The sequence below is a fragment of the Homarus americanus genome, unplaced genomic scaffold (assembly GCF_018991925.1).
Source record: "Homarus americanus isolate GMGI-L3 unplaced genomic scaffold, GMGI_Hamer_2.0 scaffold46273, whole genome shotgun sequence".
Classification (NCBI taxonomy): domain Eukaryota; kingdom Metazoa; phylum Arthropoda; class Malacostraca; order Decapoda; family Nephropidae; genus Homarus; species Homarus americanus.
The window spans coordinates 273003-417181 of NW_024725430.1; the positions used below are offsets into that span (position 1 = coordinate 273003).

The following is a 144179-nucleotide window of genomic DNA, read 5'->3' on the forward strand; positions in this document are numbered from 1 at the left end:
TGGAGGAGTGTGGTGGCAGCAAGGTTGTTGTGGTGCAGGTGGTGGTGGTGGTGCAGGAGGTGGTGGTGGAGCAGAAGGGTGGTGGTGGATTTGTCGGTGGCTCAATAGGTGGTGGTGGATTTGGGGGTTGTTTAGGTGGCGGCGGTTCATTAGTTTTTGGATATACTGTATATAGCATATGGTCTTTTCAGCTGTGTGAGGAGGACGGCAAGATATGGTCGAAATATGCAATGTTCTCGTTTGTCTGTATTGATCTTCTCTTACTTTCATCTGAGACGTGATCACTCACTTGGTTGATGACTAGTGATCTTTTTCCTAAGATGGTTAACCTTTATGGATTTCTGGATCAGCGTTGGTGGCTCATAAGTGCAACGGTCAGGTACCCTGTTGTTAAAGGGGTCGTGCTGGTGGCCCAACACTCGCCCTTGGCTCCCGACCTGCTATATATTGTTCACCTCTTCCAGGATGCTTCAATAAGCTCAGGATTGCTGAGCGATACCCACTGTATCTTGTGTCAGCCCAGGGAGCCTACACTATTATGGTATGTGTATACATCTTCTCTGTTAATAGTTTACGATGATACCTCAAGATAAAAGATTATTAATCATGTGTTTGAACAAATAAAATATTTTTCTTAAATAGATTTTTGACTTTGTTGTTTTTAAGTCATCAGTGAAGTAATAAATGGCAAAGCTTCTTCTGTTGACATATTCGAATGTTTTTATCACTTATCTGTTCTGAGGCTTCTCACTGACCTGTGTTTCTTCTTCCACAGCTCATTCATCGCGCTTTGGCGCTCATAGCCCTTGTGGCTCTCGTCACCCATGGGGAAAAGCGGCATAACTTGGTCGTACACAAAGCCATTGGAGGACTCACAATACTGGGTAGCAGTGGAAGTATAGGTGCATTTAACGGTAGAAGTGGTGGAAAAGGATTTGGCAGTGGATTTGGCGCTGGCGGAGGAGGTGGGGCAGGAGGTGGAGCAGGAGGTGGGGTAGGAGGTGGAGCAGGAGGTGGGGTAGGAGGTGGAGCAGGAGGTGGGGTAGGAGGTGGAGCAGGAGGTGGTGGTGGATTTGGCGGTGGCGCAGGTGGTGGGGTAGGAGGTGGAGCAGGAGGTGGATTGGTGGTTGGTGGTGGCGGAGGAGGTGGGGCAGGAGGTGGAGCAGGAGGTGTGGTGGTTGGCGTTGGCAGTGGAGGAGGGTGGGGTGGCGGAGGTGGGGCAGGAGGTGGAGCAGGAGGTGGCGGTGGATTTGGCGCAGGAGGTGGAGCAGGAGGTGGTGGTGGTTGGCGGTGGATTTGGGTGCAGGAGGTGGGGTAGGAGGTGGTGGTGGTTTGGAGGTGGTGGGGCAGGAGGTGGGTAGGAGGTGGTGGTGGATTTGGCGCTGGCGGAGGATGGGGCAGGAGGTGGAGGGAGGTGGTGGTTGGGTTGGTTGGCGGTGGATTTGGCGGTGGCAGGTGGCGCAGGAGGTGGGGCAGGGAGTGGAGCAGGAGGTGGTGGTTGGAGTGGATTGGCGGTGGCGCAGGTGGAGGGGGTGGAGCAGGAGGTGGTGGTTTGGCGGTGGAGGGCAGGAGGTGGTGTGGTTGGCAGTGAGGGGAGGTGGTGGGGAGGTGGAGCAGGAGGTGGCAGTGTTGTGGGGAGGTGGAGCAGGAGGTGGTGGTGGTTGGCGGTGGATTTGGCGGTGGCGCAGGAGGTGGGGTGGGAGGTGGAGCAGGTGGTGGTGGTGGGTGGTGCTGTGGAGGTGGGGCAGGAGGTGGAGCAGGAGGTGGGTGGATGGCAGTGGTTGGCAGGTGGGGAGGTGGGGCAGGAGGTGGAGCAGGAGGTGGCGGTGGATTTGGCGGTGGATTTGGCGGTGGCAGGAGGGGGTAGGAGGTGGGGTGGGAGGTGGAGCAGGAGGTGGTGGTGGATTTGGCGGTGGGTGGGAGGAGCAGGAGGTGGTGGTGGTGGTGGATTTGGCGGTGGATGGGGCAGGAGGTGGAGGAGGAGGTGGTGGTGGATTTGGCGGTGGATTTGGTGGTGGCAGGGGAGGTGGTGGTGGATTTGGTGGTTGGTGGTGGCGCAGGGATGGGGTGGGAGGTGGAGCAGGAGTTGGTGGTGATTTGGAGGTGGTGGTGGTGGTTGGCAGTGGCGCGGCAGGAGGTGGAGGAGGGAGGTGGAGCAGGAGGTGGTGGTGGATTTGGCGGTGGCACAGAGGTGGAGCAGGAGGGGTGGTGGTTGGTGGTTGGCGGTGGCAGGAGGTGGGGTAGGGGTGGGCAGGAGGTGGTGGTGGATTGGTGCTGGCGGAGGAGGGGCAGGGTGGGGAGCAGGAGGTGGTGGTGGATTTGGCGGTGGATTTGGAGGGGCGCAGGAGGTGGGGCAGGAGGTGGAGCAGGAGGTGGCGGTGGATTTGGGGTGGATTGGCGGTGGCACCAGGAGGTGGGGTAGGGAGGGGGTAGGAGGTGGAGCAGGAGGTGGTGGTGGATTTGGCGGTGGCACAGGAGTGGGAGCAGGAGGTGGTGGTGGATTTGGCGGGTGGATTTGGCGGTGGCGCAGGAGGTGGGGCAGGAGGTGGAGGAGGAGGTGGTGGTGGATTTGGCGGTGGATTTGGTGGTGGCGCAGGAGGTGGTGTGGTGGATTTGGGTGGATTGGTGGTGGCGCAGGAGGTGGGAGTGGGAGGTGGGCAGGAGTTGGTGGTGGATTTGGCGCTGGCGGAGGAGGTGGGGCAGGAGGTGGTGGTGGTGGATTTGGCGGTGGCGCAGGAGGTGGGGTAGGGAGTGGGGAGGTGGAGCAGGAGGTGGTGGTGGTTTGGCGGTGGCACAGGCAGCAGGCGGTGGCAGGAGGTGGGGCAGGAGGTGGAGGGAGGAGGTGGTGGTGGGGCGGATTTGGGTGGTGGCGCAGGAGGTGGTGGTGGATTTGGCAGTGGATTTGGTGGTGGCGCAGGAGGTGGGGTAGGAGGTGGAGCAGGAGTTGGTGGTGGATTTGGCGCTGGCGGAGGAGGTGGGGCAGGAGGTGGTGGTGGATTTGGCGGTGGCGCAGGACGTGGGGCAGTAGGTGGAGCAGGAGGTGGCGGTGGATTTGGCGGTGGAATTGGCGGTGGCGCAGGAGGTGGAATAGGAGGTGGCATAGGAGGTGGAAGAGGAAGAGGTAGTGGTGGTAGCTCATTTTTCGTTTTAGGGGGTGGAGGTTCTACCGGTGGAAGTCTCAAGACCATACGCGGTAAGAAATTTTTCGATTTTCCTAAATTTCAGTTTTTGTTAAGCATCCCATTTTTTCTGAAGACTTACACTCCTTCTATGAATACTCAGGTTGTCCTCTCTGTCTGTCTGTCATAGCTGGCTTCTCTATTTACAATCTGTTCCTATTCCTTCGTCTTATTCTCTCTTCTTCACCTTTTACTTCTTTGCAATTTTCTTTCATTTTTTTAATCCAGCTCCTTCAGCATATCACATTATTATCAGAGCTGTCAACACACTGTTAAACCAGACCTGTCAACGCACTGTCAAGCTATACCTGTCAACACACTATCAAAAGAGCCCTGTCAACATACTGTGAAACCATATCTGTCAACACACGGTGAAGACACTGTCAGGCCAGAGCTGTCATCACACTGTCAAGACAGAGTTGTCAAGACACAGTCAGACCATATCTGCCATCACACATTCAGTCCAGAGCTGTTAACAAACTGTCAAGCCAAAACTGCCAACACATAGTCAATTCACATCTAAAAAAAATGTCAAGCCAGATATGTCAACACACTGTCAAAACAGCGCTGTGAACACATTGTCAGGTCAGATATGCCAACATTATTATTATTATTATTATTATTATTATTATTATTATTATTATTGTTATTATTATTATTATTATTATTATTATTATTATTATTATTATTATTTACTTATTCATTCAAATCATCATAAACGCCTACAATTGGTTTGGCAAGTATGCAGACAATGCAGGTATACAGTGTACCTACACGGTGCAGGTATACAGTGTACCTACACGGTGCAGGTATACAGTGTACCTACACGGTGCAGGTATACAGTGTACCTACACGGTGCAGGTATACAGTGTACCTACACGGTGCAGGTATACAGTGTACCTACACGGTTGAGGTATACAGTATCCTACGGTGCAGGTATACAGTGTACCATTTGATGCAGGTATACAGTGTGCCTACACGGTGCAGGTATACAGTGTACCTACACGGTGCAGGTATACAGTGTGCCTACACGGTGCAGGTATACAGTGTACACACACGGTGCAGGTATACAGGTGTACCTACGGTGCAGGTATACAGTGTACCACACACGGTGCAGGTATACAGTGTGCCTGCACGGTGCAGGTATACAGTGTGCCTGCAGTGCAGGTATACAGTGTGCCACACGGTGCAGGTATGGTGTGCCTACACGGTGCAGGTATACAGTGTACCTACACGGTGCAGGTATACAGTGTACCACGTACCAGGCCACAGTGTGCACCACAGTGCAGGTATACAGTGTACCTACACCGTGGAGGTAAGCAGTGTACCTCACGGTGCGGTGAGTTTGCAGTGCAGGTATACAGTGTACCTACACGGTGCAGGTATGCAGTGTACCTACACGGTGCAGGTATACAGTGTGCCACGGTGCAGTGTAGTGTACTACGGTGCAGGTATGCAGTGTTACGGTGCAGGTATACAGTGTACCTACACCGTGGAGGTATGCTAGTGTACCTACACGGTGCGGGTATACAGTGTACCTGCACACAAACAGTGTGCCTACACGGTGCAGAGTGACAGTGTACCTACACGTGCAGAGTGCTACTGATGTGCCTACGGTGCAGGTATACAGTGTACCTACACGGTGCAGGTATGCAGTGTACCACCGTGGAGGTAAGCTAGTGTACCTACACGGTGCAGGTATACAGTGTACCTACGGTGCAGGTATACAGTGTGCACCACGGTGCAGGTATGCAGTGTACACGGTGCAGGTATACAGTGTACCTACACGGTGCAGGTATGCAGTGTGCCTACACGGTGCGGAGCACAGTGTACCTACACAGTTGCAGGTATACAGGTGTGCCACACGGTGCGGTGTAGTGTACCCACACGGTGCAGGTGTGCAGTGTACCTACACGGTGCGGAGTACAGTGTGCCACGGTGCAGGTATCAGTGTTCCCACACGGTGCAGGTATGCAGTGTGTACCTGCACGGTGCAGGTATGCGGTGTGCCTACACGGTGCAGGTATCAGTGTACCTACACGGTGCAGGTGTCAGTGTACCACCGTGGAGTGAACAGTGTACCTACACGGTGCAGGTATGCAGTGTACCTGCAGTGCAGGTGGTGCCCACATGGGTGACAGTGTGCCTGGTGCAGGTATACAGTGTACCTACACGGTGCGGTATGCAGTGTGCCTCACGGTGCGGTATGCAGTGTACCTACACGGTGCAGGTATACAGTGTACTACACCGTGCAGTGATGTACACGGTGCAGGTATACAGTGTGCCTACACGGTGCAGGTATGGTGTGCCACCGTGGTGGTAGACATACCTACACGGTGCAGGTATACAGTGTACTCCACGGTGCAGGTATACAGTGTGCCCTGCAGTTGCGGGTATGCAGTGTAGCCTGCACGGTGCGAGGTATACAGTGTGCCTACACGGTGCAGAGTATGCAGTGTACACACGGTGCAGGGCAGTGTACCACAGTGCAGGGTATACAGTGCTACATTGTTGAGGCATACAGTGTACCTACACGGTGCAGGTATACAGTGTACTGCAGTGCGGGTATACAGTGTACTACACGGTGCAGGTACTAGTGTACTACACGGTGGGTATACAGTGTGCCTACACGGTGCAGGCAGCTGTGTGCCACGGTGCAGACCAGCGGTGGCCTACACGGTGCAGGTATACAGTGTGCCTACACCGTGTGGAGTGCTGTGCCACACGGTGCAGGTATACGTGTGCCTACCACGTTGCGAGGTATACAGTGTGCCTACACGGTGCGGTATACAGTGTACTACACCGTGGAGGTACACCACGGTGCAGGTAAGATGCCCACACCGTGCAGGTATACAGTATTACCACACGGTGCGGTACATGCAGTGTAGCCTACGTGCAGGTATACAGTGTACCTACCGTGAGGTAACAGTTACCACGGTGCAGGTATACAGTGTACCTACACGGTGCAGGTATACAGTGTGCCTGCACGGTGCAGGTACAGTGTGCACGGTGCAGGTATACAGTGTACTACACCGAGGAATAAACAGTGTACCCTACACGGTGCAGGTAAACAGCGGTGCATAGACGGTGCAGGTATACAGTGTTCACGGTGCAGGTATACAGTGTACCTACACGGTGCAGGTACAGTGTACCACGGTGCAGGTATACAGTGTGCCTACACGGTGCAGGTATACGGTGTACCTACACCAGGGAATTGACAGTGTACCTACGGTGCAGGTAAACAGCGTACGTAGACGGTGCAGGTATACGGTGTACCTACACGGTGCGGTATGCAGTGTGCCTACACGGTGCGGGTATACAGTGTGCCTACACGGTGCAGGTAAACAGCGTACCTACACGGTGCAGGTATACAGTGTACCTACACGGTGCAGGTATACAGTGTACCTACACGGTGCGGGTATACAGTGTACCTACACGGTGCAGGTAAACTAGTACCTACGGTGCAGATATACAGTGTACCCGGTGCAGGTATACAGTGCCTACACGGTGCAGGTATACAGTGTACCTACACGGTGCAGGTATACAGTGTGCCTACACGGTGCGGGTATACAGTGTGCCTACACGGTGCAGGTATACAGTGTACCTACCGAGAGTGAAACAGTATTACGGTGCGGTAAACAGCGTACGTAGACGGTGCAGGTATACAGTTTACCTACGGTGCGGGTATGCAGTTATTACACGGTGCAGGTATACAGTTATGCCTACACGGTGCAGATGTACAGTGTGCCTACAGTGCAGGTATACAGTGTGCCTACACGGTGCAGGTATAGTGTACCGGTGCGGGTATACAGTGTACCTACACGGTGCAGGTTATACAGTGTACCTACACGGTGGTGTGTATGTGCCTACACGGTGCAGATATACAGTGTGCCTACACGGTGCAGGTATACAGTGTACCTACGGTGCGGGTATACAGTGTACCTACACCGGGGAGGTATACAGTGTACCTACACGGTGCAGGTATACAGTGTACACGGTGCAGATATACAGTGTGACTACACGGTGCAGGTATGCAGTGTGCCTACACGGTGCAGGTATACAGTGTACCTACACGGTGCAGATATACAGTTAGCCTACACGGTGCAGGTATACAGTGTACTACACGGTGCAGGTATACAGTGTACCTACACTAGGAGGTAAACAGTGTACCTACAGTGCAGGGTAACATGCAGCCAGACGGTGCAGGTATACAGTGTGCCTACACGGTGCAGATATACAGTGTGCCTACACGGTGCGGGTATACAGTGTGCCTACACGGTGCAGGTATAATTATTTACAGTGCAGGTATACAGTGTACCTACACCGAGGTAAACAATTAAGCCTACGGTGCGGGTAAACAGTGTACCTACACGGTGCAGATATACAGTGTACCTACGGTGGAGCAAGTGTGCCTACACGGTGCAGGTATACGATGTGCCTACACCGAGGGGTAAACAGTGTACCTACACGGTGCAGATATACAGTGTGCCTACACGGTGCAGTGCAGTGTACCCCACGGTGCAGTATGGCAGTGTACCTACACGAGGAGGTAAACAGTGTACCTACACGGTGCAGATATACAGTGTGCACGGTTATACAGTGTTACCGGTGCAGGTATACAGTGTTACCTACAGTGCAGATATACAGTTAGCCTACACGGTGCATGCTAAAGTGTGCCTACACCAGGAGGTAAACAGTGTGCCTACGGTGCAGGTAAACAGCGTACGTAAACGGTGCGGGTATACAGTGTACCTACGGTGCGGGTATGCAGTGTGCCTACACGGTGCAGAGTATACAGTGTACCGTGCAGGTTATGCAGGTCTCACGGTGCAGGTAAACAGCGTGCATAGACGGTGCAGGTATACGGTGTACCTCACCGTGCAGGTATACAGTGTGCCTACACGGTGCAGATACAGTGTACTACACGGTGCAGGTATACAGTGTACCTACCGGGGAGGTAAACAGTGTACCTACACGGTGCAGATAACAGTGTGACCTACACGGTGCAGGTATACAGTGTACCACCACGGTGCGGAGCACACTGTGTACACGGTGCAGATATACAGTGTGCCTACACGGTGCGGGTATACAGTGTACCTACACCGGGGGGTAAACCAATTAACCTAGGTGCGAATACAGTGTGCCTACCGTGCAGGTAAACAGTATTACTACGGTGCAGGTAAACAGTGTACTTAGACGGTGCAGGTAAACAGTTTCCTACACGGTACAAAGTGGGTATTACCTACACCGTGCAGGTATACAGTGTACCTACACAGTGCGGGTAAACGACGTCACGTGGACGGTGCAGGTAAACAGTGTACCTACGGTGCAGATATACAGTGTACATACACGGTGCAGATGCTCAGTGTACCTACCGAGGAGGGTAAACAGTGTACCACGGTGCAGGTAAACAGCGTACGTAGACGGTGCAGGTATACGAGTGTACCTGCACGGTGCAGGTATACAGTGTACCTACACGGTGCAGATATACAGTGTGCCACACGGTGCAGGTACGAATGTGCCTACACGGTGCAGGGTGCTGATGTGCCCTACACCGAGGGGTAAACGAATTGTGCCTACGGTGCAGATATACAGTGTGCCTACACGGTGCAGGTATACAGTGTACCTGCACGGTGCAGTATGCAGTTACTACCCTAGGAGGTAAACAGTGTACCTACACGGTGCAGATATATGGTGTACCCGGTGCAGGTAACCGACCGATTGCAGATATACGGGTCGTAGACGGTTGGGTATACAGTGTACCACGGTGCAGGTATACAGTGTACCTACGGTGCGGGTATACAGTTATGCCTACGGTGCTGGGTATACAGTGTTACCTACACGGTGCAGGTATACAGTGTACCTACACGGGGAGGTAACAGTTATTGCCACGGTGCAGATATACAGTGTTTCGGTGCGGTATACAGTGTACCTACACGTGCAGGTAATACCCACACCGTGGAGTAAACTAGCGGCTCGTAGACAGTGCGAACGGTAACCTACAGGTGCAGATATACAGTGTGCCTGGGTGCAGATATGCAGTGCTACGGTGCAGGTATGCAGTACACCACGGTGCAGGTATACAGTGTGCCTACACGGTGCGGGTATACAGTGTGCCTACGGTGCAGGTATACGTGTACCTACACGGTGCAGATACAGCATGCCTACAGTGCAGTTTTAAGTGTATGTAGACGGTGCAGGTGTCTGGTGTGCCTACAGTGCAGGTGTAGTGTGCCAGTGCGGGCTATACAGTGTACCACGGTGCAGGTATGCAGTGTACCTACACGGTGCAGGTATACAGTGTGCGTAGACGGTGCAGGTATACAGTTGTACCTACACGGTGCAGGTATACAGTGTACCTACACGGTGCAGGTATACAGTGTGCCTACACGGTGCAGGTATACAGTTATTGCCACGGTTCAGGTATACAGTGTACCTACATTTGGTATACAGTGTACGTAGATGGTTCAAGTAATGCTAATAATAAGACAATTGGACCAAGATAGTAAACAATGTAGTATAAACATTCCGTAAATTATTGATATATATATATAATCCTTGACATGATTCTTCTGGTGTGTCTAATTCCTTCCCGCTGGTCACTACTGCAGGACACGGTGGCGCTGGTCACCGCCACAGAATACGCTTTCCAACGGGTCAGGGTCGGAGTCTCCAGAAGATACCATAGGCGTCATTATGGAAGTGAGTGTGTGTGTGTGTGTGTGTGTGTAATAATGTAATAAGAATGTGATGAATAACTATTTATTTATATTTAAACTAGTACAAAGTTGAACACATATATAAACCTTGATGAGTTCATAAATAAAATTCTTCTCTATGAGTGAGTGAGTGAGTGAGTGATGGAGTGAGCAAACGAAATATTTTCTTCTTCTAACACCACGTTACCCCTTACGCAGAACCCTTCTACGGCTAAAGATAGAGCGTTATCTTCACTACACATCTGCCAAGTGTTCGTTTTGTATGAACACTGATTTGCAAGGAATATAGTGTGTGTGTGTGTTTTACAGTGTTAAGTGTAAACGTGTAAATTATGCTATTTTTAATGATTTTGTACTACTTCTACTTAATGAAATATAACTAAAAAATCTGGAGAGCGTGTTTGTGTGTTCCTAAATCTGGTGTTTAGTGTAGAATTTGCAACCACTTTTGGGGTGAGTTGAAATAAAATTGAAAAATATCGTAGTTGTTACACTAAATAGGGATCATTGCCGAATAGCGAAAACTTCTATGTAGGCCTATTTGTCTTTTTTTAACACTTCTGACTGGCCACAGACGATCATGTACAGTATATTGTCATAATACATGCATATACATGATTAACATTATAATCAGCTTAAACCACTATAAAAAGCTTAACCTTACCTTATCTACAGTATGTATAATTTGGGCATCTTTTGAGGGTAAACGACTTTTTAAATGAAGTACAGAAAAATACATATGTTCAGAATTTGTGACCTCGTTACAACAGGATGATAGTTTTTCAGACACTTAAACTTACTATTATAAATATCAATGACGAAATATCCTCAAACACTTAATTTATTCAGTATTTTATTCACAGTAGATTAATTGTTTCTCAATAGAGTTCAGTGACTCAACCAGTACAATGAACTGCTGTTAAAGTTTACTATTCATTATAAACATCGCAGTAATTTAACCATAGTAAAATACACCTAATTCATCTTTTTTGCTATTTTTAACTATGGTAAATGTTTCCTTGTAAGAGCTTGGGTGTTACATTGAATTACTAGGAGACATCTCGTTTTCTGTGGAATGTATTGTCAGTGTGGGGGAGAAGTGTGTTGGGGGGGTAGGTGTGTGTGTGTGTTTATATGGTGTCCCAGAAAAATGTCCCTCCTTCCCTCCCTCCTGCCTGGCAATAGACAACCTCCCTAGACCAACATCCGCCAGTAGGGTCGGCGGAATATGAAATAAGGCCCTTAAAACACCCATGTATGGGAGAGGGTAGGATGTCTAGTGCCTGTACCAACAGACAATAAATAACCCATGACAACCCTGACACATTATTAGCTTAGCTGGGGTCAGCCCGCCCTCTCTTACCTCCTCCTAAACTTCTTCAATTTCCGAACTATAACTTCCTTCTCCGTCCTCTAATCTTCTTTCACCCTCCTTTCTCTGAAAAAATAAAATATAAAAAAGGGAGGGAGGGGGAGGCAGGCAGGGGGATGGAGGGAGGGAGCAGGAGGAGGAGGAGGAGGAGGAGGACATTTTCTGGGACACCGTACAGTATATTAGTGAACTTTAAGGTCAGTTCATAGTTTACATTGTTTACAGTAGAGTATCAGAAGCACAATAAACATTAAGATTATTATTAACACCTTGAGAGAGACTAAACAAATAACCAAACAGACATACAGGTATATACAAGAGCGCGGACAAACACTCACACACACACATACAACAGTAACCAACAGATGGAGGAAAAACAAATTAGAATACAGGAGAATAATACAGTATACAGGAATCACAGTATATCTTGTATTAAGTCTCCGACGTGTGGAATGAGAAATATGATTAACCTCTCTCTACCCTGACGCCCTTCCATTGTCTCTTGTGGTCTATCCTTCGTCAGGAGGGCGTAGTGGCTTGTTCAGGTACACAACAAAAAAAATTTTTAAGGGTAAAATCGTATCCTTGATATATATGTCGTCTATATCACGTAGAACGGTGTCTCGTGGCCGCTTCATGGTGGTGAACAAGGAAGGTGTTGGTTATGGAATTTACGACATGACGTTCAGCTACGCCCTTACGTAACGAGTCAAGCATAAGGTTTGCAGGGGTCAATGTCTGAGCTGATAATTACACGCCATGACTCGCCCGAACGCCTCTATTGCCTGTCCGCCGCCTCACTCACATCAGCCTCAACCCTCTAATAAATCCTACTTACCCATTACAACTGGGACTCGACCCTAAATGGACCACAGAGGTAGTAGGTACTAATAATAATTCTCCAAACTCTATTGTAATTGGTTTAGGTCAGCTTGGGGCCCATAAGGACTGGTTTATTAGGACTGGGGCCCATCTAGACAGGGGCCTTTACTAGACCTGGAGTGTATTAGGATGAGAACTGGTCGCACACACACACACACACACTGACCCCATCCTCGTCTCGCTTCATAATTATTCTGTTTCTCTTCATTTCTGAATTGTTAAGAGTCATTTCAAGGACTGAGTTGGCACCATACTGTAATCATGAACCTTTAGTCATTCACCTGTAATAAATTACCTGTAATCACCTGTAATAAGTCACCTGTAATCACCTGTAACCATTTACTTTTAATCAGCTATAATCATTCACTTGCAAACATTCACCTGTAACCGTTTACCTGTAATCATTGGCCTGTAATTACCTGTAATAATCCACCTGCAAATACCTGTAACCATTCACCTGTAATCACCTGTAATCCCTTGTAATCCAACAGCTGGGGCTATTTTAAGTTAAAAACAAAAACAAAAACAAAAAACAACTGAAAGCTTAAATCCACGCCGAGGTAAACTACCGTGTTCTTTGATGCCTTGCCAACCGTTGTGTACTTTCAGTTCCTAGGATTTAGGCCAGAGACTGTACAGTATATATTTGCCTGGTGAAACTGGTTACGTTTGGAGAGCCTCGCCTGGTTCGGTGTGGTGATGGTACCTGGTCACCGCAGGTTTACAAGTTTTTACGTTTTTTTCATGTTGACTTCTTGTGTTGGTACCGACTTTCACTGGATATGAGAGAACAGGGAGTGTTAATTGCTAGTCTAATTAACGTGTGTGTGTGTGTGTGTGTGTGATAACCGGTAGTTCATTTAACTTATTAAGTATGTGGGTGTATGTATATGTGTGCGAGTGTAGGACAAAGGGACCCCCGGACAAAAGCCCCCTCGAACAGAAGCCCCCCCCCCTCCTCCGGACAAAAGCCCCTACGACAAATAATGATAAGAATTTTTCTAAATAATTATTTTTATTCATTATTATTTACAGTTTATGAACGCTTCTGTGACATGTAAAATAATACATTTATTATATCAGAAGACTGCAATACCTAACGTAACGTAACGTAACGTAACCTGCTTTTATCCGGATCCCATGAGGGTATGGTATTGCAAGGATGTGTGGGGGTGTGTTATTGCAAGGGTGTGTGAGGGTGTGTTATTGCAAGGGTGTGTGAGGGTGCGGTATTGCAGGATGTGTGAGGATGTGGTATTGCAAGGGTGTATAAGGGTGTGGTATTGCAAGGATGTGCAAGGGTTTATTATTGCAAGGGAGTGTGAGGGTGTGGTAGTATGAGGGTGTGTGGTTAGACAGAATGTGGCCTCTCGGTGTGGCCAGGACGACCCACTGACCTCAGGTAACTCGTGAGTTGGGGTCCTTTAACACAACCGGTTTAGGGTATTCTAGCGACGGTGTGCATGAGCTATTAATAGATAGGTCGGCTGGTTATGGGGTGGGAGGTGAGAGTGGAAGACCTGTTTACCTGTTCGCACACACACACACACACACACACACACACACAGTATCTTATGAAACCAGGAAGTGAATTCATTCCCAGTGCTGTAAGGTAATAATCTTCCTTACCTGCTCAGGTATTTAACACTTCATAACTTGTTTTTCCTTTCATTCCTTTTCCTTCTCTATTTCTTTTCTTTATTTATTCCAATTCTCTCTCATCTCTCATTAAATCTTTATTTTATTTTTCAATCTTTCATCTTCATTTCTTCGTGCTCTCTCTCTCTCTCTCTCTCTCTCTCTCTCTCTCTCTCTCTCTCTCTCTCTCTCTCATTAGATCTTCAATTAGGTAATTAAATAGGTCTGCTTCCTCCATGAGTAAAGTCACTGGTTTAAATGTCGTGATATGAGCCAGATACTGTGACTTGTATCTATTATCGAGAGAGAGAGAGAGAGAGAGAGAGAGAGAGAGAGAGAGAGAGATAAACATTGAAAAATCAGTAGGAGAGAGGTTGAAATAAAAATAATTAGATCGAGAGAAAGAAAGAAAGAAAAAAGAGAGACAGAGACAGACATACACAGAGAGAAATAAACAGAGAAAGATAAATAGAGAAAAGAAGAAAAAAAAGAAAAAAGAAAATGAATAAGATATAAAACAACAAAACAAATACACTCACAATATTGCCACAGGCGTAAAGGAAGTGTTATATCACATGATCCTCAGGTGAAGGTAAAGACCCCACTAACTCATGAACCTCGAGTAATTGAAGAGTCGAAAACCTGTTCTTAGTCAACAGGTGGGAAGGAGAGGTGTGAGGGACAGGTGAGAGGGACAGGTGTGAGGGACAGGTGTGAGGGACAGGTGAGAAGGACAGGTGAGAAGGACAGGTGAGAAGGACAGGTGTGAGGGACAGGTGTGAGGGACAGGTGTGAGGGACAGGTGTGAGGGACAGGTGTCAGGGACAGGTGTCAGGGACAGGTGAGATGTCAACTGTCCTTCTCTCTCCTTCGGTCGGCTTTGCTCTGCCTCAGGGGAACGAGAGCATCGGCCCCAAAGCCGACAACAGTTGTAGATATTGATTATGAGGCTACAGTCACTGAATGCCGCATAGATCTGCGGCCCAACTAACTCAACACAGCTAGGATAACTACTTATGTATTAGGATATTTAATATTAAGGTAATAAAATGGTGGCGAAGGTAGTAGTAGTAGTAGTGTGTGTGTATGTTTGTGTGTGTATGTTTATCTGTTTGTGTCTATGTCTACTACAAAAAATCATTATAACCTGGAAATAGATGCAAAAAATATATATGCGTTGAAAGTTTATATAAAAATGAGATGCTTGAAAGTATTGACAAAACTAAAAATCTATGCATTATGCAATTTATGCAATATTATGTATGTTATGTCATCATACAAGAATTATATAATAATAATAATAATAATAATAATAATAATAATAATAATAATAATAATAATTAACGGTTTATTGAAAAAATTCTGCAGCCCGAAGGCTGAAAATATACATTGGACATAAATGACTTATTACATACATTGGTGGTTTAACAAAAGCCTTCATTAGAGAAAGGTGAAGGAACATACAGTGAACATACAGATTTATGTAGGTGTTGAACAGCAAACTCGTAGTGTAGTAACTCCCTCCCAGATGGTGTTAGGAGGAACTCACGTGGTGTAGTAGTTCCCTCAGATGTGCAAAAACATATGATAATGTTGTTTACGTAAAAAATACATATGCCTGGGTGAAGTGTGTTTGTGATACGTTGTAACTCGCAGGCACGCATGGACAGGGTGCTAATTAATGCACCGAGACACAGTGAGGGAGGGAGGGAGGGAGGGAGGGAGGGAGAGAAATAACCAGTTTTTGCCACATTGCCTCCATGACTCAGCTGGTTGACCCTAACCAACCCAGGTGGGGGAGGAGGAGAAGAGAGAGGAGAGCAGAAGAGGGAGGGGGTAAGGTGAAGAAGGAGGAGGAGGAGAAGAAGAGGGAGGAAGAGGAAGAGAAAAGTATCGGGAGGGTGTTGTTTTGTTGTTGTTGTTGTTGTTGCTGTTGTTGCTGTTGCTACGCCTGACTACGCTGACCGACCAACCTGTAATATTTAAAGTGGCAAGATTTCAACTCTACCTTCCTCTTCCCCCACCCTCCTTCACCTTCCCTCTTCCTCCCCCTTCTTCACTCTTCCTTTACCTTCCCTCATTCTACTCCTCCTCCCCCTCCTCCTCCTTCACTCTCCATCCTACTAGTCCTTCTCCGCTCATCTTTCACATTCTCTCCTTCCTTGCCTCATTCTCCTTCACTATCTCACCCTCCTCCCCCTCACCAAAGAGTGGAGACAGGAGAAGCGAGGTGGACCAGGAGGCTTGGTGATCGACTGACTCACCTGTGGGCGGAGGAGTTGACTGGTGAGAGAGAGAGAGAGAACCAGGAAGTACAGCTGTGTGTTCATCTGTCTGTCTGTCTGTCTGTCTGTCTGTCTCTGTCTGTCTGTCTGTCTGTCTGTCTGTCTGTCTGTCTGTCTGTCATAAGTGTGTAAAGGGTGAGAGAGAGAGAGAGAGAGAGAGAGAGAGAGAGAGAGAGAGAGAGAGAGAGAGAGAGAGAGAGAGAGAGAGAGAGCTGTTTTATTATCAGTCTTGGGAACAGGTTACATGTAAAACACCATAATTAACAGTGTACACCTGAGAACTGAACAACCTTGACACCAGAGGCACTTAACACACACACACACAGACACTTCATCCTTGACCACAGATGGGTCAAGACGGGTCAGACGCACCTGGCGCTGCTCAGCAGCAGCCACGTCAACTGTTATATTGGCCATACCAACTCCCTCCCTTGAACCCTTCTCCCCACCGGAATATCAACAAGTTCTCGCCAGAAGTTACTATTTCATTTGGGAAAGGACTGGAACCAGTTTTGACTAGTGGTGAACAGTGCTTAAGTCAGTGATAAACAACTCGGCAGTTGAGTCTTACCCAAGCTAACCTTCACACAGTGAGGTCCCAGATACCCAGTGATAATTCATAAGAACATAAGAACATAAGAAAATAAGGAGTCTGCAATAGGCCGGTTGGCCTGTGCATGGCAGCTCCTGTCGAGAGTTACTACCATTCCCTATCATCCATGAATCTATCTAGCCTCCTTTTGAAACTTTCCAGAGTTCCAGCACTTACTACAAAGTTGCTAAGCTTGTTCCACTCGTCCACCACCCTATTTGTGAACAAGTTCCTTCCTATCTCCCTCCTAAACATAAGCTTATCCAACTTAAATCCGTTGCTCCGAGTCCTATCCTGCTCGGATATTATAAGAACTTTATCTAAATCCCCTTTATTGATTCCTTTCACCCACTTAAATACTTCTATCATATCTCCCCGCACTCTTCGTCTTTCTAGGGAATGCAAGTTAAGTTTCTTTAATCTATCCTGATATGGAAGGTTTCTAAGTCCCGGAATCATTTTCGTCATTCTTCGCTGCACCGACTCTAGTGAATTGATATCCAGTCTATAATAAGGGCACCAGAACTGAACCGCATAATCGAGGTGCGGCATGACTAGCGCAAGATATAGTCGCAATAAGACCTCTGCACTCTTGTTACTTACACTTCTAGATATAAAACCCAATATTCTGTTTGCCTTATTTCGAACATTAACGCACTGTTTTCTAGGCCATAGGTCCGGGCTTACAAGTACCCCTAGGTCTCTTTCACAAGTCGACTTCTCTAGGTTGATGTTGTTAAGGCTGTATACATTGACAGTATTTGTTCCTTCATTATTAAGTACGCTGCACTTGCTGGTGTTGAATTTCATTTGCCATTTTTCAGACCACCCCTGCAGTTTATTTAGATCCTCCTGTAATGCATTTGCATCCTGCCCTGAAATAATCTGCAGCCCTATTTTGGTGTCATCCGCAAACTTGCTTATGTCACTGCTGATCCCAGTATCTAGATCGTTTATGTAGATTATGAACAAGAGTGGGCCTAGTACTGACCCCTGGGGAACCCCACTGGTTACATGGCCCTACTCAGATTTAACACCATCTACGCTGACCCTCTGCGGTCTATCGGTGAGTCATGATTTTATCCAATTTAAAACTTTCCCCTCGATACCATGAGCCTTAATTTTTCTCAGAAGCCTCTGATGCGGTACTCTGTCAAAAGCTTTGCTAAAGTCTAAGTAAATAACATGGTAATTTTCGTCATTATCTACTTCTACTACCTCCACGATAGGGAGGTCTGTGACCACACCAGTGAGGTCCTGTGACACCAGACCACATGGTGTCCCCATGATGCTACGACACCACGTAGTGAATGAGTTGCTACAGCATCATGTGAAGTTCCTCATAACACCATCTGTGAGGGAATTACTACACCATGTGATGCCCCTCATAACACCATCTGTGAGGGAATTACTACACCACGTCAAGCTCCTCATAACACCACCTGTGAGGGAACTACTACTCCACGTGATGCCTCTCATAACGCCATCTATGAGGGAGTTACTACACTACGTGTCTACTGTTCAACACCTCAGCTCACATGATCTACGTGTGTAAACATTAATCTGTATGTTCACTGTATGTTCCTTCACCTTTCTCTAATGAAGGCTTTTGTTAAACCACCAATGTATGTAATAAGTCATTTATGTCCAATGTATATTTTCAGCCTTCAGGCTGCAAACTTTTTCAATACACCGTTTATTATTATTTATAATTATTACACAAAACACACATACGCGCGCGCGCTCGCACACACTCTTCCTTCAGCCTTCATAGGGTAAGGACGTGTGTAGTCAGCGCTGCCCACTGACGCGGCCGTGGTTTGTCTGGCCTTCCCTTTCCCCCATCTCCTCCTCCCCATCATTATTTATCAACATCCTCCCGCCAACAGTACAGTGCAAAGATTGAAGATCAACCCACAACTGATATACAAAAGTGACAATTTCAACTCGAAAGGAAGAAACAACTGTTAGTGACAATCAGTACTTAGCGGCCAATATTGACCTGACACCCGCGGTACACTCGCCACCCCCAACACTGGATGAGAAGCCAAGAAACACTCCAAACTACACCAGGAGAGAAATGAGGACTCCCTACTCCACCCAGGTGAAGAACTATGAATTCCTAACTACATCACATGAGGAACAAGAACCATCCCCAACACCCTGTGTGAGCTGGAGGACCTACCCCGACCACGTGGTGCATCTGCAGCTGTAGTGAGGTAGTTGCTTAGCAGTCAGGTACAACGGCCATCAAGACAGTGGGAAGGACTCTTGGTGCCGACATCAGGTCACAAGAATGTCTACAGACCAGCTCTCACAGTACCAGATCTAAAGTTAATCTATATGTCGACTCTATGTTTCTTAGGTTTTCGTAATGAAAGCCTTTGTCAATCAAGTGACCCACTCCCCGATTTCACCATATCATCTCTATTCATTGTATATTTTCAACCTTCGGGCTGCCATGTTATCTTAATAAACCGTTAATTATTATTATTTATTATTATTATTACATCACTCACTAAAGGCCATCACAGCGTCTGCCCTAAAGCTATGAGATAATTTATATTGTAAAATATTTGTATTAAAGATTTTGTCATTGTGCTAAGAAAAAGTAGAAATTTATATATAATTAAGTGTGATATATGAAAGGGTAATTATACAGTATATGAAGATTATTCTTACTTAGTTATATGATATAGGTAGTATTATTAGATGGAAGTGAAATGAATTGATAGAGGTCAGGTATAAGATGGGCGTGTTTTATATAGTTACGTAAATGTGTGTGTGGTGTGTGTGTGTGTGTGTGTGTGTGTGTGTGTGTGTGTGTTAATCAGCTGCTATTGTATTCGTATAATAAAAATAATAGAAAATTTGGGAAATATCAATTAATTTATTCGTTGACCTCCAGAGACTTAATAATTACAGGTGTTAACTCATACAGGTGTACCGCAGAGAGAGAGAGAGAGAGAGAGAGAGCCAACCAGACAGACAGACAGGGACACGACTATCTCATTCAGTAATCACCTTATAGAGAAACTCAGACTGAAAATGTTAACCCAAGGATAACGTCATGAGGATCGATAACACTCCCCTTATCTATCATGACTTAACAACCCAGTCGGGGGCAGCTAACATAGGCACTGGACTCAAGGTTAACTAGCTGACCCCATTACTCCAAAACCCACCTCAGCATGTTAATGTTAGTTTTCTTAAAATAACTCGTTTTATAAGTGTTTGTAATGGTTGATATTAATATGTTCTCAAATGATATATATATATTTTTCTTATTTCGACAGATGAATCGCAGTTGTAATTATTTTTGTTGCTGTCACTGGTATTAATGCTGCTGTGATTTGTATGCTGTGTATTGTGTATATCAGTGTATTGGTGATGTGTGTATGCTTTGAGTGTCAGAAGTACAAAAACAGACATAGGTGTACACACACACACACACACACACACACACACACACTAAATAGAGATTCGTGCTGATTAAACCTTAAAAAAATACCTGAATTTTTTGCCAGATATGGATAAACCCTTCGTTTTTATTGCTATAACTTAGTAGAAATTAATTTGTGTATAATAAATTTGGTTAGGTTAGGTTAGTTTAGTTTAGTTTAGGTTAGGTTAGGTTAGGTTAGTTTAGGTTAGGTTAGGTTAGGTTTGGTTAGTTTAGTTTAGGTTAGGTTAGGTTTTGTACGAAGGCATTTTTTTATATATATATTTTTATGATTTTCATGATCGTTTAAGGTCAGTCAAAAAAAAATACATAGAAGTTATCGTTAATCGGCAATTAACTGTAGTTTTTGTAACATAAACATACCCACAAGTCATTTACCAGCACAGCAGATCTTATACTATTTTCCTCTGGACTCTGACTTTGCTTAAATGTAACTTTTTGCCACTAGAAAGATTTAACATTCTCTTGTCATTATATTGAAGAAAAAGTCGTATTCTACCCCAAGCCTTATAAGTCACAGCTCTCTGTTCCGCCTGGCTTCATAACGCAGAACAAAAAGGCAATAGACACTAGTAACTTAATATATTGATTGACTTATGTACCATTTTAACTAATTTCTTGATGGAACTCATATTTCTAGTAACATACTCAAGATCATATAACTCATTTCAAAAACGTCTTAATGTCATATCTAACATTTCATCAACATTACTAACATTTCATCGCAGATTTTAAAATTTTTATCAAAGCTGACAATAAGTGGCAATGGGAAACTGTTTCTTGAAGCCAACTCCCGACTACTCCCGCCAGTCTAGTTTTTATCACTCACACACACACACACACACACACACACACACACACACACACACACACACACACACACACACAAGGTGGAGGAGGAGTTTGAGCTATCATGTAGGCTGCTCGACTTGGATTTTTAAATGACTAAGCATTTTTATTTCTATTTTTAAGATTAATGCAATTACAAGGTGGAGGTGAGAGAGAGAGAGGAGAGAGAGAGAGAGAGAGAGACGTAAGTATTTAAATTTTTTGGTGTGTATGAGAGAGTAAATGTGTATATGTATGTTTCTATATGTATGTGTGTATAATATTTGTGTGTGTGGGTTTGTCTGTGTGTGGGTTTGTCTGTGTGTGTGGGTTTGTCTGTGTGTGTGTGGTGTGTGGGTTGTTGTGTGTGTGGGTTGTCTGTGTGTGGGTTTGTCTGTGTGTGTGTGTGTGTGGGTTTGTCTGTGTGTGTGTGTGTTTGTCTGTGTGTGGGTTTGTCTGTGTGTGGGTTTGTCTGTGTGTGTGGGTTTGTCTGTGTGTGTGGGTTTGTCTGTGTGTGTGGGTTTGTCTGTGTGTGGGTTTGTCTGTGTGTGTGGGTTTGTCTGTGTGTGTGGGTTTGTCTGTGTGTGTGGGTTTGTCTGTGTGTGTGGGTTTGTCTGTGTGTGTGGGTTTGTCTGTGTGTGTGGGTTTGTCTGTGTGTGTGGGTTTGTCTGTGTGTGTGGGTTTGTCTGTGTGTGTGGGTTGTGTGTGTGTGTGTGTGGGTTTGTCTGTGTGTGTGGGGTTTGTCTGTGTGTGTGTGTGTTGTGTTGGGTGTGTTGTGTGTGTGGGTTTGTCTGTGTGTGTGGGTTTGTCTGTGTGTGTGGGGTTTGTCTGTGTGTGTGTGTCTGTGTGTGTGGGTTTGTTTGTGTGTGGGTTTGTCTGTGTGTGTGGGGTGTTTGTCTGTGTGTGTGGGTTTGTCTGTGTGTGTGGGTGTGTGTGTGTGGGGTTTGTCTGTGTGTGTGTGGGTTTGTCTGTGTGTGTGGGTTTGTTTGTGTGTGTGGGTTTGTCTGTGTGTGGGTTTGTCTGTGTGTGTGGGTTTGTTGTGTGTGTGTGGGGTTTGTCTGTGTGTGTGGGTTTGTCTGTGTGTGTGGGTTTGTCTGTGTGTGTGGGTTTGTCTGTGTGTGTGGGTTTGTCTGTGTGTGGGGTTTGTCTGTGTGTGTGGGTTTGTCTGTGTGTGTGGGTTTGTCTGTGTGTGTGGGTTTGTCTGTGTGTGTGGGTTTGTCTGTGTGTGGGTTTGTCTGTGTGTGTGGGTTTGTCTGTTTGTTGTGGGTGTGTGTGTGTGTGTGTGTGTGTGTGTGGGTTTGTCTGTGTGTGTGTGGGTTTGTCTGTGTGTGTGGGTTTGTCTGTGTGTGTGGGTTTGTCTGTGTGTGTGGGTTTGTCTGTGTGTGTGGGTTTGTCTGTGTGTGTGGGTTTGTCTGTGTGTGTGGGTTTGTTTGTGTGTGTGGGTTTGTCTGTGTGTGGGTTTGTCTGTGTGTGTGGGTTTGTTTGTGTGTGTGGGTTTGTGTGTGTGTGGGTTTGTGTGTGTGGGTTTGTCTGTGTGTGTGGGTTTGTCTGTGTGTGGGTTTGTCTGTGTGTGTGGGTTTGTTTGTGTGTGTGGGGTTTGTTGTGTGTGTGTGTGGGTTTGTCTGTGTTTGTCTGTGTGTGTGGGTTTGTCTGTGTGTGTGGGGTTTGTCTGTGTGTTTGTCTGTGTGTGTGGGTTGTCTGTGTGTGTGGTTTGTCTGTGTGTGTCTGTGTGTGTGGGTTTGTCTGTGTGTGTGTGTGGGTTTGTCTGTGTGTGTGGGTTTGTCTGTGTGTGTGGGTTTGTCTGTGTGTGTGGGTTTGTCTGTGTGTGTGGGTTTGTCTGTGTGTGTGGGTTTGTCTGTGTGTGTGGGTTTGTCTGTGTAACAGTATGAGTGAATGTCTGTACTGTGTGTAAATGTCAGTGAGTGTGTGTGCAGAATTTCACTTAAAAGAGAAAGTGAAAATATCTCTTTCTTATCACCTGTCTCTCTGTCTCTCTGTCTCCCCTCTCTCTTCCTCATAATTTCTCTATCTTTGTCTTATTCTTTCCCTTTCTTTCTCATCTTTATCTCTCCAATTTTCACTCTTTCTCTTTATTTTTCTTATTATCTCTTTACTTCTTTCTTATATCCCTTCTCCCTTATTTATTCTCTCCCTTTCTTATTCTGTCTTGTTATTTGTGTCGTTGTCATTATGTCTCCCTTCTTTTTCCCCTCTCTCTCTCTCTCTCTCTCTCTCTCTCTCTCTCTCTCTCACCTCAATCATAACTATCTCTCTTAACTTTTCTTTCGCTGTAAAAATTATCAATATTTCTACCCTTTAATTTGTATCATTATTATCGCTATTTCTTTTCCACGTAGAATCAATAAAAAAAAATAACATTATTTTCTCTACATCAATATTACACCATTCAGTAACTTCTCAAATTAAATAGCAACACTTGAAATATTATAACTAGGAATAAAATACATCGTTGTGGTAGGTTTTATTTATAAAATACAAAGTTTGTAGTATAAAATAAATTTCGATTTATATATTTGACAGACAGACACACAAGTAAACAAACAGACAGACACACGAGTAAACACACAGACAGACACACGAGTAAACAAACAGACAGACACACGAGTAAACAAACACACAGACACACAAGTAAACAAACAGACAGGCACACAAGTAAACAAACAGACGGACAAACAAGCGTGTAGGATGACCAGCTCTCTACTTCCCATATCCTGTGGGAAAAAAAAACAGCAAACAATTGATTAGTTACAATTATATTTCATGAAAAAAATATAAATTTGACTAATAATAAATATGTCATTAGAAACAGGTTGGATATAGCACGCGGTACACGATGCTATTAATATACAACAAAACAATATGGTCGGTACTGCACTCAACACAATTCCATTCCCCAAATTATATAACTAGATACTCATTCACAGCTAAGTCGACTGAATAGGTATCCCGGGGTGCGAACCAGCTACCCTTTGGACGGGAAACGAGCATTATGATCACTCAGCCAACGCATCACCTCTCTTGAAAGTGGCATAAAAGAAATACTCTTCCTGGTTCTATTATTATGAGGCAAGAGGTGAGGTGAGGTGAGGTGAGGTGAAGTGAAGTGAGGTGAGGTCTGCTGAGGTCCTGTACGGTTGAAGTCTTGAAGGGCTGAGTCTTAAATGGATGACGTCTTAAGACAGCTGACTGAGAGAGAGAGAGAGAGAGAGAGAGAGAGAGAGAGAGAGAGAGAGAGAGAGGGGGGGGGGGGTGTTGGGAGGGCAGGCTTCACTAAAAAATATCACACAACTAAAAAAATGAACATGACTTGAGTATCGTGCATTGGGGTCAAGAGTTGAAAGCAGAGCGAGTCATCAAGTTTAGGCCGGGGTATTACCCTGCCGTGTGTGGACGAGGTGGAGAGAGAGAGAGAGAGAGAGAGAGAGAGAGAGAGAGAGAGAGAGAGAGAGAGAATGGTGGTATGGATAGGGAAAGACGGAGGGAAGGAGGGGAGGACTGTGAAGAAAGAGAGGAGTGGGGAGGTTAGGTTGCAGCAGGACCTCAGCCCTCGAGGGTTTGTGGAGACATCTGTAAGGTAACCTGAGGGTGCTGGGTGAGTGTCTGACGCCATTACCACCGCCTATACACCCACACCCGCGTCAACACCCACAAGACATTATTCCATCAATGAAAGTAAACATGACTTACCTCCATGACTACCGCCGCCCCCACTGACGAATCCACCGCCGCCGCCATAACCACCGCCGATGAATCCTCCGCCGCCGCCGCCATGTCCACCGCCGATGAATCCACCGCCACCGCCGCCGCCGCCACCATATCCACCGCCACCTCCGCCATGTCCACCATCGATGAATCCACCGCCACCACATGTCCACCGCCGATGAATCCACCGTCGCCGCCGCCACCGCCACCATATCCACCGCCGCCGCCGCCATGTCCACCATCGATGAATCCACCGCCACCACCGCCATGTCCACCACCGCCAACGCCGCCACGAATCCACCGCCGCCGCCGCCGCCAATGAATCCACCGCGCCGCCGCCGCCGCCGTCACCATATCCCCGCCACCCGCCATGTCCACCATCGACGAATCCACCGCCACCACCGCCATGTCCACCACCGCCAACGCCGCCGCCAATGAATCCACCGCCGCCGCCACCTCCGCCATGTCCACCGCCGATGAATCCACCGCCGCCACCGCCGCCGCCATGTCCTCCTCCATAGCCGCCGCCATGTCCTCCTCCATAGCCGCCGCCCCCGCCGCCATATCCACTGGTATAGTGGACGGTGTGGTAGTAGTGGACGGGTACGGTGATTGGCACGTATACGTACTCGTAGTCGTAGCCGCCGCCTCCGCCGCCACCCTTGCCCTTACCACCCTTACCACCACCACCACCGTAGCCGCCACCTTTGCCAAAACCACCCGGGGAGGCGAGGACCCCAGCCGCCACCGCCAGGACCACCACCAGTACTCCTGACGCACGCTGACGGGAGGAGACAAGCATGGAGTAAGAGAGAGAGTGTCAGGTGACTACAACATAATGAGATATAACACCCAGCTCCAGCCCCAACTAACCCAACCCAACCCAACCCAACCCAACCCAACCCAACCCAACCCAACCCAGCCTAGTCTGATGGCCCCTTTCCCAAACGCAGTATACCCAAGGGATTTCCCAGCTGTTACGCCTCACTCACCATGTCTCGTAGTTCCTCTGTGGACTAGACGAAGCAAGAGGCGGCCGCTAGTGTTATATAGGAGTGCCTTCGCCTCTCACTCTCCACCATGCAGAGAACATTCACTTGACCTGAACCCTTCCTCGTGAATCGAACAGGGTTAATACACCGTTCCCTCTCACGACTTGGTATTAAGCTGGTGGCTCTTGGTGGGAAGAATGGGAGTCTAGGCTTCGTTGGAGGCGTATGAAAGGAATTCAGACAAAAAAAAAATAGCTGTCATCATCAGAAAATGACTTATTACGCAAACCTAACCTAACCTAACCTAACCTAACCTAACCTAACCTATCCTAACCTAACCTAACCTATCCTAACCTATTATGCATATATTAATTATTTTCAATCAGCTGCCAAGTCGAAGATATAAACCGTCGCGTGTGTGTGTGTGTGTGTGTGTGTGTGTGTGAGGGGGAGGGGTGGGCGTGGCAATTCATCAAACAAGTCAGCATCTTTCCCTCTCTCCTTCCCTCTCTCCTGCACCAACCAGCCACACTCACACCTACCGCATGTTTGTTTTTATATAAGAGCGATTATTATACAAGCTTATATATACCTCAGAGAAATAAATCACATAACTTTTGATTTATTCTGCTGTATGACACACCTGACACCTGTGTATCGATAGTATGACACACCTGACACCTGTGTATCTATAGTATGACACACCTGACACCTGTGTATCTATAGTATGACACACCTGACACCTGTGTATCTATAGTATGACACACCTGACACCTGTGTATCTATAGTATGACACACCTAACACCTGTGTATCTATAGTATGACACACCTGACACCTGTGTATCTATAGTATGACACACCTGACACCTGTGTATCTATAGTATGGCACACCTGACACTCCAAGTTGTATAGTTAAGCCGAATTGCAAGAGAGGGAAGCATATAATGAAGAACCGCAGAACAGGTATGCTTGCAGGTGTAGGATGACATCAGCAAAAACAACGTGATATTCCAATTGACATTCAGGAGAGGATATAATGCTTGCAAGAAAAAGAATTGTTTGCAATGACATGTGCAAAAGCAGGTTGTATGATCATATGTTTATGAGTTAGAAAGGAGGTGATAACTGGACCCAGGAACCATCGGCGTTAGAGGCCAGTGACCCCAAAGGAGGAGGACCTGGGTGTTGGGCCCTCCTTCAGTATATCTTGGTTTAGGTTTAGGTAAGTCGTTTATAGTAGAGAGTTGTAGAGTAAGTGATCGGTGGTTTAAAAGACCCTGGTGAGTGAAGTACCTAAAACAACCATAACAATAATAATAACAACGACCAGAATAACAACAATCAGAATAACAACAACAACCAGAATAACAACAACAACACCAACCAGAACAACAACAACAACAATAATACTACCACCACCACCACCAGCAACAACACGAGAGAAATTATATAAACAAAATGCTTGTCATGGGGTGAAAGCCTGTACAGTAATCCCATTGATAACAACAGGTTCAGCAACATACGATGCAGCGTTAATTAATAAACACAATAACAAGAAGTGTTACTCTCAAAAAAATCTTACGACCAGTTTTTCTGTGACGTCACCTTTGGAAACAAGTTGTCAGGAGCTATGATTGGTAGTGAACATACCTGGACAATAACTGTATGACTGGGTGTATGACTGAGTGTATGAATGAGTGTATGAATGAGTGTTTGACTGTGTTAACCTCAGCCTCGTTATAATGCTCCTGTGATGTCATACCTTACATCCACCACTACCTGTGCTTTAACACCTGTACATTTGACTAATTAACCTGTATCTATTAAGGTTTTAGTGTCTATTAAAGGGACAGGTTTGTTGATGTTGAGTTAGTAACGTAAATTATACATGTACGGTTAAGGGCCAAAACTGTGGATAGTTTGGGTGATATTTAGCCTCTTCTGCGTCAAGGTTTGGTTTGGTTAGGTTAGGTTAGGATAGGTTAGGTTAGGTTAGGTTAGGTTAGGTTAGGTTAGGTTAAGTAAGTAAAGAGGGTTGTTATTTTCAGCTTGTATTTACTCTTAAGTTTTCTTGGTATTTTGAAATGTTGTTGTTGTTGTTGATTCTGTTGTTGTTGTTGTTGTTGTTGTTGTTGTTGTTGGTGTTGTTGTTGTTGTTGTTGTTGGTGGTGGTGGTGTTGTTGTTGTTGTTGGTGTTGTTGTTGATTCTGTTGGTGTTGATTCTGTTGGTGGTGTTGTTGATTCTGTTGGTGGTGTTGTTGATTCTGTTGTTGGTGTTGTTGTTGGTGTTGATTCTGTTGGTGTTGTTGTTGTTGTTATTATGACGTAATTTATAATGTTACCAACTATCACAGGTCTAAGACGGTCACGCATGCATGACCCACGAACAAATATTACACAGTTTTATAATCATAAGTGTCCAAGGTATATTGTGGGCAACTGTACAAAATATCACAAAAAATTCACTCCTTATTACTGAACATGTCTGATATATATATTACTACACCTTTACCTGTATTCTCATAACCTAATCTAACCTAATCTAACCAAACCTAACCTTTCTTCTCATTTAAACTGCCATTCATTAACTCGGCATTTACCCACACTCTTAGACACTGGGTTTATAAACATCTCGTTCTGGTGATAGTTGAAGTGCATGGTAAGTTTAACACAACTAGTCATTATAATCAACAAGGTCACAGTTGTTTCTGAAGACTTCGTGGGGAATTTTCCATTTTCTCTTAATCTTCTAAAATAACTACTTTTTTTTTTGTCTTTACGTGTTACGGTATTAATGTATGTTTTATGTTTGAGGAAGAAATTAATATATTTTTTTTTGGTTGACAGAATGTAATCTATTTTTTGAATGATGATGAATGTAATATATTTTTTTATTTTTTAGTTGAGAGAGTTTGATCTAATTTTTGGTTGAGTGAAAATTTAATCTATTTTTCAGTTGAGAGAGAATTTAATAACATTTTGAGTTCAGTACAAATTTAATATCGGCTGTGTCAGTTAGTACGACGTAATCTACGCTACCTGATGTATATATTTCTCGTGTGAGTGTTCTCCTTACTTTGATTTGTAACTTAGAGCACAGGATGACCAGTTCGTAGCCACCTTTGTTATTCTATTCACGAAGACAAGAAAGTACCTGGTGTAAATCGAAAGTTGCGAATTCGTATTCAGGGACAAGTTGTTGGAGCTTCCAATAACTTGATGACATAAACCACTGACTCTTCAGGCTTCTACGCCCTTAACTCATGAGACATAAAGGCAAGCATGAACTTAGCATGCTTCCTTGTTGGGCACTGAAACGCTTCTGCGCTTCACCTTACACAAGGATGTAGGGGAGTGCCCAATAAATAATAAAAAAAAATAAAAAAAGACAAGAAAGACACTGAGAGTTTACAAGAAAGGAAAGACCTATCCAATCCTCACAACTTATTATTGTTGTTCTGGTGGTGTTGTTGTGGTTGTTGTTTTGTTGTGTTGTTGTTCTTGTTGTTCTGGTGGTGTTGTTGTGGTTGTTGATTTGTTGTGTTGTTGTTCTTGTTGTTCTGGTGGTGTTGTTGTGGTTGTTGTTTTGTTGTGTTGTTGTTCTTGTTGTTCTGGTGGTGTTGTTGTGGTTGTTGTTTTGTTGTGTTGTTGTGGTGGTGTGGTATTGTTGTTGTTGTTGTTGTGGATGCCGTTGTTATTATTATTATAAATTTGAAGGGGTTGTATTATGGTGTGCCTCAGGGCTTTGCATTACAACCCTCACTCTTTATAATATAGTTTAAAAACATTTAAAGTCCATAATAGTACTGGAGTCACAGAGGGTTAAATTATTATAAAGTGTTATAACATTATTAAACTAATTATTGTAATTATCGACAGAAACTTAAATCTCGGAACTGATCGATGGAAATTATAGAGCGATAGAAATTACAGAACGATGGAAATTACAGAGCGATGAAAATTATAGTGATGTAAATTATAGAGCGATGGAAATTATAGAGCGATGGAAATTATAGAGCGATGGAAATTACAGAACGATGGAAATTTGAGAGCAAAAGAGAAAAGCTTACCACCTAGGTATAAAAACTTGACCTTATGAGGCCATGTATAGGTCAAATATCAACCAAATGAGGTAAACCTAGAAAATTTAATTATTGATGACTTGAAGGTTTGAAAATGACTCATCAAAACTTAAAGGAAGTATAAAACGTGATGTTAAATGTGATTAGTGAGATTCGTAAGGTTAGTAGTGAGATTAATGAGATTAGTAGTGAGATTAGTAGTGAGATTAGTAAGATTAGTAGTGAGATTAGTGAGATTAGTAGTGAGATTAGTGAGATTAGTAGTGAGATTAGTGAGATTAGTAGTGAGATTAGTGAGATTAGTAGGGAGAGAGAAGATTGTTATATGGAGGTTTCACTGTAACCTAATAATCGGTTTTATCATTTCCTCTGTTCTGTATCGTGTAGAGAAGAGGTAATAGTTATGGAAGACTGTGAGGGGGAGGGGGGTGTGGAGGGGAGGGGTGGTGGGAGGGAGGTGAGGGGAGGAGGGAGGGCTGGTGGAGGGGAAGGGAGGAGGGGGAGGGGTGGTGAGGGAGGAGGAGGGAGGGGGGTGGGAGGGCGGGGGAGGGAGGTGGGTGAGGGAAGGAGGAGGGAGGGTGGTGGAGGGGAAGGGGAGGGAGGAGGGAGAGGGGTGTGTGAGGAAGGGAGGGAGGGTGATGAGGGAGGGGTGGGTGAGGGAGGGGGTGGTGGGGAGGGGAGGGATGGAGGGTCGGTGAAAAGGGAGGAGGGAGGTGGTGGAGGGAAGGGTGGGGGAGGGAGGGGAGGAGGGAGGGTTGGTGAGGAGGAGGAGGTGGGGTGGCTCAGTAGGGAAGGGAGGAGGGAGGGGGTGGTGAGGGAGGTGGTGAGGGGAGGAGGGAGGAGGGGTGGTGAGGGAGGGGGAGGGAGGGAGGGGTGGTGAGGGAGGGTAATTGTGTCTGGGCCTGATGTTGCCACTTGACCTTGAAGAAGAACAAAACAAAACAATAACATATGTACAGTACGTGACTTACCGCCGTGTCCACTGCCACATCCATCACCGTGTCCACTGCCACATCCATCACCGTGTCCACTGCCATATCCACCACCGTGTCCACTGCCATATCCACCGCCTTGTTCTTTCACGTGATATATGACCTTCTCGTGGTAAACAGGTACATGAACAGGAACGTAAACGTGATGGATACGCCCATACCCTCTACCATGTCGACGTCTGCCACCCTTACCTCCCCCGGCGACAACTACAGCCGCCACCATCACCACGGCTGACACTTGCTGACGGGGAACAATAAATACGAGGATAAGGAGGCGTAACCCTGTACCCCCCCCCCGACACAGGTTGGCAGGTAACCACCAGGTGGAGCCAGATGGTCTAGTATATACACCAGGTGGCTACAGCTGGTGGAGTACTCCAGGAAAATAGTCAACACCTGTTGATAGTAAAGGTGTACAAAAGCTATTAGTGAGGTCACCTGTAATGGCCGTTGGGTAGGTGCTCGGAGCTATGTGAACAAGACCTAAGCTCATCAAGGAATTCTGCTTTTTTCACAAGTGTCATGAGTTGAGACACAATGAGGCAGGCTTCAGGCAACCCAACTCCAATCTTTGTTTTACGGGAGATAAGACACCAGGTGAGCTGTGACTCCGTCATCGCTCTTTCATTAGCAGTGGATATGTGTGGGGGATTAGGACTGTGTAAGTAACTAGTGTGAAGGTATCGAACTCTACGGTAAGAAATATAAGAAACACTTATACCATCCCCACATGAATCCGTGACAACAAGTAAACACAAGTAAGATAACATTCTATGTGTTTAGTTTACATAAGTACTTGGTGTATACTGTATACCATAGACTGTTAGAAGGACGAGCCGGAGAGGAGGGAGAGGGAGGGATGTTTATCAATCTAGGGGGAGGGGGGAGGCAAAGGGAAGGAGGAGCATGAGAGGGAGGGGAGGGGGGGAGGCAAAGGGAAGGAGGAGCATGAGAGGGAGGGGAGGGGGGGAGGCAAAGGGAAGGAGGAGCATGAGAGGGAGGGAGTAAATAGGTCTTAGACAATTTAATTGCACTGACAACCTTGATCTTGATTAAATATTATCTAGAAAACGGTTTTGCCAGTCACTCAGCTGTTATCAATAATTTCTTATAATCAGCAGCATTTAGTATCTTCAAACGAGTTGCTTAAGCTCAAACACAAGGTTGGCGCGACACACTTTTTCCTCAGCTGTAAGAAACTTCACAAAAAACACGGCTCAGATCATGACCTATTGAGCTATTAACTTACCATGACTGTCTGACTCCTCAGGTAAGACTAGGCCTACTAACACTCGGTCCTCTGGCACAGTATATATACACGAAAATAAGTTCCTCTTACTACTGCCCAAAATACATTCACTCATAATGTCCTCTTGGTGTGAGGTTGACGAAATATCACCGAATCAGCCAAAAAACACGAGAAAAACTTCCCTACTTCCCCCTCACTCTTTCTTACCACCTAAACACATGGAATACCTAAGTTCCCCCTTCGTTTCTTCTACGGTTTCTCTCTCTTTAAACACCGAACCTAACCTAACCTAACCTAACACTCCAACACGCTGGGAAGCTTCAAATATAGGATGGACGGATATATGAACGATAGGACTTGGGTGTCAATGGGACTGCCTACTATGGGCCAATAGACTCACTGCAGTTTCCTCAATTCTTATGTTGTTATTAACCCAAACGCTGTCTCCTGTTGGGTGGTGATACAAACCCGAAAGGAAAATAAATAGAAATGTCCCCCCTGTAATGTTCCAAGTTTTTGTTTTGCTTCCTAAGGTTGACTAACTGACGATTACATAACAGCATACAATTTCTCTCTCAGACACACACACAATAAATAAACAATAATGGTTGCCCCTCGTGTAACGAAGATGGCCGGCCCTAGGGCCACTTTGGTTTGAATTTGTTAAAGGTGTAGAAGCTGTCGCCAACACAACAACCACAAGTTACCAAACATCATCATTAACTCGAATACGCTGGGTAGCTTCAAACACAGGTTGGATGGATATATGAGCAATAGGGGTTGGGTGTAAACGGGACTGCCCAGTATGGCCCGCTGCAGTTTACTCCATTCTTATGTCTTTATGGTAATACGATCCGCAAATCGATTAACATCCAGGTCCCCAATTACTGCTGGGTAAACAGAGGCAAATGCCGTAAAGAAACTTGCCCATAGTTTCACCCTGCCCAGGGATCGAACCCGGGTCCGCTCGCTTGTGAGACGAGCATGCTGACCATTACACCACAAGTCACACACACGCACATCTAAAACCCGTAACATTGTTTTTATCTGTGTACGGTGATGAAAGTGGCCGTGAGTGAATCCGTGTGAGGGAGTGGAAGGGAGAGGCTGAGGTCGACGTTATCTTACTCTCTACCTGACTCTACCTGATCCATGGGGGGAGGGGAGGGGAGGTTACCACAGCCTCACCTGGTCTATCGGGGGGCTTACCACTGCCTCACCTGGTCTGTCGGGGGGGGGTTACACTGCCTCTACCTGGTCTGTCGGGGGAGGTTACCACGCCTCACTTGTCTATCGGGGGGGGAGCACTTCAGCAGGTAATGTGTGTTGTAAGAAGGTTGTGATCACTGCCCGCCATGACCACAACACTGACCTGATTATGAGGTATTACCTGATCATTTTCCAGGTTAATTAGCGTTTAAGGAAAATGACTTAACCCTTTTGTGGTCGATGGTTTAACCCTTTGAAGATGATGATTTAACCCTTTAAAAGACGACGGTTTAATTGAAAAAACTGGTTGAAAAATAGTTTTTTTTTGGGGGGGGGAGAGAAGTGCTTCCAAAATATGAATTAACCCTTTTACTACATTGATTTAACCCATTGAGTACACTGGCTTAACCTCTTGAATATATTGGCTTATCCTCTTGAGTACGACATCTTTACCTCTTGAGTACGACATCTTAACCTCTTGAGTACAATATCTTAACCTATTGCGTCAATGTTCGTATTACAACCCCAACATCGTCCCTACTTGATTATCTAACCCGCATCAACAAGGTCAGGACAATGTTGCTGGTAGGACTGTTGCCTCCCACACACTTGCTGGTAAACACTGTAACTTATAATGTTCTGAACTGTTGATGGAAGCGAAGGTATAAAGGTCAACTCGAATACATGTGATCTCGGTCTCTTGTGTATATCCGGCGTTGAGAGAGTTAACATGTGGAGAACGCTATAAGAACTCATACAAGAACGCATTGAAAACGCACATGAGAACGCAAAGGAGAACGTACAGTAAAACACACATAAGAACGCACATATGTCTGCACAGGAGAACGCCATAACATCGTACTGTGTATGAGAACGCCTTAAGAACGCACACAAGAAAGCACAGTAGAATGCACAGGAGAACGCACAGTAGAACGTAGATGAGAACGTACTTGAGAACGCCATAAAAACTCACATAAGAACGCACACGAGAACGCACTGTAGCATGCGCAGGAGCTACAATGACCGTGACGGGATATTGAGAAAAAACTCAGTAAGAAAATGTTGGAAGAAATAAAGTTCAACAATTGTAATAACGTCAGAGGAAATGCGGAGAGAGAGAGAGAGAGAGAGAGAGAGAGAGGTGGGAGAGTGAGAGGGAGAGAGAGAGAGAGAGAGGGGAGGAAGAGGGGGAGACAAAGTGAGAAAAGAAGAGGCGGTCAGACAGGCATAAAGAGTCAGATGGAAAATAATACAAACTCCTGCCAAGAGAGAGAAAAAGACCCATGTGATGTCAGTGTGTGAGGGAGGTGATGTCAATGTGTGAGGGGGATGATCAGTGTATGAGGGAGTTGATGTCAGTGTGTGTGTGTGGGAGGGGGGGGGGGTTAGTTTCAACACTGTTTCCGAAAAAGTTCTCAAAAATATACCACCAATAACATATACAAAAATGTAATATAAATTAATGAGGGTTATATCACTTAACATTATGAGTTACGCCAGTGACCTAACAGGTTTTATTGGCGAACCAAATGAACATAGGAAAAAAAAGCCTGCAAGGTGAAAAAACTGACCCTTTTTTATAACCGTCGTGTCAGAAGTTGCAATCATTGTTTTTTTTAGTTTTTTTGTTTACTTTTTGAAAGCCTGGGAGTTAAGAAGGTGAATGTGTACCTGAGGTGAGAGAGAGGGGCAAGGCGCCGCCAGCTCCAGTATATATATAATGGTGTTTTGGTCACTACTTCATTGTGCAGTCTGAGGAAACCCATTGATAGCCATGGTGGGTATACTCCCTGAGCTAAGACCCGTTCACAACACACACACACATACATACATTATTCTATATTATACACAAACACACACACACACACTAAATAATAATAGTTGGCCCTCGTGTAACAAGGATGGCCTGCCCAAGGGCCATCGAGGCGTGAATTTGTTTAAGGTGTAGAAGCTGTCGCCAACACAACAACCACACCCTGTGTTAACGAGCTGCATGAACCCAGTGTCAATGAATATTCCGAGAAGACCGGACAACTCACCATCTGCACTGGCTAACCATTACCCCGGAACACGATCCACAAATCGATTAACATCCAGGTTCCCAATTACTGCTGGGTAGACAGAGACAAATGGCGTAAAGAAACTTGCCCATAGTTTCACCCTGCCCGGGGATCCACTCGCTTGCGAGGCGAGCATGCTGACTATTACACACACAGGTCGCCACACACACACAGGATAAGCGTTAAGCTATACATCTGTCAGCGTTTATTGAACGATTACATGATAACAATAATGTCAAGTGATAAAATTTATTAGCCGACTGAATCATTGTATATAAGTTGTCTCGAGTCATTATAGTGAAGGGCGACTTTAACAGAGCAGAGTGTAGGTGTGTTCCATGGTGTCTTGTGTAGTGTCTGTGTATAGTGTAGTGTGTAGTGTGTGTGTGTAGGTGTAACAGCAGCAGTACACAGTCACACGTCCTTAATTATGTATATGTTACTCCCCGTCAGCGAGTGTCAGCCTTGGTGGTTAAGGACGGTGGTGTTCCCAAGCCTGCTGGTAAAGGAAGGAAAGGCGGCGGGGTTTCGAGGCTGGTCACCACGTCGCGCGACCAACAACACACGGTTCACTATGTGGTGCACCAAGGAGGGTATGGCGGCGGAGGCGGATATGGCGGCGGCGGAGGCGGATATGGCGGCGGCGGAGGCGGATATGGCGGTGGCGGAGGCGGATATGGCGGCGGCGGAATTTGGCGGCGGCGGCTGGAGGTGGCGGAGGCGGTTTTGGAGGAGGTAAGATATATATGTGTCAAGTCTATGGGTGGGTGTAGTGGGTGGGTGTGGGTGGGGTGGGTGGGCGGGTGTAGTGAGTGGGTGTAGTGGGCGGGTGTAGTGGGTGTGGTGGGTGGGTGGGTGTGAGTGGGGGGGTGGTGGGTGTAGTGTGGTGTAGTGGGTGGGTGTGGTGGGTGGGTGTAGGGTGGGTGGGTGAGTGGGTGTAGTGGGTGTGTGTGTAGTGGGTGGGTGTAGTGGGTGGGTGGGTGGGAGTAGTGAGTGGTTGAGGGCGGGTGTGTATTGAGGGGTGTAGTGGGTGGGTGTGTGGTGGGTGGGTGGAGGGATGGTGGGTGGGTGTAGGTGGAGTGTGGTGTAGTGGGTGGGTGTAGTGGGTGGGTGGGTGGGTTGGTGTGGTGTGGTGTATTGAGGGTGTAGTGGGTGGGTGTGGGTGGGTGGATGTAGGGTGGGTGTAGTTGTGAGGTGGGTGGGTGTGTGGGTGTGGTGGTGGGCGGGTGTATTGAGTGGATGTGGGGTGGGTGGTGGGTGGGTGGGTGGAGGATAGTGGGTGGGGTGTGGTGGAGGGTGTGTGTGGTGGGTGTTGAGGGTGGGTGGTAGTAGTGAGTGGGTGGAGGGTATATTGAGGGTGGTGGGTGGGTGGAGGGTGAGTGTGTAGTGGGTGGGTGTAGTGGGTGTATGTGGGTGTGAGGTGGGTGGGGTGTATTGAATGGGTGGGTGTAGTGGGTGGGTGGGTGGAGTGGTTGGGTGTGGTAGTGAGTGGTTGGAGTGGGTGTATTGGTGGGTGTAGGGTGGGTGGGTGGGGGGTGGGTGGGTGTAGTGGGTGGGTGGGTTGAGTGGGTGGGTGGGTGGGAGTAGTGAGTGGGTGTATTGAGTGGGTGGAGTGGGTGTAGTGGGTGGGTCTTATCTTATGGGATCAAACAAAAGACGTTTATGAACAGGAATATATTCTTGTCAATTCTCTAAGTACCATTATTATATTTCTTATATTTTGTTCTCTTTACAGGATACGGGAAGTAGTGGACATCACACCTGTTGTGTTTCATTATTTACTTTTGTTACGTCGATTAATTAATTTTGTTTTTTTTCTAATAAATAAATACTAAGATGTGACTTGAGTTGTCATTATCATTGTTTTTGTTGTTTTGTGCCAGGTAATGTCCGAGCTGTTATTATTATTATTATTATTATTATTATTATTATTATTATTATTATTATTATTCATGTAGAACAGCGAGGGAAAAAGAATAAATAATAATAATAATAAATCAGAAAATAATATTAACGTCAGACTAACAATCATGATCTTTTATTTACAAAGAAAAAATTGCTGTTCACCATCGAATGTTCCACAACATGAATGGGAGGTTAGAATTCACGATTAAGTCAACATGTAGAGACGTATAGATGCCGTTGTTGTTTATATTCGTGTTTGTGCTTGAATTACTAAGGCCCTCTCCTTTAAGTCAGTTTATACACTACATCTTGGCAGGCCAGGTGTGTTTGGGTGAGTGATTAGTAAGCTCTTCCTCACCTGTGGGTAAACCGTGACCCTGTCTACTGAGTTATTACCTATGTGGAGTAGTGTGACAAATACTAACCCTTCTTCCCGCTTCACTCCTGCTCTTCCTCCCTCTCCTGCTCCTCCTCTTCCTGATCCTACTACTCTTCCCACTCTTCTTCCTTCCCTGGTTTCCTTCTCACTCCCATTTCTTCTCCCCATCTCCCTCCCCCTCCTCCTCCTCCTCCTGCACAATAACATTCCATGGCTCACTCTTTAGTCTTCCCAGTCGCTCATCACAGTTCGACATAAGACTTGCTGTGTACATTAAAATCTGTCTACCCAGCAGCAGATGTAATAAACTGGGGGGGCTAATGTTCAGGTGATCCATTTTTTAAAGAGTTAAACCACAGTCCTCAATGGGTTAAACCATCGTCCTTTAAAGGGTCCAAAATCTTCCCCAAAGAGTTAAACCACAGTCCTCAAAGGGTTAAACCATCGTCCTTTAAAGGGTCCAAAATCTTCCCCAAAGAGTTAAACCACAGTCCTCAAAGGGTTAAACCATCGTCCTTTAAAGGGTCCAAAATCTTCCCCAAAGAGTTAAACCACAGTCCTCAAAGGGTTAAAGGTACTTGAAGGAGTTTATATAATAAAACAAATGTCAGGCATAATTTATTTTGTCTCAACTTCTCCTCTCCCCAATTTCCATGATATTTCCATAATATCTCCCTAATTTCCATAATCTCTGAGACTCTGGTAATTTCCCTACTCGTACACAAGACAATAAAACAAAGGATAAAAAGTAATAGAATATATTAATAACGACGAGAAACAACACAATTAAATATACAATAAAGATCTAAGGCGTCCACTGTGGTCTCCTCACTTCCCGTAACCTGTAGAGAGAGACAGAGAGAGACAGAGATAAATGAGGTCAGGATAAAAAAGGTGATACAGTAAACCCTCACAATAATGGACTCCTCTCAATAACGGACTACTACTACCGTGTTACCATGACAGCTGATGAGATACCATGACAACCAGACCAGGGGAGGGGTAATGGTACCTCCGCCACCTAAATGTCAACAATGTCGGGCGTTTTGTGAACTATATTAATGTTTACTCAGTAGTGTGTGAGAGAGAGAGAGAGAGAGAGAGAGAGAGAGAACGTGTGTCACTTGATAATCCTTTTGTAAATTAAGGCTTTAGTACACAATGCGGCCACTTTATTATCATCTCCACCTGTTCATTACCACACCTTCAAGATATGTCTCAACCCGCACCTGTACTGATGCTTCTCAATGCACTTTCTAAGGTGACTCATGTGGGTGTTGTGGAGTGTGAGAGTCTCGGGGTGTGTGTTGCTTCACATACCTGCAGTTGCTGCGTCAGGAAGAGGAAGTCGAGGTCAGTGAACTTATTTCAGGATCGATAAAGTGTGTGTGTGTGTGTGTGTGTGTGTGCTCTTTACACACACGCATTAACTTCTCAACTTACCTCCATATCCTCCTCCCCCGCCGCCGCTGATTACTCCGCCGCCTCCTCCGCCTCCGCTGATTACTCCGCCACCCAATCCGCCTCCGCTGACGACTCCGCCACCCAATCCGCCTCCGCTGACGACTCCGCCACCCAATCCGCCTCCGCTGATTACTCCGCCACCCAATCCGCCTCCGCTGACGACTCCGCCACCCAATCCGCCTCCGCTGACGACTCTGCCACCCAATCCGCCTCCGCTGATTATTCCGCCACCCAATCCACCCCTATATCCTCCACCAAATCCACCACCGAATCCACCGCCGCCATAATAGCCGCCACCGCCGCCATAATAGCCGCCACCGCCGCCATAATAACCGCCATAGCCGCCATGGTGGTGGTGGGTGTGTACAGGAACATAGATGATGTGGATACGTCCTCCGTACCTGCCGCCTCCTCCGAAGCCGCCGCCCTTCCCGCCGCCGAAGCCGCCGCCCTTCCCGCCGCCGAAGCCGCCGAAGCCGCCGCCGAAGCCGCCGCCGTAGCCGCCAATCGGGCTGGCGAAGGCCACAGCCGCCACCGCCAGCACTACCACCACGGCTAACACACGCTGTAGCTGTAGAGAAACACCAAACACGGTGTGGTCAGAGGGTATGGCTGTGTCGCTCTCCTGATACACATTACACAAACCTGTTATGTTGATCACTACAGTATATGTTTACATCATCAAGCACTTAACACCTGGTCTTGCACCTGTCTCTACAACCCCAACCAATATTACAAACCTCACCTGATAGTTCAACATAAATATCACTATAGTAACAAAGTATCAGGACAAAGTATCAGTAACTCATCTAAGGTTAAAGTGTTCCTGCTACTACAATACTTAACATAACAGTGAGTTTTCTCAGCAAGGAGACTTACCATGACTCTGTAGTGGACTTTAGTGAGGCGGTAGAGAAGAACATTGCATTTATATAGATGGTGAAGTTCCTCTCACCTGATAGACACATTCACCTCTCTAACTCCCGAAAACTTGTTGCTTGTTACCGAAGCCTCCAGGGCCGCGTGATTATACTACTTGGCTGAGAGGTTCAACTTTTTGGGTAAGATGTCTGGCGCGCGCGCGTGTGTGTGGGAGGAGGGGGGATGGGGGGAGTGGATTGGTGAGGGGTGGGGGTCGATTGTATTTTTATTTTTGTAATGAATCGTCCAGGTAATCTATTTCGTAGGTTATTCATTACCATATATACAGTATATAGTGTTAACCTTTTGGGCACTGGCTTGAGTTGTAATTTTTTAAAACACACACACACACACACACACATGAACATAAGAAAATAAGGAGTCTGCAATAGACCGGTCGGCCTGTGCATGGCAGCTCCTGTCGAGTTACTACCACTCTCTATCTAGCCTCCTTTTAAAACTTTCCAGCGTTCCAGCACTTACTACAAAGTTGCTAAGCTTGTTCCACTCGTCCACCACCCTATTTGTGAACCAGTTCCTTCCTATCTCCCTCCTAAACCTAAACTTATCCAACTTAAATCCGTTGCTACGAGTCCTATCCTGCTCGGATATTATAAGAACTTTATCTATGTCGCCTTTATTGATTTCTTTCACCCACTTAAATACTTCTATCATATCTCCCCGCACTCTTCGTCTTTCTAGACCAGTGGTTCTCAACCTTTTTCACTCCATTCCCCCCTTGAGGAATTTTCAACATCCTCGTGGCCTCCTTCATTTTTCTCCCAAACTTCCCACAAATAAAGCACACATACAGTCATACACAAACATGCACACAGGTAAACATTCACACTCAAGCTAGCAAGCTGAAGTGTACTTCCTGTAAGCAAGAACGCGCCTCCTTTGACAAGCACTGCCCAACTTGGAAGAATGAGAAGAATAGTGAGTCATACCAATTTAGCACTAAAAATGGTGGGATTATATAAGTAAACAATGAGTATGAACAACAATGGCACCAATAAATAAGGAAATAATTAATAAAGGAAGTGTACAAATATTTCACCCACGTAAAGCAGCGACCACATGAATTATGAAACAAAATAAGTAACACCAATTACGGAGTATATTATGCTTGAGTTAAGCTCAAACACAATATATGGTTCAGAGACAATACACTCCACTGTTTTCGTGATGGTATCCCAGGCCAGACTGAGATCATTCGGTCCTATCACCACTTGCAAAGGGATGACGCACGGACACGTACTGAGCAAGTCAGTTCAGCAGCTCGGTCCAGTCCCTGTCACACAGACAGGGACTGGACCTGTGAAATCTTAAATAATCCGTAAAAAACAGCACCAGAGCTTGTAAATATTAAAATTGTATTGTCGTTATGATTAAACAAAATGACAAAAAAAAAAGAATGCAAAATCTCTTCTGCCAAGTCAAAATAAGTAATACAAGTTTTGTTTAATTCAGATTCCCAACATTATTTGGACACGTACAATTTATAACAGCTCGCCGTGGCTCCCCTAAATTCTTGCCGTGTCTTTGGGGCAATGGCCCCCAGGTTGAGAACCACTGTTCTAGGGAATGCAAGTTTAGTTTCTTTAACCTATCTTGATATGGAAGGTGTCTAAGTCCCGGAATCATTTTCGTCATTCTTCGCTGCACCGACTCCAGTGAATTGATATCCATTCTATAATAAGGGCACCAGATCTGAACCGCATAATGGAGGTGCGGCCTGACTAGCGCAAGATATAGTTGCAATAAGACCTCTGCACTCTTACACACACACACACACATACACACACACACACACACACACACAGGTATAAGATCATATTAAGTAAAATTCCTTTAAACCTTCTTACATTTATTTAACAAAAACTACTAAACAGAGATACAACAGAACTGTACACAACAATATGACTGATGACGTGGCCACTACTTCTTCCCGTACCCTGTAAAGAGACGGTGATGGTTAGTGACGATGAGACGAGAGTGACGAGGTGTGTGACTGTACCAAGCTGCCTACACACACATTAATTATATAGGTGTGTGTGTGTGTGTGTCTAAATACAGTATATATGCACGGTGATAGGCGAAGTAAAATATTGATGATAGGTCTATAATCTTTATATAAATTAGTAATACCCACTGGAAAACTAAGTCAATTCAAAGGTGTACTGTATATAGCCAAATAATTTAAGGTTTTCCTGGATGGTGACAAAATAGAGTGAAAGTGGAGAGAAACAGACTCGCATCATTGGAACTAGGAAGGGGAGACGGGAGGTGAGTCAGTATTAATTATTTTTGTTTATAGATGGCTGTTAATGGTGTGTCATGCTTAGAGGAGGGGTGGAGGGGGTCTTGTGGTAAGGAAACACCATAATAGAACACATGAGTTAGGGAAAACAGGTAATTTATCTTGGAGGAGAAGCCTATGCTGTTTTTGACGCGTCCGTTCAGTTTGCGCGGGAGATATCTTGTGAAAGTAGTTTTAAGAAAATTAATATATATACTGTTTATGCATAACTATAATAATGAAACATGATAGAGAGACATTATACAGCGTCGTAGATATATTCCATCATGCGGTTCATACTGTTTTAGAAGACTTTTACTGTAAACATGAATCTTTAGACAAAAAAAATATTGTAAATACTGTAACACTAACCACACACATATACTAATATCACGCAAAGACAATGATAAAATAAACACAAGGGGTCTATACTCTAGATACTCTTACTAGAAAGATACAGAGTTCATAAAAGTGTATATGGAAATAAATAAAACGCTTACAAGGTTCCAATATTACAGGAAGACTGGCGAGGTGTAGCAGGAAAAGCAGCCGACACATATGACTTGAAGCGTTCGTGTAAGAATGAAGTTATCACTATGAAACATCAGCTAGAAATTGAGAGTAAACTTGCTATGAAACTCTTGGTAAATCTCGACGTAAAATGACATAAACCCCAACATTTCTACATAAGTTTTGGTCACGTTTTGCTTCGGTATCGTTCATGTTGGAGTAACAGCTGTATCAATGGCCAGTTTTTTCTCCCGGGTGAGTGTAAAGATCAGAGCATCAGGTTTATGTTGAGGTATTTCTTTCTTCGTCTCTAAGTAACAACAACAATAAAATTTCAGTTTCATTTTATCTTTGTTATTGTTGTGTGCGTTGTTGTTATTGTTGTTATTGTTGGAGGTGATTTATGTTATATTCTCCACAACAGGTTAAAGTCTTCAACCTCGTCTTCAAAGATGGACTAAAGTAGACATTTGATATTAACACGTAAATTTAGAGAGATCTACATCCCCCTAGTGAGAGGTCAGTGTCTTGGCCATTTTAGGTCAGTGTCTTGGATTTGTAAGGTCAGTGCCTTGGACTTGTTAGGTCAGTGCCTTGGACTTGTTAGGTCAGTGCCTTGGACTTGTTAGGTCAGTGTCTTGGACTTGTTAGGTCAGTGTCTTGGATTTGTAAGGTCAGTGTCGTGAGGAATGATGGACAAACCTTGATCGTGTGCCTTGTGTGTGTCGACTCTGCTTGTACCAAAGACAAACTGTGATGAAACTATTCTCTCCTTTCCACGAGATCTACAGGTGATTATTATTGTGTTGGAGGATTTGAAGGTAAGGGGTGAAGCTGAGGATTGTGGTGTGGTGAAAGTGTGAGGGTGTGGTGAGGGTGTGGTGAGGGTGAGAGAGATAGGTGTGGCGTGAGGGTGAGAAAGTTGTTGTGGTGAAGGAGTAAGGGTGTGAGGGTCAGGTGTGAGGGTCAGGTGTGAGGGTGAGGAGGTACAGCAGGTAAATAAACACTGTTGTTATCATGTCAGTAACCAACAGTACAGACTCAAGGATGCCCGCCCGTGTCTTACCTCCATAGCCACCACTGCTGATGACGCTGCCGTGTCCAATCCCATACCCACCGCTAATGGGAATTCCACCATGTCCAATACCATATCCACTGCTGATGACGCTGCCGTGTCCAATCCCATACCCACCGCTAATGGGAATTCCACCATGTCCAATACCATATCCACCGCTGATAATCCCTCCACCGTATCCACCATGACCACCTCCGAGAACTATACCCCCTCCATGTCCACCACCATACCCTACGTGTCCACCACCGCCATACCCTACGTGTCCACCACCGCCATACCCCACGTGTCCACCACCATATCCTCCGCTGTGGATGGGGGTATGAACGGGAACGAAGATATATTCATAGTGGTCATTATCATCGTAGTCATCATCACCATAACCACCACCTTTACCACCGAAGCCAGGAGACGCGAGGGCTCCTGCCACCATCACCATCACAAGACCTGACAGACGCTGGAGGGAGAAACAGAATCCATTAACATATCAACAGAAGGATAACTCAAGAAGAAGGGTCACTACAGCAGGAGGGTTATGTCCAATGTCTACCTGAAGTTCTGAACCCCCATCCTGAAGGTGTGGTTATGCCCTTTACAAAACAGAATTACTCAACACAAATCCTCATATAATATTTTGAACATTACTAAACCCTTTGACGACAGAGGTACTCAAGGGGTTAAGATATGGTACTCAAGGGGTCAAGATATGGTACTCAAGGGGTTATAATCATTACATCAGACACATTAACAATAATATACAATATACCTTTACTAATTTATCCCCTTGGGTATTATATGGTTTATAATTATCTTAATAACTATACTTGGCTATATTATATTGGTTATTTAAAGTGAATATTAAGTTGTAATGTACAGTGCAAGACGATGTTTGGGAAATGTTCTGATTACATTAGTTATTATTATCATTATTATTATTATCCTCAAAATCCAAGAAGATGGTTCCAATAATTTATAAAACACGAGAAGAAAGAAGAAAGAATAAAGATGAAAAAGTACATAAAGAGACACCGAAAAAACCTATGCCAATAAAATTAAATGATAAAATTCAATTCTATTTTCAGATCGATCAGAAGCGTTACCCAGGAGGATGACACTACCAGGTCCTTGTGATACTGGAGCTGAAGGAAGCACTTAGGGGCTTACCATGACGTCTGGGAAAGCTTTCGAAGACTGAATCTGCAGAGGCGGGAACGCATGGTAATATATAGTTCAGGTGGAGGGTCTCTCTCTCTCTCTCTCTCTCTCACTCTCTCTCTTACCTCTTCCAGACTTTCACTCTTTTTTACCCCATCTGTGAAAGGCAAAGATGAAAAAAATAAAAAAAATATTAATTTTTTCCATGGTCTCACGAGTCGAGTCTGGAGCAAAACACGAGGTAGTGAAGGTGTTTTTGTCTTACCTGAAGTTTTCCTTTCGATATCGGCAAGATGCGGCGAGGTCCTCTCTCTTCTAGATAAGTTCACTGTAAGAGTGGTATAGTAGGTTCTGGATTGGTACAGTGGGTTCTGAAGTGGTACAGTGGGTTCTGGAGTGGTACAGTAGGTTCTGAAGTAGTGCAGTGGGTTCTGGAGTAGTACAGTGGGTTCTGGAGCAGTAAAGTGGGTTCTGTAGTGGTACAGTGGGTTCTGGAGTAGTACAGTGGGTTCTGGAGCAGTAAAGTGGGTTCTGTAGTGGTACAGTGGGTTCTGGAGTAGTACAGTGGGTTCTGGAGTAGTGCAGTGGGTTCTGGAGTAGTACAGTGGGTTCTGGAGCAGTACAGTGGGTTCTGGAGCAGTACAGTGGGTTCTGGAGTAGTACAATGGGTTCTGGAGTAGTACAGTGGGTTCTGTAGTAGTACAGAGGGTTCTGGAGTAGTACAATGGGTTCTGGAGTGGTACATAAGATACGCAGTCCACTCATCTGTGAATGGTGACTTAACATTACAGTTGGTGGAGAGGAGCTGGTCGAGTTCAGTGCTCCCCAAACAGTTTTCTTGTGTACCGAAGGCTTAGTATTAGGTAAGCTGTATCCATAGTGTCCGTAACGTGTCATCTGGTCTATAAGAATCATTTGTACAAGTTACGTACAAGTCTAAACCCTTGGATGGATAAGATTATATTCTGATAGAACTTATTATAATGGTCAACAGAACAAATATAAGCGGGTTGTGTGAGGCAGGTGAGGGTAGCGACAGTCTCGTTTTCTCTCTAGTGACAACAGTTCAGAAAGTTGTTTGTTGAACTTGATTACTTATTCGATCAACGTGTAGACTCCTGACCTTTATACTCACTACGTTCGTTTTGTTATTAATGTTTGCTTTTTATATGTATTTACTTTCAACAACGGCGCATCATTCTCGTCTCTGTTTTTTGGGTACAGCCTCAGGGAAAATATACACCGATTTTAAAAGACGTCGACCACAAACACAGGAGTTGACTGACTCGTTTAGTGATGATATACAACACAACACAACAGTCCCCTCATAACACATTTGATCTGGTCAATGTCACCACAAACCACACACCAGTAATGTTTTCTTCATCTTGTTGGTGGAACTTGAGGAACTAGGAAGTATTGATAACAGAAAAGGTCACTTGAGAAGGGAAGAATCAACCGGTCGATGCCAAGAACCATTCCAGGTTATGTCAAGGGTCTCACTGACGTCTACATTCTCTTCACCAGGAAAACCAACGCTCAGAAGTAACACCTCAGTTAGACAGTGGAGCTGGAGGAACGTAGAGACATGTGACCCATCAACAGCTTCCCGTTTGTCCTCACCAGCGAGCCATACAAGATTGAGTAATTTCTAACATTGATAAATCCAGAAATATCATTACCATTGAGGGTTCTGTTGACCAAGTGGCCATCAACATGGTGTGGGTCATGGAGAACCTGGTTATTGGGGTCACCTCAGAGGGTAGACTCTGCTGAAGACACTGAAACACTGTCACGGTCTGGACGATGTGCTGGATGGCTGAATGGTCTCGTGTGGGAATCTGACAACACTAGATGAGTGGAAGGACAGAGTAAAACTTGACGGTTATTGAAGTTTATTAATTCGCCGAAACAAAACACATATACGAAACATTTAAAGACAACGAGGACTTTAAATAAGACCAGAGGATCAGATGTTCCCCGGGAGAGTGACGAGAAATTTATCCATTTCCAACCTCTCGTCTCGTAGTGACTCCTTGAAACTATTGTACAAAACTCAAGTCATGGTGTCTAGCAGTGAGGAGGTCCAGCGAGTTTTTGCCCTGAACTACGAACGAGTCTACTGCTTTGACTTAGAAGAGATGAGTGTCTTATAAACTCATGAATGGAGAAGTTGAATGTCACTTGGTGAGTCTTGGTTTGGTTATTACTGAAAGTTTCATTAAAAACATAACTTATGATTGATATTTAACTTTGAGCGATCATCACGAGGTAAGTTCTGTGATGTCCTTCCCTGAAATATCTTAACTCTGACAAATCATCTTGCTTGTATTATCCCACCCACCGAACCCCACACACATACCAGACTTCACTTACCACTCTTGGGTGAAGCTCAAAACTTTTCTAAACCACTTGTAATACCCGTCAAGGTTAGCAACAACAACAAAAAACAGACAAGCAGTGCACATTATCTTCTCATGTATCTGTGTCGCGTAAAGCTTCATAATCCTAGAGTCATTGTCCCATTGTTCGGTTATTTAGTCTTAAACAAACAATACACGGTACATCTACAGTTCCGTCACAGCAACATGATAGGTTCCCAGACTACTGGTGTTACCAACGTGATAGGAAGAGATTTAACAGAGTTAGTTGTTGGGTATTATTTATAAACTTGTGGATAGAAGTAAGCATAGGGCAAGGTCCTGTCGCCATACCTGTATAATGTTTACACGGATTAAACACATTCTATATCAACCCTTAAGGAGTTGTGTCGCACGGAGGTATTCTGGTTAACATTAGACCATTTTATCCAGCTGACCTAACCGAACCGAACCTGACTCTCAATGGGTTAAGAGTTAGAAACAGGTGAGGCTAGAGGACAGGTGGGGCTAGAGGACAGGTGAGGCTAGAGGACAGGTGTGGCTAGAGGACAGGTGTGGCTAGAGGACAGGTGTGTGTGTGTGTGTAATTCAGGGTGGGTGAACTCTTATGGACGGGTTTACTGTGGAAACTCTTCATGATGCTGCACCAGAATTTTTTTTTACAATTGGTTCAAGTCAGGTGTGAGGAAGGTAGGTGGAGTCAGGTGTGAGGGAGGTAAGTGGAGTCAGGTGTGAGGGAGGTAGGTGGGGTCAGGAGTGAGGGAGGTAGGTGGGGTCAGGTGTGAGGGAGGTAGGTAGAGTCAGGTGTGAGGGAGGTAGGTGGAGTCAGGTGTGAGGGAGGTAAATGGAGTCAGGTGTGCGGGAGGTAGGTGGTAGTCAGGTGTGAGGGAGGTAAGTGGAGTCAGGTGTGAGTGAGGTAGGTGGTGTCATGTGTGAGGAAGGTAGGTGGAGTTAGGTGTGAGGAAGTTAGGTGGAGTCAGGTGTGAGGCAGGTAAGTGGAATCAGGTGTGAGGAATTAAGCCAGGTGTAATTAAGTACCTCCACCATTGATTTTTGTTGTGATTTTGATCTTGGACATCAGCTAGTTTATTGTGCACCTTATACTCATCCTGTGAACTGTATCTCAAAAAGGATTACAGCGTAGAGGTCACAAAGGGTGTTTATTAGACCCCAGTGAGCAGGTTGGTGGTCTCCGTCACACAGGGGAAGGAAGGTCACTGACTTGATGGTTATTATATCAATGTCCAAAAAGGATTTATTTATCTATACTATTTTGTTTTTTTTAGCTCGTGAGTCATTTGAAGAAGCGGTGAAAGTTTGGAAATGTTGACCAAAAGGTTGAGTGATATGTTTTATATGCAAATGTCATGAGGAACTGGACGGTTGTGCGGCGTGAGAGACAGGTGTGACAGTGCCGAGGGTCATGTCATCAGCGAGACAGGTAACACAGGTGCACAAGTCAATTCATATAAGCCAGGTGACACAACATGTTTACTGTTACATCATCTGAGACAGGTAACAGGTGAAGACAGGTGCCCAAGCCAAGTTATCAAAGCATTACAAGCAGAAACTAGTTAAGAGGTTGGGAGAGAGGGAGGGAAGGAGGAAGGTGGGGGAGGGAAGTAGGTGGTATTCACTTCCTGGTAATAGAGTGAGTCAGTCTTGGCTGTGAGGGACTCTGTACATAACCTTAAACATCTGTGTATCAACTATATCTTCTTTAGAGAGAGAGAGAGAGAGAGAGAGAGAGAGAGGGGGTGTTGGACATGAGAAAGAGCATCATTGATCCCTTTCTCTCACGCTCTGACCATAACCTACACACCACGGCAGACCAGGGTGACTCTGAGGCCGCCACACACACACTACACAGTCAGTCGGGCTCAAGTGACTCCCGCGAACATCTCCCCTCCCCTTCCACTCTGTAACTTGCCACTGCTTCCAATGGTTCTTCAGATGTTTTCGTAGATATGTAGCCAAACCTAACCTCTCTCGTTTTCGTTATTAAGCTCCTGGGATGCTCATACTTCACCTAACACAGGGCTGCACGGTAGACGAAAAGGAAAGCCTCACTATTGGCCACTGTAAAACGCTAACAAAAAATTATGACTTTTCGCACTTGGTTTACGCACTTTCTGCTGATTCACGGCGGAGGAGAAAGTTTTCGTCACCCTGCTGCTTGTGTGATCATATGTCCAGGTAACTAATGCGTCTTTATGGTCATATATTCATCGACCCAGATTATATAAAAAAAAAAAAATCACCTTGAAACTTTATTCGTCACTTCACCTACAACACTGGTAATAAAGTGACAAATTAATCAGAGTTAAATTCTCACACTTTTAACAATAACTTCAAAGAAATTTTGAGAGTATCACAGTTCTGCCTTAGTAAGTTTATTGAGATATTCCTCTTAGTATTTACACAACCATGGCGTTTTAAAAAGGTTATTATGTGAGGGTATGGATGTTTTTAGTGTCTCTGTTAGATCACCTATTTACCTGCACCTGTAATTTATACCTAATTAGTGAACTTCATACCTAAATTTATACTTTTATACCTACACCCGAATCTATTAAGGCATCATATTAATACAGTATTATAGGCACCAGGAGAAAGATGCTTTACTTTTACCTATACTTTACCTTAATTAATATACCTGTACCTGTACTTTACCTTAATTAATATACCTGTACCTGTACTTTATGCCTCAATCTGTGTTTGTACTTCTGAATAAGTTTCCTAGACTTCAGTCACATTTAAATGTATTAAACAAAAAACTAAAACAAATACAAGTGCCTCTGCTTAATGTCAATTAAACGACAAAAAACTTGGGTTTTTGCTTGAGGTGACGGCTGGTCATCACTCTCTCCTGCAGGCTTTCACTCCGTCTTCTCCCAACAACGGTAAGAAAGGGTCTATGTTTAGCGGAGTCGTGAGAAATTAATTCATGTTTCTGGTGAGGAGTGAAGACTGTTAGTGTGAGGCTGCTAAAGACCCCACGTGTATAAGGGTTAACAAATGTCCTGGTTGGTGAATGACCTCTGTGATGTCAAAGTGTTCGGGCATGACAGGTACGGATTGGTCCGCGCCCACCATGACGTAAGCTAGAGTGTGATGGCAGAACGAGCGCTGATTGGTCCACAACCACACTGACGTCAGCTAGTGAATAGGCATGACAAGCACTGATTAGTCCGCGCTCACCATAACGTCTTCTGGAGCGAAAGGTCCAGGCAAAAATTGATTGAATCGCACCTAACATGGCGTTTTCTGGAATGTAAGGGTCCAACGAGCACTGATTGGTCTGCGCCCATCATGACGTATACTTAAGTGTAAAGGTAGAACTAGCGTTGATTGGCCCACCACCACTCTGACGTCAGTTAATGTAGGGCATAGCAAGTGATGATTGGTCCGCACCCACCATGACATGAGTTAGTGTTCGAGTATGACAGGTACCGATAGGTCTACGCCTACCATGACGTTAGCTAAAGTGTAAGAGCCTGGCGAACACTGATTGGTCCGCACCAACCATGACATCAGCTAAGGTGTAAAGGCACGGCAAACACTCATTGGTTCATGCCGACAATGACATCAGCTAGAGTATGCGGGCATGGCGAGCGCTGATAGGTCCACGGCCATGACGTCAACTAGTGAATATCGACATGACAAGCTCTCTGATTGGTTCTCGCCCAACATTACGCCAGATAGTTGCCATTCTACTACAAAATGGGTTGATTTTGGGTCAGATACTAATTATGAAAGGCTAATTAGATTGAGAGCAAACTTAAGTTTCTGGCAGTGCAATGGGAAGGGCGGTAGTTGACGTCATTGTGGACACGGGCCAATCAGCGCTCGCCTTGCCCGAATACACTCCCTGACGTCATAATAGGTAAAACCAATCAACGCACACCATACCCATCCACGTCATAAATTAACCCCAAAGTAATTAAGGACCAATCAGCGCACATCATGCCCTCATAAGCGTGGATTTTACTATGACACGTCTGGGGCTCCATGAGACAGACAGACACATTACATTCACTTCACATTCAACAGAGGAAAAGTAGAACAGTGAAATAACAAAATAAAGTTTACCAAGACCATAAAAAATAATATTACAAATAACAAAAGTCAAACGAAAATAAAAAAGAAAAAACTAGACGATATTTGACGAAGTTTTGCCAAAAATAACGATAGTGTCTGTTATTATATCGTTGATTGATGTGGTGACAGGCCATTAGACTCAGGTGGTTATGTTAGGTTAACGTTACTAGCTTAATAATAACGGGTATGACTAAGAGATGGTCAGTGGTTGAATTAAACTGCACAGAAAATATAAATAAAATCCTCAAACACGTATAATATCCATCAGTTAAGTCAAATGTAGGTTAGACAGATCAAATGCATTTAAAAACCAGATGACGAGGAAGACGATTCTCCCTCCTACTCCCTCCCTCCCTCCTTCCTTCTTTCCTCCTTCCCCTTCCCTCCTTTCTTCCTCCCTTCTTCTCCCTCCCTCCTCCTCCTTCCTCCTCTCCCTCTCTTCCCTCCCTCTTCCCGTCTTCCCCCCTCCATCCCTCCTTCCCTCTACCTCCATCCTTCTCCCTCCCACCCTCCTTCCTCCTTCTTCCCCCCTCCCTCCCTTCCTCCATCCCTCCTCTCTCCCCCTCTCTCCTCCCATCCCCCTTCCTCCCTCCCTCCTTCCCCTAACGCCATCCTTCCCTCCCTCCTCTTCCCCTCCTCCTCCTTCCTCCCCTTTCATCCCTCCCTCCTCCCTCCTACCTTCCCCCCTACTTCCCTTCCTCCCTCAGCAAACAACAGGCCGGAACTTAATAGTCTTTTGCTAGGTGCTGTAATTAAGGGTGGGGCTACCACTGATAAGATTACCACTGTGTCGTCTTAAGGTACACAACTAGGGGTAAACTGTCATCATTAAGGATCTTGGGTCAAACAGTTGTAATTTTAGTCGTGTTATAATCTGTCATGAATTAAAACCTAATTTGTTTTATAACCCTAATTATTCTACTCACTTGTAATTATTCGGTTATGATTATATCAGTGGTTTTATGGCATTCTAAATGTATTAAAGTCGTGAACAATATTTTTAACATCTTCACTACAGAGAGGTTACTATTAATAACTCATTTAGCTAATTCAAGATGACTTCATTCAGTTATCTCCACTAATCCCTATACAGAAGAGGTTAAAATACAATATATTTCTTCAATTAACAGTAGTATAACAGAGTAGAAAACCTGTAGAAGCAACAGCCGAATTACAGGTAAGAAACAGTAAAGTGTTTATAATAACCAACACCATAAAACAACTTTCATTATAACAAACAACAGAACATTCTATAACAACCTCACATTATCAGAAGTAGACAATAAACTTAACACATAAGTAAAATTGATTAGTTGATTACGAGTCTGTGATTAAAGAGAAATATCTATGCTGATTAACTGACTGACTGACTGAGTGACTGACTGACTGACTGAGTGACTGAAACAAAAAGTTGATGGTCCGTAGACTCAGTGTACAGTACAGTACCACCGCCGCCACCCAACGTGAAAGTATGTTTTTACTTGAGTCTCCCTTCAGATAATAAAGAAGAAAATAGAAATCTTTACTTTTTTTATATTTTAAACGTTCAATAAATACAGTATATACGATTATTGTATTTCCATTCTTTGTTATAAATTAACTCGTGATTGGCTAAGCATAGAGGGATGGTAAAAACATATCAATAAAACGCATTAGGTGTGAACTGGAAACTGTCCTGGAAATGACTCGGTGTGTTTTCAAGGAAGTGGTGACGAGAAGCGGTATTTCCAGATGTTACGACGGCAATAGTTTACCTTTATGAGTTATAAAGATAAATTCTATGTTAAGATCTTCTGATATCTTTTCCAGAAACTATAACAGCAACTTTATATTAGCGGTCTTAGGTACCTTTATTCTTACTGAAAAGATAACCAATGTTCTGGAAGACTCGCTATCTTAACAAAATATCTCTATACTGCAAAACATGATATCTTTACTAAAGCTTTTAACAACACCTTTTGGCTCAGGATCTTCGATATCTTTACAAGAACTTACAAAATCACGTGAGTATTGCAGAATCGCCTTACCAATTACAGTAGCTGAGGACAGTGATACAATTAACCTTTCTAAAACGTACAGTAAATATTCCTTGTTAAAGAAAAAGTGTGTTGAGCTGTTCCTTTGATTAGCCGCCTAGTGACGAGAAGAAGGCACAGAAGAACACCAGAGGAATGCCACGTGTCGAATCAACTACCTAACACGACGGTCAACAAAGCTACTACCATGATGACCCAGACGTTGACGGCAAGTAAAGTACCTAAAGTCAAGAGACGTAAAGAGCGCTTGGTGATGACGCAAACAACACTGCCTGTACCACCTACTCCATACCTCCTTTATATACAGTTTCCATTCCACATTTTGAGCTAGATTAAAATATGACTTAATCTCCCTTTTGATGGTATATTTTAAAGCCATTATAGACGTTACAGTAAAAACATCTATTTAGCGGACTATATGGAGAGGAAAGACCATTATATCAAGGGTCCCTTAGATATGAAAACTCCATCTACAGAACTATGTAGAGATGAAAGCCCGTTATTTGGAGGTTTCACTGTATATGGGTGTACTAAAGTCTTTGGTACACAAGAGAGGTGGTGTAGCGGACACTATCCTTCACCACCGACTTTAACACTCAGCCGCCACGCACCATAAGGCAGCCGCCACGCACCATAAGGCTAAGTATACAAATGACCGATGTATATTTCCCTGGAGTATGGAATGTTGACAAGATAGGTTCGTGAGATAGAAATACAGGGTTATTTTTTATTCAAGAGCTCTAAATAATCCCTAAATAAGCAGGAACCTAAAATCTGATCATAAATGTTCTTCACTATGTTCAGATTTTATTTCTACAGATTTTTAGGTTCCTGTTTATTACATGTCCTAAAATATAAATAACTCTTGAATTGCTGTTTTCTGAAGGAAATTCTTCTCATGCTCTAAGTTTCTATATAAACTGTATTGAATTTAGCTCTTAATCATCGATGAAGAAACTTACCATGTGAAGGACGTTTCTCCTTTACACAGTGTAACTCATCGTGAAATCATTTGTTAAACTGGTAAAAGCAGAAAGTGATGATGACGCTGTTTAGTGCTTAATTAAACTCGCATTATGTCGTCGTTATCTCGCTAAACCCACGTAACACAGGTCAGTTTTAATTGGTTTAACTGGTTTGTGTTAGACTCGTGTATCGTGTACAATCACTCAAAAAACTCTCTGTACTCGGGGTGATCGATGATTTCAAAATTAACATTGAGACTCTGTTGTCTCGGTAGGGTTGTCAAAATGCTTCATCCGTTATCTTATTTTTTCAACACAATTTTGTATAGCTAGTTTTCTGTGAGTCAGTACCGCATATTAACCTTTCTCGTATACTTTTATATTGTTCAGATTTACCACATTAGGCACTCAAATAATTATATGTTATCAGTTCTAACATCTACTGCCGACTGACAGTTCGCGCTTCATGTATTGGCTCAGTATTGCTTCACGAACCTCTCTTCTCTACCTCCACCTATACACCCAGTAAGGTGCCTCTTTTTATCCCCTTTGGTTTGTCTTTGCAGATTGTCCTGTTCACTACCACTTACAGCAGATACTTCGACCTCAACAGTAATATCCCCTATTTTGATTTGAGGACTCACCCCTTCGTCTCTTGTCTTATCATCTCTTCATGTGACAACACGAAAACAGTCAACACTGATACCAAAAGATGGTCCAAGTTGGTATTGTGTTAATCATCTCCAGCACCATCCTGGCCATCATAAACCAACTACTCATCTCGACACAACACCTAACATCAGGAGGAGGGTGAAGACTTATGTTTCATTCCCGTGAACTTTATTAATATTATCATTCACAGTCAGGAGTCACAAGTGAACAAAACTGGTTGTGAAACAAGTGACAACCTTAATTTGTTTTATTCCTGTAGTGGAGAAAACAGTGGAACAAGGCGCTGTGTTGGAGAGAACAGTGGAACAAGGCCCCTACCTCCGATCACCTACCAGCCGTAGTTACCTGAAGAAGAACCATACAATAAATATTAGTCTGGTTAATCTTATGGTGATATAATCTCGAAGTTAATTTTCAGGTAATTCGAGTTTGAATATTTGTGATTAATTGTGCTTCAGTGATAAAAAGATCAGCTCGTTAACTATTATGTTTGCGGCCGATTAATTATTGGCAAAGGAGTTAATTATGTTAACGTATTCCTAAACAGACAACTTTTGACTCTGTACAGACAGATACACAAACACAGTGATCACTATACCCCTCTTTCCTCCCCTCTACCACGAGATATTAAGACTACATTAAGCGGGTATTAACTACCTGAGGAACATAAACAAACACAACAGCAGAATGACACGAAGTAAACAAACACAAAGACAATAATGTAACTCAAGTGATCCATGACAATAATAAACAACACAGTATAAGAGATGATAATGAAACACTTACCAAACCCACCAAGTCGTCCAAACACTCCGTGACCACCCTGTCCACCGTGACCTGGGGATAAACGCCAGTTAATGAGGACAGGTGAAGTACTTCTTTACTATAAGCACAACGTAAAGATAATTTCAGTTTTTTTGAAACTTTGAAGTCATTTGTATATAACAGTAATGATGTAGATAAACATAGTACAAACTTGTACTAAATATCAACAGCACTTTATTAAATCCTTCCTAACCGAACCTAACCTAAATTTAGGTAAAGTTTGTTTTTGTTAAGATCCTGAAGGACGTCTTAAGTGAAAGTCAATACTCCCATAAATTACTTCTATTTCACAAGATAGTTTGCAAGGTCTTACCTCCTGAGTAGCGTCATCACACTCAAAGAATTTAGGCGTCGTATTTAAGGGTTTAAGATATTTTTCGCTGAGTTAATTCAATGTACTCAGGTTAACATAGTAGTCAAGGAGTTAAGACTTAATCGGACAATAATACCTAAAACACACACACACACACACACACACACACACACACACACAGTCAAGATATACTAATAAATTTCCTTACATAACGTGTAAACAGCAGTGTTAATGTTGGCTTACCATAGCCCCTAGTGATGACGTAGGAGTGTCCTCCATAGCCGCCTCCACCATACCCGCCTGTGGGGTAACACAACACGTTTAAGGCAACTTGATAAACCTTCAAAAATATGACAAGAATGGCACTATAGTCAAACATAGCATTTGAGACTCACAACTTACCATATCCCCCACCATATCCACCATAGCCGCCATATCCACCATATCCACCATAGCCGCCATATCCACCATAGCCGCCGTATCCTCCGTATTGACCACCATAACACAGGCCGGACACGGCCACCAACACCATCACCACAGACAGGAGGCCCTGGAAGCAACAGTCACTGGTATGTTATTGTGACAAGAGATGACGGAGTTTTATAATCCACAATATCACAGAAATGTTGATCAGAAAGTTGAAGTAAATCTGTACCATGGCTGCAGGATCTGTTTGGTTGAGGAGCGGGTTGACAGTGTTGTAGAGAGAGGCTGTCCAGAACTTTATATACAACAGGTGGCGCCTCCTGTATGTTCTCACCTTCAGGACATGGACCTCTGGTTTGAAACATTGCCACAAATACCAAATTATCCGTGAAAATTATTTAAAAAACGTGACTTCTTTTCTAGATGTGAATATTCTGAGGCAGGAAGTCCTACACACATCGATGATCCCACGGGGAAAATCTTCAAGGCGATGACATGATGAATTATGTTCTCTGGAAGTCAAATGAACCGAACCAGCGTACAGGAATGTCGGGAGTCAAGGTCCTTCTGATGGCGGGATTTTCTGAGTCCTTGTGGAAACGACAAGAACCTGCGGAACTGACGATGACCGGTTGAACTGACGAAGACCGGTTGAACTGACGAAGACCGGTTGAACTGACGATGACCGGTTGAACCAAAGAGGATTTGTACGGAACAGAAAGATATACACGATTCAATTTTTTTCACCAAAATAAGAAAATAAGTGTTACACCAAAATTCATATGTATAATATTATTTTGTTGATCCTTAAAATAATGTTAACAAAACTATTGCACCAAAATATATATATGAACCTTTACTTCCAGCCAAAATAAACTTTACATTATCTTTCATCTGAAAATAACATGTACATATGTTGCATTGAAATATATTTGTATTGTACAGTAAGGACTCAAAGCACGGGAGTGTTACGTTCCTGGAACCTCACATAAGAGTGAATTTCATGTATATTCTGGTCCCCCTGAATGTAAACATGAATCCCATTTTATATACTACAGTAATCCTACCCAAAGGTAAACAACTGCATGCACTGCCACCACAAACCATGTCTTATAAAGTGTTTGATGGATCACATAACTTCTGAGTTAGATGCGCCACTCTTTAATATGTCCAATACCCTGACCCATCCTCAAAACTTTTCAAAGTTTGCACTTTCTTTATTTTTCTCACTCTCACCATCATGAACACTGCCACTAAATTTCCTGGGAGATGTTGACAGAACTAAAACAAGAGAGGAGCATTTGACTGATACCTAGGCGAGGTGTGGTATTATCTTATGGTCGTAAGTTAATAAGCAACCCCTTCTGACAATAGGCCCAACCATTTCCTCCATCAAAATGGATAATGAAATAGATACAATAAATATATAGATGATGAAAAAAATATGATTAAGAAGTTCTATTATATGATAATGAGGGACACTGGTCTAGCAAGAGATGGTGGGTGGAGTAGCTCGACCAAGGGCGGATCAGGGGGTCAACCGCATATAATCAGGGTCGTGTACTCTGTATACACCTACTTTGAGATTCTACTGTATTAAAAAATAGACATGAGCTTTAACTGCACCAAAATAACCTTCATGATAATTATGATAATTTTATCATTACTTAGTGAGAACAAAGAAATATATATGAATGCCATATGTACCTGAAAAATGCATATATACTGTACTGAAATATATGACCCTTACCTCCATCTGAAAAGCAACCACTACAGAACCTCTATAAACCACATCCTAAATGTTATTTATTCTTTTAATTAAACCTAGACATAGTAACCTAACTTCACCTAACCGTGTTATAAGCCTTGATTTATCTCAGTACCTGACGTTAGCACCGCTAGGTTTCCGGTACTGTACGGTCTGCAGGGTTAGTAGGATGCATGCAGTACAAAATATAAAGTCTGCTCCCTCATAAAGCAAGGCTCAGGATTCAAAGTTAATCCCACTTAATAAAATAATGAAGGAAAGTTTTAACTATCAAATTAAAGCTTATTAATTTTCCATATTTTTTAAAGAAACTTTTAATTTCGTCTCAGTGGATTTCATTAAGTTTTCAACCCCCAACACAAATCATAAATCTGGATGTGCATATTTAAAACTGCACCCTAGTATAACCTTACCGAGTGAAACTGATAAAAAACAATCAGAACTCTGTACTTACCACCGACGCTTCTGAAGTTCTAACCTGTAAAACCAGAAACCAGTATTAGAAACAATTATTGACAACAGTATGCTTGTTTAAAATGAACCTTATAATGAAATAAACCCCATCACAATACAGTACTTGTACTTTAACACTGCTGCCATGATGAGATGAAACAAACAATCACTAAGAATTTTAAAGTAATGCCAAAACTCCAGTGCTGCGACTCCTCTCTTATGGCCTGTGACATTCTAGTAAATTAAAAAACAAGTCTATGATCCTAGCTGGAAGGGACCACTGACCATTGGCATCCGAGCTGCAATTTGGACATTAATAATTGTGGTTCATTTTTCCCATAACTTGGATCGATGATAATTGTTTTAATTCAGCAGAAAGTGACATTCAGGACTATTTTCCTTAGACCGAAACCTTACAAATGGATGGAAATGCACCGCAATGCTAAGATATACCGTGGTTCAATTTTGTACTGTATTACTAGTACAATAACCGAAGTACGAAAGTTTTTAGTGATAATAGCTGTGTTGTATATTGCATATATTTAAAAATTAACAATTAATAATGCAAATTATAAACTTGTAAATTATCAAACTAATATAACAAGACTTTGTTCAGGTTAGTTATATACAGTATAACCTTCACTGTCACAGATTACCCTCCTTGGCACCTCAACCTGACCTAACATTACCCTACCTAACCTATCCCAACCTCCCTAACACGGGGAACCAATTCAACCTAATCTAATCTAACCTAACCTAAATACTTAACCTAAGCTAATCTAACCTTCCTTAGACAAGTAAACCACCTCAACCTAACCTTGACTGTCACAGTTTGCCCTCCCTGACATGGGTAACCACTTCCTACGATCGCTGTGACATATTTCAGTCCATGAAGATATTTGGTTCTTGCCCGGAACATCTGCTATCCATGGTCAACAGTAAAGCCAAGGTGTACAACCTTGGGACCCATGTACAGTGAAGTGTTTTTTAAGGTTTCAGTTTGCTAACGGCTTCCGTTTTGGAGCTGTAGGTGGAACAGATAGACAGACGCTCACAGACAGACACGTCATCAATAATAATACTAAGGTGTACAACATTGGGACCCATGTAATATGCGTTTAACATTTCAGGTCTCTAACTGCTGTTTTGAAGCTGAGGCTGAACACAGCCTTAGAGGCTCACAGACAGACAATATCTGTCCTGTTATTATTATAACGTTTAACTGTAGGCAGCCAGTCGGGTACATCAGCCAGCACTACACACCAGCACCAAGTTGCTTTCTTTCACAAAAGTTTTGTGTGATATTTATTAATATTGTGTATATTTGTAAAATTTAAAATATTACCTGAGAATATTCGTTCTTCAAAACCCTTTAATTTTTCATTGCCACAAAGTCTTATTTCATACACCATCTAGAGCATCATTAGGTCTTAATAACTTAAAAGTTTCATCTCTTATAATTGCTATTGTTAATGGAGTGGAGTCATTACTAACCTTATTAGGCATTTTTAAACACATTTGTTGAGTAACAACATTATAACGCTACACGGTCCTGCCTCTTGTGTCTGTACAGAGAAACATTATACTTGATTGAGGCATTTTGACAGTAACAATTATTTACATGCAGTGTTCATCTCTACAGCACTATTCTTGTGCTTAGCTTTCTGGAAGACATAATTGTCACCAAATAAATTTAAGAATATGGTGATACTCTGCCATAGTATGATTAGTATGCTTGCTTAGGAATACTTGACAGGAGTGACCTGACCTGAGGAACTACCGAGCGAAATTTCTTCATAGATGATAAGAGTTTTATCACTTTGAAAGACATACATAGTACGGAAGAGGAGTGCATTTTGTGCCAAATCACTTATACGAGTTAAGAAGTTTTCCATACATGAAGGAGCAACTCCTGACCCGCCGCCCCGCTGATGGTTCCTTTCAGTCAGATTGTTGTTCTACCCCGAGATTATTTTATTTACACAAGGTGGTGTCCAAGTGTCAACTGTTTAAGCTTTTTTCTTTCCTCGTCTGATAAAATCTCTCAAACAGCGTAACAGATTAAACAAACAACCAGAACACAACATCTTCCCAAAAATTATTGTTGCAAAAAAATCAAGAAAGTGATTCCTTTCACCTATTTACTGTGTTAATGATAAACTGAAGAACTTTTCTTCGGTTGAAAAGTTTCCTAACTCGGCTCCTTAACCTGGTCATCTGTTCTTAAACATATCACGAGTAAAAATTTTCCTTTATAGTTAGGTTTCGTTAGGTTTAATCTCATCCGTTTTTTGCATGTTTTTACCCAACAATTCCCCTCTACTTCAAACCTCTGTCCACTCATTGTGATCAAAATTTCAGTTTATAAGTAAAATCGGAAAGTAAAAAATAAAAAAAAAAAAAAAAAATCTGAAGAAAACTCTATAGATATTTTTCTCTCTCTATCTTCCAATATACAAATTAATATAGAATTCTGTGGTTGACCTTTACCTAATGTTTGACTTCCTTTCTGAGAAAAGAACCTTTACTACAGAGTAAACCTGACACTAGCGGCGGCTGTATTCCTCCTACATGTAAGTCTGGTTCTTGAGGTAATAAAGCTTTTATCTTCAATGGAGAAATTTCATTAGTTAGCTGCTGAGGCTGGAACAACATCTTGAATATTACCATAAATAGTAAAAATACTTACCGGTATTCTTGCTGGTGATGTCATCCCAAGCTCATTAACTATCACTTAACTGAGATCACATATTTTCACTTAACCGAGATCACTTATTTTCACTTAGACAAGAACGCTTTTTCAATTAACCAGGTTCACTTATTTTCACTTAACTGAGTTCACTTATTTTCAATTAAACAACATGACATATTTTCACTGAACAGAGTTCACGTATTTTCACTTAACTGAGCTCACTTATTTCCACTTAACCAAGTTCACTTATTTTCACTTAACTGAGATCACTTAAACTAGAACGCTTTTTCAATTAACCAAGTTCACTTATTTTTCACTTAACTGAGTTCACTTATTTTCAATTAAACAAGATGACATTTTCACTTAGCCAAGTTCACATATTTTCACTTAACAGAGTTCACTTATTTTCACTTAACTGAGCTCTTTTATTTTCACTTAACTGAGCTCACTTATTTTCACTTAACCGAGTTCACTTAGTTTCACTTAACTGAGCTCACTTATTTTCACTTAACCTAGTTCACTAATTTTCACTTAACTGAGTTCATTTATTTTCACTTAACCGAGTTCACTTAGTTTCACTTAACCGAGTTCACATATTTTCACTTAACAGAGTTCACTTATTTTCACTTAACTGAGCTCTTTTATTTTCACTTAACTGAGCTCACTTATTTTCACTTAACCGAGTTCACTTAGTTTCACTTAACTGAGCTCACTTATTTTCACTTAACCTAGTTCACTAATTTTCACTTAACTGAGTTCATTTATTTTCACTTAACCGAGTTCACTTAGTTTCACTTAACCGAGTTCACTTAGTTTCACTTAACCGAGTTCACTTAGTTTCACTTAACCGAGTTCACTTAATTTCACTTAACCGAGTTCACTTAGCTTCACTTAACCGAGTTCACTTAGCTTCACTTAACCGAGTTCACTTAGTTTCACTTAACCGAGTTCACTTAGTTTCACTTAACCGAGATCTTGGTGAGGATTCAGAAAAGGTCAATCATGGAACTCCATATTGATTTGTTTTTAGGGAAATAAAGCAAAAATAAATACAACTACTTCACTGTCGGAAATGTATATTTTGAGAGTTTTTTTATTTTCTGATTTCGACCAAAGAAAAAATGGGCACATGATTTTATATTGGTACGGCAGCCGTAGACAAAACTTTGATGTTTACTGGAAAAACAGCCTAATGTGTATGTGTGGTGGACAGACTATACAATGATAGTTACTAAAATGGCCTTCTTTCTGACTAACTTAACCTAACTGCACTTAACATAACTACACTTAACATCACTACAATTAACCAAACTTAACTTAACCTAGCTTAACTTAACCTAACCTTACTCTTGCAGAAAATTGTATGAGCGTAATATTTAAGAACATGGGTCCCGGTCAATGAACCAAGTTAGGGAGCCTTCACAAGGATGGTGGAGGAAATAGTTCTTTGCCCCCCCCAAAAGATCATGAACATAACCCAATGACTCGAATATCGGTATACTGTACATGTCTAACCTAACCAGAGAAACTAGAAGGACCTGACCTGACCTCCTAACCGCCCTTCTGTACCGCTGTGAGTAAATCTAACCAAATCATCAAAAAAAAAAAACAAGGAACTTTAACAACTAAACCTGGAATCGAAATCAGAAAAACTCATAAAATACAAATTTCCGACGACAATGCTATAAAGTATTCCATTTTTTGTTTGCTGTCTTCCAATACTATACAGATCAATACAGAGTTCCTTGGCTGACCTTTTCCAAATTACTGCACAAATTTTCACTTCGCCGAGTTCTTATTTTCACTTAATTGAGTTCACTAATTTCCACTTAACAGATCATAATTAATATGTAGTAGTTGCCAATACTTACGTTTATAGTGAGTCTTATATATTTATATTTTTTCAAGTATTTTGACCGATGTAATTACCCACAATATTAGTTGTTCAAAGTGGCTTTAGAGTAGAGGGAAAACATGGGGTAAAATACGATAAAAACAAGAAACAAACCTTTGAAAACCTGACCTAACCTTTCTTAAACTATAAAAATCCTTAAACCATAAAAAGTTTACCTTATTTGTGTTTTCGGTGTTTAGTAGGTGATGGTGTTGCTTTCGGTGTTCAATTGAGGAGGGATCCATAAACTCAAAAGTGATTCTTAACATTTGTATAAGTTAAGAAAGGTTAGATAAGGTGGGTAATTGGGGAGGGAGGGGAGGGAGGGGGTCATAGTGGTTAAAATACTCGAAAAATATAAATTTGAGACGGAAACATAATAGAATAAAGTATTTTTTACTCTTTCTCCTTATATAAGACTCGCTATAAACGTCGGTGTTGGCAACTGCTACATATTATGCCTAATGTTCACTTAACTCAAACTCTCTCTTTATATCTCAACATATCACTCTTTATATCATCACTTAACACACCTAACATGTGATCAGTATCGTCGATATTTTTACCAATATATTCAGGGCCGGATTCAGGAGTGGGCAAAGTGGACAGTTGCCCAGGGGCCTCCATAATCTGGGGGCCTCCATATATTACGATATTTTATTTATTTGTTTGTTTATTCATTTGGATTATTTTTATTTTCATTCTTTAAAATTCATGTTTATTTATTCCATCACGTAAAACTATATTCAGCATATGGCTTCAAAATTCTCCAAAGAAGTGTTCAAATTTCAAAATTTTCCCGGGAGGCTTACAGCGCCCCACGAACTCCCAGATGTTTTGGCTCGCTTCACTCGCCACTCCACCCTCTTGGGTAGTTATAATGAGGGGGCCTCCACAAAGAGGCTGCCCATGGGCCTCCACCGGTCTAAATCCGGCACTGAATATATTCTTGAATGAATTTGATTAGTTTCTTCACATCACAGCTGTTGATCTTAGCATAACACTTTTTAACTTTCTCACCTTTCGACACCATAACTGTTTCCATAGTTGTCTGTAGCGCCATTAATCTAGCAACATGTCTTACAAATTAGATGTTGGAATCAGTTCATGGTAGAAGATTATGTGGGAGACAGTAGCTGGTGTCGTCTGCACGGCGGTGATTGGTGTCTGATGGAAGGTAACAGTGAGCACTCGTGTGACTTGTTGTCTTGCTAAACTTTTCAAACTTTTACTTATTTTATCATCTTAACTTTGAGTTTCGTTTTAATATATGGAGAAATAATATAAATAAAATAAATAAAAATGATTGAGTGAAAGAAATCTATCAGGTGCCATATACCTGTAACTTTGTCGTAATAAATATTTAAAACCTTAATGAAAAATCGTCGGTACAAATCGGACATGTTTTGAAACAGATACACTACCAGGTCATAAAATATCTTCTTAACGATCTTGTGAAACATACATGACTAAGTTTATACACATAATAATACTACTGATACTAAAACTAATACTGATATTAATAATAAAACATCCATAGGAAACTTTTAGTGTTTGTTTGACATACTGTAATATGACAAAGACTATGGCAGCATGTCGACCTGACTCTCTTGCTAAGCCTGACGTACTGTAAATAAAGATTGTAAAGAAATTATCATAGGCTTATATATGATTGTATTTTTCTGGCTAAATAAACTGTACCGTCATCGTATCTGAGGGTTGGCGAGACACGGATTCATTATTCTGTCCATAAATGGTTCGGATTCACGAGTGTGAATCTCGGGGTTCGTGGTTCGGAAGGAGAGGCGACAAGACCGACATGACAAAACTGTATAGCGAATTTCGTCTTAATTGTATATTCCAGTCAGACCAAACGCACTCACTCATGTCTGTCTGTTTCCCGCTACACACCACACGACTATTTGACAAATCTGAATATCAACGTTGCTTGACAAACGACACGCTGCTGACTCTGTCCTGACACTTCCGGCCACACCCAACCTTACTGGGTGGTGTTTGTAGAGCGATGACTGTCTCAAGACACTCAACCATCGATCACCAACATTACACTAAGTTCGTCCCTGAAAATCAACTCTGTTAAAAGACTAAATATGAGAATAAAGCGGAAGTAAATTGTTGAGGTGATGTATACAGACTTAGGTTCCCTGGGCTGCTCTCTTACATCCTGAAGGAAGTCGTGTTGTTCTGTTTTCGTCAGGTTGACTCATACAAGGAGCGAGGTTGTGTTGACGGCCGCCACTCTTGACCCAGGACCCAGAAAGTGTCACCATCACATTAGTTACTTTCATCTTGGGAGTTTGTGAGCCATAAGTGTGTCAATCTATTCAAGGTGATCGGAACCAATTCTCTTGGGTAATGTTAACTATCTATCTATCTATCTATCTATCTACCTATCTATCTATCTATCTAATGTGGACGATGGAAAAAATAAAGATAAAGGGGAATAGAGATTTTCAGATTTTAGTCGATATATCTCACACCTGAAGGAAGGTCGCGTGAAGTCATGACACCTGACGATAACTCCGGCGTAACGACCGCAGCTTCCTGTCCTGCCGGATACTCACCTGACCTTGGTGCAACGCTCAGAGGTTTGGGCTACGTTATAAATATTTATTGTCTTTTCATGTGATTATTCGAACTGAAATTATAGGATGTGGGTTTGTTTCTGTCGTAATTATCGTAAAAAAAAACACAACAACTGAGGGAATACATTTTGTAGAAAGTAAAACCCAAGAAAATTTGACTATTCTCCAAAAACGAACGTAAACCAACCCAGTTCTTACACTTTAATCAGTTCCTCATTAACCATCATTATAGAAGCGTGATAATCAGCTTCACCTTTTCTTCGGTTCATCACCACCCGCCAGACACAATGCTAAAGACGTACACAACATTGTTTACTACCAGAGTTACTACACAGGAGAGTTACCTCTACTGAACTGAGTGTTGCTTATCGTTACTACCACTGATCCCAGACACAGCCATAGACGACCCTCCGCCCTCACAGCACCAAAGATTTCTGGAATGGAAGTCTTACAATTAAGAGTTCCGGTCATACGGAAACCATAACTTATAATATAATTGTTTATGGTGAAATAACTTGCGAATTTCCAATTATATTAAATTGATTTTGAAATAATAGGTAGACTGTGAGGAATTATGTGAGGTGGTACCTGCTGTGGTCTCACGTATGATTACATAGTCTGTGGAACTCTCCCCTCCCGACATATTCAAAGAGTTAAGTCATCTTACACTAAGGGTTAAGTCATCTTACACTAGGGGTTAAGTCATCTTACACTAGGGGTTAAGTCATCTTACACTAGGGGTTAAGTCATCTTACACTAAGGGTTAAGTCATCTTACACTAGGGGTTAAGTCATCTTACACTAGGGGTTAAGTCATCTTACACTAGGGGTTAAGTCATCTTACACTAAGGGGTTAAGTCATCTTACACTAGGGTTAAGTCATCTTACATCAGTGTTAAGTGATCTTACACTGGGGGTTAAGTCATCTTACACTAGGGGTTAAGTCATCTTACATCAGTGTTAAGTGATCTTACACTAGGGGATTAGAATCATCTTACACTAGGGGTTAGAGTCATCTTACATCAGTGTTAAGTGATCTTACACTAGGGTTTCATCTTACACTAGGGGTTAAGTCATCTTACATCAGTGTTAAGTCATCTTACACTAGGGGTTAAGTCATCTTACACTAGGGGTTAAGTCATCTTACACATCTTACACTAGGGGTTAAGTCATCTTACATCAGTGTTAAGTCATCTTACACTAGGGGTTAAGTCATCTTACACTAGGGGTTAAGTCATCTTACACTAGGGGTTAAGTCATCTTACATCAGTGTTAGGTCATCTTACACTAGGGGTTAAGTCATCTTACATCAGTGTTAAGTCATCTTACACTAGGGGTTAAGTCATCTTACACTAGGGGTTAAGTCATCTTACACTAGGGGTTAAGTCATCTTACATCAGTGTTTAGTCATCTTTCACTAGGGGTTAAGTCATCTTACACTAGGGGTTAAGTCATCTTACACTAGGGGTTAAGTCATCTTACATCAGTGTTAAGTCATCTTACACTAGGGGTTAAGTCATAAGGGATTAAACAGTGTATGAGAGGACAGTTGCTGTTATTAATGGAAAGAGGCAAAATGTGTGCAGGTCTTCAGAGGTAGAGTCCCCTTCACTAGTAAGTCTACAGAGGCTCATCATATAAACATTCCACAAATCATTATCTTTGAGATATTTGTTTTAATATTGTTTTACTTTGACTGTATAATATGTTTACTAATGTGAGTTTCCTTCTGTCGAATGTAAACAAACACAGGGCTGCCACACTGCACAAAACCTGACGATCCCTGTAAACTCACTAGTGAAGGGAACTATGCGTCAAGGATTGAACCTTTAATGCGTCAAGATGGTCTTTGAAAATATAATACAGAAACTTCTTATCAACCTTCCCAACTACTGTACTTGTGTTTCGAGGAGGTTGTGGATGACGATGATCTCCCTCAAGAAGTACTAGTGACTTGTGAAATAATCTACACTTGGAACAGAACAATATATATCTCGTACTAACAACACTATAGTATGTAACCATTATGAACCTCAGAGCTCAGTGACGCTCACCATCCCATTGTTTTGATATTGAATTTAACTCAAAAGGAAGACATAGAATTGCTGCTGAAAGTTCTCAATGATTCGAGTGACAACAACGCCAACAAGAAGTATAAATAAGTAAACAAATGGCCGCAGGTTCTTTCTCTTAGAGCTAAACCAAATATCTAGATCCATTTTTGACTACAAATACTTTTATAACTTACATCACTTTTAATAATCTATAGTGAATGTTACTTTTAATGTTGATATTTGTTTTTTATATAAATTTCACCCTTAATAGTTATTTTTATTTATTTTTTATTTAATAGACTATCTCAGGGACTGGATTTTACGGGAGTGAAATGCATGGGAGGGAATTATAAAGTCAGTGATATACATTGCTGAGCTGAATGACTTTTTGCCTCATTTACACACAATTGCAAAAGAAGAAGGAGAAGAGTCCAGTCTGTAAAGATCTATTTAGTGTTTGTGAGCATTGATAGGCGTTTATCCTAATTATATCAAAAAGAAAGTTGACAAAACATCACCATGACAAACACAGACATTCAAATCATAGGGAACTAAGTAAACCCGGTTTGGACAGACTGACAAAAACAGCTGAAAACAACGACCTGGACTGACTGAAGGTAAGGTTTAGATGTCAAGACCTGACTGACCTCTTGTCATTTTCTCACCCACCTAAACTAATTACTTTTATGAACCCGTTCACCAGAGAATGACTTGCATGGTGTATCTTGATTACTCAGTGAATGTGATATTATGTTTTGTTTTTTCGGTAAAATTTTAATATTTAATAACTGTAACTACTGTACATAGCCCCCAAAAAACATTATTAACCCTCTGAGGAACATGTTAGTATGTCTTGAAGGAACTTATTGACTCTAAACAGCTCTGTCTCACTTAACTTGTCTTATTACTCACCACAACATCTAACAAAAAAAAAAAATCTTCATGAATTTTCGACACCTGACCTGAGACCTACGCGCCCCACGATCAATTCCTTATTAATAACCGATTAACCCACGTGTGATGTTCATCAGGTGTCAAGCAGGTGTCCTTCAGGTGTCATACAGGTGCCCTTCAGGTATCATATAGGTGTCATACAGGTGTCCTTCATGTATCATATATGTGTCATACAGGTGTAATTCAAGTGTCATGCAGGTGTAATACATGTGCTATACAGGTGTCATACAAGTGTTCCTGAATTATCATACAGGGGTCCTTCAGATATCATATAGGTGTCATACATGTGTAATTCAAGTGCCATGCAGGTGTCATACATGTGCTATACAGGTGTCATACAAGTGTCATACAGGTGTCACACAGGTGCCCTTCAGGTATCATATAGGTGTCATATACTGTAGGTGTCAAGGAGACTCAACTTTCAGAATGACTCTACATAACATTTCAGTAATCTAGGTTATATCTCATCTGGGGTAAGGAAATCAACTTAGTGAAGGTGTTTAGTGGGAGGCGCCATCTGTGGGTACTATATAAGGACTTTAACGCACACATTCAGCATCACACTTGTTCTAGTCTTCAAACAAGTAACTTCTACAACCATGGTAAAGACTCATGGTGAACTGTCTTATTTCTATAGTAAAGTCTCGTGTAGAGTAAAGTCTCGTATACAGTAAAGGTCTCGTTATGGAAAGAGACTTATTTGTATAGTTTTCACGACAATGGTTGAATTACGTCATCATAATACTATATATTTTATGTAGTGATTGTTTACTTGCAGCGTGTGCTATTGGTCGTGTTGGCGCTGGTGTGTGGTGTCTGCTACGCTGCACATGTTGGCTACGGCGGTAGAGTAATTGGCTTCAGTAGTGGAAACTTCGGTGGAGTCGGTGGTCAAAGCTTCGCAGGCTTCAATAGTGGAAGACCCGGTGGACGCTACTATGGTAGAAGACACGGAGGCTTCAGTAGGGGAAACTTAGGTTTTGGAGGCTTCAATGGTGGAAGCATCGGTGGTAATGGAGGCTTCAATGGTGGATTCATCGGGGGTAATGGAGGCTTCAATGGTGGAGTCATCGGGGGTGGTAGTGGTAAGTATGACGTAACTCGTCCAAAAACAAGTATTGATATACATGAAATATACCAGTTTTGTGTCTCGCCGTCAGCAGCAAACCTTAAAACACCTCATTGTGGTCAACTTCAGGAAGGTCACACAAGGTCAATCACCACACACATATACATTCTTGCTTAAGATGTTACCTTAAACACACACACACACACACAAACACACACACACACACACACACACACACACACACACACCGGCTGTTTTCTCTTAATAGAACATATGTTTTAACTTGAGATAACAATTGGCATAACCTTTCATTCTCTGCTGCAACGGAAGCTTTATACATGATGGTCACAGATTGATGAAACATTGTTTTCACTCACTCACTCACTCACTCACTCACTCACTCACTCACTCACTCACTCACTGATAAAACTTTATTTCGTTGTTCTAGTAACTAATATGTGTTGTTTATGAGAAACATTTATGTACTAATGAATCTCATCTTTTAATTATGCGTACCTCACCCCGCTCTCTTCCCCCCTCCCTCTCCCCCCCCCACTCTCTCTCTCTCTCCCTCTCCTCCCCACCTCCCCCTCTCTCTTACCTGCCTCTGTTATATGTCCCCACTAATCCCCACTCTCTATCTCTCCCTCTCCTCTCTCCCCCACTCCCATTCCCTCTCACCCCCACTCTCTCTCACACTCTTCCCGTCTCCCACTCCAGGTTTCAGTGGTCATGGACACCACGGTGGATCGAGGTATTACGGTCAGTATATTAATATTTACATTTACATAATACTTTAATGATTATTTAACTGAATATATAATAAAATGAAATGACTTTTTATTATTAACAATGTGTTGTTTATTTCAGGTTACGGACGCAAATGAGATGGGTAACACCAGGCTGCCCCAGGGAGGACCAGTACCAGGCTTCCCTAGGGAGGACCAGTACCAGGCTTCCCTGGAGAGGACCAGTACCAGGCTTCCCTAGGCAGGACCAGTACCAGGCTTCCCTAGGGATGACCAGTACCAGGCTTCCCTGGAGAGGACCAGTACCAGGCTTCCCTAGGCAGGACCAGTACCAGGCTTCCCTGGGGAGGACCAGTACCAGGCTTCCTGCACTACTACGAGAATAAAACTCGTGAAAAATTAAACATGTCTTTTCATTATTGTTATACACTTATTAATGGTCTTTTATTGAATGTCTACAGCAATGTTATCTATGGTGGTATAACGGGTCTTGACTTATCTTGAACATGATGATGATGATGATGATGATGATGATAAGATGTTGATGATGATGATGATAATAATAATGATACGATATTGATGATGATGATGATGATGATAATGATGATAAAATGTTTATAATGATGAGAAGATATTGATGATGATGATGATGATGATAATGATGATGATAATGATGATAATGATGATAAAAAGTTGATAATGATGAGAAGATATTGATGATGATGATAATGATGATGAGATCAAGTTGATGATGATGATGATGATAATGATTATAATGGTGATAAGATGTTGATGATGATGAGAAGATGTTGATGATGATGATAATGATGATGATGATGATGATGATGATGATAAGAAGTTGATGATGATGAGAAGATGGTGATGATGATGATAATGATGATGATGATGATAATGGTGATAAGATGTTGATGATGATGATGATAATAATAATGATAAGATGTTGATGATGATGAGAAGATGTTGATGATGATGATATTGATGATGATGAGGATAATGATGATGAGAGTTTAAAAACACTGAGCTCATGGAGAAATATATAACGTATGAATTTAAAAGAAGAACTACTGTACGCTACTTATGATCAATACATCAATATAAGAAATCAAATCAGTTTTAATCTCTAATGAGACTTTTTAAAATATATAATAGAATTAGGTTACTGGTTTATGTATTATACGGTGTAGATATAATAACTCTGAACTTTTGACAGTATAGGAGGAGGTACCGTAGCCTAGATATGTGATGGATGTATCTAACTTTACTGAACATTAACTTCTTCAATGGTGTTTCTCTCTCTTACAGGTAGACAGGTAGTCCACTCATTAACAGGAAGGTAAATGGTATCTCTTTTTACCTATCTAAAACTAACTACAGTATTGACATTTTATCTTAAAGCCAGCCATGTTAGGAATAAAATTTACACTTTACATCTTATCATAATGGCTTTCTAACTTTATTCGTATTCCCAGTATACCTAACAGGGATTCCCATAAAAAGTGTTTCCTCGTGTGAACGAATAACTCAAGTTTATTTTTTCACAAGCATTTACACAACTCACTTCTTTCTGGCAGATCATTAAACATTCCGGGAAGATCGTCATGGAGGTTGGGGTGGGTAGGAGGCGGGACATCTCAGATAAAACCCACAACATTCCTCCCTCACCATCACTGTCTGTCCTCTGTTCGTCAACTACACATACAAACACACACACACATAAGCAAAACAATGGTAAACAATAAACATATTAGCTTATTCATTCAGTGTTTTAATGAAGAAATGTAATAGATTAATACTCTAATAGAAAATATCCCATGAGTGAAAAGGTTAATAGTTTTCTGTGTGTGTTATTTCAGCGTTTCTTGGTGGTGTTTATGGTGCTGATGATGGCGGCTGTAACACACGCAGGCCGGAGTTACGGTGGTTATGGTGGGTTCGGTGGCTTTGGTGGTGGCGGTTATGGTAGGTATGGCGGCTATGGCGGTTATGGCGGTTATGGCGGTTATGGCAGATACAGAGGCGACGGCGGCTTCAGAGGATATGGTAAGTAATTCTTCACACGACTTTTTACTTCAACCTACGAGGAACTAAGCCAAGCAATCCATAGCTATATTAACTCTCACCCGTGACAAAAATATATTTCACTTATATTAAACAATCAATCAGGTCAGTAGAGAACGGGATACTTGATGTGTTTAAATATAACTTAAAAAAAACTAAACATCTTTTGTCATAATTTTCCTTGTTTACTTTATGCATAAGGTAAATTAATGTTGTTGTTTACAGGTGTTTATGGAGGCGGGGTCACACGCTCTTTGTGAGGAGAGGATACGGTAAGGTGGATCCGTGTCATGTAGTGTATTGCAATATTTTAATGATTTAATAATGATCACCTGAACTTTAGCCTCCTACGTTTATTTCACCTGGTGATTAAATATCCTAATATTACCTGGGATGTTATGTTATGTTAGGGTTCAGGTTAAGTTAGATTAGGATAGGATAGGTTAGGTTAGGCTAGATTAAGTAACCGTTAGGGTGTTTAATCTTCAGGTGGAACAAGCTATAGGGGGTTAATAATCAGGTAATCCTGAAACATGATATAGACAGCTTATCAACACCATACCTACTCACACAAAACTTCAGGTAAATATAAATTCTCTCCTTGTTCCCACAGGTAACGGAGGACCTGGTAGCTATGGCAGATATGGTTAGAGAGCTTTATATTGTTATAGTTTGATACGGTATAAACATTACAGAAGAAATCCTAAGTCTTTTAAAAGTGAATGTTGGATGTTGATGTTAATTCAGATATTATCCTATATTAAGTCTATTGTTTCGTTATAAGTTTGATTTGTTTCGCTATTGTTTGTTTAGAGTTGATGAATATAGTGAATTTTTGTGAAGACTTGGTAAGAGTAGGTGTTGTTTGTTGTTGCAGGACAGACCTATGGTTGGTGAAGAGTTGGTGGTGTGTGGTGGAGCTTCGGGGGTATGTGGTGAAGCCCCGGGGTGTGTGTGGTGAAGCCTGGAGGGTTTGTTATGAAGCCTCGCGTGGCGTGTGTGATGCTTCCTCGTTACACTGCATAATGAAGCTTTGCCTCATCTGGGGCAAGGAAATCAACTTAGTGAAGGTGTTTAGTGGGAGGCGCCATCTGTGGCTATTATATAAGGACTTTAACGCACACATTCAGCATCACACTTGTTCTAGTCTTCAAACAAGTAACTTCTACAACCATGGTAAAGACTCATGGTGAACTGTCTTATTTCTATAGTAAAGTCTCGTGTAGAGTAAAGTCTCGTATACAGTAAAGGTCTCGTTATGGAAAGAGACTTATTTGTATAGTTTTCACGACAATGGTTGAATTACGTCATCATAATACTGTATATTTTATGTAGTGATTGTTTACTTGCAGCGTGTGCTATTGGTCGTGTTGGCGCTGGTGTGTGGTGTCTGCTACGCTGGACGTGTTGGCTACGGCGGTAGAGGAATAGGCTTCAATGGTGAAAACTTCGGTGGATTCGGTGGTCATGGCTTCGGAGGCTCCCATATTGGAAGACACGGAGGAGGCTACTATGGTAGAAACTTACGTTTTGGAGGCTTCAATCGTGGAAGCTTCGGTGGTCATCGTTACGGTAGATTTGATGGCTACTTCGGGGGTAGTAGTGGCTTAAACTTCCACAGAACCTCTGGTTTTAATGGTAAGTATGACGTAACTCGTCCAAAAACAAGTATTGATATACATGAAATATACCAGTTTTGTGTCTCGCCGTCAGCAGCAAACCTTAAAACACCTCATTGTGGTCAACTTCAGGAAGGTCACACAAGGTCAATCACCACACACATATACATTCTTGGTTAAGATGTTACCTTAAACACACACACACACACACACACACACACACACACACACACCGGCTGTTTTCTCTTAATAGAACATATGTTTTAACTTGAGATAACAATTGGCATAACCTTTCAATCTCTCCTGCGACGGAAGCTTTATACATGATGGTCACAGATTGATGAAACATTGTTTTCACTCACTCACTCACTCACTCACTCACTCACTCACTCACAGATAAAACTTTATTTCGTTGTTCTAGTAACTAATATGTGTTGTTTATGAGAAACATTTATGTACTAACGAATCTCATCTTTTAATTATGCGTACCTCACCCCGCTCTCTTCCCCCCTCCCTCTCCCCCCCCCACTCTCTCTCTCTCTCCCTCTCCTCCCCCTCTTTCTCACCTCCCCCTCTCTCTTACCTGCCTCTGATATCTGTCCCCACTCCCCCCACTCTCATTCCCTCTCACCCCCACTCTCTCTCACACTTCTCCCGTCTCCCACTCCAGGTTTCAGTGGTCCTGGACTCTACGGTGGATCGAGGTCTTACGGTCAGTATATTAATATTTACATTTACATAATACTTTAATGATTATTTAACTGAATATATAATAAAATGAAATGACTTTATTATTAACAATGTGTTGTTTATTTCAGGTTACGGACGCAAATGAGATGGGTAACACCAGGCTGCCCCAGGGAGGACCAGTACCAGGCTTCCCTAGGGAGGACCAGTACCAGGCTTCCCTGGGAAGGACCAGTACCAGGCTTCCTGCACTACTACGAGAATAAAACTCGTGACAAATTAAACATGTCTTTTCATTATTGTTATACACTTATTAATGGTCTTTTATTGAATGTCTACAGCAATGTTATCTATGGTGGTATAACGGGTCTTGACTTATCTTGAACATGATGATGATGATGATGATGATAATAATAATGATACGATATTGATGATGATGATGATGATGATGATGATGATGATGATGATGATGATGATGATAATAATGATAATGATGATAAAAAGTTGATAATGATGAAAATATATTGATGGTGATGATAATGATGATGATGATGATGATGACAAGAAGTTGATGATGATGAGAAGATGGTGATGATGATGATAATGATGATGATGAGGATAATGATGATAAGATGTTGATGATGATGATGATGATGATGATGATAATAATGATACGATGTTGATGATGATGATGGTGATAATGAAGATAATGATGACAAGATGTTGATGATGATGAGAAGATGTTGATGATGATGATAATGATGATGATGATGATGATGATGATGATGATGATAAGAAGTTGGTGATGATGAGAAGATGGTGATGATGATGATAATGATGATGATGATGATAATGATGATAAGATGTTGATGATGATAATGATGATAAGATGTTGATGATGATAATGATGATGTTGAGGATAATGATGATGAGGGTTTAAAAACACTGAGCTCATGGAGAAATATATAACGTATTAATTTAAAAGAAGAACTACTGTACGCTACTTATGATCAATACATCAATATAAGAAATCAAATCAGTTTTAATCTCTAATGAGACTTTTTAAAATATATAATAGAATTAGGTTACTGGTTTATGTATTATACGGTGTAGATATAATAACTGTGAACTTTTGACAGTATAGGAGGAGGTACCGTAGCCTAGATATGTGATGGATGTATCTAACTTTACTGAACATTAACTTCTTCAATGGTGTTTCTCTCTCTTACAGGTAGACAGGTAGTCCACTCATTAACAGGAAGGTAAATGGTATCTCTTTTTACCTATCTAAAACTAACTACAGTATTGACATTTTATCTTAAAGCCAGCCATGTTAGGAATAAAATTTACACTTTACATCTTATCATAATGGCTTTCTAACTTTATTCGTCTTCCCAGTATACCTAACAGGGATTCCCATAAAAAGTGTTTCCTCGTGTGAAAGAATAACTCAAGTTTATTTTTTCACAAGCATTTACACAACTCACTTCTTTCTGGCAGATCATTAAACATTCCGGGAAGATCGTCATGGAGGTTGGGGTGGGTAGGAGGCGGGACATCTCAGATAAAACCCACAACATTCCTCCCTCACCATCACTGTCTGTCCTCTGTTCGTCAACTACACATACAAACACACACACACATAAGCAAAACAATGGTAAACAATAAACATATTAGCTTATTCATTCAGTGTTTTAATGAAGAAATGTAATAGATTAATACTCTAATAGAAAATATCCCATGAGTGAAAAGGTTAATAGTTTTCTGTGTGTGTTATTTCAGCGTTTCTTGGTGGTGTTTATGGTGCTGATGATGGCGGCTGTAACACACGCAGGCCGGAGTTACGGTGGCTATGGTGGGCTCGGTGGCTTTGGTGGTGGCGGTTATGGTAGGTACATAAGAACATAAGAACATAAGAATGGAGGAAACTGCAGCGGGCCTATTGGCCCATACTGGGCAGTCCCTTTTACTACCAACCCCTATTGCTCATATAAGCATCCAACCTATGTTTGAAGCTATTCAGCGTATTCGAGTTAATGATGACATTTGGTAACTTGTTCCATTCCTCCACTACTCTGTTTCCAAACCAGTGTTTACCTATTTCACGCCTAAATCTAAATTTGTCTAATTTAAAACCATTGTTACGAGTTCGCTCCTGGTTGGATAGTTTGAGTACCTTTGTAATGTCCCCTTTGTTTAGCCCTGACTTCCACTTATACACCTTTATCAGGTCGCCCCTCGCTCTACGTCTCTCGAAGGAGTGCAAATTAAGATGCTTTAACCTGTCTCTATACTCAAGGTTCCTAATGCCCGGGATTAGTCTTGTCATTCTCCTCTGAATTCTTTCCAATGATTCTATATCCATTCTGTCATACGGTGACCAGAACTGAACAGCGTAATCCAGGTGTGGTCTCACAAGCGCTATGGCGGTTATGGCGGTTATGGCGGTTATGGCAGATACAGAGGCAACGGCGGCTTCAGAGGATATGGTAAGTAATTCTTCACACGACTGTATCTTCACCTACGAGGAACTAAGCCAAGCAATCCATAGCTATATTAACTCTCACCCGTGACAAAAATATATTTCACTTATATTAAACAATCAATCAGGTCAGTAGAGAACGGGATACTTGATGTGTTTAAATATAACTTAAAAAAAACTAAACATCTTTTGTAATAATTTTTCTTGTTTACTTTATGCATAAGGTAAATTAATGTTGTTGTTTACAGGTGTTTATGGAGGCGGGGTCACACGCTCTTTGTGAGGAGAGGATACGGTAAGGTGGATCCGTGTCATGTAGTGTATTGGAATATTTTAATGATTTAATAATGATCACCTGAACTTTAGCCTCCCACGTTTATTTCACCTGGTGATTAAATATCCTAATATTACCTGGGATGTTATGTTATGTTATGTTATGTTATGGTTCAGGTTAAGTTAGATTAGGATAGGATAGGTTAGGTTAGGCTAGATTAAGTAACCGTTAGGGTGTTTAATCTTCAGGTGGAACAAGCTATAGGGGGTTAATAATCAGGTAATCCTGAAACATGATATAGACAGCTTATCAACACCATACCTACTCACACAAAACTTCAGGTAAATATAAATTCTCTCTCTCTTCCCATAGGTAACGGAGGATTTGGTAGCTATGGCAGATATGGTTAGAGAACTTTATTTTGTTATAGTTTGATACATTATAAACATTACAGAAGAAAGCCTAAGTCTTTTAAAAGTGAATGTTGGATGTTGATGTTAATTCAGATATTATCCTATATTAAGTCTATTGTTTCGTTATAAGTTTGATTTGTTTCGCTATTGTTTGTTTAGAGTTGATGAATATAGTGAATGTTTGTGAAGACTTGGTAAGAGTAGGTGTTGTTTGTTGTTGCAGGACAGACCTATGGTTGGTGAAGAGTTGGTGGTGTGTGGTGGAGCTTCGGGGGTATGTGGTGAAGCCCCGGGGTGTTTGTGGTGAAGCCTCCAGGGTTTGTTATGAAGCCTCGCGTGGTGTGTGTGATGCTTCCTCAATACACTGCATAATGAAGACCTTACTTGCCCTACACCTGTATAATGATATGCACGTAGACATTATATAATACTGTAAACTTAGAGACAAAATAAATTGAGAATTCATTTACAAATATTATTATACCTACATCACAAAAAATAGTGTTAATATTTACTGCAAGTGAGTGTATAACGTATCAATAACATTATCTAATCTTCATATAAAACTAAGAATATTGGTATTTATTACAAGTGACTGTATCATTACTATCTTGATATTCTTATATAACATAGATCAACGCATGTTATTCTCTTCACTGCCGTGTATGGGGTGTCAACGGCTGGGAAACGGACCTAACAAGAACTCCGTGTCACTATCACTGAGGGGACACGTACACAATCAAGCATCTTAATCGTGACAATAAACAAAGTCATGGTGTTCTATTAATGGACAGTAAATAAGAAAAGTTACGTGAAAAAAAAGAATATCGAAAGCTACACCATGTAACTGAATGTATAGTTCTTCCTCAATCCACTAAATTACCTTTTTCTTGTACCTTTAGTCAACATTTATTGTTATTTGTTTTTTTACCCATTGTTTGGATTCTCTTATATAGTCCCTCTCATTCCTTCTTCTCTGTCCTAAAGTAGAATGAATGTTGTTCCCAATTGGTCGATTACACTATCACTTTATAATCTCCCGGGTTCCTCGGGGCTACGTACGACCTTCAACTCTTTTCTTATGATATATTATTAATCTTTCATCGTGAAACAACTCATTTTGATCTTATACAGACGATTCAAACCACTATAGATCTAGGTACACACAAACATTTATTATAATCAATGAAACTGAACTCAAAGACTCGTTCACCTTATATCTCTCTAAAAGTTTTACCATGACAAACTTCGGCAAAAATTTAGTCAAAACTACTTCAGTGAACCTTGGACTAATATTCAGAGATAGTCCCTCAATGGTTTCATTCAACATCGCAGCACAGCACACTCCATTGCTTCCTTTTATTGCAATCAGACTGCCCGCATCTCCGTCTTCCTTGATATCAAGGGAGCCTTTGATACGGCTCAGCCTGCCCTCATTTTAGCTGAACTTGCGTGGTTAGGGGTTAAAGGGAGACTTCTACAATGGATCGTCTCTTACCTCACTGGACGTCAGGCCCGGGTTCGCGTTGAAGGCTCTATGTCTCCTGTTCAAGAAATGAACCTCGGCACCCCTCAAGGTGGAGTCCTGAGTCCCACCTTGTTTAACACTCTGATGCACTCCATTGCATCTCTCCCGTGGCCGACAGAAGTTTTCCACTCAGGATATGCCGACGATGTCCTCCTCCAAGCCCCTGACTACCTCAGCATGCAGGAAGCCCTTGATCTGGTCTCCAGAGAGTGTGATTCACTTGGTTTCCTTCTTTCAATTGCGAAAACAAAAGCCATGTGGCACGGTCGTGTTGTACCTCCACCCCTTCTCTTATCAGGAACGCCCTTAGACTGGGTTAATGAGACAAAATACCTGGGTGTGTATGTAAGTCGCACACGTTGTCAGATCCCTGAAGTCCGCTATCTTCGAGACATATGCTTTCAGCGTCTCGCTCCCCTCTCTACCATGTGCAGGGGTTCCCTTGGTGCCACCATCCCTGTACTTCTCACCATGTACAAGTCCTTTGTCCGTTCCTGTGTTGACTACGCCGCCCCTGCCCTCGTCAACATTAGTCGGATTGCTGTCAACCGTCTCGAAGTTATCCAGAGGAAAGCTGCTCGTATCATCCTTGGGGCTCCTCAGTGGACACGCTCTACTTCTCTATATACCGAACTTGGTCTTTCCCCCTTACAGGATCGTGTCCAGGAGTTTTAACTAAAAACTGCCGTTTCCATTCTACGGGATCCTCGGGGCAACTATGTACAAACCAACTTGACTCCTGCTGTCCGAGACCGACCTCCATCTAGAAGACAGTGGCGAGGGTCACTCATCCGAGCCCTTCAGGGACACGACCTCCTGCCTGATATTGTTGTCACCCCTGCTGTTGGTTCGTCTCCTTCTCCCTGGCTGGATTTTCAACCTGAAGTGATTGCCCTCGGTGGACCGCTCCCGAAATCCCAGGTGAACCCTGTTATTCTCTGCAAATACCACCTCTCCAGGATCGCCCACTGGTCTCCAGGTAGGGTCGTCCTCTACACTGATGGTTCTGTTGACCCCGCTGCAGGTAGGGCCGGGGCTGGTGTCTACATCTCCCGTCCTGATGCCCCTGAGCCTATCAAACTGTTTCTCAGAGTTTCTGACGGGGCATCCTCCACTCAGGCTGAACTAACAACCCTCCTTGCTGCCCTTCTCGCTGAGGAAGAAGCAGATGGTTTCTGCCCCTTGCTTGTCTGCTGCGATTCCAGGTCTGCTCTCGACGGGATCGCATTTGGATCAGGGGAAAATAAGGACCTCATCCTCCGAATACGAGGGTTAACATCCACACTTCAGGATGCAGGCCGTCCTGTGACATTCCTATGGATACCCAGTCATGTCGGTATCTTGGGGAATGAGGCAGCAGATGGCCTTGCCAAGACTGGCTGCAACAAGGCCACACCTGACTACGTTGTTCCTCGAACACTCTTACAGATTAGGACCCAAATTCGCCGCAAACAGAGAGAAGCTCGGGAAGCAGCCATCCCCCTGGACTCCCCGCCCACCTGGTACGATGTCCTCCGTAAACTTCCTGACCTCTCGTACGTCTACGGGAAAGGGTCGCGGAAAGGGGACGTGATTGCTGCCCGTATCATCATTGGGTATGACTTTGCTTGGGAGATTGGTATCCCCGCATCCCCTGAGCAACGCTCTTGTGCATTATGCAGAAGACCCGACAGCAGCACCCTTATCCACTACCTCCTAAGATGTCCCCACACACAACGCTTCCGTGACGCCTGCTGGACCACCACTCCACGACCCCCTGACGGAGACACGATGATCCTCCCCATACTGGCCAGATATTTTGTAAATAATATTGATTATGTGTTAAAGGAATATCCTTCCTTCCTTAGGCTTTAGTAAGCCCCTTTATAATATTTATACTGTATATACTTGACACACTTGCCAGATGCTTCTGGTGTCATTGTACAGGGGTACCTAGTGACAGCAATAGGATCCCGCTTCCTCTATCAAGGAATAAACAATTGAAATTGAATTGAATTGACAAGCCTTACTATACCGAGGCTTTCTTTGCCAATATACAATTGATACTATTCATGTAAGGTTTTTGTGTATGGAATGTAGCTGCCATCTGTGGACTAGGTGTGGTGTTGGGGTACTGTGGGCTGTGTGTGGTGTGTGTGTGGTGTTGGGGTACTGTGGGCTGTGTGTGGTGTGTGTGTGGTGTTGAGGTACTGTAGGCTGGGTATTAAGACACTGTCCTCTCCTTATCGATTCAGTACCACAAAAAAAACCACACAAAAAACAAAAGAACATCACATAAATCAACATTAGTCACCGTACCAAAAATTCTCCAACATTGTATAAGAATATCTCCCCACTTTACCTATATACTCTTGGTACGTATCTTACGTCATCGCCGCCGCACACTTGGGCTCCAGTATTCTGTTGAAATTCGCTTGTACTGAACCTCTACCTACCGAAGATACTCTACATCTAAAATAACACTACAAATATGCAACTCCCTGACTCAGAGTAATTTTTCTTCTATGGTATAACTTCCATCATCTCAGATCATCCTGGTGAAGAAAGATAACTGGGATCTCTCTCTGTGCTTTATATGTGTTAGAATTATTATTATTATTATTATTATTATTATTATTATTATTATTATTATTATTATTATTATTATTATTATTATTATTATTATTATTATTACTATTTTTATTATTGTATTATTATTATTATTATTATTATTATTATTATTATTATTATTATTATTATTATTGTATTATTATTATTATTATTATTATTATTATTATTATTATTATTATTATTATTATTATTATTATTATTATTATTATTATTTTATTATTATTATTATTATTATTACAATGAAATCTCAGTGAGTTCAGCCTAGCACTAGCACACACTCACAAAACTTTACACAACCCGACAATAACACATCACTCCGTTACACTCCAGTACATCAAGATCATTAAAGAAAAACCCAAAATATATAAGAAATCTGAAGGAGACAAGTTACCAATGCCTCAGTGACGATGTAGGAGTAGCTCACGAGGTCCTCTGGGGGTAACACAAGGTTGTCCTGTGGGGAATACCTGTTCTTCTTTCACACTCTTCCTGCAGGTAATTCTGGCAAAGCGGGTTCTTGGGCTGTCCTACCCATCTCCTCCTGCAGGCTCGAAAAAAAATAGTTTTTATATGTTCACCTGTAGATATTCGTAATTATTTCAAGTGTTTAATTACAGGTGAGGTTAGGTTAGGTGGGGGTAGGTTAGGTTAGGTGGGGGTAGGTTAGGTTAGGGGAGGTGTGGTGTTGGGGGAGGACGGGAAGCTGCGGTCGTTACGCCAGACTTATCGACAGCTGTCATGACTTCACACGGCTAGATATATATATATCGACGATAGATAGAAAGATAGATAGATCTACAGTCAGATAGATAGATTGATAGATAGATAGATAGATAGATAGATAGATATATAGATAGATAGATAGATAGATAGATAGATAGATAGATAGATAGATAGATAGATAGATAGATAGTTAACATTACCCAAGAGAATTGGTTCCGATCACCTTGAATAGATTGACACACTTATGGCTCACAAACTCCCAAGATGAAAGTAACTAATGTGATGGTGACACTTTCTGGGTCCTGGGTCAAGAGTGGCGGCCGTCAACACAACCTCGCTCCTTGTATGAGTCAACCTGACGAAAACAGAACAACACGACTTCCTTCAGGATGTAAGAGAGCAGCCCAGGGAACCTAAGTCTGTACCCATCACCTCAACAATTTACTTCCACTTTATTCTCATATTTAGTCTTTTAACAGAGTTGATTTTCAGGGACGAACTTAGTGTAATGTTGGTGATCGATGGTTGAGTGTCTTGAGACAGTCATTGCTCTACAAACACCACCCAGTAAGGTTGGGTGTGGCCGGAAGTGTCAGGACAGAGTCAGCAGCGTGTCGTTTGTCAAGCAACGTTGATATTCAGATTTGTCAAATAGTCGTGTGGTGTGTAGCGGGAAACAGACAGACATGAGTGAGTGCGTTTGGTCTGACTGGAATATACAATTAAGACGAAATTCGCTATACAGTTTTGTCATGTCGGTCTTGTCGCCTCTCCTTCCGAACCACGAACCCCGAGATTCACACTCGTGAATCCGAACCATTTATGGACAGAATAATGAATCCGTGTCTCGCCAACCCTCAGATACGATGACGGTACAGTTTATTTAGCCAGAAAAATACAATCATATATAAGCCTATGATAATTTCTTTACAATCTTTATTTACAGTACGTCAGGCTTAGCAAGAGAGTCAGGTCGACATGCTGCCATAGTCTTTGTCATATTACAGTATGTCAAAAAAACACTAAAAGTTTCCTATGGATGTTTTATTATTAATATCAGTATTAGTTTTAGTATCAGTAGTATTATTATGTGTATAAACTTAGTCATGTATGTTTCACAAGATCGTTAGGAAGATATTTTATGACCTGGTAGTGTATGTGTTTTAAAACATGTCCGATTTGTACTGACAATTTTTCATTAAGGTTTTAAATATTTATTACGACAAAGTTACAGGTATATGGCACCTGATAGATTTCTTTCACTCAATCATTTTTATTTATTTTATTTATATTATTTCTCCATATATTAAAACGAAACTCAAAGTTAAGATGATAAAATAAGTAAAAGTTTGAAAAGTTTAGCAAGACAACAAGTCACACGAGTGCTCACTGTTACCTTCCATCAGACACCAATCACCGCCGTGCAGACGACACCAGCTACTGTCTCCCACATAATCTTCTACCATGAACTGATTCCAACATCTAATTTGTAAGACATGTTGCTAGATTAATGGCGCTACAGACAACTATGGAAACAGTTATGGTGTCGAAAGGTGAGAAAGTTAAAAAGTGTTATGCTAAGATCAACAGCTGTGATGTGAAGAAACTAATCAAATTCATTCAAGAATATATTCAGTGCCGGATTTAGACCGGTGGAGGCCCATGGGCAGCCTCTTTGTGGAGGCCCCCTCATTATAACTACCCAAGAGGGTGGAGTGGCGAGTGAAGCGAGCCAAAACATCTGGGAGTTCGTGGGGCGCTGTAAGCCTCCCGGGAAAATTTTGAAATTTGAACACTTCTTTGGAGAATTTTGAAGCCATATGCTGAATATAGTTTTACGTGATGGAATAAATAAACATGAATTTTAAAGAATGAAAATAAAAATAATCCAAATGAATAAACAAACAAATAAATAAAATATCGTAATATATGGAGGCCCCCAGATTATGGAGGCCCCTGGGCAACTGTCCACTTTGCCCACTCCTGAATCCGGCCCTGAATATATTGGTAAAAATATCGACGATACTGATCACATGTTAGGTGTGTTAAGTGATGATATAAAGAGTGATATGTTGAGATATAAAGAGAGAGTTTGAGTTAAGTGAACATTAGGCATAATATGTAGCAGTTGCCAACACCGACGTTTATAGCGAGTCTTATATAAGGAGAAAGAGTAAAAAATACTTTATTCTATTATGTTTCCGTCTCAAATTTATATTTTTCGAGTATTTTAACCACTATGACCCCCTCCCTCCCCTCCCTCCCCAATTACCCACCTTATCTAACCTTTCTTAACTTATACAAATGTTAAGAATCACTTTTGAGTTTATGGATCCCTCCTCAATTGAACACCGAAAGCAACACCATCACCTACTAAACACCGAAAACACAAATAAGGTAAACTTTTTATGGTTTAAGGATTTTTATAGTTTAAGAAAGGTTAGGTCAGGTTTTCAAAGGTTTGTTTCTTGTTTTTATCGTATTTTACCCCATGTTTTCCCTCTACTCTAAAGCCACTTTGAACAACTAATATTGTGGATAATTACATCGGTCAAAATACTTGAAAAAATATAAATATATAAGACTCACTATAAACGTAAGTATTGGCAACTACTACATATTAATTATAATCTGTTAAGTGGAAATTAGTGAACTCAATTAAGTGAAAATAAGAACTCGGCGAAGTGAAAATTTGTGCAGTAATTTGGAAAAGGTGAGCCAAGGAACTCTGTATTGATCTGTATAGTATTGGAAGACAGCAAACAAAAAATGGAATACTTTATAGCATTGTCGTCGGAAATTTGTATTTTATGAGTTTTTCTGATTTCGATTCCAGGTTTAGTTGTTAAAGTTCCTTGTTTTTTTTTTTTGATGATTTGGTTAGATTTACTCACAGCGGTACAGAAGGGCGGTTAGGAGGTCAGGTCAGGTCCTTCTAGTTTCTCTGGTTAGGTTAGACATGTACAGTATACCGATATTCGAGTCATTGGGTTATGTTCATGATCTTTTGGGGGGGGCAAAGAACTATTTCCTCCACCATCCTTGTGAAGGCTCCATAACTTGGTTCATTAACCGGGACCCATGTTCTTAAATATTACGCTCATACAATTTTCTGCAAGAGTAAGGTTAGGTTAAGTTAATCTAGGTTGTTAAGTTTGGTTAATTGTAGTGATGTTAAGTGTAGTTATGTTAAGTGCAGTTAGGTTAAGTTAGTCAGAAAGAAGGCCATTTTAGTAACTATCATTGTATAGTCTGTCCACCACACATACACATTAGGCTGTTTTTTCCAGTAAACATCAACGTTTTGTCTACGGCTGCCGTACCAATATAAAATCCTGTGCCCATTTTATCTTTGGTCGAAATCAGAAAATAAAAAAACTCTCAAAATATACATTTCCGACAGTGAAGTAGTTGTATTTATTGTTGCTTTATCTCCCTAAAAACAAATCAATATGGAGTTCCATGATTGACCTTTTCTGAATCCTCACCGAGATCTTGGTTAAGTGAAACTAAGTGAACTCGGTTAAGTGAAGCTAAGTGAACTCGGTTAAGTGAAGCTAAGTGAACTCGGTTAAGTGAAGCTAAGTGAACTAGGTTAAGTGAAACTAAGTGAACTCGGTTAAGTGAAACTAAGTGAACTCGGTTAAGTGAAACTAAGTGAACTCGGTTAAGTGAAAATTAGTGGACTAGGTTAAGTGAAAATAAGTGAGCTCAGTTAAGTGAAAATAAGTGAGCTCAGTTAAGTGAAAATAAGTGAACTCTGTTAAGTGAAAATAAGTGAACTCAGTTAAGTGAAAAATAAGTGAACTTGGTTAATTGAAAAAGTGTTCTTGTTTAAGTGATCTCAGTTAAGTGAAAATAAGTGATCTCAGTTCAGTGATAGTTAGTGAGCTTGGGATGACATCACCAGCAAGAATACCGGTAAGTATTTTTACTATTTATGGTAATATTCAAGATGTTGTTCCAGCCTCAGCAGCTAACTAATGAAATTTCTCCATTGAAGATAAAAGCTTTATTACCTCAAGAACCAGACTTACATGTAGGAGGAATACAGCCGCCGCTAGTGTCAGGTTTACTCTGTAGTAAAGGTTCTTTTCTCAGAAAGGAAGTCAAACATTAGGTAAAGGTCAACCACAGAATTCCATATTAATTTGTATATTGGAAGATAGAGAGAGAAAAAATATCTATAGAGTTTTCTTCAGATTTTTTATTTTTTTTTTTTTTTACTTTCCGATTTTACTTATAAACTGTAATTTTGATCACAATGAGTGGACAGAGGTTTGAAGTAGAGGGGAATTGTTGGGTAAAAACATGCAAAAAACGGATGAGATTAAATCTAACGAAACCTAACTATAAAGGAAAATTTTTACTCGTGATATGTTTAAGAACAGATTACCAGGTTAAGGAGCCGAGTTAGGAAACTTTTCAATCGAAGAAAAGTTCTTCAGTTTATCATTAACACAGTAAATAGGTGAAAGGAATCACTTTCTTGATTTTTTTGCAACAATATTTTTTGGGAAGATGTGTTCTGGTTGTTTGTTTAATCTGTTACGCTGTTTGAGAGATTTTATCAGACGAGGAAGAAAAAGCTTAAACAGTTGACACTTGGACACCACCTTGTGTAAATAAAATAATCTCGGGGTAGAACAACAATCTGACTGAAAGGAACCATCAGCGGGGCGGCGGGTCAGGTGTTGCTCCTTCGTGTATGGAAAACTTCTTAACTCGTATAAGTGATTTGGCACAAAATGCACTCCTCTTCCGTACTATGTATGTTTTTCAAAGTGATAAAACTCTTATCATCTATGAAGAAATTTCGCTCGGTAGTTCCTCAGGTCAGCTCACTCCTGTCAAGTATTACTAAGCAAGCATACTAATCATACTATGGCAGAGTATCACCATATTCTTAAATTTATTTGGTGACAATTATGTCTTCCAGAAAGCTAAGCACAAGAATAGTGCTGTAGAGATGAACACTGCATGTAAATAATTGTTACTGTCAAAATGCCTCAATCAAGTATAATGTTTCTCTGTACAGACACAAGAGGCAGGACCGTGTAGCGTTATAATGTTGTTACTCAACAACAAATGTGTTTTAAAATGCCTAATAAGGTTAGTAATCACTCCACTCCATTAACAATAGCAATTATAAGAGATGAAACTTTTAAGTTATTAAGACCAAATGATGCTCTAGATGGTGTATGAAATAAGACTTTGTGGCAATGAAAAATTAAAGGGTTTTGAAGAACGAATATTCTCAGGTAATATTTTAAATTTTACAAATATACACAATATTAATAAATATCACACAAAACTTTTGTGAAAGAAAGCAACTTGGTGCTGGTGTGTAGTGCTGGCTGATGTACCCGACTGGCTGCCTACAGTTAAACGTTATAATAATAACAGGACAGATATTGTCTGTCTGTGAGCCTCTAAGGCTGTGTTCAGCCTCAGCTTCAAAACAGCAGTTAGAGACCTGAAATGTTAAACGCATATTTACATGGGTCCCAAGGTTGTACACCTTGGCTTTACTGTTGACCATGGATAGCAGATGTTCCGGGCAAGAACCAAATATCTTCATGGACTGAAATATGTCACAGCGATCGTAGGAAGTGGTTACCCATGTCAGGGAGGGCAAACTGTGACAGTCAAGGTTAGGTTGAGGTGGTTTACTTGTCTAAGGAAGGTTAGATTAGCTTAGGTTAAGTATTTAGGTTAGGTTAGATTAGATTAGGTTGAATTGGTTCCCCGTGTTAGGGAGGTTGGGATAGGTTAGGTAGGGTAATGTTAGGTCAGGTTGAGGTGCCAAGGAGGGTAATCTGTGACAGTGAAGGTTATACTGTATATAACTAACCTGAACAAAGTCTTGTTATATTAGTTTGATAATTTACAAGTTTATAATTTGCATTATTAATTGTTAATTTTTAAATATATGCAATATACAACACAGCTATTATCACTAAAAACTTTCGTACTTCGGTTATTGTACTAGTAATACAGTACAAATTTGAACCACGGTATATCTTAGCATTGCGATGCATTTCCATCCATTTGTAAGGTTTCGGTCTAAGGAAAATAGTCCTGAATGTCACTTTCTGCTGAATTAAAACAATTATCATCGATCCAAGTTATGGGAAAAATGAACCACAATTATTAATGCCCAAATTGCAGCTCGGATGCCAATGGTCAGTGGTCCCTTCCAGCTAGGATCATAGACTTGTTTTTTAATTTACTAGAATGTCACAGGCCATAAGAGAGGAGCCGCAGCCCTGGAGTTTTGGCATTACTTTAAAATTCTTAGTGATTGTTTGTTTCATCTCATCATGGCAGCAGTGTTAAAGTACAAGTACTGTATTGTGATGGGGTTTATTTCATTATAAGGTTCATTTTAAACAAGCATACTGTTGTCAATAATTGTTTCTAATACTGGTTTCTGGTTTTACAGGTTAGAACTTCAGAAGCGTCGGTGGTAAGTACAGAGTTCTGATTGTTTTTTATCAGTTTCACTCGGTAAGGTTATACTAGGGTGCAGTTTTAAATATGCACATCCAGATTTATGATTTGTGTTGGGGGTTGAAAACTTAATGAAATCCACTGAGACGAAATTAAAAGTTTCTTTAAAAAATATGGAAAATTAATAAGCTTTAATTTGATAGTTAAAACTTTCCTTCATTATTTTATTAAGTGGGATTAACTTTGAATCCTGAGCCTTGCTTTATGAGGGAGCAGACTTTATATTTTGTACTGCATGCATCCTACTAACCCTGCAGACCGTACAGTACCGGAAACCTAGCGGTGCTAACGTCAGGTACTGAGATAAATCAAGGCTTATAACACGGTTAGGTGAAGTTAGGTTACTATGTCTAGGTTTAATTAAAAGAATAAATAACATTTAGGATGTGGTTTATAGAGGTTCTGTAGTGGTTGCTTTTCAGATGGAGGTAAGGTTCATATATTTCAGTACAGTATATATGCATTTTTCAGGTACATATGGCATTCATATATATTTCTTTGTTCTCACTAAGTAATGATAAAATTATCATAATTATCATGAAGGTTATTTTGGTGCAGTTAAAGCTCATGTCTAATTTTTAATACAGTAGAATCTCAAAGTAGGTGTATACAGAGTACACGACCCTGATTATATGCGGTTGACCCCCTGATCCGCCCTTGTGCGAGCTACTCCACCCACCATCTCTTGCTAGACCAGTGTCCCTCATTATCATATAATAGAACTTCTTAATCATATTTTTTTCATCATCTATATATTTATTGTATCTATTTGATTATTCATTTTGATGGAGGAAATGGTTGGGCCTATTGTCAGAAGGGGTTGCTTATTAACTTACGACCATAAGATAATACCACACCTCGCCTAGGTATCAGTCAAATGCTCCTCTCTTGTTTTAGTTCTGTCAACATCTCCCAGGAAATTTAGTGGCAGTGTTCATGATGGTGAGAGTGAGAAAAATAAAAAAAAGTGCAAACTTTGAAAAGTTTTGAGGATGGGTCAGGGTATTGGACATATTAAAGAGTGGCGCATCTAACTCAGAAGTTATGTGATCCATCAAACACTTTATAAGACATGGTTTGTGGTGGCAGTGCATGCAGTTGTTTACCTTTGGGTAGGATTACTATAGTATATAAAATGGGATTCATGTTTACATTCAGGGGGACCAGAATATACATGAAATTCACTCTTATGTGAGGTTCCAGGAACGTAACACTCCCGTGCTTTGAGTCCTTACTGTACAATACAAATATATTTCAATGCAACATATGTACATGTTATTTTCAGATGAAAGATAATGTAAAGTTTATTTTGGCTGGAAGTAAAGGTTCATGTATGTATTTTGGTGCAATAGTTTTGTTAACATTATTTTAAGGATCAACAAAATAATATTATACATATGAATTTTGGTGTAACACTTATTTTCTTATTTTGGTGAAAAAAATAGAATCGTGTATATCTTTCTGTTCCGTACAAAAACTCTTTGGTTCAACCGGTCTTCGTCAGTTCAACCGGTCCTTGTTAGTTCAACCGGTCTTCGTCAGTTCAACCGGTCTTCGTCAGTTCCGCAGGTTCTTGTCGTTTCCACAAGGACTCAGAAAATCCCGCCATCAGAAGGACCTTGACTCCCGCCATTCCTGCACGCTGGTTCGGTTCATTTGACTTCCAGAGAACATAATTCATCATGTCATCGCCTTGAAGATTTTCCCCGTGGGATCATCGATGTGTGTAGGACTTCCTGCCTCAGAATATTCACATCTAGAAAAGAAGTCACGTTTTTTAAATAATTTTCACGGATAATTTGGTATTTGTGGCAATGTTTCAAACCAGAGGTCCATGTCCTGAAGGTGAGAACATACAGGAGGCGCCACCTGTTGTATATAAAGTTCTGGACAGCCTCTCTCTACAACACTGTCAACCCGCTCCTCAACCAAACAGATCCTGCAGCCATGGTACAGATTTACTTCAACTTTCTGATCAACATTTCTGTGATATTGTGGATTATAAAACTCCGTCATCTCTTGTCACAATAACATACCAGTGACTGTTGCTTCCAGGGCCTCCTGTCTGTGGTGATGGTGTTGGTGGCCGTGTCCGGCCTGTGTTATGGTGGTCAATACGGAGGATACGGCGGCTATGGTGGATATGGCGGCTATGGTGGATATGGTGGATATGGCGGCTATGGTGGATATGGTGGGGGATATGGTAAGTTGTGAGTCTCAAATGCTATGTTTGACTATAGTGCCATTCTTGTCATATTTTTGAAGGTTTATCAAGTTGCCTTAAACGTGTTGTGTTACCCCACAGGCGGGTATGGTGGAGGCGGCTATGGAGGACACTCCTACGTCATCACTAGGGGCTATGGTAAGCCAACATTAACACTGCTGTTTACACGTTATGTAAGGAAATTTATTAGTATATCTTGACTGTGTGTGTGTGTGTGTGTGTGTGTGTGTGTTTTAGGTATTATTGTCCGATTAAGTCTTAACTCCTTGACTACTATGTTAACCTGAGTACATTGAATTAACTCAGCGAAAAATATCTTAAACCCTTAAATACGACGCCTAAATTCTTTGAGTGTGATGACGCTACTCAGGAGGTAAGACCTTGCAAACTATCTTGTGAAATAGAAGTAATTTATGGGAGTATTGACTTTCACTTAAGACGTCCTTCAGGATCTTAACAAAAACAAACTTTACCTAAATTAGGTTAGGTTCGGTTAGGAAGGATTTAATATAGTGCTGTTGATATTTAGTACAAGTTTGTACTATGTTTATCTACATCATTACTGTTATATACAAATGACTTCAAGTTTTAAAAAAACTGAAATTATCTTTACGTTGTGCTTATAGTAAAGAAGTACTTCACCTGTCCTCATTAACTGGCGTTTATCCCCAGGTCACGGTGGACAGGGTGGTCACGGAGTGTTTGGACGACTTGGTGGGTTTGGTAAGTGTTTCATTATCATCTCTTATACTGTGTTGTTTATTATTGTCATGGATCACTTGAGTTACATTATTGTCTTTGTGTTTGTTTACTTCGTGTCATTCTGCTGTTGTGTTTGTTTACGTTCCTCAGGTAGTTAATACCCGCTTAATGTAGTCTTAATATCTCGTGGTAGAGGGGAGGAAAGAGGGGTATAGTGATCACTGTGTTTGTGTATCTGTCTGTACAGAGTCAAAAGTTGTCTGTTTAGGAATACGTTAACATAATTAACTCCTTTGCCAATAATTAATCGGCCGCAAACATAATAGTTAACGAGCTGATATTTTTATCACTGAAGCACAATTAATCACAAATATTCAAACTCGAATTACCTGAAAATTAACTTCGAGATTATATCACCATAAGATTAACCAGACTAATATTTATTGTATGGTTCTTCTTCAGGTAACTACGGCTGGTAGGTGATCGGAGGTAAGGGCCTTGTTCCACTGTCCTCTCCAACACAGCGCCTTGTTCCACTGTTCTCTCCACTACAGGAATAAAACAAATTAAGGTTGTCACTTGTTTCACAACCAGTTTTGTTCACTTGTGACTCCTGACTGTAAATGATAATAAAGTTCACGGGAATGAAACATAAGTCTTCACCCTCCTCCTGATGTTAGGTGTTGTGTCGAGATGAGTTGTTGGTTTATGATGGCCAGGATGGTGCTGGAGATGATTAACACAATACCAACTCAGACCATCTTTTGGTATCAGTGTTGACTGTTTTCGTGTTGTCACATGAAGAGATGATAAGACACATTGTTGTTTGGCTGAAAACCTTAAGTTAGTTTACTGAGGTGAAATATGTTTGTTGTTGACTATGCACAATAGTTCGTTATCTAGTTGAAATATAATGCCTTTAGTATTAAAGATCAGCTATTTATAACTAAAGTAAGTCATGGAATATGTCAGGTCAGGGAGGTAGACAGTTGACACACACCTGGGAGGAAGGTCAGGGCGATACACAAAGACACATACACCTTGAACTTACCAAACATAGAAAGTTGATAGCCAGAAACAAAAACAGCACCATCGCCGGGTTAAAGAGTCTGTCGAGCCTGGTGGTGTGGGTGATGTGGGTGGTGGTGTGGGTGGTGGTGTAGATGGCGTGGGCGGTGGCGGGCGGTGGTGTAGGTGAGGCGGTGAGGTGGGTGGTGTGGGTGGTGGTGTAGATGGCGTGGGCGGTGGTGTGGGCGATGTGGGCGGTGGTGTGGGTGATGTGGGCGGTGGCGTGGGCGATTTGGGCGGTGGTGTAGATGATGTGGGTGATGGTGTGGGCGGTGGGGTGGGCGGAAGCAATGACATCAAATGTTACAGTATAGGTGTAATGGTTGCTGTAGTCGTTAATTTTAATAACACATTGTTCTCGTCTTTACTTCACGGATCTTTACGCTCACAAGACATGGATAATAGTCCTTTTATTTTTTATACTTCCAACTTTTTTTTTGTGGGTGAGGCGTAGGATATGAGTGGGAGAAATGAGAGGTGCTCTATATAGCTTCTTGGTCCTTCAGCTCTTTACAACAACGCTGCTTAGACAAAGTTATAATCGATTTAGTTGTTGATTTTGTACAAGGTGAAGGATAGGACAAGATGCCTCTGTTAGTGACATCTTCAGCTAGTGTTGTAGAAGCCAGTGTTTCTTTTGCTAGATATTTACACACTTTTAGAGTGGTGAGTAGGATTATTGAACTCACACCTGTATGAGTCAATAGTCAACTTACACCTGTATGAGTCGATAAGAATCATACATGACATCGTTTACCCAAAGGACCAACCAACACTGTGACATAGACCATTGCTTTAACTTGTGATATATTATAATGTAATGTAATAAACCCAAGTGTATGTTTATCGGTTAAGGATTTAGTAAACAATAGCATAATTACCTTGTGGGGTGTGGGATGTTTGGTTCACACTCAGGATGGGATGGAGAAAGGAAACTCACAATTTGCTCTCTGTATACATGTTGTATTGAATATACAATGCAGCTTGGTGCTGGGAAGTGGCAGCGTGTTTACAAGCGTGATGTAGAGAGAGCTGGCTGGTGAGGGTGCTCAGAGGAGGACAGCTTGTGGGTCGCCATGCTCGCTGGCGGGAGCGAGGGCTGCCAGGCAGCGGCGGAGGAGGTGGTGTTGTTTGCTGCGGCTGTAGCTAGAAGAAGGGTGAGGTCACCACGAGGTCAGGTCTTAAATAGCGGGGGTAGGCGTGGCTTAGTAGTTGACCTCGTGATGCATGGTGGCGCTGGTTGACCCAGACCACGAGGCATACACTGGGGAATTCGCGGGGTCGGCTACTCAGCGACAAACAGCGTTTGTCGGGGAGAAATCCACTACAACCTAACCTAACATTCTAGTGTCGTGATCTAGAGAGAGTAGGAGTTCAGTCTCTGAACGTGTGATGTGTACAGCACAGTCGCCTGCACTTATATGGTAGAGTGACTGGTGAGATGTGTCAGCTGAGTTTGTTTAAATGTTATTAAAACTCCCAGAATGACCCTAAGGAACCTCACAGTAGTAACTAGACTAAGGATGCTAGATAAACATTCCACAGAGGTGCCACATCTCACAAAGCCTCTTCTGGCCTTGGTGGTGGTGGGGGGCAGCGAACGTCTGTGGTGGGATCCTCGCTGTCAAGGCACTGTTGGCCATTCATAATAAACTTCCAGGATTGTAAATTAATCTGAGGTTTATTGTATCCTATTATATTTACTGTATGAACTAGAGACTACGAAAGAGCACATAAACTTAAATTTTGTGTTTGTAATCTATAAACAAAAAAGACGAAAGTTATCATATATGACTAAACATAAAGTTGAAGGAAAAATAGCAGGCCACACAGTGAAGGTCTTTCGTTCAGGTGTGTCGCAAGGTAGTGCTGGGGAGGTGTGGGTGGGTGTGGCAGTGGCTAGATGTTCATGGAGTAACCCGTTAGGTATCATAACTAGGAACAAGATAATGTGACCAGTTCCAGTAAGCCTTCAGTCTAAACACGACGTTATTTCACCTCATCATATGAGGGCCTCAGAATCACAAGGCCGCAAGCGCCACCACGGGGAAAATCGAGTTATTAGTACCAACGTATTCTTGTGGAGCTTGGATTTGCGGCCTCGTCTTACTTTTATAGCAGCCAATGACTGGCGCATGTCACCCAGCTGAGCAAATGACTCAGCGAGTAGACCTGCTTCGGCCAATGGGCGCGCGTCTGGGACACATGGGCCGTGATGCATGACACTCGTGCATAAAACTTGTACAACAAATATCTTCAAAATAAAACAAACTCCACCTCGATATCTTTATTGGTTGTGGAGTAACAAACGAAAAACTTCAGGGGCTTGCTTCTCACTTTTTAAAAATTGGCATTGCGGCTTGTGATTCTAAGGACCTCATATACAACACAGAGGCCTACATATTCACTCTCAAACCCTTACATAGTTACTAAGGTTATGTTACTGTATCTACCTTTATGTATCCTTCCTCATTCGCCTTGAGGGCCTACCTGCCCAAGTGAGGTCTCAGGGGCACTCATCACTGCACACTTGTCCTCCTTGAACTGAGGAGTGGCAAACGTTCCTCTCTCTGTTGCTATGATTAACTCAATTATTGTCATTTATATACGGCCGCCTTTTATATATATATATATATATATATATATATATATATATATATATATATATATATATATATATATATATATATATATATATATATATATATATATGCTGATAACCACAAGGAAAGAAGAAAACACGAAGTTCCCAAGCGCTTTCGTGTAATTCACATCTTCAGGGGTGAGTACAGACTAGCTTGTGGTTATCAGCATATACCTAGATCACGCGCACCTACAGTGATTTACTTGCATATATATATATATATATATAGTATATATATATATATAATATATATATATATATATATATATATATATATATATATATATATATATATATATATATATATATATATATATATGTGTGTGTGTTTAGATGATAATAATAATAATTAACGGTTTATTGAAAGAGCATGGCAGCCGGAAGGCTGAAAATATGCAGTTACATTATTGGGGAATGGGTCTCTTGATTGACAAATAATATACAAGTAACATAAGTGATAAAAATATGATATATAATAACTAGGTTGGGAGAAGGTTATATTACAGGGCATTTCAACATAGTAACAGTGCAAATTGGTAAGATTGACTGTGAGTGAATACACTGGTTGATTACGAGTTATTGATATTTTTTACAATGGTTGGGACTGGGCTGTTCTTATAGCGAACAGTACGTGCTCGTATGGGCTGGATGCGGTTGTGGCGTCGAACAGTAATTAGCGGACGAGGGATCTCGGGTGGTAGTAGGAGCCGGTATCGAGAATGGTGCAGAAGCTTCTCACGAAATTTGCAGATGAGGTCATGGTGATGGTCAGAGAGAGCCGAGAGGGTCAGTGTGTTGAGTTGTTCTTGATATGTGGAGTAGGAAAGGGAGAAAATAATCTTGCATGCCCTCTTTTGGACTTTTTCTAGGTGTTTACGTTGTGTGGCATTTAGGGAGGAAAACCAGGCAGGGAGGCATAGGTGAGCTTAGGAAGTATGAATGTTGAGTAAACACTGAGGAGCTCGGGCGCAGGAGTTCCGAGGGACTGTTAATAAACTTGTAATTGTAAAATCAATCTAGTCATTGTCTACTAAAATAACCATTGTGCAACCTCATTCTAAATCCTAGGTTAGCTTAGTTAGCCAACAAACTCTGTAATATGTAAAACAAGGGGTGTTGTCCTCCTCTGGTTAACTCATTAAACTTCTTTTCCAACCTTTCCCCCCACGACTATATGTTGTGACTTCTCCATCCCTCATGTCTGGTTGTGCCTTGAGCCCCAGCATGCCTTCCATTCTTTCCCCACCTTCACCTAAAAAAAAAAAAAAAAAAACGGCGGAGGAGGTGGAGACGAAAACTGGAGGATTTGATAACTTCACTGACGTGTGTTTTCAATTTAGTTTGTTATCTACCTGTATAGTGACGCCGAGGAGCTTAGTGGAGTCTACAACCTGGAGTGTGTTGGGGCCTAAAGTAATGGAAGGGGGTGGGACAACGTCGGAGGAGAGGTTGATGTGCAAAACCATGGTCTTGGTATGGTTGATGGTGACGTGGTTGTTGGTGGCTTAATTTTGGAGACTGTTCAATAACTCCCAGAGGGCGGTATAGTCGGGAGCCGAGTTGTTTACACTGATCCCAATGTTGGGGTCGTCGACATATTTCCAGCGAGCAGAGGTTTCTCTGAGGGCTTCATTGATAAGCATAAGGAAGCATAGGGGTCCCATCTTGGTGCCTTGGAGGACGCCACAGGTGAGTGACTGAAAGGTGGAGACAGCCCCTCGGAAGCGTACAGCTTGGCGTCGGTCACTAAGGAAGTCTGTGAGCCATGGTATAGGACTTCTTCGAAACCCGAGGTCGATAGCTTTGTTGATGAGTAAACTGTGGTCAAATGCTTTGGTGAAGTTAATGAAGGCGACAGCCACAGACGTTTTTCGTTTTTCCAGATGGCGGTATATGTAGTCGAAAAAGCTGACTAGACAGTGAGTGGTGGAGGAAGTTTTCATATTGCCAAATTGCTGAGGATCTATGGCGCCTGCAATATCAGCATAAGCTCAGTCAAACACGAAACTTTCACAGATTAAGCTTGGGTATTAGGGGTAATGGCAATGGGTCACAGCTGGTTGACTTGGGCACTGGTGACACAAATGAAGTCTTCCAGTCAGCTCCGCATCTTGCTTGGCTGAGGGAAGCATTGATGGTGGAGCAGAGGGGTTTAGCTAGTTCTAGGGAGAACTCCTTGTAGAGTTTCATTGGTAAGTCAATGGGGGTGGTGGAGCGCTTTATCTTCAGTTTGTCCAGACGTTTTGTTACTTCAAATTCTTTTACTAAGTCAGTGGGAAAGGAGGCTGGTAGGTAAGCAGGGAGACTGGTTGTGTCAAGCAGGGGAAGCGTCTGCCATATAGTTGCGAAATGGTTGTTTGATTGCTATGCTGCGTCACCATTAGTGAGATGGCTAAGGAAGAGGAGGGGGTGTGTCCTATTGTTTAGTCCACAGAGTTATTTAAGCTTACCATATCACTGGCAGTTGTTGGTCTGCTTCAGGTGTTTCACTTTGGTTGGGTAGTGGGACTTCTTTGTAGTGCATATTTCACGGATGAATTGATTGCGAAGGGACCTGTAGCGGTTGTGGTCATTGTGTGTGTGTGTACACGCATATATTGCCTACGCATGAACGCATGCATGGATATATACGTATTCCTCATCATGGTAGACATACACACCTCACGGGCCAGAAGAAAATAATCACTTATCTCTCTATGATTTTGTTTTATTGGTATTCAAGTAAAATAATTATACAAAAACCACATAATGGCCATTGTGTGTGTGAAGGTGTTGGTCTAGTAGTATGAATATCCACGTCTACCGGTGTCGGTGCTGATGACGGCTACTTTAGGCACTTTGCTGGAAGGAAACATACATATAAAAATTACTTGCCATTCAATGAGAAGAAATTTGTGATTTTATTAACGTTGACTTGGAACTTAATGTAAGAAATTATATAATTTTGATGATTTTGTATATTTATATATTTGAATTAATTTGGAGATAAGGGGAACAACATTTAATTTGATAAAGAGTGATACCAAATACTTTATAGTAAGAGTAATGTAAAATAAACGAAATAGAAAGTTTTTCAAGTAATTTGATAAAAACGGGTTAACACACTTTTCAGAAAAACCATAAGAGAAATTTTTAATATACTTGAAATTTAGAAGAATTTTTTTTGTCCATATGAAGAAATAAAATGTCATTAAATTATTACTGATTGAAAAATTCAGAGAAAATTCATGACAAAATATATTATTCTTCCTAAAGTCATGTTATATTATCGTCTTCTCTTTAAAGTTCTTCCGTATTTTAAAGTACAGTCGCCCATAAAATCATATCGCCCTCTCCTCCTGAACCACAAACCCTGAGATTAAGAATCGTGAATCCGAAGCATTTATGAACAGAATAATACATGTGTTTACTGCTTCGGGTTCACGAGTCTGAATCTCAGGTTCGTGGTTCAGGAGGAGAGGGCGATATAGCTTCTGTGAGTGATTGTAAATAAAGGAAAACAAACACTGAGACAGGTTACTAAGAAGCTTAATTTGACTAAGCTTGACCTACAACACGAAGACGACCAGGTAGAGTCACCAATATTTACCTCACAGCAATTCCTTTTACTGGAATGAAAGACACAGGACACCATTACTCGACATTCACATTCAAACAGCAAGAAAAGTTATATACAAAATCAAATGCTACAAGAGACAACAGTATGTAGAGCTTCAAGATAACATGAAAAAAGTTTATATTGCATCTGTGTAAAGAATCTAATACTGTAGAGTTTTTACTTACGGTATCGGAATTATTTTGATGTATATAAAAAAATGAGAGAGAGAGAGAGAGAGAGAGAGAGAGAGAGAGACCATAACAAACAGCATCTCTGGTTTCTTCGTTAACTATACTTACTCGTTCCAGCCAGCAGTCCTAGTTTTAATCCTCCGATAAATTTGCTAACGAGATCAACACCTCTGGCCTCTCTGTGATGAGTTTCTAACTCTGCCGGGGCGGCCAGCACACTGAGCCCCAGAGCCGCCACCAGCAACACAACGAGGAGAAAACGCTGTAGAGGAGAAAGAGAATACGTTGAAAAAAGATAATTTCACTTATCAACACATGGAATATTCACTTAGGTATCTAGAAGAGGCCTTTGAGGATAGACTGACCATTTTTGTGGCTTGTGGGAAGGGATGTGTGAGATAGAAAAATTCGTGCTGGTTTATATATTGGTCTTGCTAGCCTGGCTGTCCTTCACCTCCCAAGAGAAAATCTAATGACGCAGGTGGTGGACTATCAGGAAGGGTGGGTTGAGGGAGGCCGCCGCCACACTAACACCACCAACAAAGTAGATTTTATTTGTTTGTGTTAACTAACGTTATATTTACGTCTAATGTTAGGAATCTGTCACCTGTTATGATGTTTATGGTATTTTAAGCTGTTGATCAAGGACACAGAAAGTAACAGAAAATAACAAGTAACAGAAAGATACACGATACTGTTACATATGTTTAGCATTCCCGTACCATAGTGACTTCCTGATTCATCAATGCATTCACCTTGTTTTGCTCCAGACATCATACCATTGTTTTATAAATAACAATAGATGTTTATAAATGAAAATAAATAGTTCTAGTGCACAATATAATACACAGGGTCACCATATATTAGTTAACAATTTCATATACTTTTTGTTCATATAAAAGTTTATTTCTAAGAATTTTATTTCCAGTTTATTCCACACGATTTATTTTTATATGATTTCAATTTCCAAAACATTCCAGCGATAATATTACTCTAAAATATTCTTACAGTATAAAATTCCCAATAATAAAAACAACCAAATTACTTTTCTCATTATTTAATAAGTGTTGAAGCAAAACAACAAACAAACAAAAATGAACTTTATCACAATTATACATCTCGACAGTGACAAACTCTATAATCTTGAAAGAATAATTATCACAATGGTTATAGGGAGGTAATTTAGCTCACACCTTGACAGACATAATTTCTGCCAGGTCAACAGGTACACGTGAAGCAGTTTTGGTGTCGGGGTGAGTAGGTGGTGTTAGGGGTGAGTAGGTGATGATGACAGCGGAAATTAGGTGGTGTTAGTGGTAAGTAGGTCGTGTCAGGGATAAGTAGGTGGTGATGCCAAGGGTAAGTAGGTGGTGTTAGGGGTAAGTAGGTGGTGTTAGGGGTGAGTAGGTGTTGGTGTCTGGGGTAAGTACAACTTCCAGCAACTTACAAAAATTTCTCAGCTACCAAGGTGGGCTGTCAGTAGGTACACACAACCCACCACTAGCTGGGTGGGCTGTCAGTACGTACACACAACCCACCACTAGCTGGGTGGGCTGTCAGTACGTACACACAACCCACCACTAGCTGGGTGGGCTGTCAGTACGTACACACAACCCACCACTAGCTGGGTGGGCTGTCAGTACGTACACACAACCCACCACTAGCTGGGTGGGCTGTCAGTACGTACACACAACCCACCACTAGCTGGGTGGGCTGTCAGTACGTACACACAACCTACCACTAGCTGGGTGGGCTGTCAGTACGTACACACAACTCACCACTAGCTGGGTGGGCTGTCAGTACGTACACACAACCCACCACTAGCTGGGTGGGCTGTCAGTACGTACACACAACCCACCACTAGCTGAGTGGGCTGTCAGTACGTGCACACAACCCACCACTAGCTGGGTGGGCTGTCAGTACATACACACAACCCACCACTAGCTGAGTGGGCTGTCAGTACGTACACACAACCCACCACTAGCTGGGTGGGCTGTCAGTACATGCACACAACCCATCACTAGCTGGTTGGGCTGTCAGTACGTACACACAGCCCACCACTAGCTGGGTGGGCTGTCAGTATGTACACACAACCCACCACTAGCTGGGTAGGCTGTCAGTATGTACACACAACCCACCACTAGCTGGGTGGGCTGTGAGTATGTACACACAGCCCACCACTAGCTGAGTGGGCTGTCAGTACGTACACGCAGCCCATCACTAGCTGGGTGGGCTGTCAGTACGGACACACAACCCACCACTAGCTGAGTGGGCTGTCAGTATGTACACACAACCCACCACTAGCTGGGTGGGCTGTCAGTACACACAGCCCACCACTAGCTGGGTGGGCTGTCAGTACATACACACAACCCACCACTAGCTGGGTGGGCTGTCAGTACGTACACACAACCCACCACTAGCTGGGTGGGCTGTCAGTACATACACACAACCCATCACTAGCTGGGGCTGTCAGTACGTCAGTACGTACACACAACCCACCACTAGCTGGGTGGGCTGTCAGTACGTACACACAACCCACCACTAGCTGGGTGGGCTGTCAGTACGTACACACAACCTACCACTAGCTGGGTGGGCTGTCAGTACGTACACACAACTCACCACTAGCTGGGTGGGCTGTCAGTACGTACACACAACCCACCACTAGCTGGGTGGGCTGTCAGTACGTACACACAACCCACCACTAGCTGAGTGGGCTGTCGAGGCCATGCACACAACCCACTACTAGCTGGGTGGGCTGTCAGTACATACACACAACCCCACCACTAGCTGGGTGGGCTGTCAGCTCTGACACACAACCCACTACTAGCTGGGTGGCTGTCAGTACGTACACACACAACCCACTGCTGGCTGGGTGGGCTGTCCAGTGCACACAGCCCACCACTAGCTGGGTGGGGCTGTCAGTGCATGCACACACAACCCACTACTAGCTGGGTGGCTGTCAGTACAGCACACACAACCACTACTAGCTGGGTGGGCTGTCAATGCTGTACACACAACCCACTACAAGCTGGGTGGGCTGTCCAGTACATGCACACAGCCCACTACTAGCTGGGTGGGCTGTCAGTACGTACACACAACCCACACTAGCTGGGTGGGCTGTCAGTACGGCCACACAACCCACTACTAAGCACAAGGCTGTCAGTACGTACACACAGCCCACTACTAACGTGGGCTGTCAGGTGACACACACAACCCCACACTACTAGCTGGGTAGGCTGTCCCGGTGCATGCACACAGCCCACTAGCTGTGTGTGGGGCTGTCAGTGCAGTACACACAGCTTACTACTGGCTGGGTGGGCTGTCAGTACGTACACACCTGACCCACTACTGGCTGGGTGGGCTTGTCCCAGTACGTACACACACCCACTACTAGCTGGGTGGGCTGTCAGTACGTACACACAACCCACTACTAGCTGGTGCCAGGCTGTCAGCCTGCACAGCCCACTACTGGCTGGGTGGGCTGTCGAAGCCATTACTGACCACTACTGCTGGGTGGGCTGTCAGTACGGCACAGCCACTACTAGCTGGGTGAGCTCAGTACGTACACACAGCCCACTACCTACTAGCTGTAGCCAGGCTGTCTGTCCATGCACACACAACCCACTACTAGCTGGGTGGGCTGTCAGTACGTACACACAGCCCACTACTGGCTGGGTGGGCTGTCAGTACGTACACACACAACCACTACATGGCTAAGGTGGGCTGTCAGGCCACGTACACACAGCCACTACTAGCTGGGTGCCAAGACCAAGTGGGAAGCATTTGGCTGTGGTTGGCGTGGGCTAGCCAAATGGCAATTTTTTAGATGTTGATGAATGGGTCAGGGGAGACCTGTTTATGTGAGGAGGAGGAGGAGGAGGAGAGGAGGAGGAAGAGGAGGAGGAGGATGATGAGGAGGAGGAGGGAGGAGGATGAGGAAGAGGAGGATGAGGGAGGAGGAGGAGGATGAGGGAAGAGAGGATGAAGAGGATGGGGAGGGAGGAGGGAGGAGGGAGGGAAGGGGGAGGATGAGGAGGAAGAGGAGGATGGGGAGGAGGAGGAGGGGAGGAGAAGAAGGAGGATGAAGGAGAAAGGAGGAGGAGGGGAGGGAGGGAAGAGGGAGGATGAGGGAAGGGGAGGATGAGGGAGAAGGGGAGGAGGGGGGAGAGAAGAAGGAGGGTGGAGAGAGGAGGATGAGAAAGGAGGGAGGAGGGAGGGAGGGAGGAAGAGGGAGGAGGAGGAGGAGGAGGAGGAGGATGAGAAGAAGAGGATGAGAGGAGGATGAGGAGGGAGGGAGGGAGGGAGGAGGAAGGGAGGATGAGGAGGAGAGGAGGATGAGGAGGGGGAGGAGGAGGGAGGAGGAGAAGAAGGAGGGAGGAAGAGGGAGGAAGGAGGATGAGGAAAGGGGAGGAGGAGGGGGAGGAGAGGAGGAGGAAGAGGAAGGGAGGGGGATGAGAAGGAGGAGGGAGAGAGGGAGGACGGGGAGGGAAGAGGGAGGATGAGGAGGGAGGAGGAGGGAGGAGGAAGGAAGAGGAGGAGGAGGAAGAGGAGGATGAGGAGGAAGAGGAAGAGGAGGGAGGAGAAGGAGGACCAGGAAAAAAGAACCATTGAAGATTGGGTGGGGAGAGGGAGGAGTAGGCGTAGAAGGACATGGGAGATTGGGGGGAGTAGAAGGATAAAGAGGAGTAGAAGAAGGAGGAGGAAAGAGGGGGAGGGGGGTAGAAGGACAGCGGAAGATTAGGCGGGGAGAGGGAGGAGGGGGAGGGAAAGGTGAGGGAGTGGAGGAATAAGCCAAATAAGGTGGACCTTTTAACAGCATCAAAACAAACGGAGTCCTGTGTTAGTATGGCAGAGAAATTTTATCAATCCCTCCTAGGATTTATCAGGATCTGTCAAGCGTCAGTGATAATAATGACTACTAGTACAGCTGCTGCTGCTTCTGCTAAAAAATAATAATTATAACTCACCACTAATATCAGACACTCGACGTCGTATCTTCAGGAGTGGCCAAAGTCTTCAAGCTGTGAGCCTCCTTCACCAACACCACCCCGACAGGCACTGCACACTCGAGCCTCATCAAGACATGTGTTTCCTGAGAGCTCCAACACAATCAAGGTAACTCACGTGGATTAGGACAAGAACAGGTAATTTGTAGCAAAACATTAACATTTAGTTCAATTTAACGGTAACTAAGAGAGGATAATGTCAAAGAGGAACATAAAAAGTAAAACTAAAAATGTGAGAAAGAAGTTTGTGTTCAGAGAAAACGAGGAAGGGGTAAAACTGACCACTATTGTTGATAACGAATAAAAAAAATAACAAAACATCATTAAGGTGTGTCGTTGAAGATTGTATAAGGAATGTGTTTATTCCGGGGCCACACGTGACTTATCGTCTGCTATTGTGCATACGAGATATTGGTGAATTTATGTAAGTGTTAATAAATATTTCTTTATTTTATGATTTTGAATAAATAACCCAACCCAACCCAACCCAACCCAACCCAGCCCAACCCAGCCCAACCCAACCCAACCCAACCCAAGCGCTTAAAAGAATAATAAGATAGACAGAATTACCTTGAAACAACAACACTTAACAGATATTTATTTCCCCGTCTCTTACATACTTATACTTAACGTTTAAAACAAGACAAACAATTTCATTGTATTTCCGGGAGATGTTTAAATGCGATGTAATATGAGTTTTTTGTCTTCTGGTAATAAAAAAAAAACTTACAGTACCATCAAGGTCGTGTAAGGCGCCGCGGTGTGTGTGTGTGTGTGTGTGTGTGTGTGTGTTGCAAACTATGATCAGGGCCGGATTCAGGAGTGGGCAAAGTGGGCAGCTGCCCAGGGGCCTCCACAATCTGGGGACCTCCACATATTACAATATTTTATTTATTTGCTTATTCATTTGGATTATTTTTATTTTCATTCTTTAAAATTCATATCTATTCCATCACGTAAACTATGTTCAGCAAGAAGCGTGATAGAAATTAGGCTAGCTACTCCTTGAAATTCATGAATACCTGGTTTTCCTATGAACTGTATATTTTTAATGAATGCTATTGTTTGTGTTGCTAATAATATATTTAGAATTCCACAAACATATATGGCTTCAAAATTCTCCAAAGAAGTGTTCAAATTTCAAAATTTTCCCGGGGGGCTTACAACGCCCCCCGGAACTCCCAGATGTTTAGGCTCGCTTCACTCGCCACCCCACCCTCTTGGGTAGTTATAATGAGGGGGGCCTCCCCAAAGAGGCTGCCCATGGGCCTCCACAGGTCTAAATCCGGCACTGAATATGATATAAGAACACTCCTATACAAACATAAGTATGCATACCCCAACAAACACCAGATATAAAATCTTACTTATGTATACTCGGTGTACAGTATATGTATTCATCTATAATATAGATTAAAAAAAAAAAAATAAATAATAAATAAATAAAATTAATAAATATTGAAGTGATAACCGTGGTAACATTATGAGATGTTGTTATTACCACCATGCTATTGTACTATTCCAGATGATACTAAATGTTACATAATACTTCCTTGAGATAAATGTATATTATATATTAGGTGCCTAAAAGAGAGCTCAGGTTCTCAACTGGCTCAGCCATGTTAATATTGGTATTATTATCCACTCTGTATCTGTATTTCAATTCAATTCAATTCAATACATCTATTACATTATTAATCTATTTACCTTTCTACTCAAGTTAATATTCATATGAGTAAATTATCAGACTTGGAGATCACTCAGGGACGCAGGTTATCATTGTGTTTCCTCCTCAGAAGGAACACAATGGGAGTTCTTTCAGGCATCTCATAAAAAAGACGGACATGACCACACATACATACATAAATACAATGAACTGCTGAGGAATACAAGAAAGAGGGTCAAGAATAGATGGGGGGAGGGGTGATGGGAGAGGGAGGGAAGAGGTAGAAGGGGTGGTTGTGGAGGGAGGGTAGGAGGAGGAGGAGGTAAGGGGTGGTTGGGGAGGGAAGGAGGGAGGTTCAGATTTAGTGGTGGTGGTGGAAGGGGAGGGAGGGTCAGTTATAGGGAGTGGTCGAGGGAGGGAGGGGAGGAAGAGTGTGGTACTTAGTGTCCTATTTATTGTGAGGACATTCGTTAGGCAACCAGTTCGTGACGGTGCGGTAAACCAACCACACACACACTCCCTCACGTCCCATCCCCGCAGGAGTTATGGTTAGTTCAGTTTCTCTCTTGTTCTACCGGATTCAGGTTATTCAGGCTTCTTCTCTCCCGTAACTGGTGCTTGAAGAACCTCTTCATCTGATTAGGTCTAAGTCACCATTGCTATCTGGTCGAAGGAGGAAGTCGTCCAACTTAAGTAGCCTGGAGACATTCCCTAACATCATGTGAAAGAGGGAGGTTTAGGTTAGGTTATTGGAAGAGTAAGATGATGAATTGTAAAGGGTGATATGTAATCCAAACTTGAAGAGTACTGTACCTTTAGTAGCAGGGAATGAATGGAAATGATCAAGTAACTTTTACAAGGAGACACTTACTGAGTACCTTTTACTGAGCATCAAGATGTACTTGTGAAAGTGGTTGAACAAAATTCTTTCTTCGTTTTTCTTTTCACTTTGGCCGCCTCTGGGCACTGCACTTACAGAGAGCAGGTAACACTACATCTGTTCATGATAGGAAGGTAAGCTGTAAGTATCTCGTCGAGTTCACTGTGGTATGTAGGTGTGTAGAGTGATACTGGCACGAGCCTATCCTGTGTGACTAGACAGAGATGTGATGATGAATGTTAGCTGAGAGTCGGTGACGTGCCTGGGGTCGAGTTAAGGCAAGAAACATACGCTGGTGTTCTGAGGGAAGTTTAAAGTACGGAAGGTAATATATAAGTTTCTCTTGGTATACACAAACCGCTGATATAGTTTAAGTCTCTCCACCAACCTGAGGAAGGAATAAGAGCTTCACAAGTTCTTTTAAGAAAAAGGCGTGGCTTTTTCTTGTTATGATTTATGTCCATTGATAACAATATAGGTGACGTCATAACTTTATACTGTATACCTGTACACCATTCACATGTAAACATTTTCCACTCCACTCAGAAAATAACTCTAAGGTAATGGTCTTCCACAATATAAAGATTAATGACTCAAAGTGGGAGACTTTACAAAGTTTAACTTACCAAAACACACACACACACACACACACACACACACACACACACACACACACACACACTACCCCCTCTTGCGGCTCCCACCTGAACCACAACAAGACTGACTCACCAGGAGCCAATAATACCAGCACTACTGAATCTGACCTTCATATACTTAATCAATACATTATTATCTTAGAAAATATTCCACTGTTCATATAATTCTCAATAAATAAATATAATTAAATTTGATTGACTGTTAGTATAATGATTTGTGTTTTATTTTTAGTACATCCAGTCCGTTGTTGTGGTGTTGGCCGGGGTGCTGACACTCACCTCCGGGTTAGGAATTGATAAAGACAAGTTGGGTATTCTCGACAGCAGCAACACGAATGTCCAGAAGCCCGGCCTATCACTCGGCAGCAACGGGAAGGGTAAAGAAGCATATATAAACTTCAACATCGGAAGTAACAAGAAAAATCTTCAGTCAGAACCTGGATCCGTCAGTGATACAGAACAAACGAAAGATTCCTTATCTAAAGCCTTGGATTTCATAATTGAACTCAAGCTTGGATTTCTTAAGCTTCGTGAGTAGATGTCGCTAAAGAATTATTCTAAAACCCAACCCAACCGAAGCCAACCCAACCCAACCCAACCCAACCCAACCCAACCCAACCCAACCCAACCCAACCCAACCCAGCCATCACTCTAACCTTACACATAATTTGTTCAAGAAATTCCTGACAAATCTCATCACATCATAACATACAACTTGCAAATCAAAGTGTATTAATACAGTGACAGAATTAATCTATAACATTTATCCTACATATTAATTTTCTACGGTTTGCTCCACGCAGTTGGGTTCCTGTAGAAGGTCTGAGGTGCTGAAGGAGAGCTGAAGGAGGCTGAAGGAGGGTGTGAGCAGCAAGACCTATCTCGGGCTCTCTATGGAGGAACTAAGTGCTTCTGCAAGTGATCATCCTGAACGTGGAATAAGAGGAATCCTAAAATGAATAACAAGGCAGAGAACCACGCCAACCACGCCATGATTAGTCAACTTGGAAGGCTAACGAAAATAAGTTTATTGTTTATCATGACGTGTGTCTGTCCAAGTATCTAGATAAAGTATAATGCAATGACTAACGAGTTTTTCTCAAGCAGGTATAACAGGTAGGGTGACCACATAAGGATGAAATGACCAAGGTGTTAATGCAGGTAAAATATCAAGGTAACGCGGCCTTAATAACTCTATAGGTGCACTTGTTACACTTAGATATTCCCAAGTCCCTTTTAAGATACAAAATACACTAAAAAATTCTCAGGGCCTCTCTAGAAAGATATAAAAGGTAGTTATATAGATAGAAAGATAAGTAGAAAGACAAAGATAAATAGAAATACAAATGGATAAACAGAATGATAGGTGAAGAGAGAGAGAGAGAGAGAGAGTAAGAAAATAATTACATGAGATAGAAACTGTATTGACTAGTTACTAAGATGATGCAGTTTTAAGAGTGGAGAAGAGAGACTGTATGGAAGACAAGAGGAAGAATTTAGAAGATGTTTTGCAGAGTGAGGTTGAAGGAGTCATATGTACCAGGAACAATTTTTTTGAAGTACTTATTTGGTTGTGATGATTCAGTACTTTGAAACCAGTTGGTGTGTGTATGATGAGGAGGAGGTTAGGTTAGGTTAGGTTAGATTAGGTTAGGTATTGGGTGTGAAGTGCAGAGGGATTGGAATATGTGAATCGAAGAGTGTTGTGTGTGTGTGTGTGTGTGTGTGTGTGTGTGTGTGTGTGTGTGTGTGTGTGTGTGTGACAATCATCTATTCAATGAACTACCTTAACAAGACAGACATTTGAGAGAGAGTAGCTGTCAAACTTACAATGTGTTACACACTATATCTCTGACCTTTGAAAATTGAAATCGAGACGACTACCACTTAGAAAAAGTATTGTTATGTCATATTTGGTGATCTGGGTCAATAGGTTGTGATTATATTTATAAGTCATTTTCACTTATGACTTTGAGCTTTCACCTTTCTTTTGACATTGGGTCTTAAAATGAGACAACTCTCACTGGGTAAAAGTTTTATATGGCAGTAAAGTTTTGTTGTGTGATATTTTCGTATTTTGGGCCAGAGTGTTACGCTCGGTCCCATCAGTCAACTGTTTATCTGCTCAATACGTGGTCTTCTCACTCACCTCACTCACTCACTCACTCACTCACTCACGGAGAAAATAAGACCTTCTACACTCAATTGACTCAGATGAATACGAGTTTATTTTTCGTCGTTAACCCTACTCACTCTCTCAACAGAAGGTCCTCTAGGTGGGTAAAGGTGCACTAGTTTTTGTCACGTGTTTTCACCTGAACAAGAAAATAATTTTTCCACAGTAAAACGGACCAGAAACTTTTGAGGATGTGTATAAGTGTGTTGGTCCTGTGGCTCATCCGAGGAGTATCGACCATTGTTGGAGTGTCGACAGACCATTGATAAGGTGTCGACTATTGTTGGAGTGCCGACCATTTTTGGGGTGTCGACAGACCATTGATGAGGTGTCGACCTTTTTGATATTGTTGGAGTTTCGATCATTTTTTGGAGTGTCGACCATTGTTGTGGTGTCGACAATTGTTGGGGTGTCGACCATTGTTGGGGTGTCGACCATTGTTGGAGTGTCGACCATTGTTGGAGTGTCGAATATTGTTTTTTGTCGACAGACCATTGATGAGGTGTTGACCATTTTGATATTGTTGAAGTGTCGACCATTGTTGAAGTGTCGACCATTGTTGGAGTGTCGATCATTGTTGGAGTGTCGACCATTGTTGGAGTGACGACCATTGTTGGAGTGTCGACCATTGTTGGAGTGTCGACCATTGTTGGAGTGTCGACTATTGTTGGAGTGTCGACCATTGTTGAGGTGTCGACCATTGTTGAGGTGTCGACCATTGTTGAGGTGTCGACCAGTGTTGGAGTGTCGACCATTGTTGGGTTTTCGACAGACCATTGATGATGTGTCGACCATTTTAATACCATACAACTTAGGGATGATTAAATTCTTTCTTTCAAGGCGTTTAACAATATGACTTTTATTTACTATATAAAAAAATCTTGCTATTGTTAATGATGAATAACTCTTGAATATTATTATCTGAATATTAATGAATAATATGACTCTTGAATATTAATTAATAAAATGACGAATGTTTTTGGTATTCTGGAGGTCGTAAATGAAAGGGTTACATATGTCACCTTTTTCTTACAAATGACTGTGTATAGGCCTATCGCAACTGTTTTCCCGAGAGTAAGTAAATTGCAATACAAAATGCCACACTGAGTAAGAACAAGAGATGTATGTTATCTACACTGAAGCCTTGTTGATATTCAGTGTAACCATAAATTTTCATAGAGTCTCACAGTCTTTAAGGGAGCCCTCTGGTGATGGGGGGGGGGGGGGGGAGGCAAAGACAAAGAGAAAATGTTCGTCTTAGGAATCTGAAGTAAGTCACTAAACCATTGGATGAGTTGAGAGAAGACGAGAGAATGAACCTCCATTGTAGTCTAAACTGAATGTTTTAAAAGTCAACCGGAATATATACCTTGTTATACCTACACTGTTATATACCTTGTTAATCTATAGTCATCATCTCTTTCTGTGCGCATTATGACGTCATTAGAAGTTATTAATTACAGTATATTTCAGGAATACAGTTACGGAAACGCTCCAACATTACCAATACTTGTGAAGGAAGGGGATATAAGAATGACTACTGAAATAACACTTTCTATTTATTATTCATAGAAGAGCATTTATAAATTCCAAGAAAGTTCAAGAAAGTAACTCAGTGAAATATGGTGACAAAGGTTTGGTACAAAAGCATATAAAAAAAATGACTAGTTAACTAAGAACAAGAAATTACCAACGACGACAACATCTTGATCTTCAGAATAAAGTAAAAATACATTTCTATATACATTTTTTAACTAAGAAAGAGAAGATATTATACAGTAGAGAGTCACGTAATTTTAGCTTGACTTGTCTCTTAGTTCAAAACATCATAATACTGTGAGTCTTGAAGTATAATAACAAGTATAAGCCCCAATCACATGACTGACCAATGAGGAAGGTTTATTGAAACTCCAGAAACAAGAAAATATAAAGTTAGAGATAATTAAATTTTAAGAAGTTCAAGAGACCACAGCCGCTTTCAATCACTGAGCCGGAGCTTACAGTCTTCTGGGAGTTAAGACGCGAACTGTGACTCCGAGATGCCGACCACCAGCTCAGTGCTTGACTGTTGAGGAGAAACACAAGACAATTATTATTATTTTGATGCTGGTTTTAAGGTGTCGACTTTTTTCATGTTATTATATGTGAATTAAAAGATATTTATTCCTCAATTGGATGTTGATTCTGCATTTTGTGTGTGTGTGTGTGTGTGTGTGTGTGTGTGTGTGTGTGTGAAGAGAATATTAGCTGTTTAGCATTAGACATCACCCACATGCATAATTATACATACACACTGCCACATGTATGCCTGTATATATATGTAAACGAAGAAATTACAATGGGTAGGGCTGGCGATACACTGAGAATAAACTGAGGTTCTAACCAATGACCTTTGGGAAAAAAGGCAAGACCTGCACCCACTTGTTTTCCAAGACTTTGCTAAACGAGGCAGTCAGAGGAATAAGTGAAGGATAACCAACGCCCAAGACAAGATATTTCCTGTTCAATACTCACGGAGACCAAGGAGGAGCCCCATTTTGACTTTCTTCAGCACCTTAGCGGTTTTACCCAGCAGTCCAATCTTTCCAGCACCATGAAAACTTGACAGTTTCCGGATACCGTATTCACCGCTGTTTTGATGGCGCCCGTGACCGAATCCGTCGTCATATCCGCCGCCGAGGAGTCCAAAGCTGCTGCCATCATCCCCAAACAGTCCGTCATCGCCAAACGAAAAGGCGGCGACGGCTGACACCAGCAGGAAGAAAAACAACACGACTCTCTGTAACAAAGAACCTGAGTCAGTTTATCAGTCGAGGCAGCTGGAGGTCTGTTGGTCCACCTTGTGACAACTTCTTAGTGAACAACAGGAGAAGAATACAATGAAGATGAAAGTAATTAATTATTTAACTTGAAAGATAAAGAGATATAATGAACATATAAAGAAGTGAATGAAGGAATAAGAGAATCACGGGAAAAAGAACACGAACGACTAATTTGTTATAGTAAAAGGAAATGGTTGGAGTTACTGTATGCGTGACAGAGGAGGTGTGGGGGGATGAGGGAGACATGAGGTGGAGTATGTCAGGTGGTCAGTGTGAGACAGTTGAGGGAAGACTTGTAGACACACAGAAAACAACAACAAGTTTAGAGCATGTGAGAGGAGCTGGCTGGAGGAGACACTGAAGATGTATTGGGGAGAAAGTGATCGTCACTTTATTGCAGTTGAAGAAAGAGGTTAGGTGATAGGGAGTCATGTTAGGGGTAGTGTGGATACAGCACTCTGTTCCTTAAAACTTTGTTCGGTATACAAGGAGGGAGTATATCCGACATTACACTCGACCGCTTTCAAATTTTCAGTTGTAACGTTAGGTACCCATTCACAAGTGGGTGAACTGAGGGTGTCCCGGGCTAAAGCCAGATACCCTTTATAATAGGAGACGAGCGCTGTATCCACTCGGCTGCTGCACCGCGCATTGTACGTAAACCGAAACACTGACGCACACATAACCATTTCACTATAGAGATATTCAGAAAATGAAAAGTAAAATCTCAAAATTTAGTTTCCAGACGTTACTCGGGGAGGACAGGAGACACTAACCATGGCTGATGAGGCAGCAGTAGGCAGGTGGGGGATCCGTCAAGGTGTGGTGGCGAGACACAATTCGCCAGACATATATATACTCCTCCTCACCCTCAACTTGCCATCCCGAAGTGTTACTATCCCCTCCCCCCTCCCCCCTAACAACTTATACTTAAACTCCAGGGTCTACCAGGTTTTTTCCTGCTTCTTTTTTTTTTTGCCCCAACGGAGGGAGAAAACCACACCATGAAATAGGATAATCCTCTCCAACTCAACTATCACCAAATAACCACGAAAGTACTTATTGTAAAATTAATCCTAACGTTAAAAAGTAAAAACACTACCCATTAGATCAATAATAAAACATTAAATACAAGGAGATATATACAGTATATAAAAACTAGACTTTCGATTTTAATTAACAGTTAAGAAATTGGTTTAACAAGAGTATCTAGCGACAAGTTTTTAGAAATATCATAAGATTAGGAAGAACTCACACAGCTCCACCGTCACACGTAAAACTTTTTTGCTGCTTCTACACTAAACTGGGATTTTTCTCCGCCAATCCTTTGTGTGATGACGCGTTAATATTCAGGCGATAGTTAGACTCACAATGAATAGTTACAGGTCGTTGGAACACAGGCTATAGCATCTAAGACAACACAGTGATGATCTAAATGATATAGAAAGTAGATCTAGTTCACTACAGGACGCCTCTTATTATTGTATCGAATTATCCCTCGTTTAGGACTATAATACTTTAAGCCTGATCAGTTTTTATGTTGATAAGAAGTCATACTACGGAGTGAGCCACACGTAGGCACTAATATTTTTTTCTTTACTGTTAATGGAACTGCCTGTCTAGCCGAGAACAAGACTGACATACTACATATATACTGAACAGAAAGTAGAAAAGTATAAATATCCACAGTATATTTTCACAGAATATGGTTTATACTGTAACTTTAATAAAACGGATTAATATATTTCCCAGTCTATTTGTGTTTAACTAATATACAAATTTATTAATTTTCTTCGATGGAAATGTATTGGTGAAGATATCAACAAGTTTAGTACACTTAAAACATTGTTTAGTATAATTAAAGCATTTTTTAGTGTACTTCAACCATTGTTTAGTATAATTTAAACATTGTTTAGTATAACTAAACCATTGTTCAATATAAATAACTTTTGGGAGGTAACTTTGATTCACATATAATATAGGTGTAACTTAATTACCATCTATTGGGGAAAATTTTCTTCAACTCTTGCTGCTGGTGATATGAGGATAGGTATTAACTCACAGGTGAAGCTATTATGCCCGGGTGACACGTGATTGGTAATAGTTAAGACTGTGTGTGTGTGTGTGTGTGTGTGTGTGTGTGTGTGTGTGTGTGTGAAAGAGTGTGTAAAAATAATAGTAATAATAATAATAATAAACGGTTTATTAATAGAGTTGCAGCCGGTGGCTGAAAATATACAGACCTACATTTGATTTAGACATAATGATATAATATGCATTGAATACATTTACAGGGCTGTACAGTACATAAATCAGGAGTTGTTTATTATTTTAACAATAGATGGGATGGTGCTATTCTTATATCCATCGGTGAGGGCTCTTATGGGCTGAATTTTGTTGTATTGGCGGACTGCGCGAGGTGGGCGGGGGGCTCCCGGTGGCAGGAGGTGGCGATGACGAGGGTGGTGCAATAGTTGGCTGCCAAACCTTTCCAGTGCTTGGTGGTGGAGGTCACTGAGGGATGGCATTTCCAGGGTGGAGAGAGCGTTGGTGTAGCCGGAGTATTCTGCACTGAGCATGATTCTGCAGGCCCTTTTCTGTACCTTCTCTACCTGATATTGTTGGGTGGAGTTGAGAGACGACGACCAGGCTGGTGACGCATACGTTAGTTTGGGGAGAATAAAGGCGTTGTAGATGGTCCTCAGCTCTGGCGTGGGTGTTCCAAGTGATCTAAGTCGTTGTAGCATGTAGAGATGGTACGAGGCTGCCTTGACTGTGTTATTTACATTGGCCTTCCAGTCAAGTTTGTTGTCTATAGTTACACCCAGGAGTTTGGCAGACTGCACCAGCTGGAGAGGATGGGCACCCACTGTGACTGCTGGGGCTTGCACTGGAGTGGTGGCGGTATTGATGTGCATGACTACGGTTTTGGTGTGGTTGATGGTGACCTTGTTCTCCTTAGTCCATGCCTGTAGCCTGTCCAGGGTGCCTTGTAGCTATGAGTAGTCTGGTGCAGTGTTGTCCACTGAAACCCCCACAGTGCAGTCATCCACGCATTTCCACCTGTGAGGAGTGTCCGATAGAGCGTCGTTGATCAGGATGAGGAAGCACAGTGGTCCCATCTTGGTCCCCTGGGGAACACCGCAGGTGAGGTGTTGGAATGTGGAGACCAAGCCCTGATACCTCACTGCCTGACGACGTCCACTCAAGAAATCAGTGAGCCATGAGACCAGGTTGGTGGGCAGCCCTAGTGCAATAACCTTGTTGATAACAGTGCAGTGTGTGTGTGTGTGTGTGTGTGTGTGTGTGTGTGTGCGATTATCAGATGGAAAGTCTTAGCTTGACGTCATCGCCTCAGGGTCACTGTCCTCACTGAATATAAAAAACCCCCCAGAAAAACATGAATATTTAGTCAAAATTCAACACATGATCCTGACACCTGATACCTGACACCTAGCAAATACCTGTGTAATTAACGTCTACCTTTACTGATTATGACTGATATTTATATAATTTTTTACTGTTATCATGACTCTTTAAACTTAATGATGACATCCAGATGAGTTAAAATGATAGGAGTGTAGATCCCGGTCTAGTCGTGTGAGCATAGTAAATTACAGTCAAATCACAGTCAATCGCATCGTAGAGTCAAGTGATTTCGTGGTGATTTACATGTTGAGGGTGGATAGGAGAGTATTACCTGGTGGTGGGAGTATTTATGATAATACTTTAATCTCTATGGTTAATATTATATTTTGAAAATGGTTGTAAGATGATGATGATGATGATGATGATTATGGTGATGATGATGATGTTGATGGTGGTGATGATGATGATGGTGATGATGATGATGATGGTGATGATGATGATGATGATTATGGTGATGATGATGATGTTGATGGTGGTGATGATGATGTTGATGGTGATGATGATGATGATGATGGTGATGATGATGGTGATGGTGATGATTATGGTGATTATGATGAAGTTGATGGTGGTGATGATGATGATGATGATGATGATGATGATGATGGTGATGATGATGATGGTGGTGGTGATGATGATGATGATGGTGGTGATGATGATGATGATGATGATGGTGGTGATGATGATGATGGTGATAATAATGATGATGATGATGGTGATGGTGATGATGATGATGATTATGGTGATGATGATGATGGTGATGATGATGATGATGATGGTGATGGTGATGATGGTGATGATGATGATGGTGACGATGATGATGCTGATGATGATGATGGTGATGATTACGTGGTATAGTGTGGGTAACAGTGGAAATAAATAAATATTTCAATGATTCCTTGATCGTGAGTGTTAGTGTGTGCGTGTGTGATAAGTTAAAAGATGATTATGGTGATCATTGTTTTTCGGGAAGTAAAAAATAGTTGAATCTGCAGGTGATGTTTCCCATGGTCAGTAGGAGAGAGGATGGAGCTTTTAGCCTCTTAAGTGTTGTGGTGTGATCTAACCTAACCTAACCTAACCTAACCTTCACCGTGAAATAGAAACACAGGAGGTGAATTAACGAGACCTTGATGTTATGAGGGGAAATAAATCTTCCTTAGTTAATCTTTATGTTAAATCTTCTTATAATATTCATGATAAGTATGAGAGGTAGTAATCTATATAGTTTGTATTAAATCTGTTTGTATGATTCTATATACAGGAGTTGTGATGGTATACAGATTATAGACTAAATATAAACAAACTTACTACTTTGCTGTCACTCGGAATCGAGTATGACGATCATCCAGCTATGATACAATGATATGAGTTATTAGGGATGTCACCTACTGTAGGTTAGTGAGTTTTGAGGTGACTAAAAGAGGCCGATACGGGACCGGCAGGGCCGTCCACAGATGTTACACACGTGGAGGGCTACATCTAGTGCAGGAGGGGCGGCGGGAGGGGCGGCGGCAGCGTCTTTCCGGCGCTGGCGCTTGTCTGCCTCGGTTTGCAGTCGGGCAAACTCGAAATATTGACATCATCTTGTGTGGTGTTCCTCCAAGCGTTACGATGTGGAGCAAATGACTCCCTGGTGGGGGGGTCGATTTGGCACTTATTCAGGTTTGTCTTAAAACAATCCTTATACGTTTTCAGTTCCCTGCCAGGGTTACGTTTACTATTTGTGAGGTGACTGTAAAGCAGCTGCTTTGGCAGTCTACTGTCGTCTTTGCTGGTAACATGGCCAGTCCAACATAGTTGTTCATGGATAATGGTAGCCTCGATGCTCCTATAGTTGGTGTCAGCGAGAATACGGGCATTTGTTCTCTTGTCTTAACGAACTCGGAAGATGGATCGTAGACTACATTGGTGAAAGTTGGAGTGCCGTGAGGTGCCCCCTGTATGTGACCCTTGTCTCGCTGCCATATAGCAGGGTGGGGAGGACCACTGCTCGATATTCGTGCAACTTTGTGGACAATTTCAGCTCCCTGCAGCTGAAGACACGGGTACAGAATCTGCCAAAGGCTTGAGATGCACATCTGATCCGATGTGGAAACTCTTCGTCGATGTCCGCGGTGGTGGACAGGTGGGAGCCGAGATACCGAAAGTGGGTAACATTAGAGAGGGTAGTTCCGTTGAGATGGATGGATGGTGGAGGTGTGGCTGAGCCAGGGGCAGGCTGAAAGATAATCTGAGTCTTACATGCATTCACCTCAAGACCAAATTGTGCATATGCATATGCAAAGGTGTTCAGGATCTTCTGTAGGTCGTGTTCAGTGTGAGCAACAAGAGTGAGGTCGTCTGCATACTGAAGTTCAGTAATGGAAGCTGCCGACACCTTTGTTCCTACCTGAAGTCGTCTTATGTTGAAAAGACCCTTCATCCGGTACTGGATGTCCACCCCACTGACTAAATTGGCACTGGCATGAGTAAGGAAGGCAGCCAAGAAAATGGAAAAGAGAGAGTTGGTGCTAATACACAGCCTTGTTTTACCCCTGTTTGGATGGGGAAGAACTTACTGTAGACTGGGTGCTGTTGTGCAGGACACTGCCGTTCATGCCACCGTGGAGTTGCCTCACAATGGCGATGAATTTTGGTGGCCAAAACGGCTGAGCGGGCTTTCCTGTTGACCGAGTCGAAGGCCTTGGTTAAGTCGATGAAGGCCATGTATAGGTCACGAGGCTGTTCTCTGCACTTTTCCTGTATCTGGCGGGCAGCAAAGATTATGTCAGTGGTGCCACGTGATGGTCTAAAGCGCATTGAGATTCTGGGAGGAAGTTTTCCGCCTCAGGAAGAAGTCTGTTCATGAGGACTCGGGGGATAATCTTGCCAGCTACGGACAGCAGCGAGATCCAGCCGAAGTTGCCACAGGAGAGAGTGGAGACGGCTGATATGCAGAGGTCTTCCTGCTTTATACACCTCGGCTGGGATTCCATCAGGCCCTGAGGCTTTGTTATTTTTCATCTGTTTGATGGCAGTAGCTACCTCATTCAGGGATGGATGATAGCTGAGATGGGTCAGCTCTGGATGCTGATGGACCTGCTGGGTAGTCAGGTAGTCAGGACATCCACATCGGTGTTTCGGTTGAGCAGCAACTGGTAGTGTTTTCTCCAGCACTGAAGGATGCATTCTTCGTCTTTAATTAGAGAGTTACTGTCGGATTAGCGGAGGGGGGCTGCACCATGAGTGATTAGCCCATAAAATATTTTAGAGGAATTGAAAAATTCGTGCATCTTGTGTTGATCTGCTTGTCTTTGCGTTTCACATGCTTCCTTTTTTTAAACCAGATGTTCTTTAGTTTGCGAAGTTCGCGCTGGGCTGCCACTTTCTTCTTGTGGAAGGTATGAGCTTTGGTCCGAGACTGAGGGTTGTTCTCCCAGTCATTGATTTCCGGGTTATTTTCATCAAACCAGTCCGGGTTTATTCTTTCGATCTGGCCGAGGGTCTTTCTGCAGGTTTTTGTCATGACAGTTTCGAGAATACCCCTTTCGGCACTGGGATTTCGATAATTTGTTGTCGGGTTATTTATCAGTCCATGTTCGAGCTGCTCTCTGAAAGCATGCGCTACCACTGGATCCTCCAGACGCTTAGTGTTAAAACCTCTTCTGGAGGCTTGTTGCCTTCGCCGTTTTGGGTCGACGTGAAGTGAATGCTTGGCTCTGACGATCAGATGATTAGTGTCACAGTGGTCTGAGCCACGCAATGCTCGGGTGATGAGGACATCTCGGCGACCTCTTTCTCTAACAATGATGTAGTCAATGAGATCCCAGTGTAGGATCGTGATTGTTGCCACGAACCCTTGAACTAGTCGGCCTGCCGAAACAAGGTGTTGGTGATAGTGAGGTTGTGTGCAACACATATGCTAAGGAGGAGTAGGCCGATGGGATTACACTTGCCTAGTCCATTTCTCCCTTTGATCCCCTGCCAAATGTCAGCATCAATGCCAACTCTGGCATTAAAGTCACCAAGGAGCACAACCTTATCTTCTTTGGGGATAGAGATTAACACTCTGTCAAGGTTGGCGTAAAAGGCCTCCTTGATGTCATCCTCTGCATCCAGTGTTGGGGCGTATGCACTGATGAAAAAGGCATGACGTGAGTGATTCAGTGGGACTCTGAGCGTCATGAGGGGCTCGTTGATCCCAACAGGCATTTCAGTTAGCCTGTGTAGGGTGTGTTGGCGGATGGCAAAGCCAACTCAATAAATACGGTTTCTCTCCACAGCAGGCTTACCCTTCCAGAAGAAGGTACAGCCAGACCCCCGTTCTGTGAGTCGACCCTCGTCTGGGAGCCGGGACTCACCAATGGCTGCTATGTCGGTGTTATACCTAGCCAACTCTTTTGCCACAAGGGCGGTTCTTTCAGGATGCTCATTTGTGCCAGTATCCAGAAGGGTCCTGACATTCCATGCAGCGACCATAAGAGGTTGTATAGTTTGTTTTTGTTTGGATCTGTGATTACGATTGTGTTTTCGACTACATAAGGATGACCTTACTGGGTGCGGTTGTCCAGTCAGGTTGGTTCTTTAGGTAGGTTATGTTTAGGGTACCCTTTCTAGCCCCCTCCCAATGTGGGGTGAGCAGAGTGGCTCCCCGAAAGGGCTGCTCAGTCACACAGACAGGACCGAATTTCACTGCTGCCTAGATTCCAGTGCGTAAACGACCATCTTGTCTATGCCGTCCATGTGCAGAGTTGTGCCTAGAGACTTCCGGCAGTCATCTCTTCCTGTCTCTGTCGCCACTCATCCATCGCCAAAGGACTTTTGGTGGTATAGGGGTTTGATGGTGAGGAGGAGTAAGATGAGCTGGATGATGGCTGTGCATGAGTTGATTTATGTGGTGAGGCAGGAGCGTAGGCTGCAACCACACATCTTGGCTCTCCCTTTTCCTGATCCAGTGGTGCAAGTATTGCAACGACTGGGGAGAGGGAGAGTTGCAATAGACTGCCGATAGCTCAGTGTGTTGGGTTTCGCCTTAGTAGCCTGTCCATCATGCATTGTCGTCGTCCGCCGGTGTAGCTGTTGGGTTCCCATGTTGGTCACCTCTTCCGCCTACACCGCCGTTGGGGTCTTGTTGGAGCTCTGTAAGCATGTCTGCCTGATGCGGGGCTCCACCGCAGATTATTCATTCGGAGTTTACTCCCGTAGCCTTATGCCTACCAAGGTTAATCCACAAGGCAGCGGGGCAGTGGTTGGTAGGCGCCAGGGCGTGTCCACAGGCCAGTGGGCCTATGCACCGTCCCTCTGGGGCCCACTGCTACTACGAGATCCTCTGCTGGTCTAGCCCACTAGGCACCCAGTTACCGTGTGTTGCCTCGAGGAGGCACAGCAGGAGTCTTGATGGTGAGGAGGCTGTGTACTGGCAGGGGAAGACTTATGCAAGTTGCTTCCCTGTTCGCCACGAGGGCTAGCCAGCGGCGGCAGCTGAAAGCGAGAGGAAGCAAGCAGTGCTTGCACCTTAACACTAACATAATGCTGCCACACTAGACGCATTATATCACCCTGTGTGTGTGTGTGTGTGTGTGTGTGTGTGTGTGTGTGTAGATCACTATAAACAAACTTATAGTGATCTACACACACACACATTACACAGGCACAGGCAGAGGTTAACTCTCACGCGTTTTTATATTTAGCCGATGTTTTGGCACCGTCTTCATCTCAGTATTAGTAAATAAACACGGTGTGTTGAAGATGTTGAATGTTGACCCCAATACCTTGACCTATTTATGTCTCGTAGAAGGTACAGTAGTGAGAGTGAAGGACTACATGTTGTTCACTCCACCAAGAATGTTCCTTAGCAAACGTGTAACAACTGACCTATATGATGAACGCCTTTTGCCTCGCTGAAGAGAATGAAGTGTAAGATCCAATTGTTTATATGTAATGACCATATGGGTGTTATAGATGACAAAATTTATTATTTTCATAATTTTTGTATATATTTTCTTGACTGTCTTTTCTCTTGGTTCAGGATGTAATAAGGATGAGGTTGAGATACTTGTGTGTTAGAGTTATCTGCCGTTCATTATGTGTCTAGGTTAAAGATTCAACAAGAGAGTGACCTTTCTGTGGTGTCATGTTTATGTTTCTCACAATTTAGAGTTAAACTAATCATGTATTGGTGGAAGTTGTGTGTCATCGTGACCTTATCGTATCTTGAGGCGTTAATAAAAAGTGGTTAGTAAATACATTTTAATAGACCTAAATGACCGGGAAACTATAATCGTGATTCTTCTTTTTATGGAGGAATCAAGCCTTTAATGAGGAAGAACACAAGACGTTACCATTGGTGACTAGGACAGGGTGATGCTTATCCTATAAATGCCTAACTCACTGTTCCTCGCTACCACAACATCACGGGTCTTCCACCAGTGTACTGCTGCCTCATCAGCCATGGTTAGTGTCTCATCTCTTATTGGAGTTATGTCTGAAAACTAGAATCATATATTTTATTTAAATTTCTCTGAACATTTCTGTGATGAAAGGATTACAGTATGATTGTGTTAATCTATATCGTTTTATCTACTTTACCCATAATCATTTAGAGAACCTTCGTGACGAACACTTTCTCCCCAATACATCTTCAGTGTCTCCTCCAGCCAGCTCCTCTCACATGCTCTAAACTTGTTGTTGTTTTCTGTGTGTCTACAAGTCTTCCCTCAACTGTCTCACACTGACCACCTGACATACTCCACCTCATGTCTCCCTCATCCCCACACCTCCTCTGTCACGCATACAGTAACTCCAACCATTTCCTTTTACTATAACAAATTAGTCGTTCGTGTTCTTTTTCCCGTGATTCTCTTATTCCTTCATTCACTTCTTTATATGTTCATTATATCTCTTTATCTTTCAAGTTAAATAATTAATTACTTTCCGTCATCTTCATTGTATTCTTCTCCTGTTGTTCACTAAGAAGTTGTCACAAGGTGGACCAACAGACCTCCAGCTGCCTCGACTGATAAACTGACTCAGGTTCTTTGTTACAGAGAGTCGTGTTGTTTTTCTTCCTGCTGGTGTCAGCCGTCGCCGCTGCAGGGTTAAACGATGACAAACTGTATGGGGATGATGGCATTGTAGCACTTAGTGGACACACCCCAGTAGGTGGTCACGGTCCCGGGCACAGCATTACCCCCTACCATGGAGTTGATCACGGTCCCGGGCACAGCATTACCCCCTACCATGGAGATGATAACGGTCCCGGGCACAGCATTACCCCCTACCATGGAGATGATCACGGTCCCGGGCACAGCATTACCCCCTACCATGGAGATGATAACGGTCCCGGGCACAGCATTACCCCCTACCATGGAGATGATCACGGTCCTGGCCACAGCATTAAACCCTTCCATGGAGATGATGACGGTCCTGGCCACAGCATTAAACCCTTCCATGGAGATGATCACGGTCCTGGCCACAGCATTAAACCCTACCATGGAGTTGATCACGGTCCTGGTACAGCATTAAACCCTTCCATGGAGATGATCACGGTCCTGGCCACAGCATTAAACCCTTCCATGGAGATGATCACGGTCCTGGCCACAGATTACCCCCTCTCCATGGAGATGATCACCACGGTCCTGGCCACAGCATTAAACCCTACCATGGAGTTGATCACGGTCCTGGCCACAGCATTAAACCCTTCCATGGAGATGATCACCACGGTCCTAGCCACAGCATTAGACCCTACCATGGAGATGATCACCACGGTCCTAGCCACAGCATTAGCACCCTACCATGGAGATGATCACCACGGTCCTAGCCACAGCATTAGACCCTACCATGGAGATGATCACCACGGTCCTAGCCACAGCATTAGACCCTACCATGGAGATGATCACCACGGTCCTAGCCACAGCATTAGACCCTACCATGGAGATGATCACCACGGTCCTGGCCACAGCATTAGACCTTACCATGGAGATGATCACCACGGTCCTGGCCACAGCATTAGACCTTACCATGGAGATGATCACCACGGTCCTGGCCACAGCATTAGACCTTACCATGGAGATGATCACCACGGTCCTGGCCACAGCAAAGGACACTCCCGTGGAGATGACTTCGAACACGGTAAAACTAGAGGTTACGACAGAAATCGTGGTCACCTCTCTGTACACCACCGAGACAGTGGTGAAGTGTTTGGTCTCAGTTTCTCGCCTCCCGGGAGCAAATTCGGCGGCCTGAAAAACATCAAGTCTGGCATCCTCCGCGAGGTCTCCAAGGCGGTAAAGGGCATTAAGCTAGGACTGGTTCACAAAATCCGTGAGTACTGAATGTCTTGACTTCTACCTTACCATCTTGTGAGACTTAACTCCTCTTATCTTTTTTATATCTGGTTAATTTGTTTACACGTACAGTCGGCCACAAGAATAAGCATACACCTACGGTTCGTGTTTGAGACAAAATATCTGGTAACACTGTCCTGAACAGAACAGACAAAATTACAAAATGACCTGTAATTTATGTTTTATTCCTACATATATGTTATAAATACATTTGTTGTGAATGTTTTACTTGTGTCTAGTGTTTATATTACAAGTAATATATTGTATCAATGGTAGTAAACTTGTTGCCGAGTGGGATTGCAGTTATCGTACAGCTCCCTCCTCCTCCCCCACTTTTTCTCTTACCCTACTTTTTTTTAAGTGATGTTTGAATTAGTAAAGGAAGGATAAGGAAGTAAATAAAAGAATAAAGAAGGGGAAACACAGATAACAGGTGGGAGGAGCTGAGTTTCATCATGCGTCTGGATGCGCAGTTTCAACGTTACCAGATCATTTTCGGACCTTACAGCTACAGTGTGTGTACTTATTCCTGTGGCTGACTGTACCTAATCACTGTACTTCCGTGTGTGTGTGTGTGATTACTATTGCTAAAAGATAATGAAACTCTAATTGAATGACTGACATCTTTTTTTGTTGTTGCCCCTTACAGTTAGTAAAGATCTGTGAGTTGGTGGTTGGCGTCTCCAGTCATATCTGAAGTCACGGAGACATCATCTATAGTCACGGAGACATCACCTATAATCCCGGAAACATCATCTATAACCTCATCGACTTTTCATCTCAAGAAATACACTTCATCATAAAACCTCGATATTACGGACTCTCCTTTCTCATTATAGTCCGTTAATTGGAGGTTTCACATCTTACGGATCTTCATATAACGAACTGACCTCTCTAAAATACTCTGTTATATAAAGGCTTTACGATAGGTAAAAGCTTTGTTACCTGGACAGTTCCTTGTAATTCACGACTTTTTTATGATGTGTTTATAATATGTGAGACAAGTTCAGTATTAAGTGTCTATTAATCTTTGTTGTGTGTTTTCATCTATTTGCTTCATTAGAGTAATTGAGACACAACTAATTTCATTTTATTTTGGTATTTTTTCTCTTTTGTAAATATTTGTTTCATCATTATGTCACCTGATCATAAATTGTTATCTTTTTTTACTCTCAATATTTTTTTTTCATTTGGTTTTATTATTTCATTTAATTTTTTACTTTTTTTACTTTACTGAACTTAAGTGTATTGTGTATAATAAACACTTAAATAATATCCTGGTGATGTTTTATATATATCATGTTACTCTTAACCCCTTGAGTTTGAGTTATCCCCTTTGATTACGATGAGTTAACCCCTTGATTACGATGAGTTATCCCCTTGATTACGATGAGTTAACCCCTTGATTACGATGAGTTAACCCCTTGATTACGATGAGTTAACCCCTTGATTACGATGAGTTATCCCCTTGATTACGATGAGTTAACCCCTTGATTACTGTTACCGCAAGCTGTACATAATTATGATGACATATAAACAAACGTTATGTTAGGCTGTAACTCATGTCATGTGCCTGCCCGTATACAGTATATAGTGTTGAGATGGAGGCAGATGAGAGACCTAGAGTAGGTTGAGGTGTTGGGTGGTGGGAGGTGAGCTTGCTTGTGTATAATACGCCTGACACAGCGAGTTTGAAGTGGCCAACTTGATCATATGGTGCCCAGCCGGGCACCGTCAGCCTCACTTTAGCTATCCCCATCACACCACCAACACCTAACCTGTTTCTCCTGAAGACTTTCAACACGTAAGTTTAACTTGTATTTATTGTGTACACAGGTAGACTGTGTCCATTGCATCGCTTATCATTGTGATGACATAAAAATATGGCAAATCAAGTACTCTTTGTATGTGTTAAGATTAAACTAATTACATAGCTATGATTGTTATGTAAATATATTTATTGGATTAGACATTTATGTGATGGCCTATGTATGACTTATGTGAAATACTAAAATGAATTGTATTCAACAGGTTTGATCAAATTATTATGTTTGAGTCCAACGTCACAAGTTTCACTAAATCCTTTAATCGCCTGATTGGAGGTTACAATTACGATGAGTTATCCCCTTGATTACGATGAGTTAACCCCTTGAGTACAATGAGTTATTCCCTTGATTGCGATGAGTTAACCCCTTGATTACGATGAGTTATCCCCTTGGTTACAATGAGTTAACCCCTTGGGTACAATACATTGAGTTATCCCCTTGAGGATAATACTTTAATCCCTTGAGTATAACGAGTTAACCCCTTGAGTACGATACCTTAACCCCATGAGTACAATGACTTGAGTAGAACAATTATCATGAACTGAAGTTAAAACCACCATAACATTTCCGGTACACTCGTGAAAGAAATCCATTCATTAATTATAACTAAACTGTATCCATCAACTGGCATTATCATACGGTCATGTAACATCAACCACAATCATCAACCCATACTTACTGAGGGTTTAACCTAACCTAACCTAACCTAACCTAACCTAACCTAACCTCAACTTCCGTTTGGGAAACTTTACCAAGGTGAAGTTTTTATGCTTCAGGTAAACAAAAAACCTTAAACAAAAATTGCAGTTTCTTATGTCTTTTGTTTCATCCTTGAAGGCGGGAAAAACGAAGACAAGAAGAAGGATATTGGGGTAGAAGGGGAGGAGGGTTGAAGGAGGGAGGGAGGGGGTGAAGGAAGGAGGGGGTGAAGGAAGGAGGGGGTGAAGAGAGGCTTTGGGGGTGAGAAAGGAGAAGGTTGGGAGGGGTGGTGGGTGGGGGATGGAATGGAGGAGAGGAGGGAGAGGGAAGGCAGGGGAGGGAAGGAGTGAGAGGTTAGTGAGTAGGCTGAGGGTAAGATACCTATATAATGCCCGGGATAAACACATTGACCAACACAACACCCAACGCCCCCTCAACCATGGTAGGTTCCTCTGAGATGAATATTCTAAGTTCACAATATAATTTTCTCTTCCTGAATCTGTAATAAAATCTACGTATGTTATTGATATTGAAACAGTTAATTTAACCAGGAAAATACAGATACAAAGTGTGGGGAATAAGAACAATGTTGGTCTCTTTATGTATATGTATTAACTGTATGGGATTCCCTGACAGTAGAATGTTTTATCTAATGTCATATTATAACTTTGATGGATAAATAAGACAACGATGCTTTGTATAATCTCTCCTAGATTTTATATATTTATTTATTTTTTTCTTAAGGTGAGTTACTAAGCTTGGGGTGATCTTCAGATGAGAGATTCCTTCATGGTAACATACTACCTCCACACACGTTTAGTGACAGTGTCCTTACATCTGATTCTCGGCCTTGTTACATTCTTTAAGGTCGTATTGTGCTCATAAATATCTACATGATTTCCTTCAGCATCCACATAATGTTTACCTGACGCACCAACACCTAACATACAGTGCATAACACCCCACCTTAGTCACCCTCACTTATTAAAATCAAAATATAATTAATTCTTAAGTATTCACCACTAATATCAACATTCCTTTCCTTATAATTTATTTAGTTTATCCTATTTTATTCCCCGTTCCTTCGGTTCTTCTGTTCAGTGTCAAGGTTCTCTAAGTAACTGTCGCCTGTGTTGTCAAGTTCTTCAGTCTATCGTTCCTGGGACACTGACTTAGTTGTGTGTTATACAGTATCGTCTCCTGGTAACGCTGGTCTTCTCTGCCATGGTCGTCGACGCCTTGGAGTTTGGAAGAGACGATGGGAATGTTAAGAATGACAACCAGAATTTTGGATTACCTAATAGCAACCCAGGGAACGATGGCAACAAGTTTGGACTCTTTGGTGGCAACCCAGGGAACGATGGCAACAAGTTTGGACTCTTTGGTGGTAACTCTAATAATAATCCTCACCTGTCTGGCTTATCTAATTTCTTGAAGAAGCTGAAATTAAGACTCGTTCTCGCACTCCGTAAGTACAAAACGAGATATAAATATACCTGCGCCTCAGTGAACACACACACACACACACACACACACTCATCCTGCCTTCATTTACTATCATTTATTCATCATTATTACTGTAAAAGATATGTTCTGTTAGGTCACTCCCCATTCACGACAACACTCCTCCATCTCTGCTTTACTTCTGTTACTCCACACAAGTCAGCATCACCCACCAGTTACTCGTTCTTACCGACAAAATCACCGGACACTTTGCTTTCCCACTCATTCACGCACACCGCTGCTTCCTCATTTCCACCACCCCTCATTTCCAACTCATATTTCACCCCATCCTTCCAACTTCTCTGTATGAACGTGAGTGTGTGTTTATAGTCAAGATTAATATTGGCTTTATTGTTTCTGTTTTTAGTCTTTCTACTTTCATTATCGAAGTTTGTGATAGAGAGAATGTGGTTTTTCCCATCTATGTCACACAGAACTGGTGTTAAGTGCCAATTATCATGAAGAATTAATATACAACTCTACACAAGATAAAAAAACTTTGGCTTATGGATATTTAGTAACTTTTTCTCTCTGTTTCTGCTTCTTCAGTCAATAAGGAAAACTGAAATGCTTGAGTGGAGGAACGGTAATGACCCAGAGGAGGAAAGGCGGAGTGTGCAGCTACTTGATGGAGGCTACTGCTGGTGGTCACAGAAACGTCAACAATGTCTTCTAATTTTTCTTTTAATCTTCAACAATAAAATAAAGCATCATAAATAACCACCATCTTTCCAATTCTCCTTTACGTTTCACCTGGTTTATGGAGGTGAGTGATGGGTGATTTTTTTTTACGTAAATCACGACTAAGAATGTTATCTGTGTTTATAACTGAAAAGATTAATTAAATACAAAGTTTACATAGTTTCTGTTGTGTTTGATTATTTGGTTTCATGAGTAAATAGTTATAAATATGTTAGGTTAGGTTAGGTTAGGTTCGGTTCGGTAATCATCACGTGAATGAAGGGCATTAAGAGTAAGTTGGGGAGAGAGGAACAGTGTGTGTGTGTGTGTGTGTGTGAGGTATTAGTTTTACAACATTAAGATGGTTACAAATTAATCACCAAAATGACATAAAAATTGCATTGAGACTCTACCTTGATTAGTACCAAATAGAGGGTAATGAGGTGCGGTGGTCAAGTGGATACAGCTTTCACTTTATAACGTTCGGGTTGTTGGTTCGTGCTCCGAGCAACTCCACTTTACTCAGCCTTGATTGAACACTTGTCTTAACAGTTGACGAAAGTGAAGGCGATCAAGTTCAGTGCCAGCCAAACTTTCTCCTTGTGTACCGGAATTACTTAAATCCTGTTTCAATTAAAATCATTGTTTTGTTTTTTTAACTCCACTAAATTATTCGTTTTTTTTATATCTTCATGGCTGTTATCTTACAAGAACAACTTTTTTATGTTCAGCGGAAATTTCTACTAATGAGACACAGGATAGTAAACATGTTGTCTTAATTCAAGTTTTTGTTAGCCAGAATGTTATCCATTTTTTTTATTTCATATTGTTAACTTTTCTCAATGTCGCTCTCTTGAAGGTTTATATCTTACAAGAGTTTAATATATCAGGAAAAAATGTTCGATTTGTGTGTCATGAAATTATTGTTTTTTTTATTCTGCCTTTTTATATATTTTTTTTATTTTAGAGTAAATTATATCGATGAAAGGGGAGGGAAGGAGGGAGGGAGGGAAGGAAGGGAAAAAGGAGGGATGAAGGAAGAAGGAATGAAGGGAGGGAGGAAGAGAGGGAAAGAGAGAAGGAAGGAGAGAAGGGAGAGAGGGAGGATCTTCAAGGGCTGCACTACTCTACAGAGTATAAGGTGTTAAGTAAGAATTACTCCTCCTCATCCTCCTCTTCCTTCTTCCTGCTCCTCCTCTTCAGCTAACTTTCCTTCCTCCCCTTTCTCTTCCCTTACCTTATCTTCCTGTTCCTCCTCCTCTACCACTACTATCACCACCACTAGTACCTCCACCAACCAGTTTCTTAAAATCAACATCGAAGAACAAAAACCAGACTCATAACAAATTCTCTCTTCACATTTTCCTCCACGTGGAAGCAATATTTGTTTTCTTCTCTAATTTCAAGAAAAAACCTCCAAAGCTTCACGTCATCACCAGGAGAGAGGAATTTAGGTCATTTTTTTTTGGGACAAACTCAAAAAACAAATGATGTTTGGTTAGTCTTTGAGAGAAAATTCAGGTCAACTTTTTTATGTTGAAATTAAAGAAAAAAAAAGAAATAAAACTTGTTGATTTATTAGTACTGAAGGTTAGGTTAAGGAGGAAGGCGCCAGTGTGTGTGTGTGTGTGTGTGTGTGTGTGTGTGTGTGTGTGTGTGTGTGTCAGTAGGTCTCCTTGACGTACTGTATAATATGTGGTGGTAATGAGTGACGTATTATTCCCTTTCAATACGTGATGGGGGGGGGAGGTATTAACCAAGATATTGTGTGTCTGTCTGTCTGTCTGTCTGTCTGTCTGCTAGATTGAGATTAAACTTCTTTTATTGAGTCTTTAATACAAAGTTTATGAATAAATAACAATCTGTTGTAGTGTTGTGATGGTTGTCATAATTTCTTTCCACTACACAACTCCTCAAATTTTAACAGAACATTTTTAATACTACAATATACAACAGTTATTAAATAAGAAGGTTGTGAGTGAGGCTGCTTCCTTAACAGTGAGGACGGGACTAGTGCAGGTAGTCTTACATACACTTCCTCTCTACAACACAACACCTTCACTACACTACCTTACCTGTACTTTATATTTAAATCTGCAATGGAATTTTTATTAAGGATAAAGATTCTGATTTTGTATGTAATATTTTTAATTCACTTAATATTAATAATACATGTAATATATCCTAAACACTTCTTACTTACTCTCTTAAAAATTGTCTGACGTTGTGTACAAAATATCAAAGTAATGCTATTAATCAGGCATGGGCAACCTTTCCTCAGTCATGGGCCGCATTAAGATTTAGGTATTTTTCTGTGGGCCAACCCACCAATATTTATATCCTACCTAACCCAAAAGTAATGTTAATACTGTGTTAGCACGGACAGTGAAGCAGTTTATCATCACGTCCACCTTACCATATTTTCAGTTTACAATTAGCCATTTTCCCATTTATGAAATAAATCCATCATAATAATTTTTAAAGTAATATGTTAATGTTTCTTGGCATTTAACACAAGATGAGTGAAGCAGTCTGTGAATACAATGATTTTTCCTACAGTTACAGCATTTTTTTCTTATGTATGAGACACACCCACCAGAATAATGTCAATGTAAACCTTGACGCTGAGGAACTATATTGAAACAACCTCTATATATATATATATATATATATATATATATATATATATATATATATATATATATATATATATATATATATATATATATATATATATATATATATATATATATATATAATCAGGGGGCGGATCCATTAATATCAAAGGGGAGGGGAGAAGTTGTGGGTGGGGGAACATGGCGAGCACAGCGAGCCTACCCAGATGGGGGGTGGGGGGGGGCGGCGCTGTAATCCCCCTCTGAAATTTTTTGAAATCTAACCAATATCATGGACATTTGAGACCATTTGAAGTCATGTGCGCTTGAAAATAGGAGATATTTTGAGGTCAATAGTAATTACTTTTTACAATACACAAATGCCTGAATGTAATAGTGTACTGCATTAACGAAAAAGTATTGTAATTTTCTGATCAAAGGAGGAGGTAATCAGACAAGAATAAATAGATAGATCAGACAGCCAGGCATGTCGACGCACACGCCATCACACTCAATATTGTCAATGCCTATGTGCCTCCCTCCACCCCTACTGTACCTGCCCCACCACACCATATCGCCTCCACCCCTACTGTACCTGCCCCACCACACCATATCGCCTCCACCCCTACTGTACTTCGCCACGCCTAGTACATTGACAACCCTGAGCCTCACCGCACTGTTTGTAAACTTTGTGGTCAACCCGACTCTCACACCCTCTCTCACTACATCCTCACTTGCCCTATGACCTCCTACAGGTCCCCAGCCGTTACCAACACCTCTTCCCTCCCTGACCAGATATCCCTCCTCCTAGTGACAGGCCTGGCACTGGGGACCTGCCACACTTTGCCATAAACAGACACATTGTACCGGGAATTTTACCACCTACACAATCATCATTCTGTCATTTTATGTAACTTGCTGACAAAACCAATGACCCTTCAGGCTTTTACGCCCTTAATGCATGAGTCATAAAGGCAGGCATGAACTCCGCATGCTTCCCAGATGGACACTGTAATGTTCAAGTAGACACAAGACTGTAAAGACATTGGGTGAAGATAAATTCTGTGTTAGGAGTATGGCTGCAGAAGAGAGAGAGAGAGAGAGAGAGAGAGAGAGAGAGAGAGAGAGAGAGAGAGAGAGAGAGAGGTAACATAAAAACACTGTTCTTGAAAATATCTGGTCAGACAAAAACTTGACCAACGAAACGAGGTGTAAATTAACTAAACGGGAGGCCTTATAGGTAAAGCATCAATCCAGGTAATATTTTTGTAGCTCATCCCACGTCTTTTTCTTATCCACTCTGTATAACTTATCATCTAGAACAATATTTAGGAGGTAAAGTTAAAGGTTAATGAGTAATTCCCGACGAGATAGTAACAGGTGTATGCTAATCTCTTATAAGATATTCTACAATTCTCGTTATTCATTATTCATACATCATACACATCACATTATGTGTATATGTGTTTTGTATACATATCAATATACATACGTTATACGGTACCTTTATCATACGTGTTAACCCTTGACGTCCTCAGTTCTGAAGTTTTATTGTATTATAAATTGTGTTGCTTTTTTAGATATAGATTTTTTTGTAAAGTTTCACAAGTTTTGGTCTAATATAGAAATTAAGAGACTTTGAGTATAAAGCTTAAAATTCCTACCTGTTGAAGGAAAATTACGTGATTACATTATTATTATTATTATTATTATTATTATTATTATTATTATTGTTCACCTGGCCCCGGAAGTTTGGTGACGTCACTCTTCCACACAAGTATTCGTAATATTTTTCTCCAAGACTCTGATACAATGTTCATCATAAGTGTTTAATGAGTCTGATTTAAGGAGTATTTAGTATGATGGATTCGTATCGTCTAAGATAATCCATCAGCCATGTGGGACCCAGTATACTTCTTTCATCTGGTATTTTCCCTGGAAACAGATGAGATTGATAGAGATTACAATCCTTTATGATGACTATAAAGAAGTAACCTTGCCAGACCTACAATACGTGACAGGAGGCAATGTGTCAGAGATAACTCCACACCGTCATCAAACACTAGACCATTAGCTTATCGTCAACACCAGCTCAAATGTCAACCTTATTATGCAGTGTGTCTGGATATTATACAATCATTCCACTGTTTGGCCCCGATGTTGTGTGTAAGCTCCACGTGTTGGTGGGCCGTGAGAGGTCACTGAGTTTGTGAGATATATGGTTATTGGCTGAGTGTAATGTTTCACACTCGCGCATAATGTTAGTGTGTGTGTGTGTGTGTGTGATTAGTCGCCAGGTAGTGCTACGGTGATTAAACTTCAGGTGGGATCTGCTAACGGGAAAACCTTCAAGGGATACAAAGGCCAACCATCACATGAAGAGTGGCAACAGACACTCCTGTATCTGCTCCTCTTGTCACTGGACCATAATAATTTAATAACCCCATTATATAATTTTTTGGAGTTTGGTTGATTAAATTTATGACATAAGCTGAGGGTCAAGTCTTCAGGTGAGTACTGAGGTCCACCGAAACCTAATGATTAACAAACCTATCCTATCCTATCCTATCCTATCCTATCCTACCCTATCCTATCCTATCTTATGCTAACGTATCCTAACGTATCCATATCCCCCCACATAGGCACGGAGATGTTTATGCATATAGAATAATTGTAGTATATATGTCACCTCACGTCCGTTTAAAAATAATTAATTTCCAAGCCATCATTGAACACGTGTTGAAACGACGAAAGCTTGTCAAAGCTTACATAAAAAACAAAAGACTTTAAACATTCCCTTGACGACACAAGGGAGTGGAAGTGTCGTGACCTTGAACTCCTGTATAAAATACTTCAGAAATTTACTCAAGTTCACTAACAGTGTTGTCCTCCTGACCAAGAGGCACCCAGTTAGTCCTTCAGTTTGAGACTCTTCAGCACGATGGTAAGTTTAAAGGCGGACGAACGTATTACTCGTGTACCTGATGGCCACCACAAGTCGCTTTTGTTAACTGCCATTCACTTAAGTAAATACGTGATTTTTGCTCGCTCGATGTGTGTGTGTGTGTGTGTGTGTGTGTGTGTGTGTGTGTGTGTGTGTGTGTGTGTGTTTCTGTATATAATAACACATAATTTTGACTTATTTCTCACAAATATCAAGACGGGACAAATTTTTCATTCAACAGTGGTAGAAAGTAACGAAGTTGTTTCACCTGACAGAGAGTTACCATGCTGGTGGTGGTGGTGTTGGTTGAGATGGCGTCCCTAACAGGAGCCTCTGCCACGTATGAGCTGTACAGGCTCCCTCGCTCACCACACATGTTGGACTACGGCAGTAAGTTATAGCGAACACATACCTATTACCTTACTCCTACATTTTATTTACCAGATTTCTTGGATTCATACACGCCACAGAAGCCAAAAGTTTAACTGTAAAATAAAATACAAAAAATGGGAATATTTTTCTTTTTTCCTATATTGTTCATGAAGTGTTTTACTGAATGTCAAATATCACTTCCACGACTGTTAGTAAAATATTTAGTTTCGATAATTAACAACTCTGTGTATAATGAAGACGATGTCATCGGCCATTTGTTACAGCTTTTGCCGGCAAACAAAAGGGTAACGCACTGACCAGAGGTGACAGCTCCTCTGACACCCGGACTGGCATCTCCCACGCAGGTCAGACCCCACCTCTCTCTCTCACCTACATCACCTGATACAATTAATTAAATATCAACAAACAAATTAACTATTTGTATACTATTAAGTAAGTTTTAAAGTTATTTATAATTAATTAATATAGTATTGCCATTCAGTCTTAGTAAATAATAATAATAAGTATTTCTCTCATCCGTAACATTATCTACTCACAGTGGAGCTTTAATACCGTGTTAAAGTGACCTCTAATACCTTCCCAGACGTCATGGCAGCTCTAGCCAACAGCGGGTCACTGAGGGGAGGAACTACCTCTCGGAACAGGAAAGGAAACCAAGCTATGAGCCGTAAGTACTTGTTAGAGGAACACCTCCTGTATGGAACAGCCGTGTGTGTGTGTGTGTGTGTGTCTGTGTGTGTGTGTGTCTGTGTGTGTGTGTACAATCAATCAGTATAGCTCAACAAAGCCATCAGATGGTTTTTATTCCCAGTGTTGTCCTTTAGTTAGGCTGGGGGACTCAACGTGGAAAACTTTGGTTGACAACAATAAACATTACACTATACTTACGTTATTCAATAAATAACTACAATAATACAACATTTAATAGTTGGTAATATAACGAAGGTGATTTATATACACATTATCAGTCTTTGTGACATATTAATATAATTTTCTTTAGTGTAATTATATTTTTTTGCTATATATTTATTTTGTTATATTTCTTTCGTTTTCCATGGTCAGATTACTCGGGTGGCCTAGCCGGGAAGGGTGGGCTGTTCTCTGACACCCAGTCCCTCGCGTCTGACAAAGGAGGCGCCGCTCACTCAGGTAATTCACTCACTCACTCACTCACCCACTCACTCACTCACTCACCCTCCTGTATCTCATCTTTCTTTGTTGTCAGATGTTTCTCTAGGAATAAAAACAATTGTACAATGACGGAAGGAATTCTCTTTATTTTTCTCTGTATTATAAAGTGGAATTTTTTCTTGTTGTTCACCAGGTGTAAATTATATGACGGACAGGTAAGAGTTCAAGGGATTTTGGCTCCAGTTGTATCACATTCCTCTGCTTATGACACCGTGGACTTGATACGAGACAAAAGTATGTCTCAGCACGTGGTAGTCGATACTCCTGGTGCACTGACAAAATAGAAAGGAATATCCTAAGCTATGTGATGTCTCGGTACCTCAGCTTGGCTCACCAAAATATTGTTTGTTCCAGGCATGAAAGGCTTCCTCACCGGGGGAGGCGAAATCTCGGGGTCTTCGGGTTCTTCATCAGCTGGCAAAGGTAAGTGTACAGAGGTTCTTAAAGGGGAACATCTTCTGTACAGTAACTGAATGTCAACACACGATATACTACATGTGGAGAAACCTTTATCACACACACACACACACACACAGATCAGGGGCGGATCCAGGGGGTCCGGACCCCCCCCCCTTTTCATCAGAAAATTCCAATACTTTTTATTTAATACAGTATTGTACTCAGGTATTTTTCTTTAGTAAAAACAAATTACTATTGACCTCAGAATATCTCCTAATATCAAGTGCGCATGGCTTTAAAATGGCCTCAATATGTCCATGATATTGGTCTGATTTAAACAAAATAATAATCTGGGGAGGGGCTCCTCCACCCACAACTTCCCGGACCCCCCCTCTTGATATTCCTGGATCCGCCCCTGCATATACAGTATACGTATATATTAAGCTGGATATAATTAGTGTTCGGTTTGCTTGTATTAATGAGTGTGGGTGTTCTGGCAGGGAACACGGGCTCTCTCGGCAAGTAAGTGACGCCCAGGGTATACATCCAGCGAGATAGGTAAGTCATTCTTCCAATTGACTTAATACCTAACAGTAACATGGATAATATAGCACTTGCATTATGAGAAATTTCAGGTATGAATAATGGTCTGGCTATAATATTCTTGCAGTGCTTTAAAACAATTTACTTTTACGTTAAAATAATTTCTTTAATTCTTTTCTGTTCTTTTCAGCCGAGGTAGACTCCCAACTCCTAGACACTGAAGACTGCTAAACATGAGACTACACTCCGGCCGTCGCTCTCCTGCACAGCAAAACAGTATACTGGAACAGCGTCATGGATGTACAGTACATAAGCTCTCGCCTCCAAACTCAGCGATCGCTAGTACGAGTCCCTCAGCCAGCCACTCGACCCACCTGCAGAGTGTGTGTACCTAACTTAAGATAAATGAAATTGTAAGGAGGTAAGGCGGTAGAGTGTAATGCCTCCCGTGTACTATACCCACACAGCACCTTACTCCATCTCCATTTTCTAACTATCATAATATGTCTTACGAGTAACTGTGATCATAATCAAAATTGTTAATTATCACTGTACATATTGTGAAGGCGACGGAGGCCAAACGGACAAGATACTCGTTTTCTGTCACCATGAGACGTTGGTTCACGCCCGGGGTTACCACCAGTCGATTCAATTGTGACTTGGTACCTCTTTAGTGAAGTAGAGAGCCGGTCACAATGCCTTTCTTGTGCTGTATCCACACTGCCTCTAAGTGACTGCCAGACCTATGGGACCCACTACCACTCTCGTTTATCAAGATTCAACAATGAACACAGCTTCCTTCCCTCCACCACCACAACCACTGGATGGCTCACGGCTCTAGGGGTCACAACTTGAATTAAAATGTTTGTCACAACGTCTAAGATCAATAAACATTACTGCTATTATTTTTACTTTTATTATTACCGCTATTATTATTATTATTATTATTATTATTATTATTATTATTATTATTATTATTATTATTGCTGACGACACTAAAATAGGGCGTGTAATTAAAATCTGACGAGGACTCGGCAAAAAAGCCCGGAAGATCAAAACAAATGATCTGAAAATGTCAGATGAAATGTAATGTGGGCAAATGTAAAGTACTTAGTCTAGGACTCTAGGAGATGTAAACAGTGAAACTAGATATCAGACGAACAACGATGTTATAGAGAAACCCGACTGTGAGAAAGATTTAGGAGTAATGATAAGTAGGAATCTTAAACCAAGGCAACAATGTGTATTTGCTCGAAACAAGGCTAATAAAGTACTTGGGTTCATACAAAGGAGTGTTAGTTACAAGACTAGCGAGGTCATCCTAAAACTGTATCTTGCTCTTGTGAGACCACACCTGGATTACGCAGTTCATTTCTAGTCACCGTATTACAGAATGGATATAGCAGCCTTGCAAAGAAGTCAGAGGAGAATGACAAGACTAATCCCGGGCATTAGGAACCTTGAGTATAGAGACAGGTTAAAGCTTCTTAATTTGCACTCCCTCGAGAGACGTAGAGCGAGGGGCGACCTGATAGAGGTGTATAAGTGGAAGGCAGGGCTAAACAAAGGGGACATTACAAAGGTACTCAAACTATCCAACCAGGAGCGAACTCGTAACAAAGGTTTTAGATCGGACAAATTTAGATTTAGGCGCGAGATAGGTAAACATTGGTTTGGAAATAGAGTAGTGGATGAGTGGAACAAGTTACCAAACATCATCATTAACTCGAACACGCTGGGTCGCTTCAAACATAGGTTGGACGGATATGTGAGCTGCAGTTTCCTCCATTCTTATGTTCTTATGTTCTATAATTATTCCTTCAACACTTCAAATCATCTTATTTCTAACCTCAGCCGTGTGTGGTTAAGTCAACAGGCTTAAGAGCAATACATTTCTGATCTCACGCTGGGACATAATTTTCTCGGAATAAATTCTATTATCACAATTTCATCTCTACATCTGATTTTTTTTTACTACACATTAGTTAGAAATTAATTACCTGGTGTTAATACTGAGATACTTGTAATTAAATAAAAATTCTTCATCCGGGTTATTTTACAGGTGGAAGTGAGAGTTACTGACAATGTGTATAAAAGTATGTGTTAATCTTATATTTCTCTATATAAACTCTCGGATGAAATAGTGTAACTGGAAGACTTTTAATTGTTCTTTTTTATTTCCAAACTAAATAATTGTGATGAACTGTAACAACCTCCTGGACACATGGATATCCGGAGGGGTCAGGGAGTCAGGTCAAGGGTCAGGGAGTCAGATGTCAGGGGTCAGAGGTCGGGGAGTCAGGGAATCAGAGGTCAGAGGTTCAGGGTGTCGGAGGTCAGGGGTCAAAGGTCAGGGAGTCAAGGGTCATGAATCAGGTCAGGGTGTCAAGTCAGAGATCAGGAGTCAGGGATTCAGAGGTCATGGAGTCGGAGGTTAGAGAGTCGGAGATCAGGGGGTCGGGTCGGAGGTCAAAGGTCAGGGAATCAGGGGTCAGGGGTCTTGGTCAGAGGTCAGGGACCAGGAATTAGGTTAGGGTGTCAAATCAAGGGTCAGAGATCAGGGCTCAATGAGTCAGAGGTCAAGGAGTCAGAGGTCAAAGTTGGGGAATCAGAGGTAAAATGTCAGGGAGTCAGGAGGTCAGGAAATCAGAGGTCAGAGATTAGAGGCAAGGTCATACCGGATCACAGAGTAAAACAATTTAAGATTCACTGCCTAAACAGCTTTACTGATGGATATTTTCACTAACTGATTGCATCGTGTGTGTTTTAGATGGGGTAACGTCACTAGTGGAGTTCCCCAAGGCTCATTACTTGGGCCATTACTATTTATTATATACATAAACGACATAGATATAGGCGTAGACAGCAACATAAGTAAATTTGCTGATGACACTAAAATAGGGCGTGTAATTAAATCTGACGAGGACTCCGCAAAACTACAGGAAGATCTAAAAAAAAAATCGAATGGTCTGGTAAATGGCAGATGAAATTTATTGTGGACAAATGTAAAGCATTTAGTCTAGGAGAGGTAAACAGAGAAACCAGATACCAGATGAACAACATGGTTATAGAGAAATCCGACTGTGAGAATGATTATGCAGCTCAGTTTTGGTCACCGTACTACAGACTGGATATTGACACCCTAGAAAGAATTCAGAGGAGAATGACAAGACTAATCTCGGGCATTAGGAACCTTGAGGATAGACAGATTAAAGTATCTTAATTTGCACTTCCTCGAAGTGCATAAATGGAAGTCATGGTTAAACAAAGGTGATATAACAAAGGTACTTAAATTATCCAACCAGGAGCGAGCTCTTAGCAATGGTTTTAAATTAAACAAATTTAGATTTAGGCGCGTGATAGATAAACATTGGTTTGGAAATAGAGTAGTGGATGAATGGAACAAATTACCAAACATCATCATTAACTCGAATACGCTGGATAGCTTCAAACATAAGTTGGGTGGATATATGAGCGATAGGGGTTGGGTGTAAATGGGACTACCCAGTGTGGACCAATAGGCCCGCTGCAGTTTCCTCCATTCTTGTGTTCTTAGATTATTTTTTTTAATGTAATTTCTAGTAGGACTTGAGTTTTGGAGTATTAATTAAATTCCTTACTTTTAAAAAGAAGAAGAAACAAACAATCGACGAAAAAAACTGACATTACTTTTTCGCCGAAATTTGTACCAGTTTTGACTTTGTTTAAAATTCGAGTAAATGTTTTAAGTTATGACAACTAAAATATAGACGAATTTATTACATTTCCAAATTATTAAGGTAACACCGTCTGTCTTCCTTTTATTAACGTTGTCTTGTTCATAAGCTTTCAATATGTGGACAGAAGGTTTGTATCTGAGTAAGGTTCTTAGGCGACGAAATCACGAACAGAACATTTCATCACAATAATACACACCACATTAGTCAGGTCTGTCTCATTAAGCACTGCTTCTCCACAGACGTTGTCGGTAGGAGTCACGCAGCAAGTAACACACCTTCAGGTGATTTACGTTAATGAGGCAGCAGTGGGGCCTTGAAGGAGATATTTAAGCTGGAAAGATGGAAGATGGTGTCACACTTGTCAGGAGGAGAGAGTCCCGGTTACCACACGGTCCCACACTACCAAGACAACTTCAAGATGGTTAGTCCTACATACCTGCTTTGTTTTTCCTTCTTAGTATATATTGATTGATGTACTATAGCCAGTGGTCCCCATACAATATCAATCAATCATAATAAATTGGCTCATTAATAAATCATCGTTGTAAAAAATATAGACAATAATCTGCACAAAAATCAAATATAATGCAGACATTTGTTAATCTGGTGTGTGTGTGTGTGTGTGTCACAGAAGGTTATCATGTTGCTGGCGGTGTTGGTGGCGCTGACGGAGGCCAACCCGATGTTTGTATTGACCAGGCTGCCTCGGTCTGCCCTGCCCCCTGGAGCCATCCCCGCCGACGTGAGCGGTAAGTAACCACCACTCCAGAGTTCACAGGTCATATTAACTCACAGAGACCCACAACAACACCATCATCACCAACATCACCACCACCAACACCATCACCACCACCAACACCATCACCACCAACACCACCATCACCACCAACACCATCACCACCAACACCATCACCACCAACACCATCATCACCAACACCATCACCACGAACACCATCATCACCGATCGCCCATCATCACCAACACCATCACCACCAACACCAACACCACCAACACCACCATCACCACCAACACCATCACCACCAGCACCATCACCACCAACACCATCATCACCAACACCATCACCACCAACACCACATCTACCAACACCATCACCACCAACACCATCATCCTGCTTTCATCATCTAACACCATCACCTGCCCCATCACCACCAACACCATCATCACAGCACCATCCTGCCTCCCCACACCTGCTGCATCACCACCAACACCATCATCACCAACACCATCACCACCAACACCATCATCACCAACACCATCACCATAACACCATCACCACCAACACCATCATCACACCAACACCATCACCACCAACACCATCACCACCAACACCATCACCACCAACACCATCACCACCAACACCATCACCACCAACACCATCACCACCAACACCATCACCACCAACACCATCATCACCAACACCATCACCACCAACACCATCACCACCAACAATCACCCAACACCATCACCACCAACACCACCACCAACACCATCACCACCAACACCATCACCACCAACACCATCACCACCAACACCATCACCACCAACACCATCACCACCAACACCACCATCACCAACACCATCACCACCAACACCATCACCACCAACACCATCACCACCAACACCATCACCACCAACACCATCACCACTTGTAACACAGATAACAATACACTCACCTGTCATCTGTGTAGCTTGGGCACGAATTTTATAGGATCAGTAATATTTGTTGTGAATCTAGAGTATAATAACAATCAGATTCTTTAACTCTAATTAATTTTTGGTTTTAAGGTATAATTCATGACGTTTATATGACTGATTAATTATCATTATATTCACCACACACACTGATGGGTTCTTTTGGTACAGCCTTCACCGCCGATCAGGCAGGCAATGCGCTGTCAGATGTGAGGAGTGGAAGTGACACCAGGTTAGGCACCGCTCATTCTGGGGTACCTCACCTTCATCCCCCTCACCTCCCCCCTCACCACACCCTCACCCCCTCCTCACCACACCTTCACCTCCTGTCCTCACCTCACACCACACCTCACCTCCCCCTGTCACCACACCCACCTCCGTCACCACACCTCACCTCCCCCCTCCACACCCTCACCTTCACCACACCTCACCTCCCCCGTCACCACACCCTCACCTCCTCCGTCACCACACCCTCACCTCCCCCGTCACCACATCTTCACCTCCCCCGTCACCACACCTCACCTCCCCTCACCACACCCTAACACATCTCTCTACTGTGTTAAAAGATATACTAAGAGAAATAAGGAGGAACTAACACATAATAATAATAACAAAAGAGAGAGATAAATAAATAACTACATTAAGTTCTTTGGTATAGTGAACAAGAGTTGACTGTCTTTTAATTTTCTTGTTTTTCCTGCCATTATAT

At 42.2% G+C, this 144179-nt stretch overlaps 10 protein-coding genes and 2 long non-coding RNA genes across 14 annotated transcripts; 8 read left to right on the forward strand and 4 right to left on the reverse strand.

The window, feature by feature from the left end:
* The first annotated feature begins 9797 nt into the window (after positions 1–9797).
* Positions 9798–10291, forward strand: LOC121864842. The gene is made up of 2 exons (XR_006088675.1): positions 9798–9881; positions 10097–10291. It is a non-coding gene; the product is annotated as an uncharacterized LOC121864842 (long non-coding RNA).
* A 13385-nt stretch (positions 10292–23676) lies between these two features.
* Positions 23677–25764, reverse strand: LOC121864854 (glycine-rich protein 5-like). Its single transcript, XM_042364018.1, has 5 exons — positions 25674–25764; positions 25208–25462; positions 24967–25174; positions 24667–24807; positions 23677–23690 (listed from the first exon to the last, which is right to left on the reverse strand). The coding sequence occupies exons 1-5, from the start codon at positions 25674–25676 to the stop codon at positions 23677–23679; spliced, it is 621 nt and encodes a 206-aa protein (XP_042219952.1). The 5' UTR covers positions 25677–25764.
* Positions 25765–35946: 10182 nt separating this feature from the next.
* LOC121864843 lies at positions 35947–37107 on the forward strand. Its single transcript, XR_006088676.1, has 2 exons — positions 35947–36000; positions 37001–37107. It is a non-coding gene; the product is annotated as an uncharacterized LOC121864843 (long non-coding RNA).
* A 1184-nt stretch (positions 37108–38291) lies between these two features.
* On the reverse strand, positions 38292–40000 carry LOC121864844 (acanthoscurrin-2-like). Of its 2 annotated transcripts, XM_042364006.1 has the most exons (4): positions 39893–40000; positions 39194–39584; positions 38993–39163; positions 38292–38391 (listed from the first exon to the last, which is right to left on the reverse strand). In XM_042364006.1, the coding sequence occupies exons 1-4, from the start codon at positions 39893–39895 to the stop codon at positions 38378–38380; spliced, it is 579 nt and encodes a 192-aa protein (XP_042219940.1). In that variant the 5' UTR covers positions 39896–40000; the 3' UTR covers positions 38292–38377. The 2 variants fall into 2 exon arrangements, with proteins under 2 accessions (XP_042219940.1, XP_042219939.1); XM_042364005.1 differs by having other exon boundaries at positions 38993–39584.
* Positions 40001–41787: 1787 nt separating this feature from the next.
* LOC121864855 (glycine-rich protein DOT1-like) lies at positions 41788–50450 on the reverse strand. The gene is made up of 6 exons (XM_042364019.1): positions 50394–50450; positions 46656–46823; positions 44983–45015; positions 43969–44275; positions 43813–43893; positions 41788–41892 (listed from the first exon to the last, which is right to left on the reverse strand). Exons 1-6 carry the CDS (start codon positions 50448–50450, stop codon positions 41876–41878), a joined length of 663 nt encoding a protein of 220 aa, XP_042219953.1. The 3' UTR covers positions 41788–41875.
* A 4829-nt stretch (positions 50451–55279) lies between these two features.
* LOC121864827 (neuropeptide-like protein 28) lies at positions 55280–57017 on the reverse strand. Its single transcript, XM_042363993.1, has 5 exons — positions 56922–57017; positions 56669–56816; positions 56510–56566; positions 55915–55965; positions 55280–55473 (listed from the first exon to the last, which is right to left on the reverse strand). Exons 1-5 carry the CDS (start codon positions 56922–56924, stop codon positions 55457–55459), a joined length of 276 nt encoding a protein of 91 aa, XP_042219927.1. The 5' UTR covers positions 56925–57017; the 3' UTR covers positions 55280–55456.
* A 12586-nt stretch (positions 57018–69603) lies between these two features.
* Positions 69604–71334, forward strand: LOC121864845 (ctenidin-1-like). Of its 2 annotated transcripts, XM_042364008.1 has the most exons (4): positions 69604–69714; positions 69891–70197; positions 70902–70943; positions 71052–71334. In XM_042364008.1, exons 1-4 carry the CDS (start codon positions 69712–69714, stop codon positions 71066–71068), a joined length of 369 nt encoding a protein of 122 aa, XP_042219942.1. In that variant the 5' UTR covers positions 69604–69711; the 3' UTR covers positions 71069–71334. The 2 variants fall into 2 exon arrangements, with proteins under 2 accessions (XP_042219942.1, XP_042219943.1); XM_042364009.1 differs by lacking the exon at positions 70902–70943.
* A 2757-nt stretch (positions 71335–74091) lies between these two features.
* On the forward strand, positions 74092–75599 carry LOC121864846 (neuropeptide-like protein 29). The gene is made up of 4 exons (XM_042364010.1): positions 74092–74185; positions 74362–74647; positions 75299–75340; positions 75447–75599. The coding sequence occupies exons 1-4, from the start codon at positions 74183–74185 to the stop codon at positions 75461–75463; spliced, it is 348 nt and encodes a 115-aa protein (XP_042219944.1). The 5' UTR covers positions 74092–74182; the 3' UTR covers positions 75464–75599.
* A 2139-nt stretch (positions 75600–77738) lies between these two features.
* LOC121864856 (cold and drought-regulated protein CORA-like) lies at positions 77739–93434 on the forward strand. Its single transcript, XM_042364020.1, has 8 exons — positions 77739–77804; positions 89791–89814; positions 91363–91503; positions 91704–91808; positions 91914–92061; positions 92164–92220; positions 92755–92805; positions 93247–93434. The coding sequence occupies exons 1-8, from the start codon at positions 77739–77741 to the stop codon at positions 93261–93263; spliced, it is 609 nt and encodes a 202-aa protein (XP_042219954.1). The 3' UTR covers positions 93264–93434.
* A 13987-nt stretch (positions 93435–107421) lies between these two features.
* Positions 107422–109578, forward strand: LOC121864847. The gene is made up of 3 exons (XM_042364011.1): positions 107422–107505; positions 108726–109023; positions 109297–109578. The coding sequence occupies exons 1-3, from the start codon at positions 107503–107505 to the stop codon at positions 109308–109310; spliced, it is 315 nt and encodes a 104-aa protein (XP_042219945.1). The 5' UTR covers positions 107422–107502; the 3' UTR covers positions 109311–109578.
* Positions 109579–123258: 13680 nt separating this feature from the next.
* LOC121864848 lies at positions 123259–126426 on the forward strand. The gene is made up of 3 exons (XM_042364012.1): positions 123259–123352; positions 123946–125221; positions 125894–126426. Exons 1-3 carry the CDS (start codon positions 123278–123280, stop codon positions 125908–125910), a joined length of 1368 nt encoding a protein of 455 aa, XP_042219946.1. The 5' UTR covers positions 123259–123277; the 3' UTR covers positions 125911–126426.
* Positions 126427–135871: 9445 nt separating this feature from the next.
* Positions 135872–138338, forward strand: LOC121864850. The gene is made up of 7 exons (XM_042364013.1): positions 135872–135902; positions 136169–136249; positions 136489–136572; positions 136968–137054; positions 137451–137519; positions 137996–138053; positions 138229–138338. Exons 1-6 carry the CDS (start codon positions 135887–135889, stop codon positions 138019–138021), a joined length of 363 nt encoding a protein of 120 aa, XP_042219947.1. The 5' UTR covers positions 135872–135886; the 3' UTR covers positions 138022–138053; positions 138229–138338.
* Positions 138339–144179: the final 5841 nt, after the last annotated feature.

Bases quoted from the DNA above. Each gene is read 5' to 3' on its own strand.
- LOC121864854 (XM_042364018.1), bottom strand. The intron at 25,175-25,207 runs GGCGGCTATGGA...GGCGGCGGCGGT, and splicing joins GCTATGGAGGAGGACATGGC to GGCGGCGGTGGATTCATCGG. The intron at 24,808-24,966 runs GTTGGCGGTGGT...GACATGGCGGAG, and splicing joins GGCGGTGGATTCGTGGCGGC to GTGGCGGTGGATATGGTGGC.
- LOC121864855 (XM_042364019.1), bottom strand. From the start codon at position 50,450: ATGGTGGGCGCGGACCAATCCGTACCTGTCATGCCCGAACACTTTGAC. The intron at 45,016-46,655 runs GTAATGATATTT...CCGCCTCTGCAG, and splicing joins GGTCAACAGAACCCTCAATG to ATTCAGTCTTCGAAAGCTTT. The intron at 44,276-44,982 runs GTAAGCCCCTAA...TTCTCCCTCCAG, and splicing joins AAGCTTTCCCAGACGTCATG to CGTCTGTCAGGTCTTGTGAT.
- LOC121864827 (XM_042363993.1), bottom strand. The intron at 56,567-56,668 runs GTAAGTTGTGAG...GTTACCCCACAG, and splicing joins TGGATATGGTGGGGGATATG to GCGGGTATGGTGGAGGCGGC. The intron at 55,966-56,509 runs GTAAGCCAACAT...GTTTATCCCCAG, and splicing joins CGTCATCACTAGGGGCTATG to GTCACGGTGGACAGGGTGGT.
- LOC121864845 (XM_042364008.1), top strand. The intron at 70,198-70,901 runs GTAAGTATGACG...CTCCCACTCCAG, and splicing joins AGTCATCGGGGGTGGTAGTG to GTTTCAGTGGTCATGGACAC.
- LOC121864846 (XM_042364010.1), top strand. The intron at 74,648-75,298 runs GTAAGTATGACG...CTCCCACTCCAG, and splicing joins CAGAACCTCTGGTTTTAATG to GTTTCAGTGGTCCTGGACTC.
- LOC121864856 (XM_042364020.1), top strand. From the start codon at position 77,739: ATGGCGGTTATGGCGGTTATGGCGGTTATGGCAGATACAGAGGCAACG. The intron at 91,504-91,703 runs GTTCGGTTCATT...CATGTCCTGAAG, and splicing joins CCCGCCATTCCTGCACGCTG to GTGAGAACATACAGGAGGCG. The intron at 91,809-91,913 runs GTACAGATTTAC...TGTTGCTTCCAG, and splicing joins AAACAGATCCTGCAGCCATG to GGCCTCCTGTCTGTGGTGAT.
- LOC121864848 (XM_042364012.1), top strand. From the start codon at position 123,278: ATGCCTAACTCACTGTTCCTCGCTACCACAACATCACGGGTCTTCCAC. The intron at 123,353-123,945 runs GTTAGTGTCTCA...TCTTTGTTACAG, and splicing joins CTGCTGCCTCATCAGCCATG to AGAGTCGTGTTGTTTTTCTT.
- LOC121864850 (XM_042364013.1), top strand. The intron at 136,250-136,488 runs GTCAGACCCCAC...ATACCTTCCCAG, and splicing joins GACTGGCATCTCCCACGCAG to ACGTCATGGCAGCTCTAGCC. The intron at 137,520-137,995 runs GTAAGTGTACAG...GTGTTCTGGCAG, and splicing joins TTCTTCATCAGCTGGCAAAG to GGAACACGGGCTCTCTCGGC.